This window comes from Bacillus rossius, chromosome 1 (assembly GCF_032445375.1).
Source record: "Bacillus rossius redtenbacheri isolate Brsri chromosome 1, Brsri_v3, whole genome shotgun sequence".
Taxonomy (NCBI): Eukaryota; Metazoa; Arthropoda; class Insecta; order Phasmatodea; family Bacillidae; genus Bacillus; species Bacillus rossius.
This window is the reverse complement of record NC_086330.1, coordinates 176,450,135-176,557,128: the sequence shown is the minus strand read 5'-3', so window position 1 is coordinate 176,557,128 and position 106,994 is coordinate 176,450,135. Positions and strand designations below refer to the sequence as shown.

The following is a 106,994-nucleotide window of genomic DNA, read 5'->3' as shown; positions in this document are numbered from 1 at the left end:
TTTTTTAATTAAAATCGGATAATAAATAAGGATTTTTAAGATGGCGGACATGACGTCATAATAAGGTGGAATGTTCTAGAAAACAAAATGGTCGTCGGGGTCAAAGGTTAAAGTCAAATCCAAGATGGCGGCCGGAAGTGACGTAATCCAAGATGGCGACCGGAAGTTACGTAACCCAAGATGGCGGCCGGAAGTGACGTAATCCAAGATGGCGGCCGGAAGTTACGTAATCCAAGATGGCCGCCGGAAGTGACGTAATCCAAGATGGTGGCCATGGCTCCCCGGCTCCCCAGCCCCCAGCCCCTGTCCCCATATGAACTATACTTACCTACTTACATGCTTCGCTTGGTGCAGGAAACTATTCGCACATCAACGTAATAGTCTCCATACTCGAAGAACTGAGGGAAGCCGGCTACATACAATGAGTCGAACCGGAATTTTCGCAAAATTCATGCTCCTGCTAGATGAAAATACCTTCGTCGCAAGGTCATTGTTCGTGGAATTGATGATTTATTCCAGGCGGACCTTGTTGAGATGATACCATATTCCCGATTGAATAAAGGTTTCAAGTACATGTTGACAGTCATCGATGTTTATAGCAAGTTCGCTTGGGCTAGACCTGCAAAATCAAAGCCTGCAACTGAAGTAACCAAGGCCATGGACAATATTTTGCGTGATTGTCGTGTACTGACATACCTGCAAACGGACCTCGGGAAAGAATTCTACTATGCAACCTTCAAGGCTCTGATGAAGAAGTATGGCATCAAACACTACTCTACATTTAGTAATGTCAAAGCCTCCGTTCTCGAAAGGTTTAACAGAACTTTGCGTTCCAAGATGTGGCGACAGTTCACGGCTAACGGAAACTACAAGTTTCTTGACATCTTGCCGAAACTAACAAGCGAGTATAATTCAACAGTGCATTCTACCACGAAAATGAAGCCAAAGTACGTAAAGGACAATCGCCTACTTAGAACAGTGTTTTCCAACACAAAGAAGCATGATCCACGAAATATTAAAGCTAACGTCGGTGACATTGCGCGAATCTACAAGCAGAAAGGTATCTTCGAGAAAGGTTTCACTGCTAACTGGAGCCCCGAACTTTTCCGTGTGACACATGTTCGTGAATCAGAGCCTAGGATCTACTACCTCGAAGATTTGGACAGCAAACCTATTCGTGGTGGCTTCTATGCCGAAGAGATTCAGCCAATGTTTTATACCGATGCGTACTTGGTGGAGAAGATTATAAAACGAAGAAATGGTCGATCCTGCGTCAAGTGGTGGGGCTTTCCACCTCGCTTTAATTCGTGGGTGGCAGATGCAGAAATCGAGAAATGCTGAAGACTTTAGTAATTTGTCTGTGTTTTTTTGTACTTGTAGTAGTGAATGTATGTAATAATTTTTTAGTTTTTTTAAAAGAACTTGCTGTGTTTTTATTTTCTCAAACCTGTAACTTTGTTGGCACTTTTTTAATTAAAGTTGTTTTGTATCGCCCAGGGATTGAACCAAGTATCGATTCAAAATGTAAATTGATGAGTGATTTTTTCGGTGTATTATGGATTTAACCCCGAATTTCTAGGTTAATAAATACAAATTTCCAATATGACAGCTTACTGGAGGCTGGTAGTATTGGATTTTAAAACTCTTTAAGAATTTTGAACATGATTTATTGAAATTATTTGTTTTACATAAAATTAATTTTTTTTGCATCGTCCAGGGATCGAACTAAGGCCAGGAATCGATCTAATCAATCAGTATATTAATAAGTTATTTTTTTAATTAATTTTGAACATTTTTTAATTAAAATCGGATAATAAAAAATATTTCAAGATGGCAGCCGTAACGCGAATTGCAACAGTTGTGACTTAATACAAGATGGCGGTTCTGTCTCGAACAGGTAGTGCTATTATTACTTAAAATTTAAAAAAAAATTACAAGTCCGAATATGCATGTTATTTTATATAAACCTTATTTAATTCTCAGTCTGGTAAATGTCTCGATGGCTGTGCGGTTAAAGGTGTATGTTTTCCAACCTAGAGATCAGGGATGCGATGGGTCGATTCGCAGCGCTTCCAATGTATTTTGCATAAAAAATTTAATTTTATAAGCCGATAAGGACCATAATAGCTCTGGTAGGTAATTAAACATTGACTTTGTGTAATGAGACAGAGCAACGCTGGCGCTCTCTAGAAACAAACAGCAGAAACAAAGTCGATGGTATCCAAGATGGCGGCCTCCAGCGGAACAGAAAAAAAACAATATGGCGGTCGTGACGAAAATTTCATCATGAGTGAGTGGGCGCTCGATTTAAATATGGCGTATCCAATATGGCGGATAAAAAATGGCTGTTGGGTCAAAGTTCAAGGTCACGGTCATCCAAGATGACCGCCGTAATGTCAGAGCAATCGGTCATTGACCCGGCTCCCGGCTCCACAGCCTTAAAGCCTGTGCCCAGAGCCCCCGAAACATACTAACTTACTGAGTTGATAATTTTTTTTTAATTCCACCTGTTAAAAATATTGAAAATACTGATTTATTAGCTTAAATTCACTAATTATATGTTACCTAGAATAAAACGACATGATTCCTTAAGTAAACGATCCTTCATGCAGAGATCGGTGTCTCACAAATAACCAGAAGCGCTTCGAGAAACCACAGGAACAACCAGAAGCAGTTGGAGAAACCACAGGAATAATCAGGAGCACACGGAAAAAACTATCAAAATATTGACAAGAATAATCGGGAGCACACGGAGAAAACCATCGTAATATTGACAAGAATAATCGGGAGCACACGGAGAAAACCATCATAATATTGAAAAGAATAATCTGGGGCACACGGATAAAACCATCACACCCTTTTTTTATGTCATAAAATTACAGAACAAAAATTATAAAATAGAAATAAAATAACTAAAATAAAAATAATGAAAAAGAATACAAAAAATTAAATGAATGAAAAATTACTAAAACAGCTTCTGCTAGCTTGCGAACTTCTTATTTGTTGAGCAAGGATAGAGTTCTAATAAACGCTAGAATAGTGGTAATGTCCTCTTGCAGGTGATATATGTTACCTATCGCTCCTGGTAGCGAGTACTGAACACAAAATGGTGGATCCAAAATGGCCGTGATGGTCAAGAACAAAGGCCAAGGTCAAAGTTGAAGGTTAAAGGTCAAGGTTAAGTTCAAATTATAAGGTCAAAGTACAATTCAAGGTCAATGCCAAAGTTCAAGTTCGAGGTCAAAGTTCAATGTAAACAGTCAAGGTCAAAGGTATGGTGAACAAAAAATTAAACTAACATGATGTCAGTAGACTCTAATAGACGAAAAAAGATGGTGGCCTCCAGTAGTTGAAAACAAGATGGTAGACATGACATCATACTAGCTGGTTATATATATATATATATATATATATATATATATATATATATATATATATCTTGGTATTGGTGATCGGAGGTCAGTCTTCAAGCCGATTCCATGGAGGAAGGATGTGTCGTTTTCTATTTTTTGTCCTCACCGGGATCTAACCAAAGATGCGAGTCCATGTTTTGAATAATATTTTAGTAAATTGTTATTAATTAAATTTTTCCCGAATTTCTAGCATTGAAAATCCGTTTTTTTAAGATGATGGCCGTAACGAAATGTGCAATGTTCTAGAATCCAATATATCGGAAATATCGTAAAGTGTAACGATGACATCATAAACATCCTAGATAGCTGGTATAACGAAACATGCAAAATTTATAGAACTCAATATGGTGGGCGTAACGATATGTGCAAAAATGTTTTTTTAAAGATTTTTTATTAACATTGTATTAATTTTTTAATGATTATTAAATTTTTTCATTAAAATTGAATAGTAAAGATTTACAAGATGGCTGCCATTACAAAAATTACACCGGTGATGTCATAATTCAAAATAGTTGCCATGGCCAAGACAATTAGGATATCATGGCCACCAATGGAATTATGGCTTCATCGTTACAAATTTCGTTGAAACCGCCATATTAAAAATTAGTAAATATTAAGCTAGAAATTCAGGAAATTTTTTTTAATTAATATATAAAAATTCTAGTAATAAACATTCCTAAATCTTGGGTTATGTCGTCACATCAGCCTATTAAAAATTCCGCAAATAAAAACCGATTTTAAAAGGAAAAGATTTGAAAAAATTAAAAAAATTTAATTAATCCAATTTTCATAAAATTTTAATTTAAAAACGGACATTCATCATAGAGTTTTAGGTTCGAAACCGGTGAGAGCAAAAATAAAAATGTTGACTGCTCCTTCCTAAATAGAGCTCATACACAGACGGACCTCCCACCACTAATACCAAGGTGTGTGTGTGTATATATATATATATATATATATTTATATATATATCTGTGTGTGTGTGTGTATTACCAGCTAGTAAGACGACACGTCCATATCTAGTTTAGGTCTGCTGGAGGTCTCCATCTTGGATCCGATACATGGTTTTCATCTGCTAGAAGGAGATACAATCATGGTAGTTTAATTTTGAACTGTTAGAGTGCAGTAATTATTTATTGCTAGGTTGCCCGCCATATTGACATCCGTACGCCATATTGGAAATCTATATTTATTAAGCTAGAAATTAGGGAAAAATACCAAAATTCATCCGAAAAATCACTTATTAAAATAATGATTTATTCTATAAATTCCTGTTCTAGATAAGAAACTGGTTCAATGCAAAAAAATTAAATTTAATAAAAATTATATTCAGAAAATTAGCTTAGGTTCCTAGTCTACCAACCTCCAGTAGGCCGATGATGACAGCCTATTGTTTGCGATCTTAGCAAATTGTATTTACTGTCATATAAATTCGCAAAACATTTTCAAATTCATTAAAAAATCACTTATTAAAATAATGTTTAACTCGGTTGATTTCCATTCTTGATTGTTTCTCGTCCAGTAGTAAAAGAATATAAAGATTAAATAAATTTAAATTCGGTATTATTTAACTTACGTGGAGTTTATTAATCATTCTCTCTAAGAAAAGCGACTCTATACAAAAAAACTATCCATAAAAATAAATATGATGACGTTGTGCCTACCATGGAAATCTAATTTTTCGATATTTGGAATACCTTTCAACTATGACTTTACTATGTTAGGCGTAATAGTCCAAGTGTCTTCGGACCACGAGGACAGGCCATGTACAATGTCAGGCGTATAGATCATACATATCCGGACCACAAGGCCTTCTTTGTCAAACTGTCATACCTTAAATATCGATAAAATCAATTACATGCAATTAGACCAAAGGAACATGTTTTACGCTTACTAAAGGACCAACAAATCCTGAAAAATGTATTATGAAGACCAATAGATTCTAAACTGAAATAATATTCAGAGCTACTATAGATTTGACTACGCACATTTAACAATATGTCACACATTCAACAAAATAAAAAAAGAACACACAATACTCACACAATGGACAAAACGTACACAAACAGTACAAACAATGAACACACAGGACACGCAATGTACACACAGTTCACACACAGTACATGCAATGGGCTCACAGTGCACAAACTTAACATGCAATGAACACACAGTATACACACAGTACATGCAATGGACTCACAGTGCACAAACTTAACATGCAATGAACACACAGCACAAACACTGGATACAAACAATGACCACAAAGTACACACAATGAATACACAAACACATACTGGACACACAATTAAACAAAAGTAAACACACATTAAAAACACAGTACAAACACAGTACACGCAAAGGACTCACAGTGCACACACAGGACATGCAATGAACACACAATACACACACCAGACACACTATGGACACATAAGGCACACATTGAACATGCAGTCGAGAGAACTGAAGCTTAGTAAGAAATCAGATTTTGTGATATATCATCAACCACTATTAAAATCCAGAATATTTTTTTATAATTTTTATTACTCAAATGCAGGTAAAACAAGTAATTATTGTGTGCAGCCAGCTTCCCTCAGTTATTTGACTTTGATGGCTACTTCTTTGATTTGCGAATGGTTTACTGCACAAAGCGAAGCATGTAGAAGTCTTAATGTGTCGAACAATATGTTGGGATATTCCCATGATGGATATTAAATCCCTTCTGTTCCTGTCAGATTGATTGCATGTTTACTATAAATATTATGACTGTCCCTATTGACCCAGTGATCATCGTAAGCTTTATCACAATACTTTGTTTTATCACGACGTTTCCATCGTTTTGGCCTGAAAATCTCAAAATAGTTTTCGATCTTGTTTGCTTAATGTGCTTCAGCATAGTCTTCGATCACGTCACCAGCTTCTGAGTCACTTTCACCACCATCATAGAAGCCAGTGTCTTCACCTGGATTACTGTAAGAACTCGAATTCGTTGATGTTAAAGCTTCTGCATCGTCTTATAGCGTGCGATACATTCTGAGACTGGTGTCGTGGCCTTGAAATTATCTCGGGGTTGACGACCGCCTGTTCAACTGGGCCTAGTTCCCGGGAAAGTTTGTAAGGGGGGAGGGTGGGAAATGTGCTGCTGCCAGTGGGAAACACTCTCTGCAGAGACTTTGTGACGTATCGAGGGCTCGAGTAAAATGACCCATGCTCGTGCCTGAAATCGCTCGCGTAAGGCTGGCTCTCAGAACCTAGCTGCTCTAATATTTTGCAGGACATAGCACTTCTTGTGACGGCTCGGAGAAGAATTACAGGCGATATATGTACGCTAAAGGCGGGGATAAGACGATAGCACTTGCTGGGAAAGTTAGGGGAGAAAGGTCTGACAAAGATCAAATGGGAGTGTACAGGAGCCTGAAAAAGTTTAAGTTTTTGCAGCAAAAAATGACTATCGACAGAATGTTTCAATAATTCAATTTCAGAATTGTGCCACAAATTTTAATTGGCGGCACATCTTGAACATGAGTATGTTCATAGCGCTCCTGATCATGGCAAAGAACTTAAATTGAAGGATGATGATGGTTTAAGGAAGACTGATCCAATGGAAGTATCATCGCCGTGAAAAGTTGGAAAAATTCTAGCTGATATCAAGTAGCACCTCCATACTTTGGAATAATGATAGATGCTTAAAAAGAAAGCTTTTAGACGCTGCAGAAGCTTCAACATCAACGAATTCGAGTTCTTACAGTAATCTAGGTGAAGACACTGGCTTCTATGATGGTGGTGAAAGTGACTCAGAAGCTGGTGACGTAATCGAAGACTAAGATTGTGATGAGAATTTCAGACCAAAACGATGGAAACGTCGTGATAAAATAAAGTATTCTGATAAAGCTTACGATGATCACTGGGTCAATAGGGACATTCATAATATTTATAATAAACATGCAATCAATATGACAGGAGCAGAAGGGATTTAACACCCATCATGGGAATATCACGACATATTGTTCGACACATTAAGACTTCTACATGCTTCGCTTTGTGCAGTAAACCATTCGCAAATCAAAGAAAAAGCCTTCAAAGTCATATAACTGAGGGAAACAGGCTGCACACAATAATTAGTTGTTTTACCTGTATTTGTGTAATAAAAATTGTAAAAAATGTTCTGGTTTTTAATAGTGATTGTTGATATATCACAAAATCTGATTTCTTACTGAGTATTGAATATTCTTTTTGATTTTGTTGAATGTGTGTCATTTTGTTAAATGTGCGTAGACAAATCTATAGTAGCTCTGAATATTATTTAAGTTTAAAACCTATTGGTCTTCATAAAACATTTTTTAGGATATCTTGGTTCTTTAGTAAGCGTAAAGCATGTTCCTTTGTTCTAATTGCTTGTAATTGATTTTATCGATAATTAAGGTATGACAGTTCGACGAAGAAGGCCTTGTGGTCCGGATATGTATGATCTATAGTACGCCTGACATTGTACATGGCCTGTCCTCGTGGTCCGAAGACACTTGGACTATTACGCCTAACATAGTAAAGTCCTATTTGAAAGTTATTCCAAGCATCTAAAAATAAGATTCCCATGGTAGGCACAACGACATCATATTTATTTTTACGGGCAGTTTTCTTGTATAGAGTCGTTTTTCGTAGAGAGAATGATTAATAAACTCCACGAAAGTTAATTAATACCGAATTTAAATTTATTTTATCTTTAGATTCTCTTATCACTGGACGAGAATTAAACCAAGAATGGAAATCAACCGAGTTAAACATTATTTTAATAAATGATTTTTTTGATGAATTTAAAAATGTTTTGCGAATTTATATGACAGTAAATACAATTTTCTAAGATGTCATACAATAGGCTATGTCATCATCGGCTTACTGGAGGTTGGTAGACTAGGAACCTAAGCTGATTTTCTGAATATAATTTTTATAAAATTTAATTCGTTTTTATTGATCAAGTATCTAAACTAGAACAGGAATTGTTCGAATAAATCATTATTTTAATAGGTGATTTTTCGGATGAATTTTGGTATTTTTCCCTAATTTCTAGCTTAATAAATATAAATTTTCAAGATGGCGGTCGAATTTAAATATGGCGGGCGCCCTGGCAATAAATAATTACTGCACTCTAACAGTTCAAAATCAAACTAGCAAGATTATATCTCCTTCTAGCAGACGAAAACCTTATGTCGGATCCCAGATGGAGTCCTCCAGCAGACCTTAACTATATGGTGGACGTGTCGTCTTACTAGCTGTCAATATATATATATGGTACCTTGACCAAATAAGGCCATTTACGCCAATAAGGCCATATGATTGTTATAAAATCAGAGCGCGCAGATACGAAAGTAGTGGCGTGCCCTTGTGCGCAGCTACCATCTAGTATGTAAACTAGAAAACAGAGGCCGCCAATTAGTTTAGTAGCCACAAGGTGTGCACCAGTTTCGTTTATGGTATGACGCGAAGTGGCTGATGTAATATTTCGGTGGGTGAATTTCTCTTAAATCTATGTAAATAGTAAAGAAAACTAACACGTTTTAAATATATTATTAAAGCTCTGGCTGTCTACTTTCGTATGTAATATTAGTACTAACCAATATTTGAAGTCATTATGATGTAAGAAGCGAAACGTCGCCCATTGCAAGTGTTCCCATTAAGGCCAAGGTAAAAATGGAAGGGTGTAGACCAACAATGCCATTTGAACTTATTGGTCTACACACTCTAAAAACAACCGTAATTATGGTGGCACATGTAGAGAAATATTTTTTTATACATTACATACTTTGTCATCACCGCAACTGAAGAAGGCGCCCACGAACAGAAAAAAATCCTTAAACTACAGGGGTCAGAGTGTAAGACTTTCATTATTCGAAGAGAAGAAAACACCGAAAAACATATCCAACAAGAAGAAAGGAAGAACCATTGTCAAGGGCATAGATCATAATGATTTGTTACGAAGGACACGCAATTTGGCAAAACAGACATCACACCACCAGGTTCCCAAGAAACGAGTTCCACAGGACGATTGCGCTACTCCTAGCACAAGTGGCATGAAAACAAGGAAGGACAGTTGGTATTGTCCCATCTGTGAAATTTATGAAGTAGCCGACATGATCTTGTGTCACATATGCGTGGTGTATTTTCATGAGAAATGTGTTGGCATTTCAAAGCGAGGCAAGATATGTAATTGGGTATGCTCTGGGTGCTTGGAATCTGACTAAGTGTGTTGACTTATGAATAATTCTGTTACCATATGCTTCACATATGTTGCTGAACGTTTAATTACTTGCGTGCATTTATACTGATGTAATACATTACCTCTCGGCCAGAAATTTATCCAAGTACCAATTACTCTTTTTTAGGATTTCTTTTTTGTGATCAAGGTTGACTAACAACTGCAATACTCTTTATATCCTATTCCAAATGTTTGCAAAAAGCAAATTTATGTGTTTTTGTGGGCTAGTGTTAACAAATACAATGTAATCTACACACATTTGTAGTGACTGGCCTTATTTGGAACATAGGTTCCTAATAAGGCCAATATTTTGCATTTTCTACTAACAATTTTTAAGTACACTTTATTTTAGAAATCTGTATCTTATAGTATGTATTAATGTTAACAAGAATACAATATATATGTCTGATTTTTTTCACATGTTCAGTAGCCAATTTAAGGAAATGGTAAACAGTCAAACGTTAGCATGGCATTTATGATGTAAGTCCGTTTTTAAATTAAAATTTTATCAAAATTTGATTAATAATTTTTTTCTGTTTTTTTTTTTTTAATTCTTTTCCCATTAAAATTGGTTTTTATTTACGGATTTTTAAGTAGGCAGATGTGACGACATAATCCAAGATGTAGGAATGTTTATTACTAGAAGAATTTTTATTTATTAATTTAAAATTTTGTCCGGAATTTCTAGCTTAATATTTACTAATTTTCAAGATGGCGGCCTAAACTAAATTTGCAACGACGAAGCCACAATTCGAAATGGCGGCCATGATAACCTAATTGTCTTGGTCATGAGCTCAGCGGCTTATGGCTGCGCGCTTTTAGATCTCTTAAACAGCTTTTAAGACATTTCAAGGTATTAACATTTTTGAAGACTAAAGCGGGAAATTTCCCCTCAAAATGGGAATTTTTCTCTCAAAATAGGACAATTTTAATTTTTTCTGATTTTTTGCTATTTTTAGCTGAATTATTTTCTTTCTATATCATAATTATGATAAGTTCTTTTATCAGAAGTACCCAACCCTCAAGCTTGTTTAATCCGGCACATTGTTTCCAAAATTATTGTTTCAATGATGGCACGACCCTCCCCTTCCTTTTACAAACTATGTTGTCACGATGTAGGCTAAGTAATTATACGTGCGTACTATACATACATTGTTCCAAGAAGGAAAAGTTTCTTGAGCTCGACCACATCTGCAAATAATGTATTCATTAATTTTATTGTTGCCGGATAAAGTTGTGGTATAAAAAAGTATTTCAAAAACAAATGTTAATTCTATTAGTTTCTCAGAAAAGAAAATTACACATAAAACAAAGTTTTTCCGGATAGAAAAATGATTCCATAAAATTTTACTTTTAGAAATAACATAAATTTATGGACTATTGTATCAAGAATGCGCTTCTAGTAAACGAAAAATTCTTCGTAGTTGTAGATAACTAGATCTTCTTAGAAACTTCGCTGGATCACGACCCCCCGACTTCCATTTTCTGAAATGAATATAGTAAACGGAAGTAAAAGAAAGGAAAGTGTTTCTGCCATAGACTTAGTAAGTTAGTTAATGTGTTATTAATGATTTAAGATAATTTTTTTAAGTTCATGTTTAAAGTGAGTAATATTCGTACTCGTGTACGAAAATTTATATGAACACTGCGTGTCTCACAAGACTAGCATGTGGGTAGGAATAATTTAACTGTCATGAAATTATCAACTCTTAATACTAAAAGAATTAACATGCGCAGTTGATGCTGAAGATGCGTATCTCATCGCAGCACTATAGTCTTTATTATACCATCTTCGCACCTTAAGGCGATTGGTGCATGGAAAATTTTACAACAAAACTAATTTAACTGTACATGTTTATTTTTTATGCTTCTTTTTAAGACATAATATACCTAGGATATTTTTAATAAACTTTTTTTTACTGAGATATGTCATTTTAAATGCATTTATTTTTATTCCAAGCCAGAATTATTTAGAAAACACATAATTATGTTAAACTTAAGTATAGTTCAAGAAACGAGTGTACTAATAGGTTTCTGCACCTATAAAAGAAAGAAAAAAAATTTCATCGTCAAAATTACAGTTTAATATTGACAATTTCCATTGATCACTGCTGGACTACTTCAGGAGCGATTTAAAGAATAAATTTAAATGAAAATGAAAACATAATTGGCAGAACACTATTAAGTTATGTATATATTTTCATATCCTTTTGTTTTAGATATGATCCGACTCAAAACACGCCCTCTGGAGTGATAGTTCTAGTGCTGCGTGTAAAACTCTCGCCGCTGGGAAGAATGTCCCCGTGACGTGGCGCTGAGGGTGGCGCTTGTCGGAACCAGGTAGTCCAGCGGAACTCCGGACGGCTGGCCGCAGCCTGCGGGTGGGGAGGGGGAAGAATGGGGTGTAGAGGGAGGACGAGAGAGGAAGCCGAAGAAACGAAGGGTCTGTCAAGGTCGCATTCATGGAGCTAATATACAGTAATACATCTGGAGAGGACAAGGGAAGGCCAGCAGAGGATGCGAGGTGAAGCCGGGTATCGGCATTTGTTCCCTGCTTCCTACGCTGGAAGGAAACGAAAAAGAGCCAAACTTGCCTCGCGTGGCCTAAAAATCCTCCAAACTAAACTCGCAACAGCTCCGAAACTATCAAAACAATCGAACTGAAAATTTTACTGGAGTATCTGTAAACATTTTTCCCCACTTCGCTTTAATATTTTTTTCGAAACATGAATGCTTTCATTTTTAAAAATTAAATACCTTTTTACTGCCAAACTTTTTGTGAATACGCAGAGTAAATTACAACATCGAGGAAAAATTTTTGTTTGCAATTATAAGTGGGGGACACCAGCGTATGAAATAAGGAAGAAGCCTCAAATTTATTTATATACCCCTTTTGACGCATTCAATCCCATACTTTTATTTTTACAGAGAGTTGAAGTGGGAATAATGTTTCAGTGGGTAACACTACCGACATATGTCTTCGGAACGCACTTCTTTTTGTTATTATACGTCTCAAAATTTATAATTTCATACACAATGTTCATAAAAACGAATTCTTACTTACCTCATTTAATCTATTACAAACCGCTTGTAATATACGTGTATTAGTAGAAGAACCATCTTAACATGCAAACCTTAGGTAAACACTGGTAGAGAATTGTTTGGAATAACTGTAATGCTATGCATATACTGAAAATTTAAGAAACTTTCAATTTCATTAATTGTTTGCATAAGAATTAATAATTTTAAAAAAATCATAGAATAGGCCTTTATAGACTGAAAACCTTTCACGTAGTTTCAAGTCGCGTACATAAAAGTTTTTTAATATACATAATTACCAAATATTGTTGAATATATTTAACATTTTTATACATATTACAACACACATATAATAACAACCTATATAGTATATAAAAAGACAAACGCCAAATTTTAGCATTTTGTATTTCTTTTCTCTGTGTGAATAAAATAACAGTTCTTAACGTAGTTGCTAATACTGTACTATATTTCTAAAAAAAATTACTAAAACCCCTGACATCGTCACCATAACAATGATAAATTTGCAAAATAATTAAGGCACATCTTTTAATGCTACGAAGCACACTCTTAAGAGAAATGTTTTAAACTTATGTTGGGATGTAACTAATATCTTAAAAGCATTCTCAAACCGTTACTTTGAGGGAAACCTTAATATACCGAACACCATACCATCCTTTAATCGCGTACGATTTTCGCTTCTTAAGACCCATTTGTCTTCAAAATGCACTGTACTGTGTAAGTAATAAATCAGTCGTAAAATCAGTTATTTATTTTGTCTTCTTATTTCGTATTCTAATTGAGATAAATATCAGATAAGCCTGTGTTACTTGTATCACGACATCAAGGTATTATTTATCAGTAAATAATATTTCATTTTATTTTTTTGTTAACTAATGTGCATAGGGCAGTGCACTATACATCACTACCTGTGTGTAGTGTTGCGTTACACTTTTTAACGCATTAGAGTTTACATAAAATGATAAATCCAAAATTTCGTTTAAAAGTATAAATATCAGCGATCAATTTAATTAATGTCCAGTATAACTCAGTCAGTAAAACATTCGGAAATATGTATAGGACCTGTTAACCTAAATATTTGTTAACAGTTAAACTGAACTAAGATGTGTTAGAGTGGTTTTTTCTCTCTCCGTATATTAGAGGTATGGGACATCAAAATACGCATCTGTCGCCCATTTACTTTAAATACAGAATTATAAACTACATATTGTGAAAACATTCTGCAGCAGTTTTTGCTGAACGGAAAAACACGGATGAGAAGACAGACGAAATGTGTTTGGTAAGTGATTTTTCGTCAAATGAAATGGAACAGGACAGTGCTTATCAGAATGAAATTACAGAACTACTTTTGTGCAAGGAAATGTATTTTACAAAGACATTTCAAGAGAAATCACCTTTAAATGAAATAGATCTTGCTGACATGGAAGAAATAGACTTAGATTTAGAGGCCAGGCCCCTTTCAAGTGACGAAATTTCTCTTGAAGGGCTGAAATATGTTTCTGGCTATATAGCTCACCGTTTTAGAAATAAATACCCTGACCTTGGCACTACGGATTTCAATTCGGAGGACGATAGCTGGATACATGTACAATCAAAGGGTAACTTAAAATGTCTCACTAATGAATTTTTTGAATTAATAAAGATCGCTGAAATGTGTTTTGATAATGTTCATGGCAACAATTTGTGCAAAAAAGAGCGGATTTTTGAATCACTGACTAAAATTATTTGCGGAACTACTGAAAATAAATATCCAGAAGAAGTTATATACTGTTTTGTCAGGACAAGAACGTATATGCGTATCAAGTATTTGAACATGAAATATTTTAACGAACAAGACCAAAAACGCAAAGAAAGAAATAAGATGAGGAAAACTACCCTCTAAGATTTTTCAGTGTGATAGTGTCCACTTTTCTTCACCATAATATGTATGTTCATAATTTATATACGATGTTTTTAGTTACTATATTTAAGAAAAGCATTTATTGTGAATATCGCAGCAATTATGTAGGGCTTAAGGTATTTATTTTATTCCGAATATTGAGTATGTCATTTTTATGGCCTTTATTAAAAATAATATATATGTTAACAATGTAAAAAAATTGCGATATTTTTGTATTGCTATTGCAATTTCGTTTCTTGTAAACATTATTGTAGACTTTTTCATATTGAAATTAAATTTGCTATAGGGTTGTTTGTATTTTAATTTTACATTTATTAGATTTTTTATATGTTGTTTACTGTTTACAAACATTTGAAAAATATTTCCTTAACTATATTTCCATTTCCATGGCAATAGTCTTGTTAGCTTTTCGGGTAACTCTTCTACATGGATGATAAGATGGTGCGACATCTAAAACATATCACACCACCTTTACCTAACTATAAAACTAAGAGGTGTTTTCTTTACATAATATTAAAGCACAATGTTTCCTTGTGGCGTAGGTGATTTAGAATTTTCATTTATCTAGAAAAATGGGCTTTCAGAATGTTTTTAACACACAGTGTTTCGGAAGGTTTTTGAAGAAAAAAATTGACTACCCGTTTTATTTTTTTGCAGCTTAATTCGGGCACGTGCATGAAATATAATTAATCCGTAGGAAACTGAATGGTTTAAAGTATTGATGTTGAAGATTTTAAAAGATTTATTGAAATAGTGTGAGAGAACGAGAGAGTTGAGTGAGAAGATTTGCGGGAGTGGAGAGGTTAGCTCTGAGCCACATGTGCGCAGTTACGGACAAAAAATAATCCATTCCGCCTCCCCATGGCGAAGGATGAGTGAAAGAGAAACCTGCTAAACCTTCCCCTCCTCCGGGCACAATAGAACCTTATCGGTTGTGTATTAGAGGGAGAGCGAGATACAATCTTCGAGGTTTTGTTAGTTACCGCTAGATGGCAGGCCGCAGAGCGACCACCAGCGACACCCTTCCCGTATGAAGGCCATCTCGCCACTGACGAGCTGGAACTAAGCTCCTGAACTCCCTACATAGTAACGGTCACCCACATAGGCATCTAGACTCTTTAGTGGTCATATGATACAAAATTCATTGTTTTCGGGCCTGTGACCGTTTTTTACCGTGCACCAATCGCCTTAAAAATTATTCAAAAAAATTAAAATTTTAAAATAATATCAGGGCAGCTGGCAGCGACGAGGACTTAGGGAAGGGTGGGGTTATTTGAATCAAGGGGCTATTCGGATCAAAATAAGCTTATGGCCTGCTGGACCTTGATCCTTATGCACCACCAACGTCACATTCGAGCTTGCGTTTTAGAAGGAATATGTTGAAATATGTTCTGAGGAATTATTTTGATTGCGCTATTTAGAAGCCTTCGAAACTGCATTTGAATCTGTACAGGCAAGTGGTACTTTCCCTTGTTTTATACTCATGTAATTTTATCTATGCAGAATATAAGGTCTGACGTAAAAATAATTATTTCCTCAAAGTTTCTCTCTTCAGTGGTTACAGCGCCATTCTTTCTACGCATGCTTATGATACAATTTGCGCGATCTGTTGATTTTTTGAGGAACTACTAGCCCTTTTCGAAGAGTAATCACAAGCTGCTATTTGAATCATTTTTAGAGGGGCTATTTGGATCAGCGTTGTTCGGACGTGGCACGACATCTTTATCGAGTTTGCGCTGCAGTTTTTTATCTTTCGTGGAAGAATGAGTTTAAGCAGTTCACAGATAGCCACTGTGGCTCTACAAATTTTATTCATTTCTTCGAAAACATTACGTACATCGCGAACTGCGCTGAGTGAAGTGTGTTTATCAGTGTTTTGTGTGTTTTTAATGATGCTGTTTTGACTTAGGATTACGTGAATAAATTTTTGTATGTTTGTAATATCCCAATACACATATTTAGGTTAAAATAATTCCATAAAAAGTCAGAGCTATTTGTAAAAAATTAAGATGGGGGAAAAGGTTTTTAATTTTTAAATGGGTTTAGTTTATACGTGCGTGCAAGTCATTAAATTAGTTTTGTTTGCTTTTACCATGCTATAATTTAATGTGTGATACTTTTGGACTCGTTAATAGCATTTGAAAAACAATATTCAGAAATTTTATCAAATATTAAAGTGATTAATTTAAACTATTTTAAAAAATGCAAATTTGTTCTTCCAGTTTTAACTTGCAAGCATGGCTTTACTAGAACTGGTATGGATACTCGCATTGACCCAACCTACAAACGCTGTCGAATTTGCCTCTTTATTAAATGATTTAGTTTCTGGTAATAACCCTAAGTGCCAATAGTGTCCAGACCTGCTTTTCTAAGACTGTAAGCTGACCTGTAACATAATATTACCAAAAGCTGGAAAAAATTGTTTGTTTCCCAATTTTTTTCAGGTGGTGAGAAAATATAAATTGAAGGATGTGTATTTGAAGTGGAAAGAAGAAGATATGAATCAGGCCGTAGCAAGAACACTACAAGGACATCTGTGTTTACGTGCAGCATCTGATCATTTCAATGTTCCATTCACCACACTTCCGCGACGAGTTTCACAAGGTAAGGACAAAGCTGCCAGGGGCGAAGAAATTACCCACATCAGACCAAAGGCTATTGGACATCCAACAATTCTTTCAGATGCACAAGAAAGGGATCTTGTAGAGAGATTGAAATCTTAAGTAATCGTGGTTTTGGCATCACCACAATTAATGTGCGTAAATCAGTTTTCCAATTTTCAAAAATTAACATTACTGTTACTTGGAGTGACGAAGTGAAAATGGCCGGTAAAGACTGGTTTATGGGATTGATGAGTCGCCACAAAGATAGCATTGCCCTAAGAAAACCTGAAGGTCTATCAAAAGCACGAGCAATGGGAATGAATAAGCAGGCAGTTGTCAATTTTTATGAATTGTTGAAATAAGTTCAAACCAGTAATGGATTTCAGGCACAGCCTCAATCAATTTATAATATTGATGAAAGTGATTTCCCTATGAACAACAAACCAGCTAAAATAATCAGTGAAAAGGGCAAAAGAGAAGTAACTTCACTGACAAGTTTGGAAAGAGGCGAGAATGTTACTGTGGTTGCATGCTGTAGTGCCAGCGGGGCTTTCATTCCTCCGTTTGTAATCTTTAAAGGACAAAGGATGCTTGAAGAATACAAACAAGGCTTTCCACCAGGTACCCAGGGTACATCAATGAAGATCTGTTCATCGCCTGGATTGAGCATTTTGAAAACAATCGTGTTAAAGGAAAATGTTTGCTTATTCTATATGGCCACATCTCCCACCATTCAATCGGGTGTCTAAATTTTTGCACAGAACATCAAATTGAGCTTCTTTGACTACCACCTCACACCACTCATTACTACAACCACTCGACATAACTTTATTCAAGCCTTTGAAGACATTTTATCACCAAGAAGCTACTTCCTTCATTCACACCAATCCCACAGCATCGATTACCAAATTTGTTTTTGGTGGTATTTTTAATAATGCCTGGAAAAAGGATGCCACTGTAGGCTATGCAGTTAAAGGATTTGAGTGCACTGGACTGTATATTTACAATCCTTACCTAATACCCGACCAGAAGATACTACCTTCAGAAACTTTTGGCCCTGAACAAAATAAAACACCTTCATTCTCCAATCCAGGACCGTTCCACACAACAGCAAGCCCTTCAAATGAAACACCCATTCCTTCCAGTACAAACGTACAAACTCACCAATTGACTTGCTCTGAAATCAAATTTTCAGAAGTTTTGCCATCTCCAGTTAAAATGGCGCCAAAGAAGAGAAAAATTAACAACAAAAAGAATACTTCACTTCATCTAACATCACCTGAAAATATGAAGGAAAGGAAGGAAGGAGCAAAGAGAAAACTGTTATTGGAAGAAAAAATAAATAAAAGAAAATCACGAACATCAGAAGCACCAGCGACATGCCAAGAAAAAGTTAAAAAAATATGTGAGGAAAATCGGTAATGATTCCAGTGACTCAAGTGATGTCCCATTTTCAGAAGACGAAGAAAACACACCATGTGGTTTCTGTGGAGTCCGGTATTATGACACCAATTCTCAGAAGAAGGGAGAGTGGGTACAATGTCAAGAGTTCAACATTTGGTATCATAAACACTGCGTAGGAGCTAGTGGACAAAAACAATTTAAGTGTGGAAAATGTGATTAAAGTACACAAAAAAAAATTCATAATTGTATGATCATGAGTGTTTAAATCCATTTTGACAATTGTGTAAATATTTAAATTTCATTTTAAATTTCTGTAACCATTTATATTTTAATATTATACAAGTTTTTAGGGGGAAAATTCTGATCCAATTAGCCACACTTCCTGATCCGATTTACCCCTCCTTTTCAGAAAAGTGCATTATTTACGTGGCAATCTGTTTTGTTGTGTGTTTAAAGTTATATGGCATTTTTCAAATCTTATATTGTATTTTCTTGTTAAGAACACATAGAAGCACTGTAATTTCAGTGCCTAACTAAAAATAATTAAATAGACGTCTTGCAATTTGAGTCAAAAGTTGGAATGATTCAAATAGCCCCAACCTACCCTATTTTATTATTACATTAGTTTTTATGTCATAAGAGACGAACAAACAAACTATATTTATCAGGCAAACTGAAGGCGGAACTTGCTCTGTTCTCTTGCAAGGAACAACACCAGCATTCGGCTAGAGGAGTAGCCAAAAATTAGGCAGCGTGAGCTAGTTAGGAAAACTTAATTTTCTGGTGGGACAATATATATTGTATTTTTTGTGTGTCAAATATAAGTATCTACGCCCTCTTTCCTCTCCGATTCCCGTTATTTTGGTTTTAAATCAGATTGCTTAGCTATAGAGGTGAAAAAAATAAATTCAAAATAATATTTTTCAAAAAATGTATTTTAAAGAAGATTCCACATTATCTGCTAACATATCTTGGCTTTCAAAGAAGAGCCGTATTTCAATAGTAGTATGTACCAAGGTTTCGGTCTGCGTTGCAGCAGGCTTCTTCAGAGTTGAGAACCAACTGGGCTGAATTGAGTCTCAACCCTAAAGATGACTACTGTAATACGCAACATCTGTACGCACTACAACTGCGAAGGGTCTCAACCTTGAAAACCAAAATTGTTCGTGTGTTATTTTTTGTATTTGTTTTTTTTTTTTCTGCGTCAGCTGTCGAGTTGTAAATTTTTGTTAGTTTGGCAGGCCACTGCTTAGTCCTGGCGGGTCGCAAAATTTGTCTACTGATCAAGGATGGACCGCATGAAATTATGAGTTGTCAGGAGACGGCATACTGTGACGTAATTGAAGTGACTTCTCTACCTCGCCATTGCCATATTGTAATGCCCAAAACATTACGGAAATGGTGCTTGACCTCGTCTGATTAATGTTAGTAAGTCAATTTCATAAATATGTAATTTAAAACTGTTTCCACGATGCAAACACTACACTTGAGCGAATGTTTTGGGCGTCTAACCAACATGGTGTCTAACCGACCCGGTCACCATGTAGTCACGCAGGCGTGGCAGACCGCGCATCGGAGCCCGGTCCATCGGGAACGAGAGGCAGACGACACCTCGGAGGAGGTCCCGCTGTTATCAGCGCCGCCTCGAGGCCGAGAGCCGCGATAAGTGGCACGGCGCGGTGCGAAGAGGCAGTCCGTGATTGGCGGCCCGGCCGAGAGCGGCGCCACAGTCACTCACTCCTCGGCCGGCCCAATGGCCGCCGCGCCCGTTTTCGGCACCGTCGCCACCGTCGCCGCCGTGCTCGGCCTCGTGAGTAGCCACGTCCTCAGTCTCGCTGCCATTCAGTGGCCGTTTGCTTCGGCGGGGCCCTGGCATTTTGGAAAGATGTCGAAATGGGGGAGCCTGAGGGATTTAGAATCGCTTCCAGAGGAAAATAAATTCGAAAAATTTGCTCTTCAACATTTTAAGACAGCCTGGAACTTAATTTAGGAAAAAAAACGTTATTCTTATAAAAATTTGAATTAATTACTTTCACATTATTTAATGAACTAGCTGACGTACCCTTGCTTCGCTACAAAATTCTGCATTCATAAAAACAACTCTCGCTTTTCATTATAAAGATGAGCAGACCGAAACAGGGACAAATTATTTTATTATATACCTAATAGAAGAGAGGAGGTATTAAAATGCCAATTAATTTATTATGAACTTAAATATAAACTGAAATTTTAACCGTATCACGCTATTCCATTAAAGAAAGGAATAAAATATTAATATGAAATATGCTACGAATCAATTGTCACAATTTTAACAAGCACGGTGACAAAAATATGCTAAGAATTTTGTATGTAATAGAGAGGGTTTGTATAGATGAAGGGCACCATAATATTCTTTATAAGTGCTGCTCTATGACGTACATTAAACCTATGTACTCATATCATTATTACAGTTTGTGTGTATATATACAGTAATCAATCAGGAAATAAGTGTGATAAGTGTGATTTCGTGACAAGCCATTATAATAATACATGAAAACGTTTTCTCGTTAAGAATATGTCCTTATTGAAAAAATGATCTTAAACACTACTTATATGACAGATTTCATTCATCGGTTTAGTTAACAAATTATAAAATCAGAAATTTCTATATTTTTGGTCTTTAGGCCTATCCGATTTAAACAATTTCAGAGCTAATATTTAAAAAAATAAACACTTTAGTAGGACACTTGATCTTAAGTTAAACCTATTCATATATATTTAGCTTTTTAAAGTCCTTTTGAATTCATTAAGAATAAGAAATGTTTTAGTATATCTCCTATCAAGCAAATAAAAACAATTAATCTAAATCAAACGAAATGTATTTTAACTGTGTATGATAATAGTATATATTGGTATCACCGGGTACTGGAGCTGAGCAGAAGAGCGAGGAACCGATCACCATCTTGGATTCTGACGTCACGGTAGCCATCTTGGATGACCCTGACATTGACCTTAGAAAAAGTAAAAACTTTTTTTTCTCTATTTAGAGGAAAAAATGCCCGTTTTGAGGTAAAATTGTCCATTTTAGTCCTCAAAAAATGCCAAAAGGTTGAAAAGCCAGCAAAACTGCTTAATGTCCGCATATTGTAGGCCTACAAGCTGTATAAGCCGTTGAGGTCATGACCTTGACAATTAGAATGCCATGGCTGCCATTTTGAATTATTACGTAGCAGTTGCAATTTTCGTTACGGAAGCCATTTGGAAAATCCGTAAATATCAAGCTATAAATTCGGGAAAATTTTTTTAAATTAATAAAAATAGATTTTAAAGAATTAATAAAAACATTTTACCATCTTGGTAATAACGCCACGGATACCATCTTGCATATTCTTAATAATTAACCTAGAAATTCGGGGGGGGGGGGGGGAATTATATTTTATAAAAAAACTTTATTAATCAAATTTTAGTCAAATTTTAATAAACAAATTCACTTACGTCATAGAGATTTGATTCCTCGGTCGAACCTGGCGAAAGAAAAAATAAAAATGGCTATGGAACCTTTCTCCATGGAAGCAACTGACAGGCTGACCTCTGACCACAAATACCAATGTACATATTGCGTAAGTCTGTATGACTTCACGTCTGACATCTTGTTTTCATCTGCTGGAAACCATCATCTTGGATCCGACAGATTGTTTTCGTCTGCTAGAGTGTGCTACCACCATATAAGTTTAATTTTGCCTTGCAATACTGCAGTAATTATTTATTTCCAGAGTGTCCACTATCTTGTCGACCATCTTGGCCGCCATCTTGGAAATCTGTATTTATTAAGCTAGAAATTCAGGAAAAATTACATAATTAATAAAATATTACTTGTTAAAATAATGATTGATTTGAAATATTATAGTCCTTGGTTTGATCTATTATCAATACAAAGAAGATAATTTAATTAAAATTACTAAAATAACATAAGAATATTACAAGGAATTATTTATTACTTTATTTCTACTCTACTACAGAAACATTTGTGAAAGTTAGCAATCTAATAAACATTTAGTTCTGCATTGGCTTGAACTAACTGTTTCTCAGCTCTAAATGGTTTACCGAAGACAGAGAGAGACCAGTCAGATCCTTTTCCTACATAGTCTTTTTCTTCTTGACAGAGTTTCTCTATAGGCTACCTGCTGTGTTTAACAGACTGCTTAGCATCTTCGAAATTGTAAATGAGTGCATTCACTGTCTTTAAAGCCCATTTCCTCACTTAGTCCTTGAACGGAAATGGTTTGCTATATACACAGGCCAGCCGTAAGTTATATTTTAAAGATCCGTACGTTGATACTTCATCTGTAAGCTGATTGATTATGTTCTACTTGATATCATCAAGTAATGTACACATGTATGTTTACTCACTAAATGAATTTAGATAATGGTGGTCTTTCAACATTCCACGAAATACAGATTAAGCCAAGTGGAATACGCTATCATATACCCGTAAAGCACCAAGCACAGTCTTAGGCTTAGATTCATGTCCAGGCGTCATCGCAATCGGTTTCTGAACATCTGTTTTCATACTTGTACGCATACAAGTCTGGAACCTAAACCTAGGAGTCGAAATGTTTGCAGGTAGTTCCACAGCAGTTGAACGGACTTCACCTTTACAGTTTTTCGCATGTCGTCTCAAACTGTCAATAGGCATAAACCAAACATGGCACTCATCTCAGTGAAACTTCATACGAGAAGTATTCTTCGTGCATCATGGAAAAATGCTATCGACATATCACAGTAGCTGCAAAGATGCCATTTTTGATCGAACCAGATGCTAATGTAGGACTCTTAAGCGAATCAATCAATTGCTGTTCTAGCGCAGCAGGACCTTTACATATCTTCAAGTGTCTTTTCAACGTATAATTTATTATAAACTGCTTGCGACCATTTTTACAGCTTATCGTTTTGCAAGGCATATTCTTAGCACATTGTCTCTTCTCGTGTCGTCGAGCATAACTGTTGTTCGAGAATATCTTGTCACAGTACTGATATTGATGCTCGTTAGTTGTTGCCGATCCACCAGCCATTGAAGTATCCATCGAGGCGAAACTTCGTTTATTGTGGTTTCCTCTGCAGCCAGCAGTGAAGTCATTAAAGTCTCTTCTGCTGGAAGAACCACGCCTGTTGAAGTCTTCTTTAATGTTGTCGGTGGTGATACACATTACATCGGGATCTGCGTGGCAGCTAAGACGATTGACAAGATGGTGGATTACATTACTCTCTAGTGATTAGTACTGTAGCAGGTAAAAATTAAACTAATATAACTGCAGCACAATCTACAATATGACATACGTACTTTGTGACACCAATGCTCTTTGTATCAATTACTGAAAACAAGATGGCAGCAGCGCCCTCTTGCTGACCATGTGTGTTCAATTAGCGCTCCTGGTAGCAGGTATTAAAAAAAATGGTACTATGACCTCTATCAATCAGGTGATGATTATATTCCTTCTAATTTAAAAAAAATTACAAGTCCGAATATGTGTGATAATTTTATATACCTTATTTAATTCCCGGTCTGGTAAATGTCTCGAAGGGTGTGCGGTTAAAGGCGCATGTTTTCCAATCCAGATGTCCGATCTATTCAAGTTAGAAATTATTACTGTTAGTATACACTTATAATCTACATTTAGAAATGATCAACCCAGTGCCGACCTCCGTTGCGTAACCGGGTGCGCACTGGCTTACTGTGCGAGGGGTTCTGGGTTCGAGTCCCGGGATTAGGCATAGATGTAAATTTGTGAATGTCTAAATTTGTCACCGATTGGTCAAAGTCAATACAAATGTCACACTAAACACTTCAACTATAAGAAATAAGAAGTAAATAATTGGGGGGGGGGGTTTGACTGGTTGGTGATGTTGGATGGTGATTTATTTTATAAATTAATTAAAAATAAAAACAAAAGTAGCCGGGCAGTCAAAGCCCTGAGTCGGTAATATGATGGTCGTTGGTTCAAATCCGCCCACCACCAAACATGGCCGAATCCTTTTTATTGACAAGCCACCACAAAATCGTAGTCCCATAGGAGTAACACTAACCCAGAATTCTCCAACTCTGACAACTTGCGCCTCAAACAGACAATTATAAAAAATAATAAAAATATTACAAAATACTGATAAAAAAGTTTCAAACTTACACACTAGCTCATGTTACAAAATATAAATCTTTCAGTGCCTGCCGGTGCTATAGACAACCTAGGTAAACAAAAGTGCATGGTAAAAATAAAATAAAATACTACAGATAAAATAAATTTAATTAAAATCGCTTCTCCAAATATATTTATAAAAATAAGGGAAATAAAAATACGTTAATATTAACAGAACTGCATGAAATAGCAAAAAAAAAATATGCCAGAGACAGTATGATGCCACAGAACCATGATGTCATTCCGCTTAAATACGTTACAAACTGTATAAATAAATATTAAGCATTAGGTATTATCACACTTGTAACTAATATCTACCAATATATGATTAGCTGTCCATTTTTTTATTTAGTTGGCCCAAATTTGTAATTTCAACTACGAGATATTTTTTTTTCCCTCTATAAATTTATATTTGGTATATAAGTATATTTTTATTAAATATTTTTAGCAAAAAGAATAGTATTTCAGCAATAATAAAACACAAAAGTAACAATTTAATTAATATCCATTACATTTTGAATAATCCTATGAACACTTTAGCTAATAATAATGTTTTTACAGGTATGTCAATATTGCATTCATTTGAGATTAACATAGTAACTAATATCACCTGCAGTGTTGGTGTGTAATTTTTGGTTAGCCTTTTAATGTATGACATAAACTTTTTTTTGCATACCAAAAATATACATATTTATTTATATATTTAGTCAATGGTGTGGGACCGAAAAAGAAATGGAACGGTAACCAAGAAGTTGTTGCGTCTAAAGGTAAGTACAGACCGGCCAACAAAATGTTGGCAACACGTTGACGGAGTTGGCAATATGTTTGTTAGACACAGCAACTTGCATCTGAATAAATTTTTTCAACAGTGTTGTGAATCTAAAACACAACCAGTTGCGTGTCCAAACCAATATTAGTTTTGAAATAAAATGGAAGAAAGGACTGCTGACTATGCCCAAAAACGAAAAAGAAGATGGTGGCAGAGACATTTGCTAAAAAATGGTACAAGGTATAGAAATTACTTTATGTGAGATCTACTATTTAACTTTGAACTTTAATCAAACATTAACTCGTGTTGAAAAATTGTTACGCATACATGATATGTTTGGAAAAGTACTTAAATAATATCTTCAGAGGGTTTTTTTTTTGGGGTTCATAATCGTAATATAATTTTTGTAAGAAAAATAATTAATTTTATGGGTTAAAATTATCATACAAATTACATACGTATGTTAAATTGAGTTTTTAGGTCTTAATATTCCTGGATATTTAATCTACATTTGTTTTAAAGTGCGATGTCATTTTCAAGATATCATAATATTTGTGGATTTCCATCTCGGTATTCCTTGCATTTAATGCCCACAACGTGGGAGCAGCTTTCAGCATTTCGATTTGCTCTATCACTAGCTCTTTTGACCATATCATGTTTCCTGCAAAAAAAAAAATATAAAAATAGGCACAACTAATTAACATACCCACTAAATTTAATATGAGTGTGATGAAACGCTCTTTATCAACGTCACTTTTTGACAACACTGTACAGACTGAAAAATGTTTCCATAATAGCAACAGGCAACAAATATATTTGATGAAATGCCGACCAATGGGGACAAGCATCCATCAGCTATTTGCTAGTTGAGGGATATACCAATATCAACATGTTGCCAACATATAATTGGCCGGTTTATACTTACCTTAACATAGCTGTCTTGAGGTGAGCACGAAGATTTGTGGGCTTGTTGTCGGATCAGATCTGTCTGAGCAGACTGCCCAGCGGTCCAGCGGTAGTTACACTCGCCCGTCGAGCCGCTCCAGCCTTGTTTTCTTCTGTCCTGCGGGTGGGAAGTGCAGTCGCCCAGAAGGTTCAGGATTCGACCCCAGTTGTTCTCGCCACATTTGGTGAATACACGCCGCGTCTATTAACTGCGGTCTCAAACAGGCACATCTACTCTTAGCTTTTAGATGGCTACAGGGAGCGTCGATGTTTCTGGCACCCGAGAAGTGTATCCTTTTCGAGCATAAAAATTGGAATGAAGCCCAAAATTTATTTCTGAAGTTATTCACAAAAATATTAACCAACAAAGCCATTGTCATTTAAAGAAAAATTTAATGTGTAAAAAACATAAATAAGGAAACGAAGAAAGATATATTGACTTAATATATAATATGTTTGATACACTCTTTATGTAAATCGTTTGTGAGCTTTAAAACTTAAGGTAAGTAAAATAAAATAGTATAATAATTATAAATATTATAGTGTAATTTTACCCTCACTTACCAGTCTGGTCTGAAGGTATGCAGACTTTTCCGAACTTCAGCCCGTCTGGCCGAGGTGCCGTGCCTTTGGTCTGATCTGAGAGTATGAGGCTTTAAGGGTACCTCGCAGGGCGCGGGGGTGCAAGGACGACAATGGCTCGTGCATCACACTCCTATTCACCTCTACGCACAGGGGACCGAACTGGCGTGCAGTATTCTCGTCGGTAACGCACCTCTATGGGACTCTTAGTGGAGATCCTTTACTGTATTGTTACGACACGGCTAGCGACGAGGCTCGCCAGACAGCCGGCGAGTCAGCCAGCGGGAGGGGTGGGTGCGATGCAGGTAGCGCCCACCCGTCTTCTACCGACACGGTATTAGCAGCGACTCCTCTCTACCTTCCTCGAGGGCTCGGAACGTTCCCAGAGCCCAGTCTGCGTGAAGAGGCGTAACTAGAACGCCATGTCTCTCGCAGCTTCGAGTGTTAAGTCGCGGCACATTAAAGGGCTACGAGACCCATCCAGGGCGGAGCTGAGAGGTGTTTACACGGGGCGGATGTCCACCGAGGGTAGTGAAGTGAAGAGGGTGAGTTACCCCTTGGCGAGAGGGAAGCGGGCGAAGAACGGTCTTCGTGTGCGAAGGTTGGTGCTTCGGAGAGTGCGAGGCATTGTGTTGGGACGGAGATGCGAGGCAAGAGACGAGCAGTAGAGAGAGCCACTGTCGAGCCGGGCTCCAGTGGGGAGAGGGATTAGGACTTAATAGAAGTGAGGTTATTTTGTGGACAGGCAATTCCATTGTTATAATTTTATTAATAGTACACATATTAGTTAATAAATAATACCTACACTAATTAATTAATGGGCTTATCCTTTCGAAACTGTTTTTCTCACTTGTAACAGTATGGTGGAATATGATGGCTCTATTCGTGTATCCATTCAGTTGCGGACGCAATTTATGGAGAGAGGAGATATGGGGAATAGGTATAGTTCATATTCTCCCACTCAAAAATGTAAAACGTTTGCGAGATTTCGTTAAAGGCGGTATGTTATTTTGGTGTTGCAAGGTGAGCTGTTATAATATTACAATACTGGAACTACAAAGTACACACAGGGTGACGCATGATGACAAGGATAACGTAACAGGCAATAGTACTTGTTGAAGTAAGTTTATTTTAATACACTAATTCTGTTATTTTAAATATTCTACAACTCACTCACTTTTACATTCACCCGAAATAAAAAATATTATTTTTAAACTCACCCGTGAGATCTTTCGGTTTTGCCTATTCGCGCTGTTCAGTGAATACAAGTTAAAACAAAACCACGAGTAGAACCTAGGGAAGTGCGATGACTTTAATGCTTCGTCTTATCAGACGCCTTTGAGATGTCTTGAGAGGTTGGCAAATGGTGCGTTAACACCTGAAGCTTTGCACAACTAAACTTGGCTATCACGCCATGTTGGTTATTTTATTTTCTTGTCAAAACTTATATGTAATTCCTACATCTGTACAATTATTGTTACAGCTCTCTTACATTTTCGTCCCAAATTTCGTCATCAGATATTCACCAAGTGTTATATGATTGCGGAAAATAAATGTTACTCAAGTTTTCTTACGTATAATGGCTTGTGTGACATTTTATATTTCTAAAATAATGTTTAATAAATATCTTGTAACTAATTTTACGAACAAACAAATTTGACAGAGAGCTGTCGCGGTTAATATGCAGAAATATATTTTAAATGATTGCACTGATGAAAAAACGAAACAACCAACGTGTATCGCCTAGTCAGGTGTATATTGGTGTAGGTGAGGTGTGATGATAAGTGCGATGCTCGCTGGTGCTACTAGTTCGGTATCGTCTTAAGTGCAAGGCTCTGAACTATATAGCGCGCATTTTCTCTTCGTGCATAGTACCACTGCGAGACTTTAAATATTCACTGCAACATTTCATGGTATAAAAATGAAAATAAATGTGTAATGTTGCTTTCAATAATGTTTCCTGAGAATGTAAAAAAAAAAAAAAAAAACAGATTTTAACCATTTTCACTCGACAAAAAAATACAGCATAAAAACAAAATCCGGAGACAGAACTACGATTCTGACCTCGGTCACAACACTGATACGTAGAGTAGTTTTTCGATGACGTGGTTTCTTCTGAAGCTCTCCGCACCACGTACATGTCCAGGCCGGCATTTGGAGAGTTGTGAGGAGCGCTTTGACCCCTTTCAGACGAGGCGACTAGTTCATTCCACTAGTTGAACGGAAGGGCGTCGAGGAGTGAGCTAGGTAGCAAAGATTAGCAACTGGACGTGTTAGCCTTAACTGCCGACTGAATGTGCCTGGAGAACCGACTCGTCGGGTCTGGCCAGCAGACTGGACGTGCCTGACTGGACATGCCTGGCCACCAACTGGACATGCCAGGCCGATAATTTGCTGTGCGTGGCCACTGACTGGAAGTGCCTGGTTAATCGACGGTCACGTAGAACTGACCTGAAAACACGTGCCAAGGCATGCAAAGACCTTGCTTCGCCTACTAATAAGATTACAGAAATGGAGAACGCTAGTAATTTTCTTGTTTTTGTACTTGTAAAATTTATGTAATAAAATTTTGTTTGTTAATAGCCCTATGTTTGGTTTTATTGCTTGAACTTCTCACTTTTATGGTAAACTGATTTTATTTAATGAAATAAGTATTTTTTTTACCTAAAATTAACTTTTTATGCATCGTCCAATATCGAACCAATGACTTAATCGACCGAATTAAAAAGTAAAGTAATGTGTGATTTGCTGATTTTTTTTTTCCAAGTTTCTAGCTTAATAATAAAATATGTTCAATATGGCTGTCAATATGACCGACAAAATGGTTGATTAAACTGTGTTAAATATTCCTGCACTCTAGCCAGTAAAAATTAAACCAAAATAGCAGCAGCCACTCGGACAACATTGTGTGCACTAGCACTCTTAGTAACAAGTAATCAAAACAAGATGGCGGTAGCATCCTCTTGCAGACGATGTGTGGACTACGTGACACTAACGCTTCTTGTGGCAAGTATTGTAAACAAGATGGCAGCAACGCCTTCTCGCAGGTGATGTGTGAACTAGCACTTCTCAGTTTCTGCCACGTCGTAACCCCTTCGCGAATATAACCCAGATCGCCTCCACAGGCAAGTGTTATAACGAGAATTGAAAAAAAAAATGAAAAAAGATGTCGGCTTGGCCTCAAACAGAAGATCCTTCATAATAAAAAAATTCCGAATATGTGTGTTATTATTTATATATCTCGTTTAATTCTAGGTCTGGTAAATTTCTCAATGGCTGTGCGGTCAAATGTATTGTAACCTAGAGGTCCGAACTCTCATAGTTCGAATCATATCGCTTGTAATGAATTTTGATTAAAAATTTAATTTGTCGATAAGGGCCATTACAACATTGACATGTAATCGAACATCGACCTTACATGCACGAAACAGTACAATGCTGCCGGTCACTAGGAACAAACATCAGAAACATAGATGACAGTATTCAAAATGGTGGCCTCCAGCAGACGAAAACGAGATGACGGAAGTTTCAACCGTAAAAAAAAGTATTACTATGTGATTGGGACACACGATTTCAAGATGGCGGATTTCAAGATGACTATTAAAGTCAAAGGTCAAGTTCAAGGTCAATGCCAAAGTCAAAGGTCAAGGACGATGTAAAAAAATCAAAGCTCAAAGTCAAGTGAAGGTCATCCTAGATGGTTTCCTTGGCATCAGATAGCGGTCAGTCATTGACCCCACCTCACACCTCAACCAAGGACCCAGTTCCTTGACAACATTTATACACTACTGCAATTATGTATCAAAAATGTATTTCGTTACACTGGTACCAAATAAATAACATCCGTCAAATGTTTACAGGTTTTTAATCAGAATTTTAAAATGAAGTATTTTCAATGCTCATTTAATATATGCATTTGAACAAATGATCGTGCATGAACGTATTTAAAAAAATTCGTTAATAAATTCAGTAAAACAAAACTTAAAAAATGCAATAGTATTAAATGTTGAACAACCAATGCTCTAATCCAAACAAATTTTGAAAATCATATTTTTTTCTATTCTCTTCACAGAAAATTCGCACATGTGACGCAATGGAAATTGAAAATCTTCCTGATCGGATAGTCTGTGGAGTCCGCGAATTTCGCCGCGCAGACGTCGCAGATATGTACAACGTGATTGGTTAGAAAATCGAGAATTTCCGAACCTTTTCTCAGACTGTAGGTTTGGTCACGCAACGGTGTGCGCGCTTGTCACGAACCACTCAGCCCCGCAAACATCGCGGAGAGGACACCCTTGAGGCGGAGTGCCGGTCGCACAGCGCTGCACTGCTGTCCGCGGCCAACAGCAGGGTGATCGGCACTCACTGGGATCACGCCATGGCTGTAGGGAAACACACAGGAAGCTGAAATGGACAACCCTCTTCCTAATTTAAAAGTATACGTGACTATATAAATACATGACAATATAATTTAGTTACATGTATGAAAACAGAAGACTTGATAAGCGAAATAGTACTTTTTTTTCATGGTGTGAATTATTATATGAATTCTTTACACTGAAAAATAATATCACGTTTACCATACATTTTGTAATCTTAGTTCTTAAACTATTTTTTTCACATAAAGCTACAGTAAAAATATCTTATAACACTTTTCCGTGGTTCTTACACAACGAGTATTTATTATAAATTATCATACTTTAATACTTGCTAATACATTCCACATGAACTTACTTTACAATTTATGCTGTGTTTATGAATTCACAATAAAATATTTTGAACATTATTTTCAAAATAATTTCTTTGTTTGATTAAATAATTAAAAATATAGCTTAATGGTTTTTTTTCACAATTATGAGCACAATATTCTTATGCACGTGGAAATCACAAAAAAAAAAAAAAACTTAAATTTGTGCATTAGAACGGCTTTGAAACTGGTGTTTCTAGAACTGAAACTCAACATAAACCACTGAAAGTAGGTAATTCAGTATCCAAGGGGGTCGAAACCGAATTTCCCACAAGTTGGAAGCGTGGTGAATGTTGCCCTGAGTTGCTGTACTCCCATTACACTCACAATTAATTCTGTTCAATCAATTAATTAATTCTAAATCTATTCTCATGTAATTAACCCACTTAGGCACAGAAGACCTCGAACATACCTACGAAAATATCAGTTGCATTTATTCGACCGGAGTAAAAGAGTTTTTCCCGTTGTGCAGCAGAGAACAAAAACGTTTGGAGGATCATTGGGTGGTACTTCTTCCCCATCCCTCTTACACCTTCCCCCTTCTTCAACATTCTCCGAACCAACTTTTTTCACGAGGCCATGCTAATCAGCCAAGTTTGTACCCGCGAGTATGAAGTTCAAACCCGACACTCCAAGGCCACATTGCTCACGAGATATTCGAGGCTTATGTTTTTTTTTTATAACAGGTAAACAAGAGATTCTCGAGACGCATTTTATTTTGTCGACAAAAGATCTCAGCTTTGCCTATTAGAACCAAATATGACATGGACTGGTTCGTCGTTTTTAAAGTTTCTCAGATCAAACTACAAAGTTTCCACTTCTTAATTTCTTTATTGGCGTAGATTTTACTACCCGTAACGGATAATTCATATTATTTCTCCTTAAATTATTTCAATATGATTATAGTTGTTCTAAAATAATCCGAAGTGTATGTTTGACAACAATTTTGAATACAACGTTTTATATATTATCTTAATACAATGTGTACTACAATTATTTTTCAAGGAAGAATTTGTTTAGTTTCAAGCAAAGTAAAGCTTAAAACTCTCACTATTTCTACCAACAACTGTCAACGCAATTAACCAGACAATAATCTTTTTTTTTGTTTGTTATTATATGTGTTTAACGTGTCATTGACAACATGTAATTGGTATTTTTCTTGAGAATGCATGCCGTGATGAAGAAGTCACTTTTTAACTTCGCCATCGCCATATTATTCCACCCAAAAACATAGCTGAAATACTTAGTGCTAAATGAAGTATGATGATGGTTATTAAGAATGAATAAGAATCTCATAAGAAAAAATATTTTTTTACTGTTACCTCAATTCAAACACAACACTCCAGCCAATATTTTAGGCGTCTAACCAGTATAGTGCACTAATTTGCACATGAAAAATTATTTTACCCGCAGTTGCCATGGAATCATGCAGGCGTGGTCTCTTCCTGGTTGTTAAGATCAATGGTGACGGTAACACAGAACCACCAAACCAGGGATATTGGGGACCGAATCAGCCAAGGCCTGGCCTATTTTAAGGGACTATTGTGGAGCGAGGTGGCACATTCCAGGCTACCCGAATTCCAATCCAGCTCTAATAAACCTTCCATGGATCTCTCCAGGAATCTCTCCAGCAAAATATTATAATGATTCCTTACCATTGGCTGAAGTGTAGTGTTTACATAGTGCAAACAGTTTAGATTAATTATTTTTATGAACGTGACTGTTCTTACTAACCATCATCAGACGTTATCAAGCACCATTCTCGCTATGTTTTTGGGTGAAACAATATGGTGATTGCGAGGTTAAAAAGTCACTTTACTACCCCACAGCTGCCGTCTCCATACAAATCATAATTCCATATTGTCAACGACACGTTAAACACATAATTTAAAAAAATATATATTATTGGCTGATTAATTGCATTGACTGTTGTTTGTAGAAATTCAATGAGAGTTTTAAGCGTTACTTTGCATGAAACTAAACAATGGCTCCTTGAAAAATAACTGTACTACACATTTTGTATTCAGAGAATTTATAAAACTTTGTACTCAAAATTGTTGGCAAACATACATTTCGGATAATGTTAAAACAACTATAATCATATTGAAATGCTGTAAGGAGAAAGAATATGACTTTAACCGTTACGGGTAGTAAACTCTACGCCAATCAAGAAATGAAGAAGTGGAACATGTCATTAGCTAAACATTTCCCGATATCGCTAGTCTGTGCTGTGTGATTCGAACGTTTGTATGACCTCGCTGTCGACGAGATGTTAGTGTGTGTGTGCGGACGTATCTAGGTACCGATGATGTTAAATTTGTTTTATAAATATATATTATGTATATATACAAAACCAATTGATAAACAAGTTGAATTTGTTTTATATATACTATGCATATACGTATACCTACAAAGCAAATTTAACTTCGTTGGTTGGTTATTTAGTAAAAGCTGTTTCATTGCCAGTCAAAATCTTGACTTTTCTGTATCCAAAAATAAATGGAAAAAAAACACGTAGCCAAGGTCTGAGCAATGATTGTTCATCTGCAGGGATTGTTGTCACTCGCTGAGTCATGCTTCTCAAATGAGTGCAAGCTCTCCGTTTAGCGAGTGCTATCTTAGCACTCCTCGTGCTCGCGAATACATGATAAGTGACGCGCGCAGCTACGGCAGATAACAAAGTTACTAGTCTCCAGATAACCACAGTTGACTAACAAGTTGCCTCTAATATTGTTTTATTCATCCTCTCAAAGGCAAATGAGATTCCTGCTGGAGTTAAATATCCTTGTGCTAAACTAAAATTTATATATATATATATATATATATATATATATATATATAATATATAAAATTCTCGTGTCACAGTTTTCGTTGCCATACTCCTCCGAAACGGCTTGACCGATTTTGATGAAATTTTTTGTGCTTATCCGGTATCTATGAGAATCGGCCAACACCTATTTTTCATCCCCCTAAATGTTAGGGGTAGTCCACCCCTAAATTTTTTTTTAATTTCCAGTTTTTGGTAGGAAATCACCATGGCAACGGCTGTTGCTTTGTTGATGCTTAATTAGTCTCTATGGCAACGGCTATTTCATTGCTAGTGCAGTCCTCATTACCGTTGAAATTTTGCAAGTACTTTAAATATCAAAAATTGCCCTTTTTTTTCAAGTATATATATTTTACAGACTTGAAACTTCACAGTAATGTTCCTTATGTTACGCAGGATGACATTTTCCGAAAATTAGATCCCATAGCATAGGTGGTTAAAACCAGGCAACAGTGGGTACTTTGTCTGCATGAGAACAGTATTTTGCATTGTTCATGCCTTCTGCGTCTCCATGGCAACAGGCATCGCGCGGCAGTGGCGTACCCACAACGAGGGGCATGTATTATGAGCGGCGCAAGAGTGATCTGCCTGTAGACTGCCGTAGCGAAGTACGGGTACATCAGTTTTATGTTGCGTGCACGAGTCGGGAAACCATCGGTACATTATACAGCATTGTAATAAATTTTCACGGAATTTTTTATTATTTACCATTACTGTAAATGGGAGATGTGGCATAATTCTTTTTCCATTAGTATAGCCGTGCGAAGCCGGGTCGGGCAGCTAGTATATATATATATATATATATATATATATATATATATATATATATATATATATATATATAAACAATACAAACAAAAAAAACTGTGGTAAAAATAAATACTATTATCCAAGAAAAGTTAGTAGTTTATAACATGTGTAAAAAAATGTTAGTACTTACATCAAATAGAAAAAAATAATAAAATTATAGGTGTTTCACTTCTGGTATTTTTAACAGAATAACGTCTGTTAACTTCAAAATTACTGTAAATTAGTGTCAATACCCTGGAAAGCTGTTAAAAAGTATAAAAAATTATGCCTTTTAAAATATTTCCTGCGTCAAATGTACCTCATTGACAATAGTTATCAGTGTTTCATTTTTATTGTGTTTTTAACGTGAAACTTTTTTGGGTGCTATGGGAAAAAATCTCAACACTGAATTTCAATGTAACGTAAAACATTTTTTTTTCCTAACCTAAATAAAAGCTAAGTGTATTTGGCAGGGATCCGTGTTAGGGAGGAGACTAAGTGCATCTCAGGCCGATGCCTTTACGCTCTACTCATGCCGGGTTTAAGCCATGCCGTGTTTTTGTTTGGTAACAATAATAAATCGCGAACCACGAGTTATTTAATTAATATGTTTGTCGCGAGTTGATGCGTCGGGCCACACTCAGGATAGTGAGTGTGCTGTGGGATACGTGGTATGAGAGGAGGGAGGAACCTGAAAATTAATTTAATTAAAAGCTAACATAAGTTACATGACTACCAGCATACATATATGTAGTACGCTGGTATTTTGTAGTACAATTGTAATACAATTGGATGCACACTACCCTTTCCTGTGCTAAAGAATAGGGCAGATTTATTTCCGCCAGTCTGTAACGATTCGTTTGTGAACTGGCGTGGGCACCGCAAGTGTGCGCATGCCCGGGACCGTCAGGCGACTGAGCTCCGCTCGCCGCCGCCACCTGATCACCATTGGGTAATCCCTCAGCACGGGGAAGGTACACGCCTTTTTGGGGGCTCTTGTCCCCCCTGTTGGTCATAAAGAGTTTGTCTTGTCTTTAATAATTTTTTCTGGCATGGACAAGGTATCCACCAGCAGTCGTTGTCTAAGCGCAAGTGTGCTGCCACACTTGCCCCTGGTTTCATTTTGTTTTACTCCCTCTCCTTGCCTACAGGGGGAGAGAGTGAAGGCAGGATTACCGACTTGCCCAAATCCCTAGACGCCGGAATTTGTATTTTAATGAGAAGATGTGAAGCTACCGGAAAATTTAATTTGTGTAATTTAATTTGTTAAATAATAATAAACAATTGTTTAGTAATAATAAAATAATAAAAGGGTGTTAAAATATATAGTTATTTTATTTTTAGTAAGTGGGACAGCGTGTGCGGTCATTCCCTAGTCCGGTTGGGTCAGCGGCAAGCCCTCTCACAGCGATTATGCACACGGTATCTACAGGCGTCTCGCTTCACGAGCACACCACACAAGGCATTTCTGTGGCGGACTCCCTTGACGAGCGCAACTAGTTTTGTTTGGAAGGATTTCGCGCGCCGGACGCTGTGATTGGCCGGCAGACCGCTCAGCCAATCACGTGGCGCTACGGCGGGCGGAGCGCCAGGAGGTATTTCGGGCGTTTGTACTTGTTCCACATCTAGGATCGTTATTCCCGAGAGAGGAAACACGTGTGTTTAAGCTATTTATGCATTTCTCATAAATAGGTTGTGTGGTCCTAATGTAAAGGTCTTGCTAAGTCTCCGAATCAGTATCGCGATGCAATGCTTTGACTGGGCAGTACACTGGAATGTCTGTGGTGATTCTAATACATTTATTTTGAATTCGCTGCAGTTTTAATGGGTGTGTTTTAGATACAGTTTCCCAGACAGGGGCTGCTGGGCGTATGAGCACTTTGTTCAGCAGTAAGCCATTTTTAACTGTACCTCCACATCGCCTAGTCATTACAGGGTATAGTGTGCTCATTCTACCTTGAACCTGACCTCGCTTGGTGTCAATATGATGGCACCAGAGCAGTTTTCTGTCCATATAGACGCATAAGTATTTTCCAACGTCTTTTTTCGGGATGTGTTCATTAAACAAACGTGTTTGTAGCCTGTTATCGACAGGCGGGAGATTTTTGCGTGTAAACACAATAGCTTCAGACTTGTTGTGTTTACTTTAATTCGCCAGGTCGTGCACCACTGTTATAAGGCAGTGAGTGTGAGTAGTACATATGTAAATGGGGCTCCGGTGACATGGCGCTGGCGCGAAGAGCGAATGTACGGCTGTCATCTTGGATTTGTGACGTCACGGCGGCCATCTTGGATGACCTTGACCGTTGACCTTAAAAAATAGCCAAAATTTACCCAAAAATCGCCAAAATGTCCATTTTTTTTTTGGAAAAAAATCCTGCCAAAAATTCTCAAAATATTCCACAATTCGAAAATTAGGATTTAGAAAATCCTCGAAAGTCATTTTGCCTTAGAAAGAACACGTATTTCATATCGAAACATAAGCTTCAATGTCTACAGCCTCCGATAAGCCTTTGACGTCATCATGGAAAATTACATCACCGTTGCAATTTCCGTTACGGCCGCCATATTTGATTATGAAGATACCATTGCAATTTCCATTACAGCCGCCATCTTGATAATCCGTAATTTTGTATGTTAGGAATTCGGGAAAATTTATAAAATACATTCAAAATATTTAATCAATCGAATTTAATAACAAAAATTAAAAAATATATATATATTTAAAAGAATTATAAAAAAATTTACACTTAAGCCATGGAGCTCGGAGTCCTCGGTTCGAACCCGGCAAATTCAAAAATAAAAAAAAAATAATGTTAGGTCCTTCCTCCACGGAAGCCACTGACAGACAAACATCCCACCAAAAATTCAAAGGTATATATATCGTCAACTAGATTGACGTGATGTCCGTCATCTTGAAAATAAATAACAATCATCCGTTTATATTGAAAAAAAAATTAAAATTTATTAAAAATCAATTAATTAAAATTTATTAAAATGTTACTTAAAAACCACCGTTTAACATATAGTTACGGTTGCCATCTTGGATTATATAAATGTTACATGTTTCAATACTTCCGCCATCTTGGTTGATTATGTTGGCATCGGTAGACTTTTCGTTACGCCCAACATATTGGATTCTATAAATGTTGCATGTATCGTTACGGCCGCCATCTTGAAAATCCGTAATTTTAATGCTAGAAATTCCGAAAAAATTCCAAAAAATATTTTTAAAATGTCCTACTTCAAATTTTTAGTTAAACGATTTCGGTCCTTGGTTCGATTCCCGACTAGAGAAAACCAGTAATTTATTAATATATAGGTAAAAAAATCTCAATAAAAAGTAATAAAAATGTCTTACACCACACCTGACATTTTTAATTATGTCACCACTGTATCAGCTATAGTTACGGACGCCATCTTGAAAATCTTTATTTCTTATCCGATTTTAAGGAAAAGTTCAAAATTCATCAAAAATATCTTATTAATATACTGATTGATTAGATAGATTCCCGTCCTTGGTTCGAACCTTGTAAGAGCAAAAATTAAAAAAGACAGATCCTTCCTCCATGTAAGCCACCTACATAATGACCTCCCACCACCAAATACCAAGGGATATGTGGTCAGCTAGTATGACATCATGTCCGTCATCTTGTCTTCGTCCGCCAAAGGCCACCAACTTGTTTTCGTCTGCTAGAGTGTGCTGACACCATGTTAGTGTAATTTTATGTTCACCATACCTTTGACATCGACTGTTGGAATTGAACTTTGAGTTTGACCTTGAACTTTGACCTTGACATTGAACTTTAATCTTGACCTTGAACGTTTATCTTGAACATTGTCCTTGACCTTTAACTTCGACCTTGGCCTTGAACTTTGACCTAGAATTTGAACTTTGACCTTGAATTTGAACTTTGGCCTTAACCTTTGACCTTGGCTTTGACCTTGACCTTGACGACCATCTTAGATCCACCATTTTGTGTTCAGAACTCGCTACCAGGAACGATAGTTAAAATATATCACCTGCTAGAGGGCATTGCCAATATCTTGTTTTCATCTGCTGGAGGATGTAATCTTGTGTTTTGAACTTGTCTGATAGAGTGCATTATCATCATATTTGTTTAAGTTTTACCCGCTAGAGTGCAAAATCCACCTTAAAAATCATTCATTAACTTACATATTGAATCGATGGATTCCTGTCCTCGGTTTGATTCTTGACCAGTGTCAAGTGTAACTAAATATTAAAAAAAAAATTATATTCTGTTTTCCATTACCTTTCGCGGAGTTTATTAATCATTCACTCTACAAAAAACAACTCAGACGTTATACCTGTCTGACAAATTAAATACGTTGCCGATAAGCCTAAAATAAAAGTTAGTTTTTTCGATACTTAGAATAACCTCTAAAACGTTAATGTACAAAGCCATACATACATTTAGACCAAGAGTCTTCGGACCACGATACCGGGTCATGAACAATGTCAGGCGTATAGACCAGTATTTTCCGAATCGCATGACCTTCTTCGACATCAGCTCATTACATTAAACTAAACCAACGTAACATTTTTTACTTTTACAAGAAGAACAAGAATCCCTGAAAAATTGTTTTATCAAGACACAGAGGTTTTGGACTATTAAAAATTAAGAGATACTACATATTTTAATACGTGCATTTAACGAAACGTCACACATTCAACAAAGGAACACACAGAACATACAGTACACGCAGAACACACAGGAAACGGAATGAACACACAATATACACTAGACACACAGGAAACGGAATGAACACACAGTACACACAGGAAACGGGATGAACACACAGTGTACACAGTAGTGATAACACAGGCACAGCACACAGGAAACGGAATGAACACAGTACACACAGGAAACGGAATGAACACACAGTATACACAGTAGTAAGAACACAGGCTTAGTTAGAAATCAGAATACAAGAATTGAAACATTAAATTTTTACTTTCAATATTTAATTGATTTCTCAACATTATACAAATACAAGTAAAACAAGCCATTATTGTATATAGCCAGCTTCCCTCAGTTCTTTGAGTATGAAGGATATTTCTTTGATGCACGAATAGTTTCCTGCACAAAGCGAGCCATGTAGAAGTCTTAGCCGGTCAACCAATATGTTTGGATCTTTCCATGATACGTAATCAATCTCTTATACCAACATCTTCCTTGCATGTTCATTATAAATACTTTTAATGTCACAATCACCCCAGTGATCATAACAAGCTTTATCAGATTGATTTATAACAACACGACGTTTCAGTCGTTTCAGTCTCAGAGCTTCATCACAATTTTCGATTTTGCCAGCTTTAGGTACTTCAGCACTGTCTTCGATCACGTCACCAGCTTCAGAGTCACTATCGACATCACCATAGAAGTCAGCATTTTCACTCGAATTACTGTAAGCACTCGAAATCGTTGATGATGTTGGAGCTTCTTTATCGTCTAAAATCTTCCTTTTTAAGTATCTATCATTATTTCAAAGTATAGAGGATCTACTGAATATGGGCTTGAATGTATTCTTACTTTTCACGGTGTTGATACTTCCACTAGTTCCAGTCTTCCCGAAGCCATCAGCATCCTTTAATTTATGTTCTTCGTCACGATCGGGTGAGCTAATACCATCACGCTCAGAACAAGGAATATTATTTAAATCAACCAGCACACTCTTTCTTAGTGTAGTGTCGTGTCTTTATCGATGTCCTCTATCCCGTAAGTGGGCTTGGCTTTAAATGTTCTACCATGTCTTTTTAAGCTATCAATTCGTGTTAACAACCTGCTACACCGATTACAGTTTAACATTTTGCGTAGTGGGTTTTTAACACAATCCTTATTCTCATGACGTCTGGCATTCCTTCTCATAACAAAATCCTTGCTACAGTATGTACAGCGGCTTCCTTCCGATTCAGCTGCAGATAACAAACCAGCATCCATGATCACCTCTGCGACTAATGTTAGATGCAAACTGAGATTTTTCAAATTGAAACCATTACTTAAATAACTTTTTTAAATAGTTCATCACCGAGAGTTAAGTCATTTCATGCAAAGGATTTTTTGCTTTTCAACAACAGATGACGCCACGTGTTGCTTATAGGTCAATATTATTTTATTTTTTTTTTATGTGGGATGCAGGATGCTCAATAATTATCGCAAAAGAAGGAAGGCTTCGCTAGACACCAAGGACAAGGAAGTTCGTCTTGCATGTTAGTGTTTCTCAGATGTCTCAGAGCTTATTATTTAACTAAGTAATATATTTTTTTTTAATTCCACCTGGTAAAAATATTGTAAGTGCTGATTTAGTAGCAGAAATTCACTACCTAAATGTAACTCTGAATAAAATCGTATGACTCATTAAGTAAAAAATTCTTTATGCAGAGTTCGATTCTTCACAAATAACCAGAAGCACTTGGAGAAACCACGGGAATAATCAGGAGCACACGGAGAAAACCATCATAATGTTGACAAGAATAATCGGGAGCACACGGAGAAAACCGTCATACATTTTATTTTATATCAGAAAAATCACAGAAAAATTTAATAATAATAAAATTGAAATAGGGCCCTAATAATAATAATAATAAAAAACCATAAATTGACAATATATTACAAAAAATTCTGGCTCGTACTTGAACTCTATCTTTGCTCAACACTGGCAGAAGCTGTTTTTGTCAGTACAAGTTTTTTCACGGAATTTTTAGTAGAAAGCATATTCTGGTTAAGATTGCAGGCTCCAAACGACGAAGTTACCCATTCGATGCTCATTAAGGGAGTCATAAATGTGTACCTCTGAATGCATGATTTTATTCAGTGAAATTCTTGTGACTAAAACTGTAGGTGGGAATGAGGGGGAGGTTATAGGGGTTTTGGATTTGTCTGACAGTTTTAGGTAATTGGGCGAGACGTTCTGAGTCGGTGATCACAGCCTCCAGAAACGCCAGGCAACAAGCAAACAGTGAAAATATATTGCAGAAGGCGACTGGGGCATGTCCATGACTAGAATCCGAACCTTCGTGAAAGACGTGTAGGAAAGTGGAAGGAGATGAATGAAATCATACCCAATTTATAAGCTAGTTCTTCTATTGGCTAGGGCGCGGCCAATCATGGGATGGAGCCCTCGCCTGCCATTGGCTGTGCTAGGGGAGGAGGTCGAACCTATATAAACCCCCTGTTTCCCAGAGTCCCTGATGACGGGAACAAATGCCAGTTCCCGGAACGTCGCAAATGTTTGGTTATAGGAAACCGACTGTATTCTTCAGTTTTGTCATCATTTTGCCTACCATAATATCTGTTTATCTCCATCGTTGTGTTCGTATATTTGTTGCGTGGTCCCGGTTTTGTTGTCTGTCTGCATTCACTGTTATTGTAGAAACAGGCTCGGTGTTGTTAGCCCGCTGTGTTCGTTTGTGCTGTTATTATTATTTTAATGACTAAATTTCTTCCGCAGATTATTGTGCGGTCTAATATTTGAGTTTTTAAACGTGTTTGTCTGTGCTGTCACCGTTGTGTTGTCTGTAATACCTGTTTAGGTTCATCGTTGGGTTTATCAGTTTGACATCAGCTGATTTGGGCTTGTTCTCTGTGGGTTTATGTTTTCATTTTTTTTATTTTTTATTTTGCATTTTTTTTTTTTTTTTGCATGAAAAATAGTGCAAAACTGGAATGGCGAATTTCCAAGAAATTGTATTAAAACAAAATTCCCCATTGCATGAATCATTTAAAGAACGTAAATAGTTATTCTGTCGGCTGGGGGGGGGGGGGGGGGGGATGGATGATCATCGTTAATTGAGAGGGAAAAAAATACATCATTGGCTTCGATTTTAAAATTCGTATCTCAAAATCATATATATTTGTTTTGTTGAACTATTTACCATGCAATATAACAATAATACGTATGTTCTACACTGCGCACCGGAGAGGAAAAACCGTGTATGTTGTTAGGTAGAAATTTTATGTCAGAAAACCACATTAAGTTTGTGATTTCTGAGATATGAGGTAATTATTCTTAGCCGACGTTAAGTGGCATGAGGGCCACACAGCCAGTAGGTAGCGTGTAGACATGGATCATAGTTGCAGTGAGCTCAGTGACTCACATTGGCTGGAAGTGCAGGACTTAATATGATCGCTCGTCTACTTTACTTCTTTAAAACCTTAACAGCTGTGTTAAAAGTCAAAGTACATTGTGTTTTACTTCTGAATTTAATACAAGGCACTGTGTTAAACGTTTATTTTCTCGAATTGGGGACTTTGATTTATAATTGCAATGACTTTATGACCAAAAAAAAAAAAAATGAACAACTATCTTTTAGAAAGGGGGAATAATAAAGTTCATATATATATACATATATATAGGAAATTAAAAAAACACAATTATGGGTGACTTTTAGCAACTTGTGTGATTTCAGCTCGTTATTTACATGTGACCTTGAAAGCTCTTTCAAATTTGAACCCCAAGTACTGAGATAATGTTCATGTAACTCTAGTTTCGTTTTAAAGTAAATTATTTTTTTGAAAAATGAAAAAAGTAGAAAAAATAACTTATTTAAAGTATTTTGCAACAATATCAGTACTCATATTCTAATTTTAAACACGGCGTAAATATATATAAATCGTACATGAATAAAAATATCTTAATAATCTACTGTACACATTTTATAAGTTATTTTGAAGTAAGTAGTTTCATATATTTTTTTAAATATACTTTTTGTCAAATATAATTTCAAGTAGACGCTCAGTTCGCATGGGCAAGTAGTGGCATAGCAAGCAGGACGTGCGCTTTCTTTTACCTGAAGTGGAACTAGGTGTTATTTTATAATTAAACATCAGCTAAGTTCTGGTCAAAATGCTGCCTCTAGAAACGATATCACTTCGTAAAGCAGTGCATTAACTATATCATCTTAAGCAGTCATCCCGTTTGTTGATACCGGGAAACATACATCATAAAAGTGTCTGATATCTTATCGGTTGGAATCCCCTTTAAGATAATCTGTAATCTTACTGATAGACAACTCGGGTCACTGGTTCCATCACATTGTGCTTCAGTCTCAGTCAGCGACTGGAACTACGGAAGAAATTCTTGTTATTGTTCCTTAGAAAAAACTGAACATTTTTAGCAAATGCTTAATTGCAGGGGGGGGGAGGGGGGGAAATTGTGAGCGAGTCTTTGAGTACTCGCTATCGATGTTTAAACGTATAACCTCAGTAACGAGCAAACTCATGTTTTCCAATGTATTTCATGTTTGAAATAAACTTTTAATACGAAATTTGGACACGAAATTTAACGGAGAATTCCTTAAAATAATGCCAAGCGTGATAAATAAACTCACAATTAAAATAGTTGTTTTTCAAATACCAAAAATCTGGATGCAAATCACACACAAACTTCCTGCGGCCGCTACTAGAATTCGCTGCCTGAAGCGTAAACGTTGCTGGCCACCATCAAACGCAGATATCAATTAGTAACACGAAACAACCAGAAATTTAAAACTATTCGAAACTGCTTGGATAAAATCCTGACTTATGACCTGTATTTAGACAAATAAATGTATTCAAATACTGGCCATCTTGATAAAATTCACTAAACCGTTAATACTTTAAAATTTTCGCACATTTTAGAAGTGACATATCTATGGCATTACTAAAATATTAACAGGAAACATTAAAAAAAACTTTTTTTAGCACTAAGTATATGTTTGTATATTAGTTTTTGCTTTAAAGACGGAAATCAGTTTGCAAATACGTCCTACAAACCAACCTTAAACTTATTCAGCTGATTCAGTGAGAGCTTTGTACCACGCCCCTTAAGGTTACTAAGCGCATGCTGTACCGCTGTGCTACTAATCCTCTTAAGAATTTCAAAGGAAATTTTGCACTATATGCATTGTAATTCCAGTATTTGTTAGGTATTTAAAACTTGTGATTACTTTTTATTATGACAAATTTAGTTTACCAAATATATTTCAGAGTAATTTCACTATCATAAAGTTTCATTTGGCACATCAAACCGTTTGGTATATTCCCTAATGTTTACGAGAGTGACTATATACGGGTTTATGTTGCCACACGTGGGTCCACCATATTTTTGACACATTTACTTTCATCTACTTCCGTTCCACTTTTACGAAATTACTCCTATCAAATGGCGTGTACCGAGAGCTAAGATGTTTACACATAAAAAATATTTTTTTTTTACAATAACTGAATGGATTTTATAATGTGCCTTCTAAGGAATGCATGAATTTCCTATCCCTTCAAACCTTAGTTATTCTATTCTTCAAACAAAATATTTGTGCTAATCTTAGAACGTATAAAGAACTTTAATGATATAATAAATTTTCATATCAAGTGATTTATGGTGTTTTTAGTTTTTAAGATAACCTTCTCCATTTTCACCACCTTAGTCCTGTTTTACCTTTTTAATGAACTCGACCGAAACTTTTAATATTTATATTTAATGGACTGTCTAGAAGTTTATTGTGCAAATTCATAGCATTTTTTTTTTGGTCAGTAAAAATTATCTATATGAATAAAGGAGAGACTTTGCGTGCCGGTGTGTCGGTGTGTCGGTGTGCCAGTGTGTCGGTGTGACGGTGTGCTGGTCTGCCGGTGTGTATGCAGCTCGCGTGAGACACGAGGCTTCGAGCCGTGAGGTTGGCGGATGCTCCTCAAAGATATATTTTATAAATTCGTGTTTTTTTTTAAACAATAGTTGAAGTACCCATCGCTGCGCTGGCATTCACATCAGGTCAAGTATGTAATACATATACTTGCATGAAGGTAAATGTTGATCTTTATCTTCCCCGCAACCCTTCTTGAGAGCTGATTTTCGTAAAATCCTGTCTTAGCGAATGTCTATGTAGCAAAACGAATATACGTGTCCAGTTTCAAGTCTGTATGCCTTATAGCTCCGGCTTCATAAAAACTTTACCACCCCTTTTCACCCATTGGGGATGGAATTTCTGAAAACAAAATCTAAAATCCTCCTTAGTGCACCCCTAGGACTCAAGGAATATTTCCTTCAAATTTCAAATCTTTTAGTCCACCGGTTTAGGCTGTGCGTTGCCTGTCAGTCAGTCAGTGTTATAGTTTTATTAAGTATATTTATTTAAGCGATACTCGACCACGTCTACCGGAAGATCTCCATGGCAACGGATGTAGCATTTTTGATGCCTCATCACTTTCGGATCATAATCCAGTAAGTATTTCTGTAATTATTTTTGCCTTCATATCGACTCGCATTATTGGTTAAATAAATGCGAATTAAAAAGTCCTTAAAATAAAGTTCACGTCTTTGGCTTATATTTCTTCCCGTTTATCTTGGTTATAATAATTATTTTTCATTAGTTTATTTTCAAAATTATACATTTATTTCCACCATCCGAGGCACGGCAATGGCCCACCCACGAGGAGCAGGATGTATAATGAGCAGTGAAGAAGTGTTTTGCCTATAGACTTCCGAAGTGAAGTGCGGGTACATCAGCTAGAATATAAATAAGCTTTTGAGTAGACGATGGATTTTAAATGAACGGACCACGAAACGAAAATACTTTATATTTTCTGGCAGTTGCATCATGATAACGAATGGAATATGTCTTTATTGGGACTCTATCTTAAGTGTAAAAAAAAATTAAACATCCAGGAAATATAAATTGTTCGGTTAAACGTCTTTCAGTAAAACTATTAGTACATCTAATGAGCTCCAGACACTATTGTATAGTATGTCCATAAAATAACATCACAGTAATGAATTTTAATAATATCAACTGTAAGCGTTGTAGAGTGTTGGTTCAAGGTCACAAGAGTAACTCAGACAGTCTTAGATAAGCAGGTGGCGATTACTACTTTGTTGTTTTCTCGCTTGCAGCGCCACCTACGTAAAATAGCCACTTCTAAATGTAAATTCCCCAATTAGTAGTGGGTGAACCTGTACACTTTATTTGGCAACATGATGGAGTCCCTCCCCTATTGTTAGAGAGTGATTGAACGTCGAAGTCCGGAAGTCCCTAACCGTTGAATTGGTTGTAATGGTCGAGACGACAGAGCTATTTTTCGCTGGCCTCCACGTTCACCTGACATAGCACCATGCGATTATTTTTTTCCTTTGGGGCTTTATAAAAGATTGTGTCTACGTTCTGCCGCTACCTAATGATTTTTCAGAGTTGAGACACAAAATTGTAGGAGCATTTGCTTCCATTACTCCGCACTTGTTATTAAAGTGTAGGATGAATTGGACTTTAGTTTGAATGTGTGCCGTATAGTTAAAGGTGCATATATTGAACAAATTTGTAAGAAAATTGGGTTAGTTTACCTTCAATTTGATGTTTGATTTATTGTAAATAGTCTAAGTTAAAATGTTATAATATACTCTTACGAGTGGGGAAAACTGGTTTGTCAGGATAGCACAGTTAAATTTTTGCATATTTATTCATTAATAATATTTGAATTACTTATTAAATCACCACACTTAATGTCTGTTCACAAAGCACTAATTTCTGTAAAATTCACAGTTCGCACTCCTCACTGGAACTAAGCTCAACAGGGGTGCGCCCCTTACCACGCACCTGTCCACACAGTCACGCGCCACTCGGTCGCACACGCACGGTCCCATCGCCTCGCGTCTCCGCCACTCGTCAAAAAGGGGTAGGGGGAGGGTGTTTCTCTCCTCCTCACCAAAATCCCAGTTCACTCAAATTGCCTGTTGTAACTCCCGCGAAGGCCGGCGTCAGCGCTTTTATACCCATTGACCGTCTTTCTGGAACGGACTGGAGTGGTTGTGACGTGTCGCGTCCTCCTGGCCCGACCCGACGCTCGAAGCATCCAGAACAGCGGCGCGTTATTCACGCCATTCCACGTGGTGGCCTCTGTAAACCCATGGAATTCCCAGGCCATTATTGGATAGATGACAGAACCGAGGAAGGAGGAAGCAGGGCAGGGGAGTGGCGAGGCCAGGCACCCTAGACCCAGACGGTATGCGCGCATGACGTCAGTGGCCGTGCGGGGCCGCCAACCACCAGGGAGCCACTGGCTTGGCGGATTAACCAGCAGGTACCTGGTTCGCACCGGGTACTTGGTTCCAGCATGCCTTGTAACCATGCCATTCAATCTGGGACATTAGTTTATGGACATCTTGTATTTTAAGCTCTAGAGTTGTAAAGCTGTTTGGCTGGGACTAAGTACTGAATGAATGTGTGTGTAAGTGTGAGATAATGAGAGTATCATAAAAATTTTAGTTATGTAGTAATATTTTTCTTTTTAAAATCATATTTAATATATTTTAGGTTAGTATTTGATTATATATTAAAAAATTTCTATTAAAAAATATTAAATATGTTTTTGGTTAGTATTTAATATATATTATGATTACTGCAGTATTATATGTGGTTCATGTTAGTACTAAACTTGGATGTTTAACTGGTAGATGATGCCTCAGTAATTGCTGTTTTGTAATTTCTTAGTATATATTTTTCAGGTTTTATTCCTAAATATAACTCTTTTTGCATTGTTTATGTCTCGTAGTGTATGAGAAGTCAAATAAATATATAAATATATATATATATATATGAAGAGCTCTGGAAACCAAGCTGTACCATCCTGGACATAAAGATTTGTACATGCACCGAGCTTGAACAGGCAATGAGAATTTTATGGCCCTCAAATAAAGAAAATAAATTTATTGCAGAATGTACATTTAATTATTATATTCTGTAATTCAGAAAACGAAACCGAAGTTACAATTGGGCAACTTTACATGAGTGCAAATGACTGCATTACTAAGATACTGTGTTTTCTAACAACGTCAATATGCGAGAGGCCGGCAAGATGGAACTGATGATTAATTTATATTAAAGGGGGACTCATCCAACAGCGACAGGCACATTTCATTTCAACTTCAGTACTTAATGTTTTTCTGGCTTAAATAAAGCTTTGGATTTAAAACTCTTTTAAATTCATCCAAATCCTTTAGAAAAACTTCTGAGTCAGTTAAAATGTTATTTTTAGATAGAAAACTAACTTTTAAGGCAGAATTGAACAAAAAAACCTTAGGGTAGGTGGTATCAGATACGCCACCACAATAATTTCCGTGAAACATCTTATGCGCAGCGCAACGAGATTCATGGCAGAGGGGTATGCAGGTAATGTAGATTTCCTTACTAAGTCACTTAAGAACGACGACTTATACGTGATGAACCTCTATATGTTTACATTTATTACATGATCGTCGTTCATCTGGCGTGGCAGGGTCTGCGCCATATTGTTGACGTCGACGCGTATGTTGATAACCTGGCCCACGATTCCGTACTGGCCTGCGCGTCGTAATCGGCGTATCTGCATGTATGGCAGTCTCGGCGACACCAGCCTCTTCTCGACTGACCTAAATTAGGGCAGATGGCTAGGGTGCGGCGGGCACACGTCTGAGCAGTTCCGGTAGAGAGTGAACCGAACCGTATCTTCAAGAATTGGGCCGCAGGTGCAGTCCACGGCCTTCAAGTCATTCAAGAACCACAATCGATCGCACATGTCACACTTGTGGCAGAACTCTTTGTTCATAAACCAATTACTAAAGCGTTCTGTGGCCAACTCCCATCGCCCAGAGTACTGCGACGCACGTCCAAGAAGCTGAAGTGGAGGTGAAGCGCTCGGACAGTCGAGCCCGACCTGGCCACCCAGGGTGACCATTGATGGGCTGTCTACTGGGGCTGCAGGCGACTCGGCTGGCGCAGTTCTGGGCCGCGACAAGCCGCTCGGTCCAGCAGCATTGAGGCGCGGGCGTGGCTCCTGCGCTTGCCTTCGTCTCCCGGACCGTCCAGTCGAGGTCCCTCGGCCTCCTCTCTTCTCTGTTTAGCCGCGCTGGGAGGCGCCATAGCTGAAGTAATCTGGAATTTTCCAATAAAATTAAAGCTAAATATACTATAGCTATTGATTGGCATATTATTAATTATATTTATATTTTAAATACTTTGAGGGCTACGAATTCAAACTAACGCGACAAAATTCGCCTTAATCTGCACACGTACTGACGAGTTACAAGCAAACGAATGCCTTTTAAGCGTCAATTTTTAGTCCAAACTGCGACGTGTGTCACGCGGCACTGGCGCCATCTAGCTGCATGAGTCAGAGGCCGTGAGTAATGGCTACAGTGCTCTACTCAACTATATATAAATGGCACATAGTCACAGAGCTAAAACCATCACCGAGGCGACATGTTTTCGTTGCATGCGGGTTTACCGAGTGACCGTCTACTTACCGAATTTAAAGACGTTTCACGTCTAAATTAAATAATCATGTATCAATTATTTGAAATGGCTAACACAAGCTGTAAACAAACATTTCAAAAAGGTGATTTGTTCAACGGGTTCAGTATGATAGGCTGAATAACCGATAGAGGCGCACCTGACTTAATTAAGAACACCCGTCATAATTATTGTTTTTCGTAACTTTTGTTTTCGAATTTTGAATAGTACAAGGCATTCAATATTTATTTTTTAAAAAATCATGAGGATGAATGCAGATAGTGTTTGTTTGCTAGGCAGCTCAGTGAAGGCTTGGATGTTGTTTTTGATGTCTTTAATTTTAATTTTTATAACTTTACAAGATAGTGCAAAAGTGTCACAAGTGCCATTCACAAAAATATGAAATATTATTTGTCTTAATCAATGAAAGAAAACTTTGTACACAGGTACGCAAGATTTGAAACACCACGCTTCAGAAAACCACCACAGATATTTCTCGCTTGGTTCTTTTTTTTTTCTTTTTTTTTAATTTGTCATTATTGCTTTTATTTTTAAGTATATAATAAATGTATGAAAAGAAACTTTAATGGTACTGACAAACCGATTCCCATCCCCTGACCCTGGCGAAAGTAAATTTATCAGAATCACAAACAAATGTTAGAGTAAATGCTTGTTTCACCTTAACTATATAGTAAAGATTGAAATTCGTTAATGAAAATGGAACAGATGTCACCCATGCTCTCGCTAATGGAATATTTCTCTGACAACCAAATGCACTTCACAAGGAGACAATTTTAATTATGACACCTAATACTCCTATTATAATTTTAAAGTCAAATTTCCACTGCACGTCCATCACAACAATATAAGTTGAAAACATATTTGTACGACTGATGGTCTAAAGTGCGTCTCAAGGGTAGTATATGTATTTAAAGTTGTGGCTGGAAATTTTTTTTGTTAATGGTTTAAAAACATAGTTGACAGAACAACAATGGCCGAAGAATACGTACCTTGGTTCCACTTTTGAGAAATGTCAAATTTTAAATAAGTTTCATGACACATCCAATAACACTACCCTTTTTATTGTTTCAGCAGACACAAAGTACTTGTAATTTCCTTTACTTGTTCTTTTGACTCAGAAACGACTGTATCACACAGCTGGCTAGTTATATTCTGTTACAAAAAAATATTTCTCCCATATTTGTGCCGGTAACTAGAACTCATAAACCTGTTTGTGAATATTTTATGAAAATATCACCTCAAAAAAAAGTTTCATGATAGGAGGGTCTCTTAATGGTCAAAAATATATATTTTTTATTCGATAGTAAAATGGACGTCATTTGAACTGTGTGGAATGTCAGAATGTTTCGAAACATTATTTATTATGCACTTAATAATTTTTATTCATATCATTCACGGATAACAGTTTTCTGACTGTAACTTTAACATCCAGTTAATGTTATAATTGTTGGTTTTTATTATTCTGTACACAGGCTGATTCAACGTGCTGTTGACAGGGTAGCTTTCGGTTTATCAACAAAGAGTTATAGTTCTTTCGGTCACATATTTTCACTATATTTTTGTGAAAAATAGTAAGTATCTAGGTAAAAATTAAATTTAATAAAATATACTGTTAACCCACATCTCATCGCATACATGACCTATGTAGTAATAACATCAGTTTGGGCCCTTACACGTAGCTATCATCAACAGTATGATACAGCGGACGCTGTATCGCGTAGTTAGTTTCTGTTGAAACCCTTAATGAGATAGTACCTAATACTTTAGTGTGTAATATTTTAAAAGTATTTATAATCAGATAGTTATTGAAGAACAACCACCAATTGCAGTCTTTAGCATGGTGCGACTTCCGGTTAATTTGTAGCCATGTTTTTCGTCCACTGTTCTCAAAGTCAACAACTATTGTTGATTCAAAGATTCAAACATCCTTTTATATATATATTGTCTATTTATGGATTTATTAACTACCGTTATTTTTCATGAATCACCTCCATGTGATTCTTAAAAGAAAGCAATGAATAATCTGTTAATAGTCAAAGATTTTTAAAAAACCGAAAGATCAATTTAACTATCTTAACATTTAAATTTACTATCTATATCACCTAATAGTTGTACCACAACTTTTGTGCGAAAGTTTTTTTGAATAACACCACTGGATGTATTGTACAAAAAACATTTAAAATATTTTGGCTGCGTGGAAAATGCAAAGATGTTTTATCATATTTCGAATATTCAAGATTAAATAAAACGATTTTTCAGCAAAGTTTTTACGTTATTATATGATTTTATAGTTTTCCCGAATTTTTCAGGTGTTTAATTATCCTGAAATTACACTAAATAGGTAATTTTTTTGAGTTGTTTTAAAAGAATGTTAAAATAAAACAATATGTACTTGCCTCGATCTGTCCCAGTCTAGAGATAAAAATTTTATTTTAAGAAACGAATTTGCATTGTCCCTCATCGTCACCACAGAATACTGTTTTGTATGTTTGACTAATTTCATGTAGAGCATCTTTATCTTTGATCCTTAGAAACCCAAATCAGCTTTCTGTAATATCTATAACCAGTTTATTCCGTTCCTGTTTCATTGCCCTCAGAAGGTTGTGTAAACATTTAAGGCAAATTTTGTTGTTAGGCTTATTGTTCCACCCTTCGAGAGCACGTTTTGTTCGATGCTTCTTATCTTCAAAGTGCCAGACATTGGAGAGAATGTTTTGATTTTGCAACCATTGGTGCGCAAAATAATCAAATAACTGTGTTAGCTTCTCTCCTTCTAGCACCAAACTGTGTATTCGGAGCCATGTCTTAAACGTCCTTGTGGGGTATAGTTGCCACAGTGTTGTACATGCATGTAGGCCTGCACCAATCACGTATCTTAAAACTTGTGCTTAAGCGCTGATTTAATGGCAGCTCTTTATAGTACAAGACGGGAAGTTTGAAACAAACGAAGAAATGCCGGCATCTCCGAAGTGAATTATAATATTTTCGAATTCCATCTGAGTAAATATTACTTTTTTTAAGTAGGTTGGACATTTCCTTTTTTTGTTGGGCAGAAAAGAAAACGATACTAAAGCGAAGTGATTCTAATTCTTTGTTCTGCCTAAGTCTGCATGAATTGTGTAAACCTGAGTGAACGGCTTTCTAGACACACTGAACGAGTATTGCTTTTGATTCCACTGTATTTCTCTACCTTTAAGTCTATAAAAAAATGAGTATTCTTTTTCTACTCCATCTAATAAAAGTAAACATTTACTGTTATCGTCATAGAAAACAATGTTTAGTGTCTGTTTACCTCCTTGTACTTGCTGTCTCACATAGTTCGTACTGCGTACAAAGCTGAAGGTCGCAGGAACTTCTGTTACGAGGTCAACCCTTTGATTAAACAGAGAGTCAAATTATTTCTGGTGTAACTTAGAGATGGTCTTGACACCTATTGTTCTCTTCTTAGCTGCAGCTAATTAAATTCGAACTTCTGGTTTGGTGACGTCTGGTTTTCATTTGTATTCGGTTGTACTGATATTTTGTGTCTTTTTGTTACGATCACTTACACCTTTCTCTCTTCTCTTAAAGAGACGTTTTGCATTTATATATTTTTTCTTAAATTATATTATATATATATACATTTACATCCATTGAGCAAAGCACACTCTTTGTCTTTCTTCTTATCGGTTTTAGTTAATTTATCAAATCAAATTATATACGTCAATCCACCTAACAAAGACCCTTGCACTGTGAAAATATTTTCAAATGAAATTTACGAAGAATGCTGGTTACAAATAATCCAGGTATGATAGTAAATTTATCGTCATATTCGTAAATTTTCAGGCACTAAGTTCAGTAATTTTGATGATGAACCAATAAGAAATATCTTGGTATCTAAACAAATCATTCAAAAACTGGTAAATTATACTGCAAATACACGTGCGTGTTTATCCTGTCATCGAAACCAGAAATCGGAAGTCAAAATACGGCGTAGTTTCTACGAAGAAACGAAGAATTCTTTGTTTCATTTGAGGTGAATTCTTCGTTGAAAAGTTCGTAAATTTACTGTAATTTCTATCAGGGTGGTAGTTAAGATAACGGAAGCTCACGGTTGAAGGCCGCTTTGAGTGAGTTAAACGAGGTGAAACAGCTTCACGGAACGCAATTTCCATACCTTTTCTGGGGAGGGAGCCTCAGATCACTTATTGGTAGAGACCTGCAAAATTCGCGGATTCATTTGGTGATAGGCTAGAATTCATTGGTAGAGACCTGCAAAATTCGCGGATTCATTTGGTGATAGGCTAAAATTCAAGTACATATACCTCTTAGATAATTTTTCTATTGGCTTACTGTTCATATGGACGAATCTCAAACAGTTATAATCCCTCAACCAAAGAAGGATCGAATCACAGACAAAAGCTGAGTCGACTTACAAGTCGGCAGCCAATGAACTTGCGTTATTTGCCCGAGTGTACAGGGGTATGTGCAGTCTATCCTGAAGGCCATTGAAACCGCGAATTTTGCAGGTCTCTACTTATTGGGCAAAGGCGGAATATTTCTCAGGTGCAGTTTTCATGCATTTATATCTATATCTATCAGTGTGTATGATGTTTGTGTCAATTGTAGCTCTGCCTTTAGTGGAGCCTATTCCTTCAACAATCTCAAACATTTTAATGTTTGTGGCAGGTCCAGGGACTGATTTGGAGTGCAGCGTCCATTTTGGGGATAGTGGCCAGCACGACGTGCATCTTCAGCCTGGGAGATGGAACCGCTTCAGCAGACGCCGCTTTTATACTCTACGTTTCAGGTACCCACCTTAACTTTTAAAACCAGCTTTCTTTTGTTTTCACTCGTTTCCACACATTTCACTGCAATAACAAGGTGGGGGCCACGTCTGCATGATTACATGATAATTGCAGGAGCCGTTTATATTTCATCATCTAATTGTTGCGCCATGTTGATTAGATGCCCAAAACATCGGATGAAGTGCAGTGTTTGCATTGTGTGAATAGTTTTAAATCCTTTTTTTTTATAAAAGTGACTGTTTTTAATGACGGATATTCTAATTAACAGTTACCATCATCTGGCATTATCAATAACAATTTCCGCGATGTTTTATGCGTTACACTATAGCGATGGCTATGTTTAAAAGTTAATACAGAAAATTGAAAATAAATTCGTAAATTATAACTTATACCAAGTTTTTGACTACTCAGTAATATATTACAGAAATTTTCCGAATTTTCATAAAAAATGCACTGACATAAACGTCATATTACAATATCTAAGTATTGTATGTCGTTGCAAACACTTTAAAATGCACGTGGAAAGCAAAATAATATTTTTACTGTATCCTACTTACCAGTTTTTGAAAGTGTTATTAAATTCCACATGATAATTTTGAGAGTTTAAGTTTAAAGAAAGGATCTCAATGCCTGAAAATTTATGAAGACATCTGAAAGTTTACAAAGATGCATCAGCAATATTTGTAACCAGTGTTAGGTATTCTTAAGTTTAAATTTTAAATATTTAATAGCGTGAAAAGAATTGCTTGTAATACATTTTCTCAAATAGTTGGTTAGGAATGAACTGTTTGATGCTTACACATTTCATCACTTTCCGTCGCTCGTCCCACGCTTATCTTTCATGTAAGTCACACCCACTAGGAGCGGATATGTGTAGTGAAATCATGTCAAATAGCTGAATGTGGTTTACTTGAAAACATGGTGGCGATAGGCGTCCGAAAAAAAAGGCGTGTTTCTAAATCTTGTTAGTTAAATCAGATGAACTAAAGATGACGTCTCACCATTCGTGAACCACGCTGTAAAAACAATTTCTTGTTGTCTATCAAAAATTTATACAAACAAATAATTTATAAAAATTTTTAAGTATAACGTTAACTCAACGATAATATTAAAGAATTATGAATAATGTTCGTAACAATTTCCACTGATTTATTTAAATATATATATTTTTTTAGTGTACAATAATTTGGCTTGTAACACAAACATTTCTTTATAGAAACAGTATCTTACTTCGCCGTTAAGAAAGTTCATGCACTATTATAATGATAATTGAAGCTTGATTTTACATGTCAAGTAAAAATGTTGTTTGCAGCTACACAATCTTTCCGGCAGCTCATATTTAAATACGGGATTTTGTTTGCCGATCAAACAGTTTGTTGTAGCAAGGAAATTTGTAATACACGATTCGGACCCTGATTTTTCAGTCTGAATGATTTTAAAATGGTTCACTTTTGACTTCTGCAGCATGAGAACAAAAGTAGCAGTCAAGACTTCCAGTCACGGAGAGTGAGAGTCGTGAAGTGAATGTCGCAAAGCTAGTGCCATGTATGAGCAGCGTCGTAGAGGTGTGTAGCGTCTTAAGTGTTGCAGCCTTGATGAGTCAAAGTGGGTATTTCGATATACGCAGAAGGACACGCGTATAGTTGAAGATAAGTTTCGATACGAAAAAGAGCGTTCAAACCTAAGAAGCATGGAGATTTGAGTAGCAATGAAAGATACCCAGTATACCATGTAGTAAACAATAATAGAGTAGAGCATTCAGTAGAAACCAGGAAATGTCGGGTATTCGTTTGGCGTCCGGGTATAATTCAAAGCCTTACGCTTTTTCTACGAATGTTTACGTTTACAATGAATGTTTTTTTTTTGTGAGCATTTTTTTTTCTCTTTTTTGTTAGTACTACCTGATTCACTTTTTTCTCTCCCAGCTGAGCGTCATTGGCTTGCGGTCTCAGAGGGGCGTGTCCAAATAAACTATGTTCCAATCATGAACACAGTGCGAGAGTATGAAGGTTTGCATCCCAGCTTGCGACCGAATGAATCAGCGACATTTACGTAGCCCTACGAAATCACGCAGAAACCTTTACAATTCGCGGTATTTCCTGCCACCAGGACGAACGGCACACACTCCCTACACAATTAGGTTCGTGTCTATTGACCATTGGCTGCTGTCACATTTGACCTTCGGGTCTGATAGCATGCGATTGCATCATTAAATCAATTTTTGTAATGTTGTTAATGGTTTCTTGTTCTTCGAGGCGTGTGTAAACTACTTATGGTCAAATGAGAACGTAGTTAAACTATATAATGTTATGCATTCCAGCTTCTCTCCAAATAATAACGTGAATTTTGCAGGTGTATACTAGTTTTAAACATCTTAACGCAACTGAAACTCCTAATTATTTATTGACTTCTGATTACTTTGCCATTCGCCATACGCCATACGCAAAATAGTAGCCATGAATACTTATACTGTTTTCAAGAAATATTTGTTTGAATTTGTTTGGAAATATATACCAACGTTATTATGATATCCCTATATTAGGCATGTTTTGAAGTTTATGCAATTCAAAAATGTGAAATAACCTTATTTTCAGAGATTCATGCTGGTTTTTATTTATTTGTTCTATGTTAAACACGCAAACATTAATTGTGGTATTTGTAGTTGTCTCATTTTGTTAAAGGAGTCCAACTGTGCCTATTAATAGCTTTAAAGTGTATAAGCATATCGATCACGATAAATAATTGTATAAGCCAAGTTTTGGTTACGAATAATTATTTGAGCAGCTTCGATGTGTTTTTGTAGTGTTCGTCCTATTTTTGATGCTTAGGCATAAAGCATGTTGAGTATGTTCTTCGTAGCACCTAAATCGCTTTAAACCAATAAGTAGGGACTGGAAAAATTCACAGGTTCAATGACCTCTAGGCTAGCTTCTACGATCCTATGGTTATTCAGGAAAATGTCACATGCTCATTGGCTGCTGACTTGTGAGACGTCTCGACTGGGAGCCTGTGGTTTGATGCTTCTTTGGTTAATGGTCTTTAAATGGTTCAGACACCTCCAGACAAACGGTGAGTCAATATTAAAATCAGCGTAAAGGTACAAGTATTTGAATTCTAGCGTATCGCGAAATAAATCTGCGAATTCTTCTGGTTTCTACCAATAGGGAAGTAAATATATGCCAAATATGTTACATTATTATACTTAGACAAAAAATGATTAAAACAGTGGAAGAAAATAATTTAAGATATTATTGAATGAAATTAACATATAATATGGTAAATTATTTCACTAATAGTTTCCCCATTTGGTCTACAAAGTTATCAGTTATAAAAGTAAGATAATCAGCCGGAATGTTGGTAAAGTAGTACTGGTAGAATGTATAACATCTAGAATCCTTGTTTGAGCCACTCAAGTTTTTTTAATCCAACCTTCCTTAATTTTAATGGCTTAACTGCTGATTTTCTTGACAATGTTTTGATTAATATTTGACCAAGTTCAACTATTGTCTGCACAAAAAATGTATTAAGTTTTATCTACTAAATTTTTTTTTATCTTGAATGCATTATTGTAGTTAATTTGAATACAAAATTAAAGCTCATTGAATTTTTTACGTTATCTTGATTGTTCAGGCACAATTATATAAAAATTATCTATTTGGGCCATAAAATTGCTCACCCATAATGGTAAAAGACAAAGTTGCAGGTTAGGTATTATGTCTCGAAGTTTTGCTCATAATTGGTAATTAACATGTAAGACATTCAATATTATAGTGGGTTATGAAAGAGGGGTTAAAACATTTATCGGATACATGCTCATTATGAAGTACAAACAATAATATTTTGCCTAGATATCATAAACTTGAAAACTTAAGCGATTACGGTCAACATACAGACAAATATTTCGTTTATTCCTTCGGTAACATGTACGATTGAAATGCGTATACATTTATTTTACTTATAAAATTCTCTTGACATGGTCTTGACGACAAATGAACAACGAGAAGTGTTCACCCAATCAAAATTGTAAAAGAAAAATCAGCTGATAGTTGCCAAATGACATTAAGCGAATTAATCATGTGTAGTAGCTAATGTTGAATTTAGCCTGGTCCGGGGTTATAGTCATTTACTAAAACATCAAAAAATTATTACTGAAATTTTTTTCTGTTATTTTCATTTAAAATACCATTAACTATAGCTGAGATTATATGAAGTTAGGTCGCTATCTTGCAAATTTCACGTTATTGTGTTGCAAACATACTACGTTGCCAACAAATTAAACATTTTATTTTATCTTCAGTCATTGGATCACGTGTTACTTAATAATCCCTGAATGACTATAAACCAATCACCAACTTGCCAAATTATGTGACCCTTCGTGAGGAACTTGGCAGGGTACAATGTGGCGACAGCCAATCAACAAATAACACGCTTTGATTATTTGCAACTAACGATCCGCCCCGACCTCGCAGGGAGGCGATATTCTAATGTGGGATCATTTAGATTTAATAAGTACTACGTACTTATAAGTATAAAGTTCTCGTTAGTGTCCGGTGTTTCGTAAACCAATGCACGTTTAGCACAGTTTGACATAGCACACATAATATTTTGTAAAATCAATTTTTAACTATTTTAAATACCTTAGGTAAATAGAAAAAAATTAATTCGATACAGATAATATTATTTCGGTTAAAATAGCTTCGCAAATAACTATTTATTTTGTTAAAACCATTTTGAAAGATAATTTTTTTGGGTCATCCTTATAAGATAAACATATGTTATCACGGACGTTTTTAGGCCTTCTTAAGACCTACAATTCTGTAGTATATTTATTTGATGTATCCGTCATGTATAAGTCAACGTAAACCATGCAAGCGCCCTTAGAACGTACATTTACGACTTGATCAAAAAACATCGAGATTTTTCTCCCATATTCAAATTTAATATGTATTTATTATACAGACAAACCTTCCGAAAGAAATTCTCACAATGCAGGTGGAAACAGCTTTTTAATAGTATTCATTATGTAGCTTATAAGAATTTAGCGAACAAACAGACAGACGCAGATAGGGGCTTCGATTTATACTATTTAAAGATAAAGATAACGAGGATTCTTCTCTGGTGCCAAAAAAGACGTGAATACCGAAAGTCACTTGTCATGCGTGTTAACAAATAAATTTTGTTCCAGGCACCGTGTGCGGCGACACGATACTTCAAGATCAGTTCGGCATGATGTCCGGAACGTGGATTCTAGCGTGGTCGTGTCTGTTCCTGTGCTTCAACTTCATCTGGTTCTGTTGCTCGGTGTGGCTCCTTGTGGGTACGTCCGGTATGTTGGCGCGACTGGTCTCTATTGCCATCCACCATCTCTGGATGCGTGCTCGTCCACTCAGAGGCTGATGTCATCACGAACAGCCCTGGAATGAGGCCATGAGCCTCGATTAAATTCTTACTGCTTTCCTGCAAATTCATTCGCTCGATGTAAACAAACTGGCCTTGCTAACTCGCCATTCGCTTTGTCCTAGCGAGCGAGGTCACAGCGTAATTTTATCATTACTCACTCTCCATTTTTTTTGTATCGATTGGTCGTCAAAGTCTCAAAAACACTTAAAAGAGAAATAATGGAGGTAAGAAGTTAGGGAGTTATATAATATTGATGTCAAATGTGAATGACCCTTAAAGTTAGTATTATTTTTGTTATAATAAAGTTAAACCTGCATTCCTTGCTTATGTGTTGTTAAATGTTTTTTACCAATAAGTTTTCCCTTCATGATGACACTTTTTCACGATAATTCTACAAAGTGAGTTCCTTTCAAGCAATTAAACAAACTTTTAGCATTAGCCTTTATAAAGCTAAGTTTGTTTTACGTATAACTTCTAGCATTTAACTTCAACTTCAGAACAGACATACCCTTCCTGGAATACTGCATCGATGAGATAAATAATATTGTTAATCTTTAATTTAATCTTATATCCAAAAAAAAATTAAATTAATAGAAAACTGGTTTAAGGTTTAATCGACACCCGCTGAGCTAGTTACGACATGCTCAAACACACACGAGTTTTCTCACCGACGAGTAGCTTAGTAACTTCAAAAAGTAATTGAGGCTTCTTTTTTATATTTGCAATCACAGTAGTCAATTTTGCCTGCCTGGTGGATTTCAACGCTCAGAAAAACTAAATTCTTGTATTAGGGTCTTTGGTTCAAGTTTTACCTAGAAATTGATGTTTTAATTTTTAGTTATACCTACATATCTCCTCATAAGTTCCGCATGTCCTAGATCCAAAAACTAAATTACAGGTTTTTTAATGTTACTGTCTACAAAATTAATTAATATACAGAATTTTATATAATTACAAAATTAGGTTATAGACACTGAGCAAAGAAAATTCACCATGTTGCGGCGCATTATTTCAAATCACTTATATATTTATTTTAAAATTTTCCGAACAAAAAAATATTGTTTGGCTTCCCAATATATTTTCAATTTTCTGAACCATGCCTAAAATTTCAGTATTTAAATGTCTAAATAGATTAACAGGCTTTCCCATAGTGTTTTCATGTTTTATGACGTCACAGGTCTGAGGCATCACAAGCCGAAACACATTCTATTGGAGCTGCTTGCCTGGATCCTGGTCACCATCTGCGTGTGCGTCCTGGATCTAGCCGCCGTCATCAGGTTCGGCATAGACGTCGGCATTTTGAAGGTATGTCTAGCTCACAGAATTGCACAACTACGCTACTGTTATGAAAAAAATTCCCTGCAAAGTTCATTGTCATTCACAACACTTTAAGGCTCGGTCTTACACGCCAATATTTTTTTTATATATAATTTTATGTGAGAGCTCTCTCTAAAATTTAACTCGATATCCACTTGGTGTAATATCATGAGTGATTATATTTACGAAGACTTGGCTCTCTTTTCAAGAAATGTTAAAGTTTTAAGTTAAAATCTGTTAAAAATATATTTGTGGCACATTAACATGCAATGGAGTTATTGAGTTAAAATATTACACACGGGCCTTAAAAAATTAATGACGAAAAAACGAGAAAAGCAACATGGCATGTGAGACAGAGCCTTAAGTTTATAATTTTTTGAAATTCTTTTTAAATTAAGAAACTGGTTTAGGTAAAATATACACGGGTAAAATTCTTCAAACCAAGTTGACAAACAACATAGATTACAAATTATCCAGATATCTTGGTAATTTAGCGTATATTTACAGTTACTGAGTTTATTTTTTAGAAACATTGACCCGCACTATTAAAAACTCTGTGGATTTAATATTTATCTTCGAAAATTTACGGTGCTAAATTAACTTAGTTTTAACATGCATAAACAATAATAATATAATTATATTTACGAAACATTAAGATTCTTGTTGAATATACAGCAAAAACCTTATATTTCTCATCAACACTTGTGTTTACCCTATTTACAACGAAGTATTCAACTCGAAGTCTGACTCAAATTGAGTCTCTACGAAGTTCCGCTTATCTGAGATTACGATCGTTTATTTAATTTTCATTCACTGTTGAAAATTCCGTAAATTTACTGTAGTAGTATGTTTTGGCCGATACTGGGTCAGGGTTTCCCAGGAGGTGACAGAAGTGCCGACCGCCATCTTGGAATGTGACGTTCTAACGGCCATCTCTGTGTCAAATTTCCTCAAAATTCCTCAAAAATTAATCAAAATTACAGAAAATTCCTAGAACAATTCCATATTTCGAGAGAAAATTCCCATTTTAAGGAAAACTTTCCTATTTTCCCCCTCAACAAACCTGGAGAGGTCAAAATTCCTCGGAAGAAGCAAATTTCCTGAAAGAGGGGAATATTCCTCAGAGAAGAACAACTGTCCCCAGACCTTGACCTTTGAACTTGACATTTGGCATTGATATTTTTACCTCGAATATGAACTCTACCTTTATCTTTAATATTACCTTGATATTTGACCTAAACCTTGACATTTGACATTGACCTTTTAATTTGAAATTTACATTGACCTTGAGCATGACCTTCATCCCAATGGCCATCTTTCTGCCATATTGGATTCAGCCATTTTAACATCGAGAGCCCCACACCCTAGTGTGGACTTTTCGTTACGGTCACCATCTTGGATTCTAGAAAAGTTGCACTTTTCGTTACTGTCACCTTACTGGATAATAAAATGTTGAAATTTTCGTAATGGCAGCAATTTTAATAAATTCGTGTTTATGCAATAAAATCGTTGAAATTTAAAAAATAATAAAAACTTATGAATAATATTTTTATAAAAAACTAAATTAAATCATGAATTCGTCGGTTCAAACCCGGTGAGGACAAGCGATTAAAATGGCGATGAATATTTCCTCCACGAAAGCCACCGGCATACGGACCTCCCACCACTAATTCTAAGGGAGATATTACGCCAACCATAATAATTTTACGATGGCCATCTTGTCATCTTTTTTTAGTCTGCTAGAGTGCGCTACTGGCATATAAGTTTATAAATTTACCCGCTAGAGTGCAATATCACCATACAGTCAACTGACTTGAGATCCGCCATCTTGTCAGCCGTATTGGCCGCCAACTTGAAAATCTAAAATAGGTATTTCATCTATAATTTCGAGAAAAATTCCAACAATCATAAAAAAATTGGTTGTCTGTAAAGTCGGATTACGGACGATAGTTTAACGTGACGTCATAAAAAAACATTGATGAAATGATTGTATACTTTTATGAATAAAATTGAATTATTTTTATTTTAATAATAAAAGAATAAATACTTGAATTTTACTAGTAATCAGATTTTTAAAATGCAAGAATAATTAACCTTCATTGCCGAAATTGTTGTTGTAATAAGAAATGAAAACCACATTTACTTTTCACTACAGTTTATAAACAGTTGACGAAACAGTTCACGTGTCGCGGATTGATAGCACGATTCGTTCGGTTCGCGTGCGTCACCGTAGGTGCGGCACCGTATGAGAATAATAATATTTCGTTTTTATAATACGATTTTATAACAAATACGCATCCCAAATACACCAAACCTACTTATAATGTGTTACAATATTTTTTAAAACATTGTGCAAAAGATCCCGGGTGTAATTTGAATTATTATGTGTAACTGTAAAACACCATTGTTCGCACAAAAACTATTTGTAAATTCAACATTACTTTTAAATAACCGTACCGAATGTGCTGAAAATCGGTGGACGATCGTTAAATTACATAATATTAATAATTCACACGTCGAAAACATGATTGAAAAGTCAAATCGATGGTTGTTCCAATCGAGTGGAAGATAGATAGATGCGGCGCAAGCGTACAATGAGCGTAACGGGACACATCGTAGTGGGACAATGTGCGTAACGGGACACTTTTTCGTGCGTGCAGCTGGCGTTCATCGATTTATTAGACGTCACGTCAAAAAAAATCACTTCTTAAAAATGATTGACTCGATAGATTACAGTTCTTTGATATATCTTTGGTCATTACAAAAATGTAATTTAATTAAATATCACATAAATATACTAAAATATAAAGGATTCGAAACAAAATATTATTATGTTGATTCTACAGACAAAAAAAACAATAATAAATGTAATTCCTTCAGTGAGCACAGTTTATTTTTTCTCAGTTGCAATCGTTCCATATGATTAAATGTACTTTCTTTACCTTTTCCCTGATAATTTTCCTCTTCAAGACAGATTTTTTCAGTGGCATTATTTACAGTCTCTACTACATCGTGTGATTGGTAAAAAGCAGTCTTCATCGTCTTGAATGCTCTTTTGCAAGTCTCGTCTTGAAATGGCTCAGGTTCACTGTTAGTACATTCCAGCCACAAATTAAACTTCACTGACTGTTCATGTGTCAATACTTCAAGTTATATAACAATATTCTTCTTGGCATCTGTTAGAAAGGTACAACCATCTCTTGGTGTAAGTGAGCTGTTCAGGTAATAAAATTCTTTACACATTCCAGAGAAAGCTGATTTCGCCAGGTAGAATCAATTAATTTTTCGGTCTGAACGCACCGAGAATGGTCGTAAATTGTGATGCATGTTGGTTTGATATCGAATCTTCTTGCTGCAGATCCGTTTAACCGCATTGCGCGCACGACTCTCAACCTTAACTTTTGGGGCATAATTGAGCACTAGCTGGTCCGCAGTACGTGAAAAAACTTCAACTTTGCAGTTTTTCGCATGTCGTTTGAAATTGTCAATACGTGTAAACCATACATGACTCTCATCACAGCGAAACGCCAAGCGTAATACGTTCTTCGTACATTATCTTTTTTCATGTCTTCGTGCATCTCGAGAGAATGCAAATGTCTTTTCACAGAAGTTATAGGGACTACTTACAACAAGTTCTTTTATATGAGATAAATTAATTCTTGCTGCTAAATAGAGCTATTGTAGCTAGTTGGGGGTTTATAGTCTAGTAGCCTCTTAGCCTTTAAGGCTTGTAACCTCGTAGACTTGTAGCTTCGTAGCCAACTAGCCTTGAATCCTTATAGTCTTGTAGACTTGTAGCTTCGTAGCCTTAGGAGCCTCGTAGACTTTTAACCTTGTAACCTTGTAGTCTCGCAGACTTGAAGCTTCATAGCCAAGTACCCATGTCACCGACAAGATGGCGGATATCTCGTCATTTTACTGTATGGTGGTACTGCACTCTAATGGGTAAATTTTAAACTAATATGTTGGCAGCGAACTCTAACAGACGAAAAGAATATGGCGGATCCAAGATGACATTCGTAATATCATATTGGTTTAGTGGTATGAGGTCCGTTTGCCGGTGGGTTCCGTGTAGAAAGTATCCATCGCAATTTTTAATCAAATGACCTCACCTAATTTTAACCAATGGCACCATTATTTTTTTATAAAATATTAATAATATTTTTTTCATTAATTAAAAATGTTTTCCCAATTTTCTAGCATAAAATACAGATTTTAGATGGCAGCTTTAATAAAAAATAATTCTATAATCCATATACAAAAACTACAATGTTTCAAACCAATTTGGTGGATGTAACGAAATCTGCATTATTGCAAGATGATGGTCGGTCTCTCCGGCACCTCCTGGGTAACCCTGGTTCAGTATTGGTCAAAACATACTACTTACATACTATGATTTCTATCAATGCACAAGAATCATCTTTGATGATTAACAAAGGCCGTGACATAGATGCTTGCTGTGTCTACAACAAAAACACACTTGTTCTTTCCACGTAGGTATTTGACTTGTTTATAATGAGATAGAGAAATCGAAAGCTGTTGCTATTCTAGAAAATTTTCTTTGCAGAACCAGTTATCTGAAATTACGATTTTTTATATGCATTCTTAGTTGAAATGTCCTTAATTTTTCTGCAATTTTTAAGTGCGGTGAACTGATTGTCTTCTGTAGTTTTCACATTCTTTTTGCTATGGTGATTTTTTTTCAAAGTCAAATAAAAATTGCACCTTTTGGCAAGATATTTTTTTTTTGTTTTCATAGAAAAATATATGATTCTGCGATGTTTAAACATGTTATAACACAATGTCCAACGATACAAGGCCTAAATGTGACACGATAACACCACGGCTATGGACATGGACACGATTAGGAAAAAAATTAATCCTATTATAATCTAAATGTCACGGAAAGGAAGAATGAACGAAATTAGACGAGATTTCGATGTGAGAAGTGTGAACCAAGTTAAAGAAACACGAACAAGGATAATAGCAATGGTAAGAAGAAGACCCCATGTAGAATACCAGTCTCTTCATGTATATACAAGAGGAACAGTTAATTTGACTAGAACACATAACCACTCGTATACCCTGACAGGGATTATATCTAGGTGGTGTATCAGGAAGTGCCATTAATGTGTAATACTCTGCAGTCTGTAGTGTCTGTGCTGTGGTTTCTCGTGACGAGCTGTGGTCGGGTGGACGGGCAGACTGACTCGGCTCGCGTCGACGCCAGCTGGATGTCGGATAAGCTGGACTCACAATGATCCGTCTCATCCTTCCGTCAATCACGTCTCCTGCAGCCAATCAGATGGCCCGGAAAATTCTATCCGTCCGTCAAAACCTTAGCTAGCTTTAACATTTCGCCGGACGGAGGATGAAATAACCTCCAAAATGCTAGCAAGCTACCCATTTTCGGCAAGGGTTTTTAAGACCTTTTATTTGTTTAGTTGCTTCCATTAAATGTTTTTTACTTATGTTTGAACAATTTTTTTTAAAGTTTTTTATACAAAAATTTCATAAGTAAATATGAACATATATTAATAAATATCAGCGCGTGAAAATTGACTTAAATGATTTGTATGTTTTGCTCACTTTAATGATCTTCAACCTATACACGAAAAATTTTCAACACTATTTAAGCCTTCTAGTCAGTTGGCAGCTTCAAACTAGAAAGATATTTGACAGACTTGCGGATCATTGTGAATCGCTCGGCTTGTTGACGGATGGACGGGTAGCGGTCGAACGCGTAAGGATCATCTACTGTAATTTATGTTTGTAAATTGAACAGAAATATTGATGTAAAATTACTGATATTATATAATTTGTACATTTAATTGAAAAATGAATTGTGATTCTTACCCAAGTATTAATTCTATGTGTTGTCTCAGTACCTCCAATAGTGAAAATTGTTTGTAAACCGTTCCCTGAAAAAAATTGCATTTTTACCTGCGCGCATTAATAAGAATAATATACAAAATAAAGTCTAATTATTTAGTATTCTATTATCTTTTCCATGGTTTAAAAAATTATTCTTGAATGAAACATCAAATAAAGTATAATATTTTGCTCAATTTTTCGTAATAAATACTCAGTAATTCCTATAAGCAAAAATAACCGTAGCCATGTTCAACGTAACGATATATTTCTTGTAGTATTGCAGACTATTTCTTGGCAACTGGTTTCCAAAGGAATCTTTTGTAAAAGTACATAATTTTTTTTTCCTCTCTGTGTTGTGAGTCGACAGCTTGGGTGGGTGTGAAATCAGCCTGAGACGTCTGCCCGCAGAGAGCCGGAGGCGAGAACTTCTACCAGGTAGCGCCGGCCGTCCTGATGACGGTGGCTGCGCGGGGCTATGTGCTCTACTTGATCAACGTGGCGCTGTGCGTCTCGCTGGCCGTCATGGGCGCAGGCATCTATCAGGAAACCAAAGAGGTGCTCTACCAGTTAACCCGGAGTGTGTACTTCTCATTGAACCAATATCAGGCTCCACCCCCATTCAGAAATTTTCTCAACTGCGGTCGGAATAAAAAGAACATATTTTGTAATATTTAAAACATTTTAAAAATAATTTTAGGGTATTTTAAATGTCGCTCACATATAGTGACAAACCATTTTGTTTCAGCTACGATCACCTAGACAAGCGAAAACCAATCCACCCGGGGAAAAAAACAAATTTTTAAGATAATTTTATGCAAAAAAAACTCCCTTAACTTATCCTTTATTTAAAAAAATCTTAAGATGAATGAACGTGAATCTTAAGATTAATGCCTGAGTTGGGGTCTATGAATAGAAGGTTTTTCCCGTTAAACTACTGTCTTTAGGATTGGCTAGTCACCTCGCGCAATAAATGCACTACTTTGTGCGACTAGCGTTTAGTTTGGTGCGTTTTTGAGTACCTATACTCAAGGAAAAAATACTACACACACATTTTATGTTTCCAATCAAACTGAATGAAAATGTGTTTCAAATAAGTATTTCCTTTTCTGGAACTTAAACTTTTAAAATTTCTTAAAATATGTATTTTAATAATTGATTTCAATAACTTTATAATATGACAGAAACTTAAATAGTTTGACTTTCTTAGTTTTAAGTTCACCTAATATTTTTGTTTATTTTATAAAGGACTTATTAAACCTAGTGAAATTTTATAAACAAAAAAGGAAATAGATTGGCTTGTTTGGTTAAATATTTGTTATTTATTAAACGTGTATTTAAGTTATGTACCAGTAGTGAATCGCGTACACACACTTACAAATTTTGTACTTATGTTTAGAAATATTAAGCTTTTCTATATTCTTACCACACCTTAAGGAAGCTTCAATTTACGTGGAAGCTTTAATTTACTCAGCATCGATTCTATTCTTCAATTTGTCCAAATATCTTTCAAACTAATTTAAGTAAGACTTTGATATGGTTTCGTCTTACAACGACAATTTTTGCTAGAAGCAAACTTATCAGCGTGGCATGCTTACTATGGGAATCACTATGATGTTTCAAGTTGAGAGAACCCTTATATTTTGACCTACTAATTCATGGACTTAAGTTTAGGTTTAATTCGATATGTAAAGTTGTAAGAGATGAATTACAATAAAAAATATCATGGAAATTAATATGTAAAGATATGAAAAATCTAACAACCTAGAGTTACTTTTTAAATAATATTAAAAAGTATTGTTTTTTTTAAGAAAAGATTGTCTGCTGATTTTTTCATTCAATAGAAATGTTTTAAGTTCTTTTGAAGTTATATGTTTCTCAGTAGAATTAAGCTCAACACGCTTGCTTTACAACTTTATGAACTTAGACCATACCCCAAATAGCTAGTTTAATTGATCTCATTTTGTATTTCCACGACTGTTACATTAGGAAACTACCTGCGAAATTTCCACAGAAGACAAGAGCTACATTTAGCTAATTCAAGCCATATACGAGGGCTTGTAAATAAGTAATGCAAATGTCAATTTTAAATTAGGAAAATAATCAGTAAAAATAAAATTATTAACTGAAAAGTGAACCAGAAGGCGCTACTGGCTGGACGCAATGCAGGATCGCGTGATTCCACGTACCGATAGCACTCTTCAGTCGCCGGTAAAATACATCGTCAACTGTGGCGCAGCAACGAGCCCCCTCGGATTTCAATCTGAAGAAGTTCCTCGGCGGTGAGAAGTGCGACTGAGGACGAACTCACACGGGCCGCGCGAATGTTGTTCTTCTCGCTGCCGACGGGCTTTGGTAACTGATCCCTCGTTGGGACAAATACCTCAGCATGCATGACGTTACATGGGAACGTAATCATTGGGTAATACTTTCAATTCTGTTTCATATTGTCCTTTATTGATTTATTTTTTATTACTATTTACACTAGGTGCGTCACTTATTGATATGCCCTCGTATATTTAGTTCTTATGTAATACATTTAAATAAATGTGTATTTATATTTTATTTCGTTACGAAATCAATGCTTATCTGAAACTTCTTTATAGATAATATATCACGTCACATACAAATATAATTATTTGCTTACATGAAAATATTTAAAACAGTTTCACTTTTTTTTTCTCGCTGGTTTAGGACCAGAAGCAGCTCACTCAGCACACTTCTGTTGCAAGTTTGTTCCAACCATCATCTGCAGATAATAGTCTCAGGTAAGGAACCAGGTTTGATAATCTTTCTTAATAATAACCATTGCAGTCCATCGCAGCATGATTTCTTTTAAACTTTCCAATTTAACTGCTGGCCAATTGAAAACGTGTAGGCCCTTAACAGCATCAACTATTCCGTAGATGTGATAAGTTATTTTTTATCTTGAATTATTTTAAATATTCTATTAAATATGGGTTCTGTTGTCATGTAATACATATTTGGGGCATTATGTCTAACGGTAACCAAAAAGGTAATAGGATGTAAGTAGTGTGTAAAAGGGGCTACTGGCGCAGGATTCAGGATGTGGAGCCGGAGCCGAGCCACCATCTTGGATTAGTGTCGTCACGGCGGCCATCTTGAACTCAAAAATTCCTCAAAATTCCTCAAAAATAACTCAAAATGACTCAAAAATTCCCGTTTTGAGGCAAAATTTCCCGTTTTCGAGGGAAAACATCCCGTTCCGAGGGAATAATTAGGATTTCGAAAAACCACAAAAGTCGTTTTGCCTTAGAAACCACGTAATTCCTAAAAACGGCTTAAGAATCCATGGTACAGCCTCCGATAAGACTCTTTTTTAGGAATAAGGATTCCATGACCATCTTGGTTTATGACGTCACCGTTGCAATTACCGTTACGTCCGCAATTTTTTAAAATCCGTAATTTTTATATTATAAAATCGGAAAAAATTTAAAAATCATAAAAAATTAAATAATCGGATTAAATAATAAAAATATTAAATGCCACTGATGCACTTATCGTTACGGTGGCCATCTTGGATCATAAAATATTGCATGTTTCGTTACGCCCGCCATCTTGGTTGAGTACTATGTCATCATTACACTTTACATTATAACCACCATATTGGATCCTATTAATGTTGCATGTTTCGTTACGGCCGCCATCTTGAAATTTAGATGCCATCATGGAAATTCGTAATTTTTATGTTAGATGATCAGGAAAATTTCCAAAATTCGTCAAAAAATTAACTTATTAGAATACTGATTGGTTATATCGAATCCCGTCCTTGGTTCGAAACCGGTAAGGCCAAAAAAATATAAATTGCTATAAATCCTTCCCTCATGGTGGCTGCAGGCAGACTGTCCTACCACCACCAATACCAAAGTATATATCGTCCGCTGGTATGACGTCATGTCCGCCATCTTGTCTTCGTCCGCTGTAGACCACCATATTGATTTCGTCTGCTAGAGTGTGCTGACGACATGTTAGTATAATTTTCTGTTCACCATACCTTTAACCTCGACTGTTGGCATTGAACTTTGACCTTGACCTTGAACTATGTCCTTGACCTTGTACTTTGACCTTAACATTGAACTTTGACCTTGACCTTGGAATTTGACCTTGACCTTGAAATTTGACCTTGACCTTAATATTTGACTTTGACCTTGACGTACATCATGGATCCGTCATTTTATGTTTAGTACATGCTACCATGAGCTACCACCTGCTAGTGGTCATTGCCACCATCATGTTTTCGTCTGCTGGAGGACACCATCTTGTGTGTACTCGTCTTACCATCATGATAGTTTTATTCTAACCTGCTACAGTGCAGTAATTATTTATATTTACTGAGGTGTCCGCCATCTTGAAATTTGGGTGCCATTTTTAAATCATGTAATTATTTAGCTAGAAATGCGGGAAAAATTCCAAAAGTCTCCGAAAAAATCAATTATAAATTTACAAATCGAATCGATGGATTCCTGTCCACGGTTTGATTCTTGACCAGTGACAGTTGTAACTAATTAATAAATAAATTTTAGATTCTGTTTTCCATTACCTTTCGCAGAGTTTATTAATCATTCACTCTACGAAAAACAACTAAAGACAATATACCTGACCAACGAATTAAATACAGTGCCGATTAGCCTAACATGAAAATATCATTTTTCAATAATCTGAATAACCTTTAAGTCGTTCATGTACAAAGCCACACAAACAGACCAATTGTCTTCAGACTACAAGACAGGGTCATGTTAATATCAGACATATAGACCATGAACTCAGTACACACATGAAAACGGAATGTGCACGCAGGAAAACGGAATGTACACGCAGGAAAACTTAACGTACACACAGGAAAACGGAATGTACAGGCAGGAAAACGAAATGTACACACAGGAAAACGGATTGTACACGCACGAAAACAGAATGTACACGCAGGAAAACGGAACGTACAGGCATGAAAACGGAACGTACACACAAGAAACAGAACGTACACACAGGAAACGAAACGTACACACAGGAAACGGAACATACACAAAGAAAACGGAATGATCACACATACAGTAGCGGAAACACAAACTTAGTTGGAAATCAGAAATCAAGAAATAAAACGTACTTTTTCAAATATAAATAATTCATTTATTTTTCAATAGTACACACATGTGATTTAAATAAATTATTATTGTACGTAGTTCTTAAAGTATGAACGATACTTCCTCGATATGCGAGTAAGTTAGTTTCCTCCACGAACAGATGCCACCATCAGTCTTAGTTGGTCAACCAATATGTTTGGATATTTCCAAGATGTGTAATCAATCTCTTATGCTACCATCTTCCTTGCAAGTATATAATAAATATTATCTTCATTGTCTTCCGTTTTATCGTCAACCACAAGGTCACTTTCGTCATCGAGATAGTGATTATCACAAGCTTGATCAGGATAATTTATTATGTCGTTTCCATCGTTTTGCTCTCAGGCCATCATCACAGTCTTCGATCTTGCCCGCTTTAGCTGCTTCAGCACAGTCTTCGATCACGCCACCAGCTTCAGAGTCACTGTACCAATCACCGTAGAGGCATCGTCTTCACCCAGATTACCTTAAGAATTCGTGTTCTACCATGTAATGTTATGCTGTCAATTCACGTTAACAACCTGATACACCGATTACAGCTTATAATTTTTCTTAGTGGTTTTTAACACAATCATTCTTCTTATACCGTTTAGCATTCTTTCTCAAGGTAAACACCTTGCTACAGTATCTTCACTGATGTTGATTTGATACAGCTACAGACATCGAAGGCTTTAGAAGGCACCAATTGCTCCTACAGTCTTTTGTTTCAACAGCACCAATGATAAGAGATAGGAAAAATTCGCGGGTTCATTTCGCGATAGGCTAGAATCCAAGTGCGTGTAACTTATTGCCGCTTCAGTGATTGGAACACAGTTTGCCTGGAGGACTGTGAGCCAATGAATGACCCTTAACGTAAGAAGTATCGAATCATATGCATCCCATTTAGCAGGTGTCACGAGTCAGTAGCCAATGAGCTGGTGTAATATTCCCGCGTACATAGAGGATCGTGGAGTCCATCCTAGAGGTCATTCAAACCGCGAATTTTTCCAGTCCCTACCAATGATATTTGTCTAGAATGCTACGAGGTCCCAAGACATCACGACTACGCGACTATGAGCCATGAGGTTACGAGATTACGTGACTACGAATCTTCAAGTTTACGAGACTGCATGACTAAAAGACCACGTGGCTACGAAACTACATGTCTATGAAGCTACAAGGATACAAGTATCCTCGGCTCCTAATGTCTGCAAGTCGACATGCCTACAAGACCACTTCGATACAAAGCTTCAATTCTACAAGTCTACAAGTCTCCACCAACTACCTTCGAGTGTATAAAGCACCAACTAGTCCAGCAGCATTATGTTATATGATTACATGACTACTTGTTTACGTAGCTACAAGACTACGAGGCTCCAATGCTTCATGACTACGAGTCATGAGGTTACGAGACTACGCGATTGCGAGTCTTCAAGGTTACGTGATCGCGAGGCTAAGGACTACGAAGCTTCCAGATCACATGGTTACGAGTCAGCATGGCTAAAAGACCGCATGGTTACGAAACTACATGTCTCTAACTGACTACAACAGCATCATTCAGTAGTGAGAGTTAATTCATCTCATGCAAAATAACCTTTCTAAAGTAGTGTCGATTATTGTCAACAAATGACACCACATGTTGCTTATAGGTAAATATTATTTCTTTCTTTTATGCAGGATGCGGGATGCTCACTTACGATCGCAATAGAAGGATGGCTTCGCTAGTCACCAAGGAGAAGGAACTTCGTCTTGCATGTTAGTGCTTCACAGATGTCTCTTGGAATATTATTTGACTGAGTATCTGAATAAAATTACCTGTCTTAACCACCAAGTTCAATGCAGTTTGTCTCAAAGCATATTATTTGACTATCTTTGTTCAACCATGAGAAGTTCACAAGCTAGCAGAATGTATTTATGTATTTTTGTAATTTTTTCATTTAAAATTTTTTATTATTTATTTTTATTAAATATTTTTTACCTGTAATTTTATTATATCAAATAAAACGTGTGGTGATTTTCTCCGGGTGCTTCTGATTATCCTTGACAATATTATGGTGGTTTCTCCGTGTGCTCCCGATAATTTTTGATACTATTTTGATGGTTTTCTCCAAATGCTTCTGATTATTCCTGCCTAGACATCTTTTGGTTTTCTCCAAGTGCTCCTGATTATTCTTGTCAATATTATGGTGGTATTCTCCGTGTGCTTCTGATTATCCCTGTGGTTTCTTCAAGTGCTTCTCTCTATTCTGAGAAACCACTCTCTGCATGATGGATTTTTTACCTACTGAGTCATGTCATTTTATTCAGGGTTACATTTAATTAGTGACATTCTGCTAATAAATTGACACTTACAATATTCTTACCAGATAGAATTCAAAAAATAAACAACCATTACTCAGTCAAATACTATGCTTTGAGCCAAACTGCATTGAACTTGGTGGTTAAGACAGGTAATTTTATTCAGATACTCAGTCAAATAATATACCATGAGACATCTGTGAAGCACTAACATGCAAGACGAAGTTCCTTCTCCTTGGTGACTAGCGAAGCCATCCTTCTATTGCGATCGTAAGTGAGCATCCCGCATCCTGCATAAAAGAAAGAAATAATATTTACCTGTAAGCAACATGTGGTGTCATTTGTTTAAAATAATCGACACTACTTTAAAAAGGTTATTTTGCATGAGATGAATTAACTCTCACTACTGAATGATGCTATTGTAGTCAGTTAGAGACATGTAGTTTCGTAACCATGCGGTCTTTTAGCCATGCTGACTAGTAACCATGTGATCTGGAAGCTTCGTAGTCCTATAGCCTCACGATCACGTAACCTTGAAGACTCGCAATCGCGTAGTCTCGTAACCTCATGACTCGTAGTCATGAAGCATTGGAGCCTCGTAGTCTTGTAGCTACGTAAACAAGTAGTCATGTAATCATATAACATAATGCTGCTGGACTAGTTGGTGCTTTATACACTCGAAGGTAGTTGGTGGAGACTTGTAGACTTGTAGAATTGAAGCTTTGTATCGAAGTGGTCTTGTAGGCATGTCGACTTGCAGACATTAGGAGCCGAGGATACTTGTATCCTTGTAGCTTCATAGACATGTAGTTTCGTAGCCACGTGGTCTTTTAGTCATGCAGTCTCGTAAACTTGAAGATTCGTAGTCACGTAGTCTCGTAACCTCATGGCTCATAGTCGCGTAGTCGTGATGTCTTGGGACCTCGTTGCATTCTAGACAAATATCATTGGTGCTATTGAAACAAAAGACTGTAGGAGCAATTGGTGCCTTCTAAAGCCTTCGATGTCTGTAGCTGTATCAAATCAACATCAGTGAAGATACTGTAGCAAAATGTTTACCTTGAGAAAGAATGCTAAACGGTATGAGAAGAATGATTGTGTTAAAAACCACTAAGCAAAATGAGAAGCTGTAATCGGTGTATCAGGTTGTTAACGTTATTTGACAGCATAAAAAGACATGGTAGAATACGAATTCTTAAGGTAATCTGGGTGAAGACGATGCCTCAACGGTGATTCCTACAGTGACTCTGAAGCTGGTGGCGTGATCGAAGATTGTGCTGAAGCAGCTAAAGCGGGCAAGATCGAAGACTGTGATGGTGGCCTGAGACCAAAACGATGGAAACGACATAATAAATTATCCTGATCAAGCTTGTGATAATCACTGTCTCGATGACGAAAGTGACCTTGTGGTTGACGATAAAACGGAAGACAATGAAGATAATATTTATTAAAAACGTGCAAGGAAGATGGAAGCATAAGAGATTGATTACACATCTTGGAAATATCCAAACATATTGGTTGACCAACTAAGACTGATGGTGGCATCTGTTCGTGGAGGAAACTAACTTACTCGCATATCGAGGAAGTATCGGTCATACTTAAAGAACTGTGGAAAGCTGGCTAAGTACAATAATAATATGTTTAACTGACATGTGTGTACTATTGAAAATTAAATGAATTATTTATATTTGAAAAAGTACGTTTTATTTCTTGATTTCTGATTTCCAACTAAGCATGTGTTTCCGCTACTGTATGTGTGATAATTCTGTTTTCTGTGTGTATGTTCCGTTTCCTGTGTGTACGTTCTGTTTCTTGTGAGTATGTTCCGTTTTCATGCGTGTACATTCCGTTGTCCTGCAAGTACATTCCGTTTTCCTGTGTGTACATTCCGTTTTCCTGCCTGTACATTCCGTTTTCCTGTGTGTACGTTAAGTTTTCCTGCGTGTACATTCCGTTTTCCTGCGTGCACATTCCGTTTTCATGTGTGTACTGAGTTCATGGTCTATATGTCTGATATTAACATGACCCTGTCTTGTAGTCTGAAGACAATTTGTCTGTTTGTATGGCTTTGTACATGAACGACTTATAGGTTATTCAGATTATTGAAAAATGATACTCTCATGTTAGGCTAATCGGCACTGTATTTAATTCGTTGGTCAGGTATACTGTATTGAGTTTTTTTTCGTAGAGTGAATGATTAATAAACTTCGCGTAAGGTAATGGAAAACAGAATCTAAAATTTATTTATTAATTAGTTACAACTGTCACTGGTCAAGAATCAAACCGTGGACAGGAATCCATCGATTCGATTTGTAAATTTATAATTGATTTTTTCGGAGACTTTTGGAATTTTTCCCGCATTTCTAGCTAAATAATTACATGATTTAAAGATGGCGCCCAAATTTCAAGATGGCGGGAACATCAGTAATAATAAATGATTACTGCACTGTAGCATAGAAGAAAACTATCATGATGGTAAGACGAGTACACACAAGATGGTGTCCTCGAGCAGACGAAAACATGATGGTGGCAATGACCACTAGCAGGTGGTAGCTCCTGGTAGCATTTACTTAACATATAATGACGGATCTATATTGTACGTCAAGGTCAAAGTCAAATATCAAGGTCTTGGTCAAATTCCAAGGTCAAGGTCAAATTCGAAGGTCAAGTCCTAATTTCAAGGTCAAGGTCAAAGTTCAAGGTCAAGGTTAAAGTTCAATGTCAAGGACATAGTTCAAGGTCAAGGTCTAAGTTCAATGCCAACAGTCGAGGTTAAAGGTATGGTGAACAGAAAATTATACTAACATGTCATCAGCACACTAGCAGACGAAAACAAGATGGTGGTCTACAGTGGACGAAGACAAGATGGCGGACATGACGTCATACCAGCGGACGATATATACTTTGGTATTGGTGGTGGTAGGACAGTCTGCCTGCAGCCACCATGAGGGAAGGATTTATAGCAATTTATATTTTTTTGGCCTTACCGGTTTCGAACCAAGGACGGGATTCGATATAACCAATCAGTATTCTAATAAGTTAATTTTTTGACGAATTTTGGAATTTTTCCTGATCATCTAACATAAAAATTACGAATTTCCATGATGGCATCTAAATTTCAAGATGGCGGCCGTACCGAAACATGCAACATTAATAGGATCCAATATGGTGGTCATAATGTAAAGTGTAATGATGACATAGTACTCAACCAAGATGGCGGGCGTAACGAAACATGCAACATTTATATAATCCAAGATGGCGACCGTAACGATAAGTGCAACAGTGGCTTTTAATATTTTTATTATTTAATTCGATTATTAAATTTTTTTGTGATTTTTAAATTTTTTCCTGATTATCTAACATATAAATTGCGGATTTTAACGCTTGTGGACGTAACGGAAATTGCAACGGTGACGTCATAAACAAAGATGGCGTTCATGGAATCCTTATTTCTAAAAAAAAAGTCTTATCGGAGGCTAAGACATAGATTCTTAAGCCGTTTTTAGGAATTTCGTGGTTTCTAAGGCAAATCGTCTTTTGTGGTTTTTTGAAATCCTAATTTTTCCCTCACAACGGGAATTTTTCCCTCGAAAACGGGAAATTTATGCCTCAAAACGAGAATTTTTAGTCATTTTGAGTCATTTTTGAGGAATTTTGAGGAATTTTTGAGTCCAAGATGGCCGCCGTGACGTCACTAATCCAGGATGGTGGCTCGGCTCCGGCTCCACATCCTGAATCCTGTGCCAGTAGCCCCTATTACACACTACTGATGTAGCTAAGCTCAAAATACGAACTCTGTTACTATTTTCTGTAAACTCTTAAACTCTCTAGGTTATGATACTTCAGATACTTACCTAGAGATAATGGTTCGAATAAATCTGAACTCATCACAAAACTGAATAAATTATGAAACTTTTTTGTTCGTCGTTTAAATCTGGGTATTTTAAGTATATAGTTTCTCAACTATGTATAAAACTTATAATTAGGGCTTGAATATTCAGATGACATGAGTGATAAATCATCCACGGTAGTAACTCTTTCCTGCAGACCAAATGTTTTGATATTATTATATAAGGCTCTTGCAGCATCACGAGTGCAATCGTACCTCCTGCGCCACTCTAATTAGATCTAAAGTGGCTACAGTATACGAACGTTTGCAATTTGTTTTGACCCCACAAGAAAAAGGGAGCTTCTTAAAATCATCCCGCAAATGCTTCCAATGAAGATACTCTTATTAAGGAGACATGAGTTTTGTTTACGTGGTCAGCTTTTTCTGCTCTCGGGGGCAGGTATTATTTTTTTTGGGAGTATCGAAGGAGCACAAAGAGTATTTACGTTCGATTACAACCACCTGATTTTCCATACCAGTTGTGTGGTTATCGGTTTTTACTTGGGGGGATGGTTCATAAGCTATACGAACAGGAGTGTACAAATAATTTACTTTCTCTTGAGGAGGGGGGGGGGGGAGAGAGATTTATCTTATTTTGCTGATGTTTACTTTCAAATCCTTTTATTTCATTTGTAGGTATGATCGATATTGTTTTTAAATTTCTTAGGGTTTCAGGGAGGGGAAGGGATGGATACCCACCACTCTCACTCCTCTTTTGTGCGACCCTGCCAGTGGAAAACTATGGCAAGTTCCTTAATGGCTTGTTTAAACTTTGACAAAAGACTATGAATTTATTAACCCTGTGTAATTCATAGAGAACGTTCGATGGCTAAGGCAATATATTAATTTAGAATTGAACTGTTATTTAACGGTGATGAAACAATTACATTATTACGTTGCCAGCACACAAAACTCCAAGGAGTTCAATTATTCAACCATTTTATTACACTGTTTACTTATAATCAGCATCTGCATCTGAGGCACCAATAATCAACGTTTTTTTATTCAAAGACTATTTGCGTTCGATGATGAAGTGATTAGCGAGATTAATCTCAAGGTAATGGTTTGGCAATAATGATGTTTAAGCCTTGAGCTTGCATCCCCGTCTAATTTCTCACAGATCGTGATGTCAGACGAAAAAGAAAAACTCATTATGAATGTGAAATAACGAGGTTCTCACTAGATCAAGTCCTTTCCACAAGGTGTTGAACTTTGTTTCAAACAGCTGCCGTTTATGAATCTTTTCTACAAGTCCCAATTAAAACTTGAGCACAATTTTAATCTTTCAAAGTTGCTGCAAGATTTTTGAAAAACATACATTGTGTCAATGATATGCAAAGCGTGGTGTTACTTTAACTCATAAAATCAAATCAACAACAAAGAATGAATTTCGAAAGCAATACCTACTGCATGTGGTCGAGAAGCATCACAGTTCAAAATGCTGAAACGCCAGGAGTTTCTTAAAATGAAAAAAAAATATATATATATGTGACATGCAATGTACCTGAAACAATTGCATACTGTACTTAATGGTGATGGCAGTAATGTCATAAAACTTTGTATCCTTAAATTTGTTGTACTCTTACTTCCACCAGCTAGCCTAGTACATAGTCTTGCAAACATTTTTTGTCCAGGTATGTATACCGCATTTACATAAAATTTTAGTATACCTAAATCTACTACATCCACACGTTTCAAGTGCGTTGAAAAACTTAAATGTTGTGCAAATGAGTGGAAATTTTGCAAGTGGTTATACTTTTGTAAAAGGGAACGATTTCAGGGGGAGGAGGGGTGAAAGTTTATATTGTTAAAATTTAGTTTTTTTACAGCCAATGGCGTATTGGTAAAATTCGTATTTATTATTTATATGAAGAAACTGTCATTCACTTTCTGGAAGATTTGTCATCGTTTAAATTTTGTGTCTGCACAATCACACACAGTTTATTTTCAGGTGGATGATGTATACAAATTGTATGAGTGTATTAATGTTAATATTTTTTTTTGAGACATTTGAGAGTGCCGTCTTTCGGCTAGTAACCACAGAGCACGTATCCAGTGACCGACGACCGGAAGAGAAAAAATTGAACTTGTAATGGAAAACTTATATTATGAGGGTATTTTCACACTTTATTTTATGTATGGACACAACAACGGGTAATGTTTTGGTCTAATTTACATCCTAACAGCTGAAATTACAGTCTCTAACCAAAACAGGAAAAAACGGAGAATAAAAATGGATTCCCGTCAGACAGTTAATTCTCCATTTGGATCCTTCCTAATCTCTACCTGTAACAAAGTGAAATGAAATAAATTTTAGATAAATTAAATTGCTTAATGAAATGTATCTGAAACTTCTGTACACACATATGCGTGCAACATAATATGTCATAAAAATTTCTTTTCTTAACGAATTACAAAAATTTATTTCAATTCTATCATCTAAAATTTTGATCCCGATTCTAAGAACCCACATGCTTCTTGTTCTATTTAACGAGAAACATTACATAATTTAATATCATATCATTGTTAATACGCGTATTATGTCGTAATGTATTTGCAGTTCAGTATATGTATACATAGGTTATACATTTTTGATAGTATGTTTAGACACAGATTTTTTAAAATGGATCTTTGTGGAATGCAAATAAAATTAATAAAATGTATTAACAAGAACATTCTTTTCTTTGAAATATTTTTGTTGCTTACCAAATTTTTCATTATTTTGAACTGTAAAAAGTAAATATAACAAAATGCTCTTTTGCAGCCTCATTATGATGTCACATTCTTAAATTCTGCAATTTTACAGATCTAAATATATCATTTTTATGGTCGAGTGAAATAATAATAAGAAAAAGCAAGAAGTGATAATGGATATTTGAAGATTATCTAAGCAGCAGTGAGTATAGCTCATGAATACTTATACTGTTTTACCTGGTTGCCATTATTTCACAAGAGGTAAAGGCTTGTAGTGATAATCTAAATAAAACTGAAAGAACATCTAGTTCTGGGTTCATTTGAACTTATGGTATCTATGTGAGCCTACGACATATAACATTTATTAGTCAAAGTCACTCTGATTTGTGTATATAACCAATGTTTTGTAGTAGTATTCTTTGTAGAATAAAAACTACCAAATATTAGAAGAAACAAAAAATATATATTATTCAAGTCTTAAATTTACCTAGAGAGCATTATTTTTTAATCCCATTTCAGTTTTCTCGCTTCATTAGACGACTAAGAACCATGTCACAACATGATTGATGTTATCTTCTTGCAAACATTCCTTCTGCTCAACCTCAAGGAGTGATATCAAATGGAGGTGCTCTTCGAAAGCGAAAAGAGCAGTGCTGCTTTGACGCGAATGGCACATGTAAAAAAAAGTGTTCCCAATTATATGAATGGATGACAGCGTGTAAGTGCGCCAAAAGAGCAGATTAGACGGAATGAACTGGCCACGGGGAGTATTTTATATTTTTGTATTTTTTTTTTTTTTTGCTTATCAAGGGCTAATAATTGTCGTGATTTCCTAAATACTCTAGTTATATTATCTTCCAACGACGACGGAACATTAGACTATTATTCATAGAAAACTCATCTGAATTTCGGCTCATTCCATACTGATGTAAGTTCCCGTGATTTCCCTAAATCACTCCTGGCAAATGCAGAGAAGTTATTCCATCTCAAATAACCTAAATTGCAAAAAATAAGTAAACAAATTAATTCCAAAAAAAATTTTTTTTGGGGCAGAAAATACAGAATAGTGCATTGTGGGATAGCCCTACATGTGTTCACTGTGCGCGTGTGCTACGGCAGTTCCCGGCAGGGAGCGACAGGCTACATCCCCAGCGCGAGGCCCTGGAGCACGGCGAGTGACGACGACGGAGCGCCGTGGCGCCTGCCTCGCCCCGTGGTTCGACCGCAGCCCCAGCACCTGGTGCCGCGGGTGCCGGTCCTGCCGGCGCGGCCTCCCAGCCGCACGCCTGACCCCGACTACAGTCCCTTCCCCGTGCGGCGGCCGCCCAGCGAGCAGTCCTCAGGGAGGGAGCGCGCTCCGACCAGGTCCGCGCTCAAGAGGCCGCCCACCCGGCTGGGCCGCACAGTCCTGTGACCGGTCAGCATTACCATCCTCTGCCTAGGTCCACCCTGGACGAGGCGCCTAGTCCACCGTGCTGCATGCCCATCCTCTGCCTAGGTCCACCCTGGATAAAGTTCCACACCACGTGAATGGTCCTCATCATATCAATACATTATATTCGCAAATATTCATCCTCAAAATCTTCCTTCTGTGTTTGAAGCAGCACTCTTTGGGAATTGTTTTACATTGCACTTTGCGACTTCTAAGTTCCTCTTTGGATAACGTACTTATGTAGATGGGATGTAACAAGATGTAATAACCCGATCAATTTATGAGACTATCCTTCCTCGGTTATTCATCCTAAACTGTATTTACTGTGATGTTTGACGCAGTAGCTGGAAGCAATCCTCCTTATTGCATTTTGTAGTATGCATAAATTTATTCAAGTTAATGTTCTTACCAGATAAAATCAAACAATCTTTAAATGGGCACCATAACACAATGGTTTCATCGTCTGCCAAGCTTCGTCTTAATATGTGCCTTCCTCCAAAATGTTATAACATGTTAGAAGCAATTCTTTGTATCGTACTGCGTAATCTTTGCATAGGTCCATCAATTAAAGATTTTTTAGTTGAGATTTTAGATATTTTTATTACTCTTTTTCTATTAGGGCTATATGTATACTCAATTATTTGATGGTGACAGAACGACATGTATTTCTTACCACAATATGGAACCATCTATAACACCAAGTTTTATCTTACAGAGTCCTACCCAGCGTGAAACACCAGCCAGTGATAGGACCTCCTTGAAATAATATGTTTCAAAATCCGTTGTACATAGATTAGGAGGTGACAGAAATCCATTTGACGAATACAAGACACATTAAAATGTACGCACGAAACTTAACCGGTTAAACGCTAGAGGGCGCTGTCCAACAAGCTATATTAACGGTCAATTCCGAGTAACCGTTGTCATTTGTGTCATGAATCTTCAACAAGATGTATTTGTGCGCCAATGAAGGTAAGGCCGACATGCATTTCATGTACGGGCTGGATGGCAATGCGAGGGAAGCACAGTGATAGTGCCGAGAGCGTTTTCCAACAAGACGCGCATGAAGCCTGCGACACTGTTGACGGCCACAAATTTTAGCAGAACTTGTGATGTGGAATTAAATATTTTCCTTTAAGTCATCGGTATCCTGTCATTCGGTCTCTTTCTGACTTATTTCTCATCGTATTATTTCCCTGCACATGTCCTCCTCTTGCGCTTTACCGGTTGAGTTCCGATAGCTATATCTTACGGTGATTTTTGCTTGTCTAGTTTTGTTCTATTGCCCACGAACTTTGAAGTAACACACACCTATTTATACCCCTGGCATCGCAACTCCCCTAATTGTGTGTTAGTCATAAATGTCGTGGACTTCAGACCATGTGAGAAAGTTTCATCCAAACAGCGAATGTTTGGCAGCAATGCCGGAGACAGGGTCAAACGGATATATTTGTTACACAATATAAATTCTTTTCAACGAGAAATTCATATTTTCAAAGTAATTCTATCTCCTGTGTTTTGAGATTGTGAAAACTGGTGGTCGGTGTACTATCCACTCCTTCCTGAGGATTTTAAAATAAACCTGTGTCGATTAAAACTTAAACGTATTTAATTATAAATATAGGTGCTTGCTGATGTAAACTTATGCTGCCTATGGAAAACTTAAAACTTTTTTCTTATACACAAAACATATATTTTATTTATTAATTTGTTTAATGTAAGAATAGTGGTAATGTTTTTGGAGAAGTCCACTCAGACTATCATGCTTACCTACCATGACTGATTTTCAATCATAGAACATGGTTTTAGCTTTTGTAAAAATAAGATAATAATTTACATTTAAGTCATATTTACAAATACTTTTGAAATATTAATCTGTTAGTGTTATTAAATATGAATATATATTGTAATTATTCTGTTCTGTAACAGTAATCTCATGTAATCAGATAAATAAAAAGTATTTTGACTTTTATTATGGTGTCTATATTAATTTTTTAATCCCTATTGATGCCTTCGATACATAATTTTTAAAAAAAAAAGTGAACTAAAAATCACATATAATATTTCCACTTATAAGTCGATATTAACCTCTTTAGTGTCCTAAAATGAAAACTTTTAAATCTTGAATAAACTTCTATGAGTAAATAACTAACATTCTACAAGAAATTTGTTATAAAAAGAAAAAAAACGTTTTCTCGAAGATATAATAATTTTATTAATTAATTGGTGTGATGACACAATTTATTATTTACAGAAATTTTATAATAAACTGATAACAGCTGTTGTATTAAAACCAGCATACATAAAGTGGAATCGTATCAGTTCTAAAACTTTTAATGGAAATTAATATTTTATTTTAAATTGAATATTGAAAGCAACATTTTAAATAAATATAACTCGAAATCTTTACCAAGGTTTTCAATGTATTTTAAAAGTAATTTTTGTGAAGTGTTTAACAATTGCACATTCTGTCACCTTTTCAATTTCGACCCTCTAAAAAATATATTTGATATTAGTTTAAACTTCATTTAAAAGTTTATGAGGTATATTTAAAGACGTTATACATCAAAAGAAAAAACTAGAGATGCACTTATAACAATTTTCACCTTCAATTTACGAATAACGCTAGTTACAAATTATCCAGATATGTTCGCAAATTTACGGCTTTCTTCGTAAATTTATAGACACTGTGTTCACTTACTTTTAACATGAATCCAAAAGAATATTCTTGATATATTTTTTTTAAAAAACATTAAAAAATAGGTTAAGTATGCAGTAAGAACAAACCTTATTTTGTCAGTTTGTATGTTTAGGTGTTTTTACCTTTGTTTGAAAAGGAACATAAAATTCTGAAGTCAAAATACGACGTAGTTTCTATGAAGAGTCAGTTATTTGAAATTACGAAGAACTGTTCAATTTTTTAAGGGTAATTCTTATTTTTAAAAAATACGTAAATTTACTGTAATTTCAAACAATGTGACAGATACGGCTGAGTGCGCTGGATAACGCCCTGTAGCGGTTCACCGTTTGAGTTCCGAACATACATTTTAGGTTGACTTGCGCTTCTCTAATTGAAAGGTGTCACAGAAAAAGGTATTAAATGACGTTGTACAACTTTTACACGAGAACACACAAAAGGGATGTTTCATGTTTAGTTGCTAATATTTAGCATTTTTTTCATGGTTTATGTTAAGTACTGGTTTAGTCTAAAACTGCGTGCCGTAACTTTGTTAAACGAAGCCAAAAACCAAAATTGAAATAAAATTAAGTTTATTTTAAAAAAATTTAAATTACATTATTTTTATGTGGCACCCTTCATTTGTTTTCTATCATCCCCTAGCATATTGTTATCACCGTGAGAGCCCAGACCACGATGCCAGGTTCGGAGCTGGCTTGCGGCCACGCACGGCCACTGGCGTCACGCGCCGTGTCACGTGCCGTCCTCAGACGTAGGGCATTCCACGCGCACCTGGCCGGATTACACGGGTCCTAGCTACCCCCTCCCCAAACCTCTCATCAAGCATCGTTCTTCCTCGGCGCTGTTTTATATCCCTGAGTGGCTTGGGAATTCCAAGGTCCGCCACGCAGAGTTGCGTGAATGGGCGCCGCCTTTCTCGATGTTTCGGGTGTCGGGTTGACCCAGTATGACGCGATTAGTCACAGCTGCTCTCGTCGGTTTGAAAAGGGCTTCCCAGGTAATAAAGCAGCAACGTCGGCCTCCGCTGGGGTCCCGCGAAGAGTTCCGCGAGAGTTCTGAGCGAGTTCCGAGAGTTCGTAGAGTTCGGAGATTTCCGCGAGTGAAAGGAAGTGCGAAATCGGCGAAGAGGGTGTTAGACGCCCTTGAGAGTGGAGGGACGTACAGCAACGAGATAGAGAGAGTGCGACTGAGTGGCGCGAGACTGTGTATGGATAGGCGCGAGGTAAGGGGCGAACCACTGTTTAGCTTAGCTCCAGTGAGGAGTACGAAATGTTGAACTTGACAGACATCGAGGGAATTGCGAATAAACATTTTCAAGTGCCAGTGATTGGTGATTGGACTTTTTAAGTACAATTATTTATTAGTAATGTAAATATTAGTAATTAATAACACTGTAGTAAAACCTAATTCGAAAATCATAATTGGGCTATCCCTTACGAACCCAGTTCTCCCGACATAGGTCCTAACATTTTGGTTACAGAAGTGGGAGAGCCCTAATTGATAAATCGAAGTGTAATTTTTTTAACAAAAATAAAAAAAACTTTACAAGTTCAGTTATTCGAGAATTGAGTTAGTTTTGGAACTGTAGTTATTTTTGAGTGTATTAGTAGTAAAGTTAGTGTTAGTTTTTCGTAGAGGTTTAGGAAATAACTTAGGGGAAATTATAGAGTATTCATATGAGAGTAGTGATAGTCTGGTAGTGTATGTGGACATGAAAGATGGCGACTGACGAACTTAAAAACATAATGGCTTTCTTGGCCAAAATGAAAATAAAATAGAGGAATTGAAGAGTTGCCAGGAACAAATTAAGAACGAAATAAGAATGGCCAAGAGGAGATAAAGAATGAAATGACGAACTGCCAGGGAGAGTTGAAGAATTTCATGAAGACCGAGATCGAAAACATCAAGAATAACCAAGTAGAGATGCGAAACGAAATAGTTGCTGCACAAGAAGAAATGAAGAATAAGATTGACGAAAAAAGCATCCAGTTCGAAGGTATAGCGTTTGGAGCAGCATCTTGCACAACAAGAACAACTCGTCAGACAGAAGAAACAGCCGAAATTGAAGAACTGTTGGCACAACTGCTAGGTCAGCTCGAGCAGACTAATGAACAGCGTGTAGCAGCTGTAACTGAGGAGTGCCGTCGGATGACTAAGGAAGCTAAAGATGCTGCAAGCTGGAAGAGTTACTCCGAGGATGATAAGATGGAGGGAACATCCAACGGCCACTCAAAATTCAAGTCACCCACCTTCGATGGTCAATCTTCGTGGACAGTGTACAGAAGACAGTTCGAGGCAGCAGCAGAAGTAAATAGTTGGGGCGAGGAAGATAAGTCTACGGCACTTGTCTTGACCCTGCAAGGATCTACACTAGAGCTGCTGCAGACCATACCAGTCCCAGACCAGAAAGTATATGGAGTATTAGTAGAGGCACTTGAGCTGAGGTATGGCGATCTACACATGGGCGAGATGTATAGAACAGCCTTAAAGACACATCAACAGCAATATTCAGAAACACTCCAAGAATTTGAATCTCACATTGAGCGACTCGTGCACATCGCCTACCCAGAAGCACCAATAGAGTTCCGCCAGCAGCTAGTTACCCGACTCAGAGATGCGGAGGTTCAGCAAACTCTTCGTTTGGCCCGCCACCAAAATATTTGCGATGCTCTTGTTAACGCCCTGGAAATTGAAGGTGCCTTCATTGCCTCAACAAACATGAGTATCAGAGCCTGACTGGCTGTGATAGAACTTTACCACCAAGCGAATGGCCGCTCGAATACTAACGGAGAGATTATACTTGGGATACTAAGCAAGCTGTTGAATGGATCGCAGTTTCGGAGAACAAGGGGACGATAGCGATGATTCATCAGCAAAGAACTAGGACACATCTGGCGCGAGTGTCCGAATCGTGGTAGGAAATACAAGAGAGAAGGACAATGTTGTGATGCAGCGATCTAACAAGAGAAGAAATCTACTGGGTCCGACGAAGGATAGGTAACCCACTGTGTTTCGCGGGTTGAGAAAGAGGGCATTTTCAGCATGACTGCCCGAATCGTGTGAGGAAACCGGAGGAAGGACATCGATGTGACAATGGGATTAAGGAGGGTGACAGCTCGCAGATTAAAGGAGCAGGAAGTTGCTTACGGTGTTCTGCGTCCAACAAGGGCATGTTCACTGGAGATGCCCGTAAAAGGAACATGCACAGGGGGGTTGCCCGATGGAAAGGGAAGCGTCACAGCAGCAAGTGCAGAAGAGTGAGACCAATAGTAATCGCAAATCTGACCTATTGTCCCGAAGAGTCGGAGGGCAGCCGCGATGTTACATCTGTCAGGAAGTGGGCCATATCCAGTACACTTGTCCGATGCGTATGATGGCTTCGCAGCATGGTTACGAACACGAGAGACCAGACAACGATGCCAGGTTCGGAGTTGGCTGGCGGCCCTGCACGGCCACTGGCTTCACGCGCCTGTCACATGCCATCCACTGATGTAAGGCATGCCACGCGCGCGTGGCTGGATTACAAGCGTAGTTCACCGAGCTTCATTCTTCCTTGGTGCTGGTATCTATCGCTGAGCGGCCTTGGGAATTCCAAGGGCCTTCGCAAGGAGTGGCGTGAATGGGCGCCACCTTTCTCGATGTTTTGGGCGTCGGGTCGGCCCAGGATGACGCGACTCGTTGGTTTCGAGAAGGGCATTCCAGGTACGTAAGTGGCAATGCTGGCCTCCACTGGGGTCCCGCGACGAGTCACACGAGAGTTCCGAGCGAGTTCCGAGAGTTCGGAGAGTTCCGCGAGTGAAGGGAAGTGCGAAATCTGCGAAAAGGGTGAGAGACCCCCTCGAGAGTGGCGTGACGTGGAGTGACGGGATAGAGATAGTGCGACTGAGTGGCGCAAGACCGTGTGTGTGGACAGGCGCGAGGTAAGGGGCGAGCCACTGTTTAGCTTAGCTCCAGTGAGGTGTGCGAAATGTGGAACTTGACAGACATCGAGTGAATTGGAAATAAGCATATTTTAGTGCCAGTGATTGGAGGTCGGACATTTTTAAGTACAATTATTAATAGGTAATGTAAATATTAGTAACTAATAAAACTGTAATAAAACTTAGTTGGAAAACTTAATTGGGCTATCCATTACGAACCCAGTTCTCCCCACATAGGTCCTAACAGTATTTAATACAAATTATGAAACATCTTGTATGTAGATGTTTAATACCTTCCAGATGATCCACGAAGGAGTTTTCTCTACGTATTCTTAAAATTAACTGCCTGAATTTCATCTTCCGTATTACATTTTTTGTTTGGTAGGCTATAATAGCTACCTATCTTTAAACACACTGCTGGAGTTATTACTAGGTCACAGTTCATACAATCACTTTATATTATTATACCAACATGAAAAAATCCATTATTTATCCCCGGTGCTTACAGGTCTGCTATTCCATACCATTTATACCAGCTTCAAGAATTTAAGTTAAGATAAAGAACATGTTGTTCCCTGTTATGCCAAAATATTTCGATTGGTAGCTCAAAATTTTAATTAGAGCAAACAAAAATACAAATACAAAATTCATCGATCTAATCTTTTTAATAACTTATTTATATAGACAAACAAAAGCAGCTTTAGGCTAGTTTACAACTTGTGGTTTTTAACAAAATTAAAAAAAAAAAAACCTTTTCTCTAAAAATATCTCAGTGTACTGCAAAACAGGTTTACAGAGATAAATAACACTTTGAAACGTAATATTAAGACTATTTTATATGTTCATTGTATTTAATTGAAACGATTTACAATGACCAATGTAATATAGTATGAATTAATCGCCTGGTACTGGATCCAGTGCGCAAAAAAATCATTTGTCATGGCGTAGCATAGAAAGAACATTTTATTCTTAAACTGTTGTTTCCCGTTATTTCTTTTCTCCTGAGTAATAGTTAACTCACGTCTTGCTCGCATCAGCGTTACGTCACGGAGTAGTTGCGCAGCTTGAACTTCTGCGACCTCCTCCCCAGCCACGCCTGACCCTTGCGGCGAGCCCCCGCGAGGAGCGAAAGTGGTCGTGTTTCGTCAATGACCACAGGCAGTTCTCTGGAGCCGGCGACACCAGTTCGGCTTACTGTTTCATTCACGACTTCAGGAACTGTCAGGCGACGACATGCTGTGACGTAGTTCAAGTCACTTTACATACTTAGAAATTACAGTAAACTTTTCCAACGAAGAATTTAACTCAAATGAACGAAGAGACCTTAGTGATTCTAGATAATTGAAATTTCGTAGAAACTACGCCGTAGATTATTTCGTTCATGCTGTAGATTTTACAAGTTTTTTGAATGTTTTACTAAAATACCACGAATATTTCTTTAGATTCATGTTCAAAACGAGTGAACTCAGTGCCCGTAAAATTACGAATATCTCTGGATAATTTGTAGCCAGCAGTCTTCGTAAGTTATATGTAAATTCGTTTACTTCATCGTCTCCGCTGCAGAGATGGTGATTGACCACGTCTGATGGCAGTTCATGAGCATGGATGATCATTACCTTCGTTAAAACTCGGTGACTCCCGTAAAAAACGGTGCTTTGAAACATTTTTCACGGTGCAAATACTACACTTCACCCAATGTTTTAAAGTCCCGCGAACAAGGCACGCACTCTAGCAAGAAAAAAATTGCTTCCACATAGTTTTCGTGTAATGTGTGCATGGCCAACTCCTGGCTCTTGGTTTTATCAGTGGGTGTTTTTATCTCCCTGAGCTTCTTTCCTTCCTTATGACCATCGCGATAGAAGGTCGTCCGTCACTCTCGTTTGTGAAGCGGTCGGTTTGGTAGTGGGGAAAAATGGAACACATTTTACACTATAATTTTCTTTTTGTAAATAGAATAGAAATATTCATTTATGCTTTGTTTTGTCCCTTTACCTCCAATTGTTACAGTTATTTGTATGTCCGTTCCCTTGATTAACTGCCCACAAAATAAGCATAGTAAAAAAGTAAAGTCCAGTTACTGAACATTCCATTATCTGTTACAAGATTTAAAAAAAATTATGCTGAATGAGCCATCGATTAAAATATAAATTATGCGCCAATTTTCGTAAGAAATACTCATCATCATACAAAGATACAATACAAAAATAACTATAGCCATGTGTTGTAAAAACCTTTGGAAACCAGTTGCCAAAGATTAGTCTGTAATACTAAAATAACTTTTTACAACCCACCGGCCCATGGTGACTGCCACGTTTCCTTCTAACGAATTTGAACTCACCATTATTTCCGTAGCTTTTATTGTGACGAGTTATTAACGACTGTGACTAGTTGTACACTGGTTGAAGAAATTTGTTAAATTAAAATTATCCAAACTCTCAGAATTCTATCCTAATTACTTTCTATATTATTTGCAATCAACAAGTTATTAACTCTAACTTAAAATCTGCATAACAGCATTTTATACCGTACGTCATATGCATTTTTCTAAAGTATTTTTTCGTGATGAACCTGCAGCCAAAGTCTGTCGGTCGAATCTTGGCTCACTTTGAATACCTACTTAGTTTCACATTGGGGTAGTTTATAGTTCAAATGAAGTATTATATCATTAATGAGTTTTCTGTATGCCTGAAGATGCATATGGATCACAGTTCCAGAAATGTCAAATAGGTTTTGCTATAGGAACCCGAAATGTGTAGCCCTGTGCTTTCCTTGAATGCTCTTTCCTCATTGGTATGCGTAATTTTTTTTTTCTCTCTTTTTGCCGACTTTGCCGTGTTCATTGAGTCGTTCTTAGATTTCTTTTATGTACTTCGTCTACGTTATTTATCATTTTATTGCTTAATCTGCAGTGTTTTGTGTTCGCTTTCATGGTTTATATACTTGAGACCTTCTGTGAAAGTCTAAGTATGGCTACGTCCATCCATGAGATTTATGTCTGAATATAGAAATTTGGTAAATAATTTTAATATTCCATAAATCATTATTTTTACTTTGTGATTGTAATAACTCTTTTAGGCTATCATGTTTTCTATGTTTGCATTGTTTCTATTTTACTTTTATAATGACATCTACGCGTAAGCATTGTTAATGAAAAGATTGATTAAACGCTGATTTTATGGAGAGAAAAAATACTTTTAAAAATGACCTGCGTCCATATTTTATCTGAAAAGTGACAATATGTTGTATCCAGCATTTTTGTGTAGTTATCTATATCTCATTTGTTGTAAAACTATGCTTTAGTGGCCGAGAAGTGTGAGTTATTTTTTTAGTGGCAGATATCTCACGATATCCTACTTAGTAGTAAGAGGACTACAAACTCTTACAGACTCCTAAGGTAAGCCTGAGAATTTATATTGACACAGTGACACTACGGTGTTTGTACCAAAACTAGAAGTCCAACTGACACGCATGTCCTCGTGTTCTGTGTGTAATTTGAGATTAAGGGAACTAAACAGCTATATGAAACATGCTAAATTAAATCTTTTATCAACTAATATAGTTCTGGTCCCTATGACTGGTGGAAATCCAAAGGTACTGTGAGATTTAAAGCCAAGTGCAAATCAAACTTATTTGGAAATTTGGTGACCCAAAATAAATAGTATTTTATGTTGAAGTCAACTATAACATGTCAGCGTAATAAGAACTTTTGTTTAAACATAATTCTGCCTTACATAATTCCCGTGATTGGTACTAGTAAATATTACGTTAACGTATTTTTGTAGGTGAGAGGACAACTGAGTACCGAAAAACACTTATAAAAACGTAATAAATAATTTTCGTTTAAACATCCCGGTTTCTCTTGTGCATATTAATATTACGTACGTACCATTTTTACATGTACGGAGTTGTGTAAATAAGGTCAGGTATGATGTATGTTTTGATGTTCTCATTTTTTGTTGATTAAAATTTCAATAATCCACACTGAGCATTACAGTGTATGGTTGTGTAATGTCAGCCATATACTGGATGTACTGAAACATTTTACAATTTGCAATCTTCACCATCCTTGAAGCACTTCAATACTACACGCGTATTTGTGGCACTATACTAACATGTTCTACATTGAGTCGTAGAGTAACTAAACATAAGTATATAAACCATTACGAATATATAAATAACCCGTTTACGGTTAATAATCATAATTGCGTACAACAAGCTTACAAAACAAACTCTCATACACTTGGGTACATACACTACTAATGTACCCCCCGTGTTCCCTACGTGGCTGCACAAGGCTGTCTTTGATTACTGAAGAGGCATCACACGGCAAGAAGTTGTTCACGAGTCTGTGCAGTCGTTTGACAAACAATATTCTTCAAACATCCTCATTCGCAAAAAGCTGCTCATTGGAAGTCATTGGCAATTCGTTTGTTCACACCAACAATATTGGGAATACGACCCACATCTATATGACACTAACTTAAAACCCGCGGCTTCACTCGAGCAATTTCATGGTATTACTAAAAATATTACCTTTGAAAGAAAATTATGTCATTAATTCAAAACAAGCAAACTAAATAAATCAAAAATTTTAATAAAATATTTATTTCTTATCAAAACCGTTTAAGAAAAATAATTTTAAAGGGGATATTCGTAGGCATTTTTAATTTTTAGTATGGCTCAAGTATCTGATTTTAAAACGTCTGTTTTAGAGTGTTCGAGGATATATTTTGCCATGATGAAATCATACCTATTCATTTAATGAGAATACAATTTAAAATAATTGTTAAACAGACACCTATTTCATATTAACTATGTTTATGCCATAGTTTACAGTAACACTTTCATTAACTATGGTTAAACCTATTAATGAAATAATTAAATAGTTTCACCTTATTACTAATACCCCAATAATATAATTATATTGGATACAATCGCATCTAAATTTGATATAAATAGTGCATATATAAAGTTTATTATCCAACGTGTTAGTTGATTCTTAGATTGCTTAGTAGTGCTTACATAAAATTCACAAATTTTTACACCTCTCCTTTTTTTTCATACAAATGCCTATGTAAAAATCCAGAACTTAGTAAATAGGTCATTGTCCGTTTATCAGACAAAACCCCAAATTAGTCCGTTTTTTTTTTTTTACCGCAGATGTGAATTCCAAAATAATAAACTCATATTTATATTCAGTTTAAATCTATCATGCTTTAATGGATTTCCTAACTTTTTTTATTTTTTAAATAATATTCTTTCTGTTAACGGGTAGATTTAGGAAGGGGGGGGAGGTTCACGAGGCACGGAAGCACCCCCCTTTACACCAAGGGTAAAATATACACTGGATAATACGACTTCTGAAGTAATAAACTTGCATTATACTAGATACAAACTACCAGTACCTCCCCCCTCCCCAAAAGACAATCCTGTATCCGACCCTTCCCCAGTTACATCTTAAAGGTTATATTTCTTAGAACGTTAAATAAGAGAAGTTAGCTGAACGTATGTTAATTTATCATTTGCTATATCTTAAATTAATTTTAATTTTATCAGAAGATATTATTTTGAATATTAAAACATTACAATATTTCACCTTTTAAAAGGCAGATTCCAGTAAATTGTTAAAAAAAAATGGTACATTTTGCATGTTTATAAATCATGCCACATAACTTACATTATGCTTGATTAGCTTCAGAGGTATGAAAAATAATTGACCGTTGTATCACTACATTTGCGGTTGATTATAGAAAAATAGTAGGCTAATGGTCAAACATAATATTAAAACATAATTTTGTACGTTATTCTTTCTTAGTTTCTTACCTTCATCTTAATTTGTTTTGATATATGATTTATTACTATAAAACGGTCTTTGAGGTTGAATATCAACATATGGTAAAAGTCATCTATGTAATTATTATTTACGTTATTCATGCTAAGATTCTTACATCCAGGTTTGTTTGCAATGAAGATATGAATTTTTTAATGATAAAACAAAATTTCCTCCCTTTTCACGCCCTTAAAAGATGAAATCGGTAAAACTTAAAAAATAAAATTTGTAACTTTATATGTTTATATTCATTCTTAATATTTAACCATTGTATCTAGTATAGTTGGAAATATATTTTTTTTCTTCAAACCATACTTCATGCCTTTACTGCCCTTAAGGGCGACATCTTGCAAGTAAGTAAAATAAAAATTTGAAGGTTTATTATTTCTATCATTAATTTACGTCTTAATAAGATTTTCAGATGCGATTTTTTTAATAACTGAAGACATACCCCTTTTTCATCCACGTTAAAAGACGAATATTAATAAACGCAAATAAAAATCAATACATAACTCTAGATACAAGGTTTTTTTTTTAGTTTTGAACTTCTTAATCTTATAAAATTTGAATTGTTAATTTTTTTTAAACTCATCTACCCCTTTTACCAACCAAGTTTGAATTTAGCAAACTGGTAATATAGTATTTGGTATTTCTGGTATTTCGTATGATTATTAGTTGTACCCAAAATAACTTATTACGCTTATTATATTTCAGATATATACTTATTAGTCTTAAACCATTCTTACACGTTTACACACCTTACGGGTTGTATTTCGCAAAATCGTAATATTGTGGCTGGTAGTTTTTTATGTTGTTATATTTTTCGAAAGTTTATTATTGGTACCCAATTTTTCATTATGTTTGATTAACATAAAAGTTAAATAAATAAATCTTAAAAACTTATTCGCCCCTTTTTTGTTCCCATTTGGGCTGGAATTACACAAAATGGTAAAATTGTAGTTGGTTTTTTTTTGTTTGCTAATTTTTGGCCCCTATATCTTTTTTGTGATCAGTTAGCTTTAAATATGTAATTAATTATCTTCAATCAATTTTTACGTCTTTTATTATCCTTTAGGTGTTAAATTTCACATAATAGTACAATCATGTTTGGTAGTTTTATTTTCATGTTTTTTATTGAAAACCAAAATAATTATAAAGCTTTTATTTTATTCAAAATTATAATATAATTATTGTAATTGTTAAACAATATTTATCTTATTTCACCTCTTATGTGTTGCATTTCACAAAATACCAAAATGTTTATCGGTAATTTTCGTATGTTTAATACAGGCACCATATTAAATTTATTATCATTATTAAATTAGAAGATATAATAATTTATCTTAAAATCATACTTTCTCCTTTTTCATCCTATGGAGTTAAAGTTCCTGAAAATATATGTTAGTTTCCGTATGTTTGTTATTGATACACAATATCATCTATTACACTTAATTAAAATCCTCCATATTATTTTTTCTTAAAATCATTCTAATTATTTTTCACCCCTTAGGGGTTGAATTTTTAAATATAAAAATTGTGATTGATGGTTTTTCGTATCTTGATTATTGGTGCCCAATAACATTTATTACTCTTAATTAAATTCTGAGATATAATTATTAATCTTAAAAACATACCTATTTTAAACAGTTAAGGGGTTAAATTTCACAAGATAAAAGAATTGTGGTTGGTACTTACGTATGTTTATTAATTGTACCATTATCATTCATTGCACTTAGTTAAGTTGGGATATATAATTTATAATCTTAAAAACATACCTATCGCTTTTTCACGTCTTACGGGTTGAATTTTGCAAAATATAAAAATTGAGATTGGTAATTCGTATGTTTATTATTGGTTCCCGATATAATTTATTACACTTAATTAAATATGGTTTGGCGATATCATTATTATTCTTAAAAACATACTAACCCCTTCTTAATCCCTTAGGCCTATTTCACACGGAGAGCCGTGAGGCTCGCGAGGCGCGCGAGACTGAAATGCAGAGAGTGCAACTGGAGCTTTCACACGGGGAGCGCGGGCCTTCAGGGCGCGCGAGCGAGGGCCGGCAAGGCTCGTGCATCTCGAGCCGGATTCGCACATCGCGAGCCGTGCGCTATGGGCGGGGGTCGCGCTTCATCCTCGAAATGCGAAGGGAGGAGTGGGGGCATTCACACAAAGGGCGACAATAGCTCTCGCTCCTCAGTCTCTCGCTTTCAAGATTGGTGTGGCTGTCGAGTTCTTGATTAATTCAGTGCGTATCCGGCCCACCCAATGGGACAAAAGTACCTAGTTATACAAGGACCGGAATGAAGTGGCTAGAAATTGGAGGGAAGTGTGTGAAGAAATCAACGGAGAATTTGAAACATTGTCCGGGCCGGAGAAAAAGAAATACGGTTAGTTGGAAGGAAAATACATATTAATTGAAATTGTATTTATGTGTTTATGTAAATATATTTTAATATACACATATTTATAAAATAAACTTTGAGTCTGAATGCACGGCAGTGCATGAGCCAAGTAAAATAAGTAATCAAATATGAAGCTACATCAATTTTTGTGTTTAATTTTTTTAATGTACTGTTTGTTTCTGTTTAAAATTTTACATATCTTGTTACTGGGCAGTACCTACAAATAAAATAAAAAATAATAAATAATAAAAACATGGCGCTGCAAAGTACCACATAAATTATTTCTGACATTGTTGCATTACAGAGTTTAATTGAATTAATCTGCAATGTTACAGCAACAAGTAACATTAAAGAAATACAAGAGACAATTTTGACATTGTGGCATTACAGAATTAAATTGCATTTATCTGCCATGGTACAGCACCAACAGGTGACATGAAATAATTGCAAAACGCATTTCTGACATTGTTGGCGGACAAAGTTCCTCGCACTCCTTGTTGCTGTTGTACATCCTCCAGTCCTGTAATTGTCATAGTGTCTTCGAATGCAAAACCATCTCTGTCACGAACGAAATTATGGAGTACAATACAACATTTGGAAATGTCTACAGCAAAATCTGGCTGCACATTGATTGCCCGATGAAGGATTCACCATTTGTTTGATAAGATTCCAAATCCGCATTCTGCAAAACGTCTTGCCCTACTTAAACGGTAGTTGAATACTTTATTTTCAACTGAAATATGTCGTCCTCCAAAGGTTCTCAAAAAGTTTCTGTGCAACCCGAAAGCTTCATCAGCAATGAAAACATGAGGTAGTTGAAGTCCCATTGCACAAGGAAGACATTTCTCGGTCGGAAGTTCAAGAGTTCCGTTTTCGATTGATCTCCAAAGTCTCGAACGTTGAAAAACCGAAGAGTCGCAATCCTTCCCGTAACGGCCAATATCCACGTACACAAAGCGGTAATCGAATTCACTATGGCCATGAGGACCACAGAAAAATATTCCTTGTAATTGTAGTACATGGATCCACTTTTGAAAGGGCATACCAAACGTATATGTTTCCCATCAACAGCGCCAAGACAATGCGGGAAGTTAGCTTTTGTTTCAAAACCTGCTGCAATGCTTTCCCACTATTCTATTGTTGGGACTGGGAGCACTTCCGCTTTCATTGTTGACCAAATGGCTTCGCAAACGCTTCTCACAATCATGGATGCAGTTGATATTCCGATTCTGAACATGTAATGTAGCTCGGTGAATGTGCAACCACTTGCAAGGTACCTAAAAAGATGGTAATAGTGCAAGTTAATTTATCAGTTGATTGGTAAAAAACTATATTAACACAATAAGGACAGAAATTGGCCGTACGGTTATGCAAAATACGAATTCCCTATTTATCAATTGCAGTTACTATCGAGTTACTTATTTGACATCATTTACATTATTTCATTCTGTAAATATAATAAACTAAAACAAGTTAACATGAAAATAAACAACAAAACTGTGAAAATACTAGTGTTAATTTTTAGATGTTTCAATACTCTAACCCTAATAGTGATAATAAGCGCATTTACATTACGTAGTTCATAACTGTAATACAAGTATCATTAATGCTATGTTGTCACATAAATCTTTTTTTTTTTTTTGCAGAAAAGGACTTAATGACTAAATGGAAAACTCTCAGAGATGGGTACAGAAAAGTACTCGACAGAGCAAAAAAATGCGAGGAAATCAGGAGCCCCCACTTCAAAAATCAATAAGTATGTTTACCACGACCAAATGGATTTCTTAAGAAACGTTTTTGAACGGAGGGTGACTGAAGATTCTCTTGCCAGTGACAACAGTGACCCAAAAAGTTGCCTCGGAAGTGTAGAAGGTGAAGCTGAGGATCAACAACAGTTTGCCGTAGGTGCGGGATCCTCGAATCCGAAAGCCGTACCACCCAACAAATTGAGGTTCTTTCAAAAAACAAGAATGGACGAAAAGAAACTCCCCGAAGCCACCCTTACGAATTTGACCATAAAATGCTGCATTTATTCGAAACCCCAAACAGACACATTTGTTTCATGCAAGGACTAGGGCCAACACTGGAAACCTTCATGAGGTCCTCGAATTCCAAGCTGGTTCACTGAATTTGATTCAGAAAATAAAATCTGCAAGGATTAATCCAACTCACTCCGCTGTTACATTTGTTATCGATCCAAACCAGTCAAATCAGCCTTTCGCATGGGGACAACCAATCACTCCTCAGCAATCCAATAATCGCTGCTATAACTACTCGCATACAATGCCCACCTCATGTGTGCCCTCTCCCAGTCCAAGCAATACCACAACCACGTCTCCAATACAGACTCCATTTCCACATAATATGGGACGATAGTGTAATTGTCTTGTTTCAATGAGTATGTGTTTGCCTACCTAATTATTCTTTCATTGTGTATATTATTTTTTTAATACCAAAAATTTTTCTAGTTTTTAATTATTATTTTTAGAAATTAGTTTAGCATTACCTCTATACAAACTTTGAGGTTTCAGTGCGCATTATTTAAGCTTAATATACATTGCTAAATTTATTCGCAATAAAGAATGCTGCAAATTAAAGAAAATATGAGTTTATTATTATTCCCTTTCAAGATTATTAGTTCAATTAAATTTAATTTTAGTTTGTGTGGGAATTTGGTGGCCATGGGTTACATAAATTTTCTGTTAAATAAAATGCTTTTTTCTTTTTTGTTTAGACAGTGCGATTTACTTACCTTAATGTTGCAGCCAGCTTCAGTTTAGACCGAATGCAGTTCCTCATGTTAGTATTTTCGACCTGGATCCTATTCTTGATCTTCCCAAGGAGCTCATCAAATGAGGCCAATGACATTTGAAAGTAGTTGTAAAACTTGTTGCCATCTCGTCGAAGTTCTTGATAAAGCGTGGCAAAAACACCTGTTTCATCGCGCCTTTGATTAATAGGATGTACCCAATACGTTTTGGTACATCGACGTTTTTGTCTTCGAAGACGTCGCCTACGGTAAAGAAGATACATAGCCACGGCACATATACGATTCATTCCAATGCTTACTTGTGACTACGCAATGGCTAGCGTCCTAGCCAAAAAGGCTCCCCGTGTGAAAGTGTGGAAGGTAGGAGCGGAAAAAGCTCCCGCTCGCGAGAGCGTGCCCCACGGCTCTCCGTGTGAAAGATTCTCAAATTATAAAATTTTTTGTTTGTAGTTTTCGTATTGTTATTATTGTTACCCAAAATAATTTGCTTATCTTAATTGAATTAGGAGATATAATTATTATTCTTGCAAAAATACCTACCACTTTTTAACACCTTAGGGGTGGACTTAACAAAATATAAAAATTGTGATTGGTAGTCTTCCTATTAATATTAAATTTAAACTGTAAAAGAAAAATATGAAATATTACAATTTTATTTTATTTTATTTTATTCTTTAAATGTTTATTTAATACTAAATATTTATTCTAACATAAAAAGTTTTTTTCTCTGGCTATTGCTGAAAACAAACACTTGGATAAGTGTGCACAGATTAAATAAAATACACTCTCCGTAATGCCTTTATAGCGTAGGGTTGGATTTGGCATGCAAATTTCACAATGAAAACCAACATGAATATGAATAGAAATGGCTAATATTTATTCTTAAAGAAAACAAAATATAATTTAGACAGACAATAGGCCACTCCAACACCACTCAAAAATAAATAGAATATGGAAAATAAATGAGAAAATATACCTACTATTTAAAGTTACATGATATGATGAACACAAACTCTACAAAAGTTTTCAGTAATATTGTAATCATTTCTTAAAAATTTTAATTGTTATTTCTCGGGGTATGTTTTTAAATTATAATTCGGCTAAGTCAGAGCGACAAAGCAATAAAATTTCCGCTACTTAGGACCTCTGCACTTAGTTATACAGTCTGGCTATTTATGTTCGTGGTTTAAAATAAGGCCGTGGAAAACAATGGAAAAGTGTATAATTGGATATGTTTAGGTATATACCTCAAAACAATATCTTTCACACACACACATATACTGCTATGAAAAGTGCCTGAAAACTACGTGGCGTCAGTAAAATATGCCGTAACGACTTTTCAATATGTCCTACCTGGATGCAGGATGCCTGGATCACATGCACTTTCACACGCAAACTGTTTATTTGCGCGAATCAAGCGAAACTATTACGTGCACTGTGACAAAACTCGTTACAGTGGTCAATTCAAACAATTTATTTGCGATAGAACTATTTTCTGTTAACAGAGATTTGCATGTGTTCATTTTATGAATTTTTAAATAGCACCGCTCTGTGAACTGCTTTACTTTAAGGCATTAGAGATGCTATGCAACAACAATAGCCCACATTATCTAGGCAGAATTTATTATATGTATTTTAATATAAACATTTCTTTGATTCTTGTGTTGTTTATAGCTTTGTTTGGAATTTTGGTTGTATACGTGGTATTTTTGGGTTACTTCATGACCAAATTTAAGTTGTCTGTATTTAGCGTCTGTTGGCTTGGGTACACAGACGACCAATCAGTATTGATTATTTAATTCTGGCACAATTTTGAATGGTTCAGATTTGGAACAAAAAGGTTGAAAAGTGACACCATTCTACAAGCACACAAAAAGTGACTCTGTATAATATCGTGTGAAATCCAGTTTGTTTATAAGCAAAAGTATTTAAATTTACTTATTGTGTTACTATACATAACTAGTACAGTGAATAGTGCTAGGGTAAATCTATAAAGGGTTATGAAATAGGAGTGATCTACATACAGAAAACGCAGTGAATTGGATAAAACTTCTAGCAACATAGTTTGAAAAGTTATATGTATCAAAAAGGTTAATTCACTATCCTGAGGTGAAATTGTAAACATAACTCACATTCGTGCTTTTGAATAACCAACAAAACTGCCTATTACTATCCATTCAGCATCAGTCAGACCTTGCCTTTAAAAAACATTTTTAATGAGGCCTTTAAGGCTTATCCACAAAGTTGATTTTGTTTCTACTCCCCAGTAGTCCCAGACACCGAGACTTGTGCCTACCCTGAATCTTGTAGTCTTCTAGTCCAGCAAATACAAAGTAAAGTTAAACACTTGAAAAAATCCTGACATTGATAAAGTAGTGCTATAGTTCAGAACAGACATTTATTTTTATTAACGCGACATAGTTTCTAAAGTCAGTGAGCATTTTCCTAACCATATACAGAAATTTTGATATTTAAATGTCCACTGCGTAAATTTCCCGTTAATTACCAAGGTTAAGCTTGTACTGTCTTACTAAGCTTTATTTAATTTATATATCATATTTATTTTTATTGTATTATTTGTAACTCAGTGTGTGAGTAGCTGTGCATGTACGTGTACAAGAGTAATTGTACTAATAATCTGTCATATCAGCCAACATAAGCATACATTTTATTTTAATTTTTGGCAATTGAAGTGTATAGTTTCACTGCTCTGTACTACTGTTATAGTACAACTCAACATAATTTATTACGCTTAATTAAATTGGGAGATATAATTATTAACCTTAAAAACAATTTACCCTTTTTTCCACATCTTAGGGGTTGAATTTCGTAAAATATCATAATTGTGGATGGTAGTTTTCGTATATTTATTATTAGTAACCAATATTCTTTGTTACGCTTAGTTAATTGCGGAGATATAATATTAAATTTTCAAAACATATCTACCACTTTTTTATCCCTAGGGGTTGAATTTTGCACACTAAAAGAATTATGGTTGTTTGTATTCTTATGTCTATTATTGTACCCAGTACCATTTAATAGGCTTAATTAAATTCGGAGATTTTATTGTTCATTTTTAAAAAGGGCCCGCTTTTCGCCCCATACGGATTGATTTTTTCAAAAATTATTATTTTTTTTTTAGATTTTCGTATTTCAATTATTAGTGCCGAATATATTTTCTTTAGCTTGATTAGATTTGGAGATAAAATTAATTATCTTAAAACCATGTTTTCCCATTTTTTCCCCTCTTAGGGGTGGAATTATTTAATAGACAACCTAGTTTTTAAGTTGGTCAAAGACCTTTCTAAAAAAAGAAATACTTAAGAATTCGTCGAGTAGTTTTCGATTGATGCTCGGACAAACAGAAAATCAGACCAACAGACAAACAGACAAACTGGAAAACTGGCAAACAGACAAATATTTAAAAAAAACTCTATTTTTGTTATCCTAATTACGTAAATAGCCATTTCCAATATTTTTGCTTTGAACAGTTTTTTAATAGTATAGATATGTGGCTACAATCCCTGTGGTGTGATTAACTATCCTGTATGTCATGAAACCAGCTAACATTATCTTTGTTTTCTGAGTTTTGTACTTAGGCCCAATTTCTATGTTTTTCAGTCTTTATTTACTGCCACACATAAATATAGCTCTATTCATCTATTTCCTGCTTGTGTCCTTAAATTGCCACTGGGTTAGTAGTATTTTTGAACAAATTGTATATTTTCATATCGTTTCCGCATACAAAATTGACTATTTCTTTTTTTGTAGAATATTACGCAGAAATGTGAGTTCTTACGGTAAGCAGTTAATCCTTTATCGTGTCAACGTGCACATGGGAGATATCTGCATTTTTTCACATGTGATAAAATGTTTTCACTTTTTTGCAGACTTAATATCACCACAAAAAAATCAAAATAGTCTAGAAAATCTAACAATGAAATCAAAACTGTATCGTTGGTACTTGTCTCATGAAATGCCTACTACTTAAAATATTTTGAGAGATAAATATTTTGTTCCGTGAAGTCTTACGACAAATTAAGAAACTTATCCTGTACTTTTTTTTCATGTAATTAATTTTAAACTACATATGTCTATAGAAAAAATTTATTTACATTACTAAATGTATCAAAAACAATTTTCAAGGCCAGATAACTGCCTTGAAACAAATAATTATAAAAACTGATAATCTACTGTATTTCTCATTGAATGATTAAGTTTACTCACAGTTGCTGCAATGAACTTTTAAGTATAGTTTAACTAATGGAATTAGGAATTGTCAGGCGACGGCGTGCTTTGACGGTGTTGAAGTCACTTTTTAACCTCGTCATCGCTATATTATAACGCCCAAAACATTGCGGAAAAAGTCTGATGGTGATTACCAAGAATGAATTAGAATCTCGGAAGTTAAAAATCGTCATTTTATTGAGAGAAAAAAAAGTCATTTAAAACTTTTCCACAATACAAACACTACACTTCAGTCATTGTTTTGGTCGTCTAACCAATATGTAGCAACAATTAGCTGAAAGAAAGAAAAAAGTTTCACAAACTTACCATGTAATCCTGCAGACGTAACCACCTCCTGACCTCCTGATTTAACTACAGTTTTAAGTAAGGTTTAACGATGGCCTGCTTGTATAATTATCTTGTCATCTCCATTCTACTTAGGTTATTCTCATTCGTAGTTATAGTTTTGGCATACTACTTAACCCAAAGTTTAATCACATCAGTAATGAGATGCGAGTTAACTTGTAATTATGTCTGAAAATTTCATTAATAGAAATGAACTTACAAGGTAAGACGTGTCTGCGTTTACGTGCTTATTTCAGAACGACTGTTTTTTTTTTTACAGCTTATTTCGGAATAGCTCGTACGAAAGATACTCACTACCATTTAGTGTCATTATTTCAACATTGTTTTATTCGCAGTAGACCACAATTTACGTTGAAAAGATGTGGTTATTACACCATTAGTCGACACAATTTCACGAAACAAGATGATGTGCATGCTGCCAGTTAAGAACAATCTTATTATCGAATAAGTTGAGCGCGTTTCACGCTCCGATGCGATGCGTTCAACGCTATCAGCCAATTGCAAATTTTTCTGTAGTTTCACAATCGTGCGGTAGATATTTTTCATAATTACCATTATTTTTTAGGCAGAGTTTGTAAATTACGCAAGAACGCAACACGCAACCAACGCAAGAAAATCACAGTCGCTTATACGCAAGAAAGTCACAATATATCACAACCCTAAACATACAGTTCTAAAACAGTATAAAACAAATTTCTGTGGATTTCTGTAATTAATATAGCCTATTTTTACGATAGCCAAAGCCCTTTCAGATAAAAAAGGTTCCTCAGAATCCGTCAAGTAGTTGTTTTTCATTGATGCTCGAACAAACAAAAATAAAAAGACAAACATTTCAAAAACAATATTTTTTAGTTCTAAATAATGTAAATAACCATTTCCTATTTTTTTTCTTAATTTCATCCAGTGAACAGCTATTTTTCCTCAAACATTTTAATTATTAGTATTGTTACGAACGTGAGAACCGCGACATGCGCCAGGTTCTGAGCTGGCTGGCGGCCCTGCACGGCCACTGGCATCATTCACCGACTCACGTGCATGCCACTGACGTAAGGCATGCCACGCGTGCCTGGTCGGATTACAAGGGTCGTCGCTACCACCCTCCCCCTTCCGCTTCCCATGACTCGTCATCCATCGGCACTGTTATATATCGCTGAGCGTTCTTGGGGCCCCCACGTGAAGTGGCGTGAACAAGCGACACTATTATTGATGTTTCGGGCGTCAGGTCGTCCCGGGATGACGC

The 106,994-nt window shown here is 36.2% G+C and overlaps 1 protein-coding gene across 2 annotated transcripts; it reads left to right on the top strand.

Moving 5' to 3' along the window:
- The first annotated feature begins 20,288 nt into the window (after positions 1-20,288).
- On the top strand, positions 20,289-85,507 carry LOC134527116 (uncharacterized). Of its 2 annotated transcripts, none has more exons than XM_063359477.1 (7): positions 20,289-20,434; positions 55,399-55,519; positions 60,703-60,834; positions 62,095-62,222; positions 68,517-68,663; positions 70,800-70,873; positions 83,223-85,507. In XM_063359477.1, the coding sequence occupies exons 1-7, from the start codon at positions 20,378-20,380 to the stop codon at positions 83,515-83,517; spliced, it is 954 nt and encodes a 317-aa protein (XP_063215547.1). In that variant the 5' UTR covers positions 20,289-20,377; the 3' UTR covers positions 83,518-85,507. The 2 variants fall into 2 exon arrangements, with proteins under 2 accessions (XP_063215547.1, XP_063215546.1); XM_063359476.1 differs by having other exon boundaries at positions 20,290-20,434; positions 60,703-60,843.
- Positions 85,508-106,994: the final 21,487 nt, after the last annotated feature.

Excerpts from the sequence above, each read along its gene's own strand:
- LOC134527116 (XM_063359476.1), top strand. The coding sequence starts at position 20,378 with ATGGCCGCCGCGCCCGTTTTCGGCACCGTCGCCACCGTCGCCGCCGTG. Across the intron at positions 60,844-62,094 it reads GCTCCTTGTGGGTACGTCCG|GTCTGAGGCATCACAAGCCG; the intron begins GTATGTTGGCGC and ends ATGACGTCACAG. Across the intron at positions 62,223-68,516 it reads TAGACGTCGGCATTTTGAAG|AGAGCCGGAGGCGAGAACTT; the intron begins GTATGTCTAGCT and ends GTCTGCCCGCAG.